The sequence below is a fragment of the Protomyctophum bolini genome, assembly GCF_963924005.1.
Source record: "Protomyctophum bolini genome assembly, chromosome: 13".
NCBI classification, from domain to species: domain Eukaryota; kingdom Metazoa; phylum Chordata; class Actinopteri; order Myctophiformes; family Myctophidae; genus Protomyctophum; species Protomyctophum bolini.
This window is the reverse complement of record NC_137874.1, coordinates 33,380,827-33,506,903: the sequence shown is the minus strand read 5'-3', so window position 1 is coordinate 33,506,903 and position 126,077 is coordinate 33,380,827. Positions and strand designations below refer to the sequence as shown.

The 126,077-nt window shown below is 44.8% G+C and overlaps 7 protein-coding genes across 11 annotated transcripts; 1 reads left to right on the top strand and 6 right to left on the bottom strand.

Annotated features, from left to right (window-relative positions):
- Positions 1-7,052: 7,052 nt before the first annotated feature.
- pom121 (POM121 transmembrane nucleoporin) lies at positions 7,053-27,517 on the bottom strand. The gene is given in 15 exon segments (XM_080780102.1): positions 7,053-11,999; positions 12,684-12,794; positions 13,874-15,110; positions 15,112-15,579; positions 16,083-16,306; positions 17,223-17,618; positions 17,936-18,035; positions 19,159-19,280; positions 20,374-20,453; positions 20,536-20,624; positions 21,650-21,815; positions 22,529-22,609; positions 23,178-23,345; positions 23,841-24,059; positions 26,875-27,517. Coding segments are annotated over 15 exon segments (4,179 nt in total). The 5' UTR covers positions 27,495-27,517; the 3' UTR covers positions 7,053-11,901.
- Positions 27,518-27,731: 214 nt separating this feature from the next.
- Positions 27,732-31,310, top strand: LOC308326658 (E3 ubiquitin-protein ligase TRIM35-like). Of its 2 annotated transcripts, none has more exons than XM_080779636.1 (2): positions 27,732-27,764; positions 28,977-31,310. In XM_080779636.1, the coding sequence occupies exon 2, from the start codon at positions 29,174-29,176 to the stop codon at positions 30,617-30,619; it is 1,446 nt and encodes a 481-aa protein (XP_080635762.1). In that variant the 5' UTR covers positions 27,732-27,764; positions 28,977-29,173; the 3' UTR covers positions 30,620-31,310. The 2 variants fall into 2 exon arrangements, with proteins under 2 accessions (XP_080635762.1, XP_080635761.1); XM_080779635.1 differs by lacking the exon at positions 27,732-27,764 and adding an exon at positions 28,124-28,256.
- A 9,467-nt stretch (positions 31,311-40,777) lies between these two features.
- On the bottom strand, positions 40,778-67,444 carry ypel2a (yippee-like 2a). Of its 4 annotated transcripts, XR_013965168.1 has the most exons (6): positions 67,301-67,444; positions 45,472-45,894; positions 44,517-44,560; positions 44,252-44,360; positions 42,626-42,867; positions 41,540-42,571 (listed from the first exon to the last, which is right to left on the bottom strand). XR_013965168.1 is itself a non-coding variant. In XM_080780371.1 (5 exons), the coding sequence occupies exons 2-5, from the start codon at positions 45,577-45,579 to the stop codon at positions 41,539-41,541; spliced, it is 387 nt and encodes a 128-aa protein (XP_080636497.1). In that variant the 5' UTR covers positions 45,580-45,894; positions 67,301-67,444; the 3' UTR covers positions 40,778-41,538. The 4 variants fall into 4 exon arrangements, 3 of the variants coding, with proteins under 3 accessions (XP_080636497.1, XP_080636498.1, XP_080636499.1); XM_080780371.1 differs by lacking the exon at positions 42,626-42,867 and having other exon boundaries at positions 40,778-41,664; XM_080780372.1 differs by lacking the exon at positions 42,626-42,867 and having other exon boundaries at positions 40,778-41,624.
- Positions 67,445-71,506: 4,062 nt separating this feature from the next.
- smg8 (SMG8 nonsense mediated mRNA decay factor) lies at positions 71,507-93,969 on the bottom strand. The gene is made up of 12 exons (XM_080779787.1): positions 93,447-93,969; positions 90,844-91,079; positions 85,559-85,724; positions 83,242-83,555; positions 82,750-82,989; positions 81,098-81,220; positions 80,181-80,443; positions 79,772-79,917; positions 78,427-78,786; positions 77,383-77,862; positions 76,833-77,006; positions 71,507-74,340 (listed from the first exon to the last, which is right to left on the bottom strand). Exons 1-12 carry the CDS (start codon positions 93,672-93,674, stop codon positions 74,128-74,130), a joined length of 2,943 nt encoding a protein of 980 aa, XP_080635913.1. The 5' UTR covers positions 93,675-93,969; the 3' UTR covers positions 71,507-74,127.
- A 1,329-nt stretch (positions 93,970-95,298) lies between these two features.
- LOC308327631 (succinate dehydrogenase [ubiquinone] iron-sulfur subunit, mitochondrial-like) lies at positions 95,299-96,147 on the bottom strand (the record flags this gene model as incomplete). The annotated part of the gene is made up of 1 exon (XM_080781153.1): positions 95,299-96,147. One exon carries the CDS (start codon positions 96,145-96,147, stop codon positions 95,299-95,301), a length of 849 nt encoding a protein of 282 aa, XP_080637279.1.
- Positions 96,148-102,133: 5,986 nt separating this feature from the next.
- kctd7 (potassium channel tetramerization domain containing 7) lies at positions 102,134-110,841 on the bottom strand. Its single transcript, XM_080779667.1, has 4 exons — positions 109,699-110,841; positions 104,772-104,941; positions 103,727-103,905; positions 102,134-102,801 (listed from the first exon to the last, which is right to left on the bottom strand). The coding sequence occupies exons 1-4, from the start codon at positions 110,146-110,148 to the stop codon at positions 102,422-102,424; spliced, it is 1,179 nt and encodes a 392-aa protein (XP_080635793.1). The 5' UTR covers positions 110,149-110,841; the 3' UTR covers positions 102,134-102,421.
- A 1,661-nt stretch (positions 110,842-112,502) lies between these two features.
- LOC308326641 (glutamate dehydrogenase, mitochondrial-like) lies at positions 112,503-113,745 on the bottom strand (the record flags this gene model as incomplete). The annotated part of the gene is made up of 1 exon (XM_080779612.1): positions 112,503-113,745. Exon 1 carries the CDS (start codon positions 113,673-113,675, stop codon positions 112,503-112,505), a length of 1,173 nt encoding a protein of 390 aa, XP_080635738.1. The 5' UTR covers positions 113,676-113,745.
- Positions 113,746-126,077: the final 12,332 nt, after the last annotated feature.

Sequence of the window (126,077 nt, the reverse complement as noted above, 5' to 3'; positions counted from 1 at the left end):
CAGTTCAGATAAAAGCGAGATCATTTTAGGGGGTAGGGAGGACGGGACCGCGGTGTGCGTCGCCAACACATACCAGCACGCATGCAAGCCTTCATCCATATGTTTATGATTCGTTCATCAATGATCAAATCACTACAACGTTGATTATGACTGCCTTGACGACATGATAGCCTATCTCTCATGCAGGCATCACTCACCTAAAGGACTTATCACAGCAGTGCGCAGTCTCACGCCTTCGCCGTGCACTGCGCACAAAAGGGTAAAATTAATATAGGCCAGCCTACAAACGTATTCCATTCATGGCGATGCGATGTCGATGTGTCATGTAGGTGCGTGCGTGCATGACAGCAAGGCAAGCGAGGTGAGAGGGAAACAGACTACTAGTAGGGTAGGCCATGAATGGGTAGGGTAGGCCTTTATTTAATTCCTGCAGGTTTTCGTTCTTTATTTATTTAATAACACACCAGTTAGTTGGGCTTGGAAGTTGCGTGTGCGTCTGTGTGTGTGTATGAGAGAGGGGGGTGAGGCGGGCAGCAAGGCACGGGAGAAACTTTTTTTCCCCTGTAACCATGGTTTCCAGGTCGTATTGCAGTTGTTCATGTCGCAAAAACGAGGGCGAGGCTTGATTTCATAGGGCGTGCCAGATAGATTTCAGCCGTCACATTTATTAACGTCAGAACGAAATTAAGGAAGGATCAGCTGTTTGCGATCACTTTATAAATGCAGTGGCGACGTGGGTGTACTACGAAACCCACACTCGAATTTGGGGCAGATTTTACACTCAATTGATAAATGAGGGCCATGGCCTTTAAATATGGCCCTCTAGGCTATAGCAAGACACTTAACCCAAACTATACTCCAGATCGCCACAACACGACTACTCAGTGCTCTAATGCAGAGGACACATTTCACATTAGCCTATAAGCACAAATGTAGGCCTAAAGTGCTAATTCAATTCAATACCTAACATGTTTGCTTTTTTAAATATCTTGCAGGTCTTGCATTTCTGAGACTGTGCAGGATTGTATTTGATTTTCTCATACCCTTGTTTTTGTGCGTTACTGTTTTGTTGTGCTTTTTTCCTATAATAAAGCTGATTTCTTCTATCTCTCCCCATTTTATAGTAAAATAATAAATGCATTATACTACTTAGACAAGCAAATCTGTAAATCTGATATAGGCCTATTATTATTTTCATCACCATCATCTTTCACACGGTCATCTATGATGGAGAGCGGTTTGTGGTGTGTGTGTGTGCTGTGTGTGTGTGTGTGTGTGTGTGTGTGTGTGTGTGTGTGTGTGTGTGTGTGTGTGTGTGTGTGTGTGTGTGTGTGTGTGGGCGGGGGGGGGGGGAGCTCCCCGGGTGATGGCTAAATTTGGTGACCAAATGACCTTTCCACACAACTTCTACTTCCACTTCTAATGGGCGGATTACCATGCAACTTGCTGAGTGAGTAATTCAATGAAGTGCATCCGTCCATGGGGGATGGTCCCTACTGATTTAGGTGAGCCAATGGCACTGGTGGAAAAATAACTCTGCTTTTTACAGAAGTAAAAAATACGATGGAGCGTTAATGGCTATAGTCACTAAGTCACATACTAAATATAGGCTCCGATTTTGGGGTGCTTTTTAAACCAATTTCCTCCCCCAATTTAGTGGCCAATCGATTCCTCCCCACACACATCTCTGCGTTGTCACTGCTGTTGAATCCTACCGAGACTCACCAGCCGTGAGGAGCACCCAACGGGAGGACGTGGAGTCTTCGTCCCACTTCTCTCGCCCGAGCCATAGGATGACATTGACATGCAGTGACCAGCCTGCCCAGCTTCCCTCTTTGTGTAGAGATGCTCGATAACGCCGGCTGCACCACGGTGGATTAGAAACCACAACCTTTGGGGTGGTGGGTGGTGGGCACTGGGCAGGCACTTTACCACTGCGCACTTGCAAGCACTTGCTCTGATATAGCCTGAGCTGTCGAGGTTTTATTCCCGAGCCTGACCTTTGCTGTGTGCCGCCCATCCATCGCACGAGACTCGGAGTTCTTTTTACTGCTGTTTATTAACACCTCTGTGCTGTAAAACACCGTAGAACTGACATACAAAACAAAAGACACAAAACATTTACTTAGGACATATTGTTACATTCAGATAATACATAAACCTTCACAAACAAACACAATACTGACCACTTTGCCTGCTTGCACATGAATGGGGGGGGGGTCGACTTGGATCCTTCAGTCTTTCTTGAAAACCCTCTTTGTTTTCTCTTATTTTCTCTATTTTACTTTACTTTACTTCTTGTACTTAACTTTCTTCTGCTTTACATATTACAGTTCACTTTACTTCGTTCACTAATCACTTCACTTCTTAGTTTACTTTACTTCTTCTGGTCTACTTTCAGTGCCGTTTCTACGGGGGGGCACTAGGGGGCACTGCCCCCCCAGATAGACTTTGTGCCCCCCCAGTCCAGAACCCTACCCCACCATTATTTTTAATGTTTTACAGGTTTAAAATATATATAATGTGTTATTTTCATGTTCTTTGTGTTTATAATAAATTTACATTTTCTAATTAATTCATAGTAATAGAAATGCAATAATAAAAAGTACACTGGCACCTAGTCGGTGCACCTAGTCGGATTCGTTTTGATGCAGCGCACCAAAAGCTACGTCATTCAGTCACAGTGAAAACAAACCCAAACCGGTAAAATTGAATCATGGATATTAGGAACTGGCTCAAAGCCAAAACACCAAACTCTATAAACCCACCAGCACCTTCAGAAAGGCAGACTGATGACGATACTGAAACCAACACCATGTCGCCTGTTGTTGTTAATATTGCGGGGAGTCGTTAAAGCACCGAGCACTACTAAATGCACAACGAAATTCGGTCGTCGGATCACATTACTGGGGGTTCGCGAGTGTCGGATAGCATTATTCCAGTGAGGCAGAGGGCTGCTGTTCAGTGCTGTAGCAACTTCCACAGCAGCAGCTCAACTTTCGGACCTCCACCACCACCGCATGCTTCTCCACCAGAGGTTCTTGGTTCTGGCACACCGTCACCGAATCAGGTAAAACGGGACAAATACCCAAGTAGCCTTCATAATGGCAAACGCGCAATCTGCAGACGCGCAGATCCCCCCCCTTTGCCTCCCGACATAAATACACTATATAGACTTGTTGTTTTTGGTTGGTGCATAAACTTTTACTCATATTCCCCTACCGTGGAGATGGCGACATATAAAAGACACTATAAGCCTAAATGCTCAACTATTTGTTGGTGATTAATGGTTGGTGCATAGGCTATAGTCTTTTTTTTCTACTTTCCTCCCGCCGTGGAGATGCTCATTGTGTTCATTGTGTTGTTGGTGCGATGCGATCGTGTTTCCACATGACAGTATATAGGCTATGTTTGTTTGTTTGTTCTGTTGGCTACAATAATTAGGCTATATTATTTGTTTTGGTGTATAATTGGAACCTATACTTGTAGCCCTTCTCCAAGCCTTTTGTGTTGTTTTATTGTATAGCCCAATGTGAGAGCTTAATTGCTATATATGGATGTGAACTTGAAAAATCAAGTGCCCCCCTTGGAAATATGAATGCCCCCCTGCTGATTATTCCCTGGATACGGCACTGTCTACTTTGCTTTCTTCCTTCTGCGCAATGATAACCTCTGACCTCTCTCACACACAAACACAGACACACAACGAGAAACCCACAACACATTGAACACACCTAGAGCGCCCCCAAGAGGACAAAACACAGAAATAAAACCATGACATGGCAGCAGTAACATTTCCCTGTTTCCTGTCATTACTCCAATATATCTATCAATAAATGCAGAACGCCCGCCCCCCCCCCCCCCCTTCATATATGGAGATCCAGGTGATGATATCCATCTGGGTGACGGCAGACTGCTGGGCGAGTGTTGTCGCTTTGGCATGCCAGGCATGGGATCAACTTTGACAAAAAATGCACAATGAAAAACAAGTACGGCCAGGGTTCATGGCCATATATAGCGTGTCTTGAGTGTAAAGGGTTTGGTGCCAGATTGACATGGTCTAGGTAGGTTCTAGGGTCTCCGACCATAGGTCGCAATAATCTGCAAACCGCAATAATCTGCAAACTATAGTAGGCCTAACTAAAGCTGTCAAATATTCGTAGTGGAGTAAAAATATGTATTGGAGATTTGGAGTAGATAGAAGGATAAAAAAGTATTAAGAATTTAACAGATAATCATTTCAAGTAAAAGTAGCCTACAGTATTTCAATGTTACTTTCCACCAATGGCCAATGACCTGTCCATTAGCGCCACCATTAGGACACAATTTCTGATGACACAAGATATTCCAAAATCTATTAAATGGCAATCTTCAGCAAAGATAGTGAGCCACCCCATGAGCTATCCTCTAGCGTAGCCGCTAGCATTTTAGCCTGAGAGTGGCGCCACTCTCGCTCCGTTCACATTGAAGAAGCAGAAGCTAGCTTCTGCTTCTTCGTCCCATGTTATCTCTATGCAGAACAGCTTCTGCGTTTAAAAGCTGGAAACACAGCTTTTTTTTGTTTTTGCGTTTTTTTTTTCTCACCGGACCTTAACTTTAAAGCAGCTTTTAAAAGCTGGAGCTTTAAAAATCTGCGTGTAGCCAATCAGAGCACAGCGTGGTTTGAGGAGGCGGAGTTGAGCTCATTTTACAAAACCGAAAACCCTCTGGAAAGCTGTCCGACCCAATTGTCCGCATTAAAAAATAAACTTTTTGAATATGGGCTGTATATGAAATATGAATGGATATTTGGCAAGACCATAGCATATTTTGTGATAGAAATTAAAGTTTATATGAGAAACAAGTTGTCGAAGCGGTGAAAACAGGTTGTGTTCCGTGTGCCGTCGCGAGTGTCACGTTTCTGGGGACAAGTCATCGTGCATTCACCCCCCCCCTCCGGTTCTCATCGATTTGCGGGACGTTTCATCGCACTAAAATTAATTGCCCTTGTCGCGGGACCTCGCCCTGAGCACAGGGGGTTGATCACTGGTTTACGCTCCTCGACACCCAGTCTCAACTTAGGGGGTCCTCCGCGGGCCGGGCCACAGGGTCCAGAAGTCGGTCCACTTTCGCTCGAGGGGAAAGCTCGAGTTTTCTCCTCGACGACGGGGTCTGGCCGCAGGTCACCCGAGGCACTCACCGTGGTACAGTGGCGCTGTACCACATACTCCTGTAGTAATGTACTACAGGAGTGGGGCCTTGATCATACCTTTAAAAAATAATTAATAGCCTTTATATCAGTTGTATGTTCCCCCTCTATTTACCCCCCCCCCCCCCCACACACACACACACACACACACACACAGTACGTAGTGCAGTAGTCCCGACTCCCTAGTACTGGAACGCCGAGGAGAGCTGTGCTCGGAGACGATTTGCTGAACGTTTCCTCGCACTAAAATTAATTGCCCTTGTCGCGGGACCTCGCCCTGAGCACAGGGTGTTGACCACTGGTGTACGCTCCTCGACACCCAGTCTCAACTTAGGGGGTCCTCCGCGGGCCGGGCCACAGGGTCCAGAAGTCGGTCCACTTTCGTGTGTGTGTGTGTGTGTGTGTGTGTGTGTGTGTCGCTGCATTGTATGTTGATTGTTGAAACGTGGGCACCGTGAATCATACCTTTAAAAAATAATTAATAGCCTTTATATCAGTTGTATGTACCCCCTCTATTTATGCAATATGTTGCCCATGTTTTGTGATTGGTTTGCTGCGTTCTGAATCGATAAACCAATCGCATATATTTATTTGAGGGAATCATTTCAGACAGCGCCGAGATAGGAGCTCCCTTCCACGGGAGACTTGGGACTGAATGTCCGGAAATCGCACGTAAACATAAGCTGTTTTAATTGCTTTTACGACGTGCTGGATACATACAATTGTATTTCTACGGTATGCTCTTTCTAAATCAACATTAACATTACATACAGAGCCGCCATTTAAAACAATGCCCGGAGGGTTTCGCTCGTGGCATGGGGGAGACGAGAGCGGAGTGGGGGGGGGAGACATGAGCACTGAAGACGGAGGATTGAGATCCCGTCCGTTCGGTTATTTACAAACAAGTTTACCAAGATTATATTATTTATTCATCCATACATAGGTTATGATGTAACTAAATATATAAGTATGTCTCCTCTACAGTCGCTATTTTACATTTTAGACTTTCAAATGCGCATCTGCTCAAACTGCCCGTCTCTCGTCTCAAAGCCAGACAGCCAGTCCAGGCAGCTTGAGTGACAGGTACCTTGTACACGCCCACTTTCTCAAAAAAAAGCTGCGTCTTTTAGATTTCTGCTTCTGCTTTTTAAAGCAGCTTCTTCGGTCTGAATGGGGCTTGGCTAAAATGCTAAAAACTTTTCACAATCACACTGTGACGAAGCACATTTCAATTCACATATTTAAAGTCATTCTTAAGTGGCACAGCGGCTATGTAGTCGCGGGATTGGCTTTATCAGACCAGAATTATGACAATGCCATTAAAATGCTAGGCAAGCATGTCGCGCGTAATTGTAGAACGCAGGGCATTCACTGTGAAGAGTGCGGGCGCAGACACCACAAAACAGTTTGCAATCAAACAGCCAGTCAATATACAGCGCATGATAGACGCGCCGACCACGGCAACGACAGACAGGCTGACCACAGTGTTGCAGATGCAGTAGGAGTGTCGAGTGTAGCAAGCAACAATCCAAGCATTGATGTCCATTTATTGGTTACTGGTTTTTAATTTATTATTTAATTTTTTACAGTAAGTGGTATTTTAATAAACTATTTGGTCATAAGTTGTAGATGACAGTTATAGTACAATAACTGGTTATTAAATCAATTTGGACTAGTATATTACTATACTAATTAATGCACCCTATAACTAAATCAGGTTTAAGACTAACTTAAGCATAAATTAAGTTTAATATTTCCATCTTACACACCATCTCCCTTTCTCATTACGAGAGGAAATATGTTTGTGCTTTTCGATTTGACATCATCCATTCAACGGAAAGGAATACACCAGTGTCAACCTTGTCACATTTTTATTTAAAACCAGCACAATTCAAGACATCATGAGTAGAGGCTATATTACGCTGCCCTGCCCAGTGCAGCAACGTTCACGCGACATCCAAAACATCTGCACACTCACTCACGCACACCGTCACAGACAATTAAAGTCCCAAATTCGTAGGCACGTCTTATAAACACAGCAAAATCCCCAGTTACTGTATCCATTCTGAACTCTGGGAGTGTAACAAAATGGACTCGTATGGGTCATTGTGTACATGCTCAGAGTTCACATATAACTAGAGGATTTGTATTGCGCAGTCATTCTCCAATCGCTCTGAAACCACAGCCTTTGGTTCCCTTGTACAAAAACGTGAAATTCTTTTTAAGGGCCGTTTTCTTGTCTGAATCGAGACTTAAATACCACACACAAATCCATCACACAATCATTGTTCCTCACACTTTTCACGGTGAAATAATGGTTTATCTGCTTGACACGTAGGACAGGAGGGGTCCATGTTACGTACGCCGTGAAAATAAAAAAGGTTCCTCCATTTACTAACAGAACCCCCACTGTAAAAGTCCTTGACACAGATTATTTGTGCTTCAATACTGTATAACAATTATGATTTTAAAATGGTCTGTGGAAAAATACATAAATTACAATTTAAACTATACAAACAAAAACAAAAAACAGTCAAGTTTCATGTGCTCAGTGGGTCACAGCTAGGTTTAACTGGAATGTCAGAAAGCCGATGGTATAGTGCAAAAAAATCAATCTTAAGGTATTGCCAGATTGAAATGTTTCAAATTGATCTCCCCCCGCTTATAAATGCTCCAAATTGGGACGGCAGGTGAAAGTGGTTAATGAAAGATTGCCCTAAACATGAACTCAAGACTCAGTCACCACCTGGGGTATACAAACCCATGCAAACGTTGTGGAAATAAAATAAAGATAGATGTAATAACTGTATAAATATGGTTGATATCCATGTTCTGTGAAACCCACATGAGACCATGCGTCAACCAGAGAGCTTTTTCTTCTTTCTTTTTTTACACACCATGAAAACACAACCAGTCACATACCAGACCATGTAAAAACACATTTAAAATAAACGCCTGACAGGGGAAAACTTTGACAGTTTTATTCCACCACAGCAATATGGTTGAGGAAAAATGTAATGAATTAGCACAAACAAAAACAGAAAGTTTGGTCTTTCACTAATATACATGTTTAGACCATGAAGCGCCTTACTGAGCCAAGCTTGAAGGAACTCTAATAGAAACCTGCTTGATATACAAAAATATATACATTTTCTTGTTCTTTGTTTTAAGCATGGGTTAGCCACTGGTTAAGCCCCCCCTTCGCCTACCAAAATTATTACCATACACCCACGTACAAATTCACACATTTCAGAATCAACAACTGGTTTGTCCAGGAGGGGGCGACTTCGTATTAAAAATGAGGACTTGGAAAAACAAATAATCTACACACCATATAATATGGTTCTAATCTAAAACCTGAGTTGTACTTTGTTGTGCGTGGGTGTCGTGCACCAAAAGCAGCGGATTGGTACCGATTTTTGGTACGCAGGCACCCGCGCACAGCCACGTTTAAGTCAGGTAATAGGAGTGCAACATTACCCTCCACCCCCCAGGGTATTTCTGTTCACCTTCCCTGGGTGGTAAAAGATCACATTAATATTAAACATACATTTACCCCCCTTCGGTTCCCTTCAGTCCTGAGTTTCAGTCCAGCATGAATGAACATGAGCTTTGTGGAAAACAGTTTTAAATTCACTTTCGACAAATACATTCATCAATACTTAAGAAAAAAAAAAGAGACCCGATCCAATGGGAATCATTATAAATCCTAATTTACGCACCAACGCTTTGACAAGAACGGCCGACCGTTTCTCAGAGTTGTCGATTTCTTTCAGTTGAAAAATATGTAGGTTTTTTTTATTATTATCACGTGACAAAACTTTGCCTATTTTGCTGATAAGCATCTATTAGGCTTAAATGTAAACTATTTCATTCACCAAGACCACTGAAACAACGTATCCACCTAATAAAGTGGCTCCTTTTTTGCATTGGCTTTCAGAGGGAAAAGAAAATCTGTTTTGGTGGTGGGGGGGGGATCTTGGTGCCAGTTGCAGGAAGCGACCCTTCATAAAAAGCCATACAAAAATATAATATCGACTCCTATCCTGGACTGCACTCGATCCCCACGTTACGACCAATGCCCCCACACAAGCAAATATGCTGCCATTCACATTCATTTCCTCCAAGTGCGACCCAATAAGGCAAATCTACAGTAGTAATAATAAACAGAATAAAAAAAAGGAAACATTACATCAAAGATCTAAAGTGAGTGAAAGTCATAGCTGGGCGGGGGGGGGGGGGGGGGGGGGAGGAGGAAATATGATCTTTCCAGTAAAGGCTCCAGTCTGTACTTTTGATGCAAAAGGAAAACCATAACCTCTGTTGGATTTTCAAATGCTGGAAGGTGTCATGGTGTCTACCAGAGTAGTTAGTAGTAGTCTGAAGGCATTTAAATACATTGCCGGTATAGGTGGGGAACTTTTTGGCCTGAACGAAATTAATCTTAACTTAATGGTTCAGATATAAACCACAATCTGGGAGGTATTTAAAGGTCCACTTCACCACTTTTCAACCTATCTTCATATAATTGGTCCTCACCAATAATCATGATAAAATAGCACCATTTTTTCAACTCAGTCTGAGTCTCATTGGGAGGGCTGTGTGGGAAGTTCAGAAACCCGTCCACCAGTGATATCATCGATGGGGAATCCAAGCCAATAGAAACGGCAGGCTTTCTATTCCTGAAAAGTTGCAATGCAATAATGGAAGCCATTGTTCACAAGATAATAAAAATCTCAATATCTTTCGGGAAAAAAATCTTGTTTAAAAAAAACTCTGCCTAACGATGATGTCACTGGTGGACAGGTTTCTGAACTGCCCACAGCCCTCATATGAGACACAGAGTAGATGGTGGCATTTTATCATGAACATTAGTGAGGACCAATTATATGAAGATAAGTTGAAAAGTGGTGAAGTGGTCCTTTAAGTAGTCATGGGTCAATACTGAATATTACTACGTTTACATGACATTAAAGCAGTTTGCTCTTCAACATAACAGTTCCTGTGCCATTATACATCTCAAGAGCATTTCGGAGGAAAAGAGGTGTCACCCAAATTACCATCAAACTCATCTTAGTAGGAATTCACATGTACTTTTTCCCCCTCTTTGAATGACTTTTAAGCGGGTTGTTGTCGCCGCACTGCACCACAGCTACACTGAATAAGGAAATCGGTGTTGAAAAGAGAGGTAGTCAAGTAGTTAAGTCTCCCCCTGTGGATTTCACAGTAAACATCTTCCAGTACTCATTTAACTCGGAGAGTACATATGGAACCAAATGGACATAAAGGTTCCATTTGTACACTAGCTAGGCGTTAATACATTTCCCCGAAAAGCTCCATTTGTACACTCGTGAGTTAAATTAACACTGAGGATTTGACCGTGTCGGACCCAACGCGGGGTAACAAGATGTTCTGGCATTGGAACAGCTTTAATAAAGCAATACTGTGTCCTATTTAGCCAAATGGGGCTCCCAATAAAAATAAAAATGAAATAAAACAGTTGAGAACCACTTGTTCTCATCTAGTATACATCAACATGTGGCTTGCATTTGACTTTAGTCTTATCCTAAAGTCAGGTTATGTCACGAGGGCAGTCTTGTTTTTTTAACAACCGGCTTTGGTTTCACACATTGGCAATCACCACGATTTAGGACACTAGGCAAACACACATCGTCTGGTAAAGTACTTCAAATGTAAGGGGAATGCATATAATAATGTACTAAATGAAAAAAGAAAACACAAGGATCTAGGTATTCAGACATGCTGTGGTCATTCATTCGCGGAGACAAGAGACAATTCTTTACAACGCAAAACACAATTAAAATATAATTGTTGAGCCTAAAGTATAATTCACATTGGAAAAATAAAATAAAATGGTGCATTAAGCCCTATTGTTTGGCATTGCTAAAGAATATGCTCTTGACCTGATACATACGTAGTCTACACTCACACCTGGTTAGCACGTCACATTTAAAAAAGGAGGGAAAAAAAGGATGAGTCTGACTCAACTTGGGACAAAAACATGGGATACACCAAATACAGTAAGGGGGGGGGGGTTAAGTTGTATTATGTGTTTGCGTAGAATCGATGCCGTTTCATTCTCTTTTTAAACGGTCTCGCTTCTTTTCAAGTAGAATATACATTTGCGCTTCAAATCCACCTCCCTAAGCCATCCTGTTCCCTCCTGGATCGACGTAGTCAGCCAAGCAGCAACAGAATGCGGGTTAAATTTCTCCCGGCAAACACGAGGGTGAGCATGGCCGAGAAGACCACACACACACACACACACACACACACACACACACACACACACACACACACACACACACACACACACACACACACACACACACACACACACACACACACACACAAGCGCACACACAGGGAAAGTGTGGGATGTGGGATTAGAACAGGCAGCTATGCTAGTCGTTATTTAGCCATAGCAGCAACAGTAGCGACAAAATACACGTCCGTCCCCCGTCGCCCCCACACACGCAGAAACTGTCTTGGGTTGTAGCAGTGGTTCTCAAAGTGGGTTCAGGGGATCGCCAGAGTTCCTTGGGGGAGGGGGTTCCAAATGGACCCTTTCAGGTCTGTAACTCCGAGAGCGAACTAATGGAACCGAATGGACCCCATTAGTTTGCTCTCGGGAGTTATGGGAGTTCCTTGAAATAAAAAAAAGTTTGAGAACCAACCACTGCAGTTTGTTTTTACTTCTTCCTGGGGTGCTGTCTGCGGGCCTGCAGCCTCTGCCGGGCACCGGAGGGCTTGGAACTGGCGCCGATGGAGAAAGAAGGAGTCGCTGCGCCTGTGAGACATTTTCCAGGGAGGAAGTCATGCAGAATCAGCTTTGTTGTCACATCATCATCATCATCATCACACGATTAAAGTTTGGAAAAAACTAAAAAAGAGTGGGTGAAATATTTTTTCTGCTTGAGCTCTCAAACATTGCAGGCACAGAGTTAGAATATGGATGGACAGAAAAGGAACAGAGAACAGCTCAATAACAGGAAGGCACAGGCAAATAATACAAAGTCCAATATAAGGTGCATAATTAAAAAAAAACAAGTTTGTACGCCAGCGTTGTGCAAAAACAGCCAATCTACAAGGTCTACGACTCTCTCTTACCAAAGGGAGAAGGTGCCAATCTACAGGGTCTACGATTCTCTCTTACCAAAGGGAGAAGGTGCAATCTACAGGGTCTACGATTCTCTCTTACCAAAGGGAGAAGGTGCAATCTACAGGGTCTACGATTCTCTCTTACCAAAGGGAGAAGGTGCAATCTACAAGGTCTACGACTCTCTCTTACCAAAGGGAGAAGGTGCCAATCTACAAGGTCTACGACTCTCTCTTACCAAAGGGAGAAGGTGCAATCTACAAGGTCTACGACTCTCTCTTACCAAAGGGAGAAGGTGCCAATCTACAAGGTCTACGACTCTCTCTTACCAAAGGGAGAAGGTGCCAATCTACAAGGTCTACGACTCTCTCTTACCAAAGGGAGAAGGTGCGAGTTGAGAGTTGAAGCCTTGCACGGGCGTCGCTGGGCTGCCAAAGGGAATGGGACCTGTGGGGGCACTCTGTCCAAAGGTGGGAGTAGAAGTCCCTGAAGGCAACATGGAAACATTTAGATTTAATACACATTATGCAAAATTATGGTGTTTTAGTAATACCGCTCCTGCTGTTCTACACGCTGCAGACTAGGTGAATGTGCTTTTATATGAAATATCCGAGACTATATTACGATTTTATGGAAGATACTTCTGAAAATGTTGCTAAACTGATAACAGAAAATAGCCTCTCTACAAGCTCGCAGAGAGCTTGTAGATCGGCTATTTTTTATTATTATTATTTTTTTTCACTGTGCAACATGCTTTCATAGAAGGCATGCTCTATGGAATCCACGACTGAAATCAGTCGTGGTGACTGAGAACTTCAATCCATTAACATTGCAAAAGTCTGCTTAGTTATTATGGAAACAAAGCTGCCATGATTCAGTGGGGGCCGGTGCCGATTCAGGACCAAACACATGACCTGTTTTGGCTGTAAATGTAGGCTGGCATTGAACTAGAACAGTTTATAGTTGATGACAAGATAATGCATTTGTCTCACAGAATTGTTGCAAAAAGTTCCTGTGAGGTTAAACATTAGGATTTGAATGGGGCAATGAGTCAAATTCAGACACAACTACACTAACCACTAGGGGTGTAACAATTGCATCGGAAAATCGAAGAATCAAGAATCGAAGTATATCGAAATGTAAACAGCAGCATTGACTTTGTATCATACCATTTTGCAATGTAAATAATTGATTGTATCAATATACTAAGGTTTTGGGCAGTGGTTCTCAAAGTGAGACCCCCCCCCCTCGGAGGGGTTCCAGTAGGTCCCAACCAAGCAATTAATTAATATCGCAGCACAAAATAGATCTAAAAGATCACAGTGCGTCACTTCGTGTCTCAAGCTTGTACATCTGCTATGTTTTTATTTAATCTCTTGAAAAAATATAAAAAATGCTAAAATCGTAACATAAAATATCTTCTGGGGTCCCTGGCAAAACCTCTTCAGATGGGGGTCCGTGGTCAGAATCATACACATCAATCTGGGGGTCCTCGACATGAAAATGTGTGAGAACCACTGGTAGATCACAAGTGGCTAAGTAACTTGATACGCTTCATTACTCACCAAACGTTGGCTTACCGCTAGCAGCAGCTCCAAAGTTGAAGCCGGACACGGACATCTGCGGCGGCGCGTTATTAGAAACGGGCGTTTGGAACTGCGCGCCCGTCATGGCGCCGCCAAAGTTGAAACCAGAGGCTGGATTAGCAGCAGGGCCGGCGGGGGCTTGTTGTTGTTGCGCCGCGGCGGCGCTACCAAAACCAAAGCCGGCCGGCGCCGGCGCAGTCTGAGCGGCCGCCCCGAAGCTCTGCGCAGTCTGAGCGGCCGCCACGAAGCTCTGCGCAGTCTGAGCGGCCGCCCCGAAGCTCGGGGGCACCGCCGCCGACGGAGCTGCCGCGGCGCTGCCGAACGAAAAGCCACCGGAGCCGAACGGGGCGGGGGCCCCGAAGGTGGAGGCCGTGGTGGGGGCCCCGAAGGTGGAGGCCGTGGTGGGGGCCCCGAAGGTGGAGGCTGCTGCGGGAGCCCCGAAGGTGGACGCCGTGGTGGGGGGCCCGAAGGTGGACGCCGTGGCGGGGGCCCCGAAGGTCGAGGCTGCTGCGGGGGCCCCGAAGGTCGAGGCTGCTGCGGGGGCCCCGAAGGTGGAGGCTGTGGTGGGGGGCCCAAAGGTGGAGGCTGTGGTGGGGGGCCCGAAGGTGGAGGCTGTGGTGGGGGGCCCGAAGGTGGAGGCCGTGGTGGGGGCCCCGAAGGTGGAGGCCGTGGTCGGGGCCCCAAAGGTGGAGGCCGTGGTGGGGGGCCCGAAGGTGGAGGCCGTGGCCCCGAAGGTGGAGGCCGTGGTGGGGGGCCCGAAGGTGGAGGTCGTGGCCCCGAAGGTGGAGGCCGTGGCGGGGGTGGGGCCGGCGGCCGAGCCGAACGCGAAGGGAGCCGCGGTGGGGGCGGGCGCTGCTGCTGCGGCCGGCGCCGCTCCGTTGCCGAAGCTGAACGGTTTCGCCGCCGCCGTGGTCATGGTCGCACCGGGGTAGGCCGGGGGCGGCGCGGTCGCTGTGGCCGCCTCAAACGACGGCGGCTTTCCGAAGCTGAAGGTGGGCTGCTGCGGAGCGGCGGGGGGCGCAGAGGCACCCGCCGTGGCGGTGGCGGCGTTGGGCATGGCGAAGCCACCGAAGGACATGGTGGTGGCGGGGTTCTGGCCGCCGGTAGTCGCCGCCTGGCCGAAGGCGAAGGGGTTCTGGCCGGTGCCGGAGGGTTGGGTGGTGCTGGCGGAGGTGGTGGCGGGAGCGGCGCCGAACGCAAAGGCGCTGCTAGTGGATGAGGTCTGGGCGGGGGGGCCCGCGGTGGTGGCGGCTCCAAACTGAACCCCGAAAGGCCCGCTGGTGACGGCGGGCGCCATCGTGGAGGCGCTGCTCGTGGTGGAGGAGGGAGCGCCCCAGTGGGAGGTACCGGTGGCGATGCTGCCGAACATCGACGGGGGGGGCGGCGGCGGCCGCCGTCAGCGACCCCCCGCCGAACATGGAGGTGGCGCTGACGGAGGTGACCGCCGGGGCCGAAGTGGCTGCTGCTGCCGCCACGGGCTGGCCGAAGCCAGCCGCGCCGGTGCTGCCAAACAGCGGCTTGAAGGTGGGCACGGCCGGCTGGTTGTCGGAGGAGGAGGCCGAGGAGGAGGCCGGGGCGGTGGTTGGGTTGGCGCCGAAGATGGGCTTGAAGCCGGAGGCCAGGAGAGGGTTAGCGGTGCCGGCTGCCGAGTCGCTACCGGGGACCATGGGAGCCGACGTGAAGGGCTGTCACCATTACAAAAAAGATTAAGTTGAACGATTAATTTTCATACAAACAATTGCGATTAACGATTTAATAGTGTTTTTGGCACTGGAACATAAAAACAATGTGCCTTAGGCTTCGTAACCATGATTTAAAAATAAACAAATCATCCCAGCCGTTTCACTCGTATGGATATGAAGAATCAACTGACTGAAAGAAAACGCTAATGTTACCGCTGCTGAATTAGTTACATTTTCGCTAGAAACAGACTGAATCAAATATGAGGGACTAACCGTCATAAACGATACAGAGACACCTCCCCGAAAATATCGCCGAGACAGTTTGTTTATTTTTGGACCACAATGCTTATGAGACGATTTTAAGATGACCCCATGTTATTCTCCAAAGAGAAAACTTCCATGAACCAGGGGATGAGTGAGCTCTATGACGATTATGCAAAATCTGTTAATTAATTGCGATTTTCTAAAATAATTGGGCCATTAGGCCATCATGTAATAACGGTGACGGGCCTAACCGATGTGCTGGAGGCTGTGCTCAGTCCAAACAGGCTGCTGGCTGCCATGGTGGTCTTGGTGGCCTGACCCCCACCCAGAACCTGGCTGAAGGCAGAGGAGGCCTGGCTGAGGCCTGACAGGGTGGAGGCGGAGTAGGGTGGAGGTGGCTGAGCCGTGGTGGAGGCAGGCTTCAGCACGGAACCATTGGGCTCCGATGTGGTTGTCAACACTGGACCTAAAAAAAAGAACACACACACACAACCATACAGTAATGATAGAGTGCTCATCAACTGCTTCCATTTTGTCTAATATCATAGAAGCTATACTAAACAGTTCAAAAACAGAGCTCATGGTCGTGGCTCCCAAGGCACTGCTCCAGAAGGTTGGACGTTTCCTACTCCATGTTGATGGTGATGGCAGCTCCATAACTATCTCATAAGATCTGGTCATCCCAGCTTAGTAAGAGGTTTAAAGTAAAAAAATCACACACGTGTGAACTGAGTGGTGCAATTCCCCCCCCCCCTCTCTCTCATTAGAGACACAGCACTACCCCTCTCTCTGTTTCTGGCGCCCCCTACTGGTATAAATAAGTAACATACTCGTGCTCATAGACACACGCACACACACAGGTACACACACAGGTACACAGGTACATGGACATTGCTGGTTGTAGGAGTGGTTGCACCACTCAAAAAGATTTAGGACGGCCGTCGAGACGATTCTACTCTATGGCTTCGAGACATGGACACTTTCAAATAAATTAGAGAAATGGCTGGATGGCACCCTCCTTCTAATGAGAGCGCAAAATCTCTCTTGGAAGAGCCACCCATCGACTTCTCTAATATACGGCAACCATCCCCGATCCAGAAGAACACAGTTTGATGGCCACTGCTACAGAGCTGATCACGAGGTTATATCTTCCCTTCTTCTCTGGAATATTGCCTCAAAGCAGACCAGAGGTAGAAAACTGTCGTTCCAAGCTTTTACGTGTGCTATTTTTGAAAACTCTTTTTCATTTTTGAAAAGAAAAAACACAAATCTACTCTTCAGGAGGACTCTGGCACAAAATAATTTCAGGTGGGTGTCCCGGGCCACAATGTGGGGGTACTTGGAGCACGAAGACGTTTGGAGAACGACTGATCTAAGCCTACCTGCTGTGGTGGTGTTGAGCGTGGATGTGGTGGAACCGGCCGGAGGGACGCTCTGCATCTTCAGGATCTCCAGCAGGGAGTTGGGGAGGCCAGGGGCAGGCGCAGCCGCTGGGGCAGGGGCCGGGGAGGAGCGAGCCGGGGCAGCCGTGAAGCTCGGGGCCGTGCTCATGCTGCTGGTGATGGCGGTGGCGGCTGGGCTGGGGTCCAGGTTGATGACGGGGATGGGTGCAGCCGCTGCTGCCACGGAGGAGGAGGAGGTGGCGGTGGGCAGGGGGGCCGCCAGGAGGCTGGCCAGGGTGGGGCCAGAGTCCACAGAGGAGGAGGAGAAGGAGGATGCAGCCTGAGAGGAAGGAGCAGGCTCTGCCGCGGTAGGATCAGGCTTCTTTGGTTCTGGAGCTACACACAGATGCAGGTGAACGGGGTAATGGTTTGAAACACACGGGCCATAATTATTAGGAATATTTATGTGTGCAGTGTGCGATCTGTAACAAGAATGAGCCAACACCTTGAGTTCATCGTGTAATTACGCCTCAGCCAATGTGATCATCCTTCTCTTTCGTTTGATTGTCAATTCTTATAGCCTATTGGGTTTTGTCACTTTGATGCACAACACATTTTTATGTTTTAATTAACAAAACAAGAAAAGAAAAATCGATTCGAAGAAATCGATTCCTCATTGTGTTTTTTAGTTTTTTTATGTTTTCGACACTCACCGACTTCTTCCAGGACTTTCTGGATCTTGTTGAGGGCGGCTCTCTTCTCCTGGTCCAAGTCTTTGACGGTAATGGTGTATCCCAGCTCTGGGGGTGGAGGCTGCAAGGGAATTACCATCAGCAGAACTGAAACATTGTCATGGCTGAAAATGCAGCTCATGTCATTGGTCTGACATACGGAAAACGACCGGATTAAGGTTGGCGAACATGCATTAAGGTTGGCGAACATGCATTAAGGTTGGCGAACATGCATTAAGGTTGGTGAACATGCATTAAGGTTGGCGAACAACATGCATTAAGGTTGGCGAACATGCATTAAGGTTGGCGAACAACATGCATTAAGGTTGGCGAACATGCATTAAGGTTGGCGAACAACATGCATTAACCCATTGATGCCTGAGGCCAAATCTGGGAACGCCTTCTAGGGCCTGACCTAAGGTTTCTGAAAACCTTCAAATTCTGATGTTTTTCTTTTTAAATAGTTATGTTGCTACATGTATAGCAATAGCTGATGAGACACAGAGAGCACGGCCGGCATCAAGGGTAGAACAACGTATACGTTACACCAGGCGTCAATGGGTTAAGGTTGGCGAACATGCATTAAGGTTGGCGAACATGCATTAAGGTTGGCGAACATGCATTAAGGTTGGCGAACAACATGCATTAAGGTTGGCGAACAACATGCATTAAGGTTGGTGAACATGCGTTGCTCTGTGCTTGTGGTTAGGGTTAAAAAACCCTACATACAGTAATCATCTGTGGAGTGGAAACCTCATATTGTATGTCGAAACCCGTTTTTATATATATTTTTAGCAGATCTAGCTTTGAAACCCGGCACGTGGATCCACTACTTTTGTGTGGCGCTGTAGTATGATCAAGTAGTAGGCAGAGATTAAAATAGGGTGCATTTTGCATCCAGTTTATAGCCCAGGGACGCAATAAAACAACGACTGTACTCAGCATGTACAGTAAATAATACACACACTAGCTTCAGTTATAATAATCATTTCTTCTTCCGTTTTCTACATGAATATAACCACATTATAACCATATAAAATGAAATGGGAGTTAAATGCTGCAAGTTGTTGAAGTGGGACTCCTAAAATGTCCCTGGGACTCATCTAAAAGTCCCTCCCTGCATCCCGGGACCCATTTACATCACTGAGTAGGGTATTAATTTTACGAGGAAAAAAAGGTTTCTATAATAATAATGTGTTTCTTACCAGGGAGATCTGCTCCCCACCGTGGCTGGCCACCAGCTGGATCTTACGCTTCCGCTTCCCTCCGCTGCTGGTGGAGCTGGACGACAGAGCCACGGGGACCTTGGGGACAGGGGCCACTTTGGCTGGAATGGGATTTCAATACGTGTTATTCTGACCCGAGATCAGATTCTAAAAATGTCTGACAGTTTTCTGAAAAAGCCATGTTTCTATGTCAGTGGTTCTTCGATTTTTCAAAAATAGCAGACCTACGAGCTTGTAGATCTGCTATTTTTCAATAGCTAAAGCATAACATAACATAGCTAACACCAAAATGGGTTCCTGCCCAAAATGGGTTAAAGGTTTCCATTTGTGAATATGATCCAGGAACCACCGGTGCATTCAATAAACAAATTCCTCCATTACATTTTGTGTCGCAGGCCTATGATCGCATCACACTGGCTTTATCAAGTTTATGTTCAGACACAATACATAAACTATTAACAAAGGAAACGTGCCACATCTGCATCCAGAGGGTATGTGTGCGTGACATCATCATCATACCCGGAGGTTATGTGGGAATGCCTATCGAGTGGCACTTTTTGGTCTTGACATACCATACATGATCCAAACAGAAAGAATCTGCATTAAACAACATTAAACTCATGTTGTGAGCACAGTTGTTTTGATTTTAACCATAATTTGAGTCCTAGTCTGAATAGAAGATGCAGCACACCACACGGAAAAAGAAAAACGGCAAAACGACAAATCCACAAAACGCGTGACATGATCATGGCTCACATTGCTTAATATTATATTGGTGCAGAGCGATGTTGGAGTTCCTAGGATGAGCAAGCACTCTCTCGCCCGCTCATTGTATGCATACAAATGTAGTGAGATTGGTGAATGTAAACAAACCGCTTTGTGATAGGAAGTAGACATAGCCACCTGGCATGCACACTACATGTTAAGTCACTGTTGCGTCTCCGTGTAAAAGCTGAATAAAAAGTGAGAACGCAATGGGACTTTGTCGTTTTCTCTACAGACCGCTGTCGTGTATAAGTGGCCTCATTCAGAACCAATTAATCGAGAGGACAAGACCCCGACAAGAATTGAACTTCAGCACATCGGACTACTGTAAAACAGGCTTTGAGTCTTATATTATGTTAACACACCCGATTCTTACTGCGTACATATGTCAGTATGAACTTATATAATATACAGCCTATAAAGACTCACATATGGTGGGTTCAGTGTCTGTGGCCACCTTGTCAGACTTCACTGAGGAAGCAGAGCTGGGAGACTTGGCATCTTCCTCCCTGGATAAAACAAAGCCTGGGTCAGACATAACAAAGAGGGGACACTCTGCATTTCATCATCACAGAGAAGCAGACATCCTACCTGGGCTTGACAGAAGCCCTCTCTGGAGTCTGAGAGCGAGACGACATGGGGCTGGAAAGAGGGGAGGCGTGTGCAGAGGCTCTCATCCACTAAAGACAAAAACCAGAGTTAGGTTTAGTTTGTATTCTTGGTCAAAATTGGTTAGAGCCTTACCGTTTTAGGTTGGTGGTACAGATTTAAAGCTGCACTGTGAGACTTTCCTCTTCTACCACGGATGTTAACCCGGTTTCTTGCATAAGAGCTGATTTTTTTCTTATTATTTGACCACAATTGAGCCAATAGAGCCTGCCTGCTTGCTTAGGGAGTAAATTGAATATTGACCATCAGGTCAAAATGAGTGCCAGATCCTGTGTTTAGGTGAGACATGACCTTTGACACCATCTAAATGCCTCAATAGAAGAGCAGCGAGACAAAAAACAACAACCCAACTGTGTAAGTTATAGTGTATTAACATACCACCTACCAAATTGGACATTGGATTACCTTTTTATTCATTATAGTGCTGCTTTAACCATGGCAAGGATTTCACCATGATGTGATAAAACATTCCAGATAAATACAAATCATGTCTCCAAAAAGGATTTAGTTCAGCTAAGTTAAACATGGAATTCTCAATTTTGCTAATCAGCAATGGATGTCTTTGCATTCTCTTGTAGGATAAGCATGAAGTGTGGTTGCAAAATGCACTGCTTTAAATAACATTTCACACTAAATTATTCTGATGAGTTTTGAAATAAAATAAAAAAGGCTATTTCTAGATTGCTCCCTTCTGCTATTTCTGACAGCTTTTAAAAAGTATCTAAAATGTTTTGGAAAATAACACAAATCCTCTCTTCTGGGGTCCCGCCTCCCCCTCCCCCCATCCGCAGCCAAACACATATCAATTTGGAGGGTGTTTGGCACAGAATAAGGTCTGAGAACCACTGGCTTTACTTTGTTTTCCCTAAATCTTTATCCCATGATTTTTGCAACGCATCATTTTCACCCAGTGTCAATAAGTCTAATGTGATCCTGGGCGCTCTACTACACTCCCTCTGCCGACCTGGGGAGAGCAACGGACCGACCCCATGCTTCCTTCAGTGCATGAGTCGGGAGTCCACTGGCTTTGCTGTACCTGGTTGAAGCCCTGCGTGGAGCTGTAGGAGCTCTGTATGGCGTTGCGGACGGAGCCAGTGGTGTGGATGTGGCCGCCGCCGCCCAGAGAACTGATGGAGGACGTTCGAGACCTCTTCATGACGGCCTCCTCCGCCACGTTCAGGCCTCGCTTAAGGGTTCCCGGCCTGAGGGGCGGAGACATGGAAAAAAAGCTAAATAAAATCTCCAGACTGAAAATGTAATGATGAACAGATTTCATTTGAGACATTTGACATTTCTGATGCTTCTAAACTTGAAATAACACGAATCTACACGCTGACAACATGTCACAGCGTGACGTGTTGAGAGCGTGGCGATTTGGTCCAGTGTCCAGTTCAGTGACCATGGGGCTAAAGAATGGTTCAGAACCTGTGTTCACGTTCACTCTTCCATTGTAAATAAGACTCCAACCTGCTTCCGGTCTCTTAAAAAGGCGGCAGCCTACTTCACGCAGACACCGGAAGTAAACTGGAGATGGCCTGCCTGATTACGTCCTAATTAGCCTGAGACTTAAAAGCAAGACAGCTGCCAAGCAGATGTTGTGATAATAGGCTCAAATAGCTTCCTCGAGGAGGGTTAACAATCATAGCTGGAGGGCTATCAGGCTGGTAAGCACCACGTGCGCTCATGGGTACAGTAGTGTGAGGGCACATAAATGTTAAGGACCAAATTAAATATATTAATGAACAAATATCAATATTTTCTTTTCTCGCCCACCCGCCTCACAAATAGTGTTAAAGCAGAATTGACATTTTTTTGGAAAGATTTTTTATATAAAAACACTGTCATATATCTATGTCACTATATCCCCCAATCAACCTGTGATTAGTTAAATGGTTTAAACAGACATTAAACTCACTTCGGTACGAGCTGGGATTGCAGTCCATTGGGCAGAAGGGACTCAAAGGCAGAATGTGCACTTCCTCCGCTGTCGTTGCGTCTTTGGAAAGGAGATTAAGTTGGTTTAAAGACACATGCTCAATCTTTCACTTTGACTCTCAGGGAAGCCGACACGGCACAGCACCCACTGGCCTATACCATTTCTAGGAATGCACGAAATTGACATATCGCTCTCGTGGTCAATTCGATAGATACTAATGTTGCAGACAGTACAGGTGTTTCATTAGAGTTAACTTACACCTGTAATACAGAGAAATGGGGTTCTGAGTGATTATATGCAGTTATTCCCTGATCTATTAGGCCTACTAATGCACATATTAGTTCAAATGTAGTCCTGTAGTACTTTCAATGTAGTCATTTATTCTTCCAACACTGATGGAATCCGCAACCTTCATTCTTCACAAAATATTAGAAAATAGAAAGACTATATTGGGAAGAAAAAAAAAATAGAGGATCAATTTAATTTAGTGATACAATTTGTACCAATACTGTTTTTGTTTTTACAGATATGACGGTTGATTAATTGATTGTGCATTTCAGTAGAATTTCTTGGAGTCAGTGCAAAGTGCATTGACAAAATGGGAGCTGTGTGTGCGCCTCCTACATACCTTCTTTTGCTTTTCTGCTCGTCTGTAAATGTCCTGTCCTCGTCGTCAACCACCTCCCTCTTGCGGCTCTCTTTGAGCACCTTGAGGACCGTCTCCCTGGAGCAGGGGTCCGCGGGGGGCGTCGGGCCCGGGGAACACAGCCCTCCGGGGGAGGCCACGTGCTCCAAGCTAAAGGAACGACCCACATCATCAACAACAACTCAAACCACCATTTCAAACAACACAAAGGCTTGTAGCTACATGGCACTGACTGCAATGATGCATGGAATAAATGTTACGGTATTATTGTTCTAAACCTATGTTGCTGCTGTTCCACGTACAGCCAACCAGTTGAAGAAATCATTTTCTTGAGGCATTATAACCAGACATTTCTGAGACCATTCATGTTTATGGAAGATGCTTCTCTAAACATGTATTATATTGCTAGTTTGATCACTTCAAATATTCTTTCATCTTAAAACTAATAAACGAAAATAACCGATCTATAAGCTCACAACACGTCGCATGAGCTTGTCGACCTGCTATTTTCGGTGCACGACATGTTTTCACACGCTTGGCTTCTATGGAATCCAAATGTGGCGAGTTACAACCGCAATCCATGTAGGATCATGAATAGTTTTGAATAACTTGTGGAGAAATTTTATTAAATAACATTGAATTTACAATGGGGATCTGTAGGTGCTGTGGTCTGGCCTGGCTATCTTCACCGTGACCGGACTGGCGTGCACGGAGGAGGAGTTACGGGGGCTCAGGATGCTCTTCTTCCGGAAGTTGTCCCACTGCGCCGGAGGCAGCAGCCCCACCGAGGAGGTGCCCGTCTGCTGCAGGGGGTAGTGGCGCTGCGGCGTGATGGTGAACCTGCTGGCCGTGCCAACCTGCTCCCTGTGGCGGACACATGGATTAAAAACAAAATGTAGTTTTAATTACATTTATTTTATTTTGACATGGCGGAACAAGTGCCTACCACATGGGGGGGGATTATATCTCCAAAATGGCCTGGGAAGGCCTCGGGATCCCCCCGGAGAAGTTACAAATGTTGCTCGAGAAAATCTGGAGTCTGGATATCTCTGTTGTAACTGTTACCAGATGAATATTATTATATAGCTGCCCCTATCAATCAAAAATCATCAAATAATAGATGATCTGTCCAATGGCTACCAACCATCTCACAACTGAAAGCGTTTGCGTGAACAAGTCCCATTGTGTGATTTGTGAAACAGAAAAGGAGCCTCCCGCCACACCCACACTAGCGCTGACTCCAAAACAATTAACTAGTGATATTGTTCCTGCTGTTCTACATGCAGGAACAATTGTCATTGCTGACAACCCGCTGACCCCACCGGGTTGTCATTGCTGACAACCCGGTGATGAAGTCACAGACTGAGGCTTTAAACTTTGCTTTTATACTAAATTGTGAAATATCGAGACCATTATTACGATTTGATGGAAAATGCTTCCGAACACATTGATAGTTTGAGCAGTATTCAGATGCTTAAAATAATAACCTACATCTACCAGCTCCAGAGACCTTGTACAAACATAAAAGAAAGAGTAAAAATAAGTAAAACAACAGAACAAGCCAAGATTAATAAAATGTACATATAGATGGGTGAGTGACCAAGTAACAAAGTAAGGATTTTCCATGATTACAAATGCTTTAACTGTATAAAACATATCCCCCTGTTCCCCTCACTGTATATATATTTTTTTCCCTTTTCGCTTCCTATATGATGAATTCCTGTTCTGTTCTTTAACTACATAGAAGTGTCTATTTGTTTGTCTCTAAATGTTTTGATGAATTGAACAATGTGGACCCTGTTGTAAACAAGTGTAAGGCTTAATTGGGTCGTCCACTCACAGTTAACAGTCTTTGTATTGAGTTTGTGCTTGAAATGTACTGTAATTCTGCAAACTGTTAATAAAGATTTCAATCAATCAATCAAAGTGTATTAACACTTATTACATCACTATATGATGAATAGTTACAGTATATAGCAGATGATCACAAGTGAAGTGACAAACATAGGTTCAATTTCTTGGTATCGACTTATGGTCATGATGAGGTCTATGATCAGGTGCCCAAGGACTTATTTAGCTTTAGAAGGATTAGTTGTGTTATTATAATTACTTATTAACTGTACAATTTTTCGTATTAAACCAACCACCACCGGTCATATTTCATGTGGTGAAAAACTGATCTGGTACTGATGACTCAGATGGTTCCACAATCACAACATAAACATCTTAAATGGGTCCAGGTTTATTTCCTGCTGCAGTGTGTGTGAGGATCAGTGACTGACAGGAAATGACCTTGTTGAACCCACGCTGTTCACATAGCAACGCACTTCCACTGATAATGAGGTCTATAATAAACCAAAAGCATTTTTGAAATATGGCGGGCTAGGTTAGACTTTGTTTTGAAATGTGATGAAACATTATACAGACCCTGGGGGCACTTCCTGTTAAAATAGTCATCAGTCATCAACACACCAATAGATAGTAATAGGCTATGTAAATAATAAATCAATGCACCTGTGACCTGACCCCACCACCCAGGATTGGCTTGCAGGATTGAATTACATTTCCATTATTTCACTTATGATTATCTGCTATTATCATACAATGAAATATTAAGGGTTTCCAACTTTCCAGACAGAGAGGCGTGTGTGTGTGTGTGTGTGTGTGTATATATTTTTAAACTTTTTTAATCATCCACCCCTCTGTATAGTCTAATATAAACCAGTGGTTGTCTGAATAATTTCAAGATTGTGAACCACTGTCAGACTTACTAAATAGACCCTTGCAGGTCTGTAAGTAAATTCTTCCATTTTGTATTACATTTGTATACTGTGAAAGCGTTTGAGAAACACTACTCGATCATGTTCATGACTAGCCCCTCTCGGAACCCCCTGGGTCAGCCCAATCCGAACCGAACCGGGCTGACCCGTAGGGTTCCTGGTCAAGCTAAGATTTTTCAATGCGATTGTTGGGACGCGGATATACACACACTCATCGTTTAGTCCATCGGCGCGGAATTAGGACGCTTTTTATTGTGTTTGTTTACGGATGTGCGAACTATAAGTACCTTACATACCTCTGATAAAATCTCCTGTGTCGCGGAAGCCGTTAAGTATTTTTAATCCATGTTTGATTAAAAATGTCGCTTTGATTTCTTCTTGTTTATTTACCGTTTATTGTACCGCCTCCCGATGTGCGGTTGGCTTTGCGGGCTATGTCCCTGCCTTTGATCTGCTCCGTCATAGCTGTAGCACCACTAGCTAGCCAGATAGGCGGTACAATGAGGTGTCAATAAACAAGGTAGGAAGAAGCGACATTTTTAATCAATCATGGATTAAAAATACTTAACGGCTTCCGCGACACAGGAGATGTGTCGGTATGGTATGTAAGGTACTTATAGTTCGCACATTCGTAAGTCAATACATGAATAACCATGGTCAAAGCGCGCAGAAGTCCGTCTCATGGCGTGTTACATTGTATTTGTTTGTGCGTAACTGGCGACAGCCCCACTTGAAGCAGGACCCAATGCAGTAAAGTCATAAAAGTGTCAGACACTTTACTACATTCGGGTTCTGCTTGCGGGGCTAGTTCATGACATAAAACAATTACATGATCAAGCATTACCTTACCATTACCTGCTGTGATAGATAGAGACGCCACTTGAAAGGATTCAACTCACCCAGAGAAGGACAGTCTCCTGTTGGGGGTATGGACCGCGTGGTTCGGCCGGCTCAGCCTCTCTCGGAGATGATCTCGTGGGTAAACAACGGCTCCAGGACCGTGGGAGCCTCTCCCGGAGGCGACCGGCGGCGGGACCACCGCAGGTCTGCTGATGTAGGACCCCATGAGGATGTCCCGCGGACTGAACACAGAATCGCCCCCTGCTCCGCGTCTATAAACACCCGCTAGTCCACCGGCGGTCTCTGGGGGGAGACCGAAGCCGGAGTACGTGCCCGAGTCCCGGACAACGTGGGCTGCCGCTTTGTTAGCGCCGCCGCGGTGGCTCCTGGAGGTCCTCCCCGCCGGAGGTGCTGCGGCTCCGTTCGCGGCCCTGCCGGTCAACCAGCGGCGGAGCGCGGCTACGACGCTCAGTCCACGCCGCGGATCGACGGGGCCTAGCCGGGCGTACAGCAGCGACTGTCCGTTTTTGTAATAATAATAACACGCGATGCCGCAAACTCCGAGGATCAGCGTGGCGTAGAGAACCGTGGGGACGTAGTAAAGAAGCAGGGTGAATACGAGCAGCACGGACACCGACAGAGAGATGAGAAATATGAAGTGCTTCTCTCTAGGAGACATGGCGGCACCGCGCCGCCGGAGGACTTACGTATCCCATGATGCAGCCCTGCTGTGTCGTTCTTCTTCTGGCGCTGTTTGTGTTTGTGGTTCACTCCGTTCATTGTGTATGGTGCGGATCCGGTCTAGGGCGGATACGGAAACTCACATTTGTGCTCGCATGTGTATGCGTCAGGTATGCTAGACCGGATCGGAGCACAGAGTCGTTAATAGAAACTTTAGAAAGCATGCACTTATTATTGAAAAGCCAAGGAAAAGCCCGGGTGACGCCAGGTTAATGTCAACATTTTCAAACTGTCAAACAGCAACTGTTGTTGCTGTATTTGTGAACTGTAAATGTGATGTTGCCGTATTATTATTCCCTGTTCCCTTAGTATTATATATTTATATATTATTATTATTATTAATAATAATAATAATAATAGTGTGTGTGTGTAGAAAATATCCCAAAATCAACCCAGATCATTCTTGAGTCTAAAATGAATGCATTTCTATCAAGTTTAGGCTTAGGGTTTAGGAGGTGCGCTTATGTGTTTCACACAGGATGGAACTAAGTGTGCTGAGTGTGCTCATATATACATAACAGGTTCCTATGTTGTACCCCGGGAGTCGGGACACATTTAGTTGTTACAACTTGACACCAAAAGTTTAGCTCTGCAGCGCTTGCTTGCATAAAAAGTTAAAACGTTTGAAAGGGAACATTGCAAATTGCATTGCCCAATTTAATCGTGTATCACATTTTCTGAATTGTATGCAGCCAACGAGGTATGTTTGTTTTATTTGTGCTTGTTCTGTTTTGTTTAAGTTTGTTTTGGTGTAGCTACAATGTGTATTTACTATTTTCAGTCCCGAGTTCAAGAGTTCAAGAGTCCCGAGTGCGTGTCCCGATAAAATTAGGTGCCGAGTCTCGACAGATAATCTCTAAAACACGAATATTTCCCCGATTTTCAACATTCATTACAAGATTCTGGCGGTTGTCGCCAGACTTAAAAATAATAGTTTTCAGTGGTTGCATAGACGTTTATGATGTTCTTTTTTTCACGAAAACATGCTCACCTAACCCATTGGTCCTCAAAGTTGGGGTTGTGACTTGTGAGTGACCATATTGGTTGGGACCTATAGGCTACTCTAAGGTTGGGACCACCAAGGCCCAACCCTCCCAGATGATTAGCAACAACAACATTGTTTTCGTACTCAACAGTAAACAAACCAACATACAGGGTATGAAGGGTATCTGTACATTTCTATGGTTACAATGTATGACTTATTACCTTTTTAATACCATATTGGTCAAATTGTCAAGAGGCAAACATTGATTCAACGGTCCCGGTTTGAGCCGAACGTGAACGCCTGGGTAGTAGTGGTACTGAGGCTACGGTTTGAGAGACTGACTAATATGGCCACCTTAATTTCCAGTCATGTTTCCTTATATGTGGTTATGTGCACGAAATGAACACATTTAATGCATTGTTTTTTGGATTACAGTTTAATGACGTGATGGGTGCTACCGCGCTACTGACTGCAGTGCAACAAGTAGAAGACGAATGACAACGTCGTGTATTTCCTGGAGGCACGATAAGGATTCAAAGTAAAAATCAGAAGTCAAAAGAAGGATTCTCAGAGTGTTACCACCACTGACAGCAGAGTGTCTGTACCTTAACTCTGAGACTAAAAGCATCACCATGGCTTCCTCCCAGTTGTCCCTGTTCTCAGAAGAGGACATTTCTTGTCCTGTGTGCTGTGACATCTTTAAAGCCCCCGTTCTCCTGTCGTGCAGCCACAGCTTCTGTGACGCCTGTCTGCGGGAGTGGTGGAGAAAGAAGGTCGTAAAGGAGTGCCCGGTCTGTAAGAAAATAAATGTAATGGATCCAGTCTGTAACCTGGCTCTGAAGAACCTGTGTGAGGCCTTCGTGCAGGAGAGACACCGGAGAGCATCGGCTGAGGTTCTCTGCTGTCTGCACGTCGAGAAACTCAAGCTCTTCTGTCTACAGTGCCGACAGCCGGCGTGCGTTGTTTGTCGAGATTCTAAAAAACACACCGGCCACAGTTTCAGGCCCATCGACGAAGTCGCGCTGGATCACAAGGTGGGCATCCAGAAGTCGCTGAACCTCTTACTGGAGAAGCTGGAGGCCTTCAATCAAGTTAAGGCACACTACGATCAAACGGCTGACCACATTAAGGTCCAGACTCGGCACACGGAGACGCAGATGAAGGAGCAGTTTGAGAGGCTTCATCGGTTTCTACAAGAGGAAGAGGACACCAGGATCGCTGCGCTGAGGGAGGAAGAGCAGCAGAAGAGTCGGATGATGAAGGAGAAGATCGAGGGTCTGGACGGAGAGATATCGACCCTTTTACGCCAAATCAGAGCCGTGGAGGAGGAGCTGAGAGCCGATCACATCTCGTTCATGCAGAACGTCACGTCCACGATGGAGAGAGTCCAGTTCACGCTGCAGGACCCACAGCTGGCCTCAGGAGCGCTGATCGACGTGGCCAAACACCTGGGCAACCTGGCCTTCAGAGTCTGGGACAAGATGAAGGACATCGTCTCCTACACGCCCGTGATTCTAGACCCCAACACCGCCTCTCCGGAACTCGTGCTGTCCGACGATCTGACCAGCGCGAGGACCGGAGACAGACAGCCCCTTCCCGACAATCCAGAGAGGTTTGACCCCTTCTCCCACGTCCTGGGCTCAGAGGGCTTTAACGCGGGCACGCACAGCTGGGACGTCGAGGTCGGAGACGGCGAGCTGTGGGAACTGGGCGTGTTGTTGGCGGACTCTTATCGGAGGAAGGGAACCGCAGGGGGTCGATCCTGGGGCATAGGGTTATATGATGGTCAATACTACACGGCAGCACACTCTGTGAGTCACTCCCCTCCCTCCGTGCCGTCGGTCAGTCCTTTATTGGTGAAGCAGAAACCTCGGAGGATCAGGGTGCAGCTGGACTGGGACAAAGGAAAGCTGTTGTTCTCGGATCCCGACACTAACACGCACGTGCACACCTTCGCGCACACCTTCACGGACACGCTGTTTCCGTACGTCAACACCAATTCTGCTCTCCCCCTGAAGATGTTGCCAGAGAAGGTCATTGTAACTGTAACGGCGTGTCTAAAATTGACTAAACTTTAGTTTGTCAACATTTTAGGCAACCTATCTGTCTTTAAAGGGGAATGCCAGTCGATTTTAGAATGATTGTTCATGATTGTTTTTCACCAGACGACCCCCCCCCCCATATGCCCGATATGTATAACAGGGATCTCCATATGGGCATAAAAAGGACAAGGTCAGACAGATATAGAGATCTCCACATATGTGCACAAAAGGGACACAGACAGTTACAACAGGTTTAACGGGTATTAGTTCCCAACTTTCATCTCTCCCGAGTAGGCCTGTGATGGTCTGGTGATTTTCTTTTCATGGTGATATTTACCGTAATTATGTCAACACCATGACAGGGAATAATAGATGGTGGGCCCTATTTTGCGCGCCGCCTTACCCCTTAGGCATGTTTTATGATTTTGAGCTTGATTTTAAAGTTGGCATCACAACTAAATTGGGGAGAACAAGTAAAAGTAAAAGGTAGAAATAATTTAAAAGGAAAAAAAGCTTTGTGGTCACTGTGGTGGCTCTGGTGGACGTTGACTGTCAGGGTCAAGGTTGTTCTGCCTCACTCACTCCCTGGGTTTGTATGTACAGTAGCTTTTGGATGGAAGGGATTACGTTGTGTTTTATACTTCATACTCTTAATGATGTTTGCATTGTTTTAGAATTCAGATTTTGAAATGAGCACAATGACGTCTTCTATACCACTGGTTGTCAAACTGGGGGTAGTTTTTTATGTGTTTTTTTTTGTGGCTTTTGCAAATAATTACATTTTATATTTTCATGGAGGGACACATTAAAACTGGGGGTCTTTATTGGGGTCATTGTTTTGAGGGGTCCCCAGATGATTAGCTGTACTCGAGTCCTAGACACTACCAGGCCTCCTCCCAGCTGTCCCCATCACCTTCAAGTATTATTTGTATTGATCATTTATTTGTATACATGTATTCAAATAAAAAATGCTTAACTTGCAGAGCAATCTTATGGAATGACATAAACTGTGACAATCAAAGCCATTTCATTTGCTGGGGCAGCAGTGTCTCAGGGATAGAGACAGAGTGGCCGGTAAAACATCCAGATGGGAACCGTGAGGTTTCCAGTTCAATCCTGCGATCCCCAAGAGCTGGTGTCGAAGTGTCCTTGAGCAAGACACTGAACACCTTAATTGCTCCCGATGTGCAGGTTGTTGCCTTGAATGGTTTCAGTGGGTGAATGTAATGCACAATCTATGTAAAGGCCTATATAAATGCACCATTTACCATTAGAAGAACATGTGGGATGCAAGCAGTGTTTGATTGATTGGAAATTAACAGTTTGTAGAATGGGTACAGTTCAAACGATAGTACAGGCCAATACAAAAACTGCTAAGATAAAACCAGAAAAAGCACTAAGACTTGTTTACATCAGGGTCTTCCATTTTCAATTCATCATAACATTTAAAAAATGTCACCCTCAGAATGTCAGTGAGTTGGATTTGCTAGCTGTGATTACATCAGGTATAGCCTACAGCTATAATAGTTTCCCAAACAGTGAAAAAAAAACTTCTTGTTCACGAAAACCTTTGTTGTGAATATTTTTGTATTTTGTATTTTTGTTTTCCTACATCATTATTTCAAATGTCAAAGAAGGAAAATGTTTTCAATTGTGAGCTTGTAGATGGGCTAGTTTCATTATAGTTTGGGACGGTCCCGGTGGGGAGACATCACATTTCTCTTTTGGGTTTCGAGCTAAAAAGTTTTGGAACCACATCTAGCCACTAGATGGCACTATCCCCCACATTATTTTCCCCATAGAGAAATCTTTGCGTCATAATAAGAACTGGGTTCCAAAACAAAATGAGTAAAATGTCTTGGGAGATTTTTAGAATCTAAACTTTATACAACATAAAGTTTAGATTCTAAAAATCTCCCAAGACATTTTACTCATTTTGTTTTGGAACCCAGTTCATGTGCACTTTTACACTTTTTGATCACTAAAACAGTCAATACTTGCCTGCTCTATTTCCCTCCTCACGAAAATATCTTTGCCGAAAATAGCCAAGCAAACTGGTATGGTATGCTGGAAGCAACATTGTTTTTAAACCAATTAAATGCATTACACCAATTAAATGCAATAATGTAGGCCTATACTACTTGTACTGTGTGTGTGTGTGAGTGGGGGGGGGGGGGGAGTGCAGGATAATGGCCCCATTAGCGTGTGTTTGGGAGCAGATGTGTTCTTCATCCCTGACCCTGGCCTTTAACATTCATTAACTCTCATCTACATTCAGTTTGGGGTCACAGGGGGTCTCGGTCTAAATCACTGTCCTACAGCTGCGATCAAACCAAACCGACACGTGTGCGTTTAGATCAGTGGTTTTCCCAAACCTTTTAGCTTGCTTCTCAACCTGGGATTTTGGGGAGGTCCCCGGATGACATTACTATAGACTACTCCATCAAAAGTAATCAACAAATAGCTACTATAAAAACTGGTGAAACTGGTGATATAAAATGCGAAAAAGAAGGCACTGGAGCAGCTCAGACAATTCAGGCCCTTAGTTTAATAACGGGGTGCAAGTAAAAAGTGACGTTTCGATGTTTAAGTTACATCATGATGTTTAAGTTACATCATCATGACCTGACTCCTAATATACCTGAACACCTGAAGTCTTGACATTCAGTAATTGGGTCTTATGATCAAAATCAGAACAGTATAATGGTGTGTAAAACATCAAAACTAAAATGTGCCATGGACAGACCATGTCTTTGCCACAGACACATTTTGTCCGTGTACGGACATGTTGGTGACCCCTGACTTTGCTGAGTGTCACTCCCTGTCTCTCTCACTGTTTCCTGTCACTCTCTCTCTCCACTACTATCCAGATAAAGGCTCCAAAATAAATCGTAAATGAATCAGATGGGGTGGTCTGTGGGGTGGTCCGTGGCCATTCATTCTGGGGGTCCTTGGCACAAAAATGTTGAACTACTGATTTCTTTAGACGACATTAGTAGAATCGGCCTCAGGCCTTAATTAATGGGTGTTAAGTACAGCACTTAAATAAAGTAAATGTAGCCTATTTATTTACTTTCCACCACTGCTGTAAACACAGACACACATCACAATGGACAGACAACAATCCTTCCCTCCCCCCTTCTAAAGTGTCGAGGGAATCTATCTAAATGCCCAGCTCCATGCCTGAGTGAAGTGCTAATCAGCTGGTTGTTGATAAGTGGCGCATTTACAGTATATAGCCTTTATCCAAGGCGCTTTACATAGATTGTGCATTATACTGTACATTCACCTATTCACACACACACACACACACACCGATTAGGGGTTCAGCATCTTGCTCAAGGACACTTCGACAGTAACTCGGGTGGAGCCTGTGATCCAACTGGCAAAGCAGCCACTCTATCCATGACCTCTGGTATATATGGTTCTCATTTCAACCTGTGTACCAGCGGTTCTCAACCTGTGTACCAGTGGTTCTCAACCTGTGTACCAGCGGTTCTCAACCTGTGTACCAGTGGTTCTCAACCTGTGTAGGCTACCAGTGGTTCTCAACCTGTGTACCAGTGGTTCTCAACCTGTGTACCAGTGGTTCTCAACCTGTGTACCAGCGGTTCTCAACCTGTGTACCAGTGGTTCTCAACCTGTGTAGGCTACCAGTGGTTCTCAACCTGTGTGCCAGTGGTTCTCAACCTGTGTACCAGTGGTTCTCAACCTGTGTACCAGCGGTTCTCAACCTGTGTACCAGTGGTTCTCAAACCGTGTACCAGTGGTTCTCAACCTGTGTACCAGTGGTTCTCAACCTGTGTACCAGTGGTTCTCAACCTGTGTACCAGTGGTTCTCAAACCGTGTACCAGTGGTTCTCAACCCGTGTACCAGTGGTTCTCAACCTGTGTACCAGTGGTTCTCAACCTGTGTACCAGTGGTTCTCAAACCGTGTACCAGTGGTTCTCAACCTGTGTACCAGTGGTTCTCAACCTGTGTACCAGTGGTTCTCAACCTGTGTACCAGTGGTTCTCAAACCGTGTACCAGTGGTTCTCAACCTGTGTACCAGTGGTTCTCAACCTGTGTACCAGTGGTTCTCAACCTGTGTACCAGCGGTTCTCAACCTGTGGGTCAAACATTGGCAAAAAATTTGAAAATAGACCTTGCGAGGCGTTTACATAGAAACATAGTTTTTTCAGAAAACTGTCAGGATTTAGAAGACATTTTTAGAATCTGATCTCAGGTCAGAATGGGTTAACAATGATTTTCCGGATACAGTATAGTAAGTAAGTACGATTAAAGGACCACGTCACCCATTTTCAGCCTTGTTTCATATCTAATGCTGATGGCAGCATTTCTGTCCAACTCACTCTGTGTCTCGAAATGACGTGGGTTCCATTTGTACTACTTTCAGAGTTATGTCGACACACCAGGATTTGACTGTGTGTTGTGTTAAGCTGATATGTGTGCTGTGCGTGAAAGCCTTTTCTAAATGAGAGTCTACTATGTCATTAGCCCTGGCTCTGCTCTACACAGCTGTGACTCTGCTCTGCTATTATCTCCTGCCCCCACCCCCCTCTCCTCTCCCATCCCCTTCATACCATCTGCTGCTAAGAGGATAGGCTAATTATTACTGAGAACTGAAGCCCCCCTCCCAGAAACAATAGACCGCAAGTAACAAAGATCACCCTCACTGCCCGACGTTCCTCGATATATCATAACTCTATATATATGGCTGTCTATGGCACACGACAGCCATATATTACTTCCTTCACAGGTGTTACCAATGATGCTAATTTAAGGTTGTGTTCCATTCTGGTCAAAACAGAGTCAGGGCACTGATATATTGTGCATGTTGGCTATAGCCTCACTGGAAACACTGTCCTGGACCTACACCAGTGGGTCAAGTGGTTCCTTGAGGGGGTTCCCAAATGGCCCCATTACGGGTGTAGTGCACCTCTGAGATCGTACAAATGGAACCAAATGGACCCGGCCGTAAGTGGCAGTTTTGTGCCAATTCTGATGTGATTGAAAAGAAGACAATCATTGTAAAGGTCAGTGTAATCATCATCACTTCAAAAGTGCCTCAACCACTCCCCCCCCCCCCCCTTTCCAATATTAACCAAGTGAAAGTATTAGTGAAGGATGTGCAAGGATAATACACACAGAGAGGGCCACAACAATAAATCGATACTAAGGTAATACAAGTACAATGCTAGCCTATATGACACGTCTCACTCAATACCGATGGCCTAGCATGTGTGTGTGTGACTGTGTGTGTGTGTATGTACACGTACACACTGGGTTGGCAACAGATGGGTGTGTGTGCGTGTGCCTCCTTAAGCGATAAGCCTTAGTGGCTGACTGGGCTGTAGCCAAAGCTCCCGGGCCAAGTTCAACATGTCAGCCATATACAGTAATGACGTATGACTGTACGACTGACACACTTTACATTTACATCTCGTCACGTACAGCCCCGGTGCTCAACCTGTGGGCAGAGGCCCCACTGACATTGGTGGAAAGTAACTTATGTTACATTATACAAATGTTATACAATTGTGAGGTATTTGTACTTCACTGGAGTACAAATACTGTAGTATTTGCCAGTACTTTTACTTCTCCAGTCCACATCATCTCGGAGGCAAATAATGTACTTTTAGTCCACTATATTTATTTGAAAACCTGTTACTAGTTACTTTGTAGATTTTGATTATTAAGACACAACACATACCCAGCCACCCACCCAGCCAGGCAGGGACCCACACACATACTCACTTAAGGAAGTGGTTTGCACCACTTAATAAAAAAGTTTCTATCACAAAAGTTTCTGTCACACAAAGATCCCCCCCCATGTTAACTCTGAGGACCCCCTAGGGGTCCCAGACCCCCTGTTGAAGACCCCTGTCCTACATTCAAAAAGATTAATCCCACTCAGCTGTAGCGTGAACTTTTAGCCCTAACATGTTTTGTGAATACGGCCCCCCTGTGAGTTTGAATTGTTCTTTGTACAGAACATTTCCACCAACGCACACAGGGCTGTTATTTTTAGCAGCGGTGGCTCACACATGCACGCACGCACGCACGTGCGTACACACACACACACACACACACACACACACACACACACACACACACAAATCTCATCTCTTCTAAATTAAAAAGCATCCCCCTCCCCCAGCCTGCTCCATAAAAGAGCAATTGCCTAATGTATATACTATATATAGCAGTTAAGCTATTCGGCAGCCAGGGTTTTAACTAAAACTAACATGAGAGAACATATTACTCCAGTTTTAGCATCACTGCATTGGCTTCCGGTTGTTTTTAATTATTAAGATTGATTTTAAAATAATTTTACTTTATGCCTTGCTTTTCTTTTTTTCTCCATTGCTCTGTAAAGCACTTTGAGCTGCATATATTTCATGTCATAAAAGGTGCTATACAAATAAAGTTTTATAATAATTATTATTATTTATTCTCTCGCACTCACAAGAGCATACTGGTCTTTCAGTTCAGAGCACCAGGGTTTAGGTTCATTGATCTACTGACTAAATAAACGAAAGATAAGCTTAAGTTAAAGTAAGGTTTTACATCTAAACTAAATTTAACAAACGCTGTCGGTCGGCTGTCGCAAGTTGGAGTCTGTCTGATGTCTGATACCTGCTCGCTTTGGGGCCCGTCTCACAACGCCCCGGCGCATGGAGCCTGTCTGATACCTGCTCGCTTTGGGGCCCGTCTCACAACGCCCCGGCGCATGGAGCCTGTCTGATGTCTGATACCTGCTCGCTTTGGGGCCCGTCTCACAACGCCCCGGCGGCGGCGCATGGACAGCCACAAGGAACCTAGCTCCGCACAGCCCCGTCCTCCAACCACAATCTGCACTGCTTGCAGCACCAACCACTTGCTAGCACAATTTACATTTAATTTACTTAATCTTCGCCACAAAACTTGACTTCGAGACCACAACATGGAATGAGCGGATCCATTTAGCTACACTCCCAAAGTTACATTACTGTGACAACGCAGTGACCACCATGGCACCATCCCGTGCTGTCGGTAAAATAAAATGATAAATACATACAGAGATGCAATGGCAATTAATGACAGATATCTATCTATATAAACTTATTTCATCGCTAAGGCCACACTTTCATGTGGGGTTGCCATGGCAATCAATTGGCTGAGGCAGAGGTTGGAAATTGCACAGGTGAGGGGACTTAATTGGGCTCATAAGGGTCATGTCTCATCTAGACAGATGATTTTTAAGATTAAAATTATCCCAGAATAAAGCGAGCAGGCTGACTCTAATTAGCGTTATGAATTGTCCATGTACATCTAAGTAAGTCTGTGTACTTGAACTTGAGATACAGGGTACTTGATATGTGATAGTACAGCCTGCATTATATACCTACTTTATAGATACGAGAGCCATCTGTTAGATGTCGCCACTGAGTGAGGTCAGCCTTAGTCATTATCATGTCACGTTTCTATGTCTCATATATCTTGTTGTTACGTCACTATGATAGTATATGATACTTCAACTGGATTGTTACACACCACCCAGCCTGCACACACTACCAGCCTGTCAGAGCCAGACCGGGGGTCTGAGATCACAACAATTAGCTCAATGGTAAAAAATGTCAGCACACCAGGAAAGTTACGCTGCTTTAATTAAATTAAAACCTGTCCGACCATTAATTCCCAAAGAATAACGTCAGCAGACGACAGTCAGACAACTTGGATACTTTACACATGTGGTCATCATGAGACATGGACGTGCTATTAATTAACTATTGAACTGTATTGGATGCTTTGCTATATACCAATGGAACCAAATGGACCCTTACAGGTCTATAACTCTGTCTTACTTACTTACTTACGCCTGACACCCCTACCGGGGTATAGGCCGTCGACAAGGATCCTCCAGAGTTCTCGGTCACTGGCATTCATCTCTATCTGCGACCAGGTGCATCCCAGGCTCTTGGTGTCTGCCTGGAGATCCCGCCGCCAGCTGTCTAACTCTGTCTAGGAGTGTACATATGGTTAATTTGGTACACTTGGTTGAAACAATTATTTGTTTATTATAATAAGTATTTGTTCATTATAATTATTTGTTTAGTATAATTATTATTCGTTTGAGTTATTAGAGATATACTGAAGTAATCGTTGCTATTGAGAAAGAGCGTTTGTTCAGTAACGGGTGTCTCTCCAGCTCTTTCATAAACAGTAAACACATTTTCAGGTGGGACACCAATTTCAGGAGAGAGTCATTTTCTTTCCAGTTCCAATTTTTTATGTGCTCCTTTCTGTTTCATCACTATGAGACTCTGTCGGGTGGAAACCTCATTATGTGAAACTACTTTTCAAGATTCAAATTCAAAAATACCAAATCTACAAGCTCAAAAACGCATCACTTTGCGTCACGTTTCGAGCTTGGAGATCTGCTACTTTTGAGGGACCCCAAGGTTTCTGCCCGACAGCAACAATATTCAATCACTTCCTGCACCTTTAACACATTGAGACCAGGTTCTACAAATATCTTCTAAAACATGACAGCTTTTTTTGAGTGATTCTCAAACTATTTCATGTCAAGGATCCACAATATGTAAATGGCCGCCGACCCCAATCTGAAAATATGTTGTTCCAGGAACCACCCCAGAAGATTTGCATAAATTTTCATGATTTTTCAAAAATAGCAGATACAAGCCCGTAGCGTGGCACCAAGTGCCACGCTATGAGCTTGTAGATCTGCTATCTTTCAACAGCTAAAGTTTAAAATAATGGTTAAAGTGTTTAAAAGCTATAAGGTGACACAGATGCATTCCAGGTCGGATTAAATAAACAGTGAGGAGTGGACACACTGGACAGGTCATGGCATGGTGCTATCATGTCTTGCTGGGAGCGTGCCATGCATGTGTTCAAAGAAAGAGAGGCCAAGCCCACGCTAAACAGCAGCTATTCAGTTTGCTTCTGGAAGCCAGTTGCTAGGAGACCCCCATGTCGTACCATCTGCTGATGTAGAGAACCACATACATTACAAAGCCATGCAAGCCAGGCCTCAATACTACCAGGGTTCATACACACTCACTACCAGTGGTGGAAAGTGACTTACGCAAGTACTGTAATTACGTACAATTTTGAGGTATGTTGGAGTAGTTCCAATTTTCAATAATCTTACTTCTACTCCATTACACCTCAGAGACAAATATAGCACTTTTACTGTAGATTTTGATTATTATTACAAAACATACATTAGTCACTTAGCCGATCTATAAGCTCACAGTGTATTCTCAAGGCCCTGTGGAACGCGTGTCGGTGGGGCGAACGGTTACATGGATGTTACAGACGTACACACGCGTGAAGTCAGAAATGTGAGGATGAAAGGTGAATTCAGTCAGTGTGTAATTACGTTTTTCTGCATAATGCCAACCACTTGTGCAGAAGAATTGCAAAAACATTGGTGGTAAAAGATTTATAAAAAATACCGACCATTAGACGAGAATCTTTATTGAGTCCTCATATTGCCATAATTCTTCCTTTTACAAGACACTAAAATTGAAAACGTTTTTTTCGTCAAAGTGTAAAAAAGTAGGAAATCTAAACCTGTCGCATGTCCCGCTAGCACAAGACAAGACAGCAAAGCATACACTAAAATAACCAATCATCAACTTTTGAATAAGTGAATAAATAAATAAAACATTGAATATGGCTATTTACACAATGCAAATATGAATTTTATCACAATATATATATACTGTATATATATAATGCTTTTATGTTTGTAGAGAATATACAGCTATTCATCACGATCTCACAGAGAAAGGCCTGCCTTCCACTGGCTCGTGGCCAGACCCAATCCTTCGGGAACCACCCCGATATATACTCAAGTTGACCTTTGCCCCCTTGGGGTCTATACTAGGCTCCTGTTTTCCCTCGACACCAGGGGTCTTCAACGTTATTCAGGCCAAGGACCCCCCCCCCCCACCAGACTACATATTGTAATCACGTTAATGTGTATTTTCAGACATTTAACCACTTAAAACCCTCAATACTTGTAAACGTGAACTTTTGACTTGGTTTGCTCTTTCTTTCCCTGTACACCGACCGTCTTTGTAGAAAATAGCCCAATCTACAAGCTTGTAGATCAGGTAGATTTTCGGCTAATGCCCCCCACCCCCCAAAATAAAGACCCCCTCCCCCCCTTGCAGTATCTCTGAGGACCCCCTAGGGGTCCCGGGCAGGCCCCGCTGTTGAAGACACTCTACACCAAATATCGTCGCCAAAAAGTCATGAACTTCCTGATGTCTGGAGTCTGGACTATAGGTCCACGGCTCACCGATTGGGACAGTCATGATCAACTTCCTGGTGTCTGTACTAGGTCCACGGTTTCACTGATGAGACACAGTCTTTGGTTGTGGAGGGATGCGTCGCACGACTCCCTTTTGATTGGTTAAGTTCCTCGTTGATCCCGTTTTTCTTTTCCTGGTTCGCACCGTTAAAAAACACATTCTGTGGTTTGTACTGGTTCTTGAGTTCAAGGCTTTTTAGGGACTCAAGGAAAAACAAAATATGTCTTCAGTAAAATGTTTTTTTTGTAAAAAAATAAACATAATTAAGTAAAACAAAGAAACAAACAAACCAGCGAGGAGTAAGACGTGAGAGAAAAAAATCAGTTTACAAAAATTCAAGTGTAACATTCTGGCATGAATACATCCGATGAGAGCGTAAGTCTCAGCAATTGTTTCCGGTACGAGAGTGAGCAGAATAATGACAATAAGTACAGTATCAGAACCCACAGGTTCGTCCAGTTGTTCTGGATTCACTTCCACAACCAGATATTCTCCTGATTTCAAATGTCTTAAAGGCCGTCTTGGAAGAACGCTACTAGCATTAGCGACGCTAGCGCGCTTCGATTCTCACACATTCTCTCGTCGACCCCCGCGTCAAATGCTTCACTCTTCAAAAAGTGTTTCCTCACGTCGTTCTACATTTGTAAAGCATTCCACGGGCTGGTAAACAGGCAACGTCCACTGTGCGGGTCCACTTGTAGGCCTGTATACCTTCAGAGTTGGGGATGTTTGCTGTGTAAGTAACATCACACTGACGAAGGCAAAGAAAAATAAATACAAAAAGACATTACAAAAGTGTTACCTCATAAAGATTGCTACCATTTGTCATAATGGGGCCAAATAAATTAAGTAAGCATACATTTTAATGTAACTTGAACACATGAATAAATAATAATAAAAAATCTTAAGCAAATATTTTTTTTTAAGAAAAGAAAAAATATAAAGCAAGAACATTTTTTACCTTTTTTTTTCTTTTTTTCAACAGTCAAAACAGTCCGATTTCGGATTAAGTTCAGTTCATTTAGTTTAAGGTGCTGAGTGTGTGTGTGTGTGATGAACCATTATTTTGATACAATCTAATATTTGTATATGGACTTACATTCCCATAAGGGTCGGGGTCCTGAGTACTTCACTACCAACCCCCCCCCTCCCCGCCCCCACATCATCACCGTCATCCTCTCTGTTGACACCTGTGCACACAACGAGCGCAGAGTGGAGAGCGTGATCGTGGCGATTCAGCCCGGAGCCAGAGGCACAACAAGCTTCCGCCAGCTTGCCCAGACTGGGCAACATCAGCCAAGGATGATGATGGAGGGTTTGAGAGTGTGGGGGGGGGGGGGGGGGGCTCGGAAACCCTCCTCTAACCAGGAGGATAAGCTAAGCTAAGGAACGAGGAGGAAGCTGGGACGGCAACAGCACCACTCATCCAACGAGGGATGGAGAGTGACAATGCAAAAAAGGAGGGAAGGTGACGCCAAAAAAACACAAAAAAATATCTCATTGGGACAATATTCATGTTCATGTACGTGAGTACATGAAGTGAGTGTATGTGTGTGTGTGTGTGTGTGTGTGCGCACACGTGTTGCGCATCGTCTCAAAGTTGTCTTTTCACAGTCCGTTGCCTTACAGATTGCGAGCTAACAAAGTACGCGCACGCGCTCGCTCGCGTGGGGGGGGGGGGGGGGCGTGTACGTACGGAGTGAAGACTGGACAGCGAGTTCCTGCTTTAGACGTCCATCGGCAAGCCACGCGCTTTAAAGTCCTAAGACACGCCTCCCGGGCGGGGAGGGAGGGGGAGGGGGGCATGGGCTCCTCCTCCTCCTCTGTTCAACCCCAGCCGTCGTCCTTGATCATGTGGGCCGGTTCAATCCCAGCCGTTGTCCTTGATCATGTGGGCCAGTTCGATGATGAACTTGCCCTCCTTGTATTTCTGACTGCTCTCGAACGCGTGCTCCTGCAAGACGAGGACACGAAGAAGAGACCAGGTTGGATATACCATCGCTGTCAGGCAGACACCTCTTATCTCCATTTTGTAAATAGACGCTTCCTGCTTGACCACACTACTTTTCTTTCCTCTCATTTCTATCCCTCGATTTTGTAACCCATTTTCACCCCTGTGTCAATTATCTAATGTGATCCTGGGCTCTACACACCCTCTGCCAACCTAGTCCCCATATATGGGGGACATGGGGAGAGCAACGGACTTGAACTCATGCTTCCTTCATGCCTGAGTGTCCAAGTTGCTCCTTTACACCTGACAGGGGGGAGTTTCCCTGGTTGGACGTAGCGCGTGGAAGGAACACGTTATTCCAACCAGTTCCTTTCCCCTCCATCAGGCCCCCCGGCTGGCCAGGGGGAGGCTGTTTAGAGACCAGGATTACTGCATGTTTTTTGTGAGGGTACCTACCCTATAGGGGACACGGGGAGAACATGCAAACTCCACACAGAAAGGCCCTTTCGCCAACCCCGCCTCGGGCACTGACGCGGAGGAGGAAACACGCCGCCAGCACCCACAGCGCCCCGAGCGGGAATCGAACCCAGGACCTTCTAACTGTGAGGCGACAGCACTACCAACTGTGCCACCATTGACCACAGTACAGTACAGTACAGTAAAATGACAAACAACAAAACAACAAACTGAAGGGTTTCTGCGAGGAAAATACTTTTACTGATTTTTTTCATGTTTCACATAAAGGTGTGTCATACTCATTAATGTATAAATAAAGTATGACAAACTATAAAAGTATAACAAACACAAAACCAAGCAAAAAGAAGAAAGGGGAAGCAGCACATCACAGTAATAATGAAACTATAGATACACACAAAGTACAGTCAAATATTATTAAAAAAAGGAATAGCGTTCTTTAAAGATGGAGTGCCGTGATTTTCTTTCACCCTAAAACATGATTATAATTATTATATAATGAGGAAGATTATTTATTTTTTAAGTGTACAGTATTTGTTAAAATATCGTTTTTATGTGGACACGCCCACCAGTTAATTAAGTATGCCTGGTTTGCCTTGTGGGTGGTGATCCACCTGAACTGAAGCCACACCCACAGCTGTTGTATCATGATAAAGGGGGAGAGGTTAGGGGAGGGGATGATATTGTGATGTCACTATATCACTGTTGCCAATTTCATTGGCACGTTTGACTATCAAGGTTTCAGCCTCCAGGAATACAAAGGGAAGACATCATTGCACATAACAACCACACCAAGGGGTCCAATGAAGTACTGTCAGCTCATAAACACATGAAACATTCCATCCAACTTTGCGTGTGTGCGCGTGTGTGTGTGTGTGTGTTTGTGTGTGTGTGTGTGCGTGTGTGTACGTACGTATTTCCATCCCAGGGTGGTTTTACAGTTTTCACAGTAGATGTCGGCCACGGCGTGGAGGCCCGTCAGCAGAACCCGCTCCTCCGCTGGCCCACAGCCCACGTTCACCCTGGACACACACACACACACACACACACACACACACACACACACACACACACACACACACACACACTTTCATTACACCTACTGTAAACTTCTCCCATTAATCGAATAATCGGGAAAGACTATCTTATAAATCAATGATTCTGTTGGTGGTACTTACACAGAGTTGAATAGGTAAGCTCTGCCTTGACTTCCTTGGAATGACTGAAACAGAGGAATGGGACAAAATCAAACATCACAATATTCTTTTTTTTTTTACCTCAAAATTCATCACAACATTGTGCAACATTTTATAATATACAGTAAATGACATATACGTTCTTTTCCCCCATGTATTTAGAAAAACAAAAATATAAACAATTGTGCGGTATTTGCCCTATTTTATTTTTTGTGGGAAATTATAAAATAGGATCTATGGTGTGGTCACAGCGAACTTTAATTCTGCCTATGATCGATATAGAACGGCTAGTTGAACCATTTTAAAATGTTTTTAAAAAAGTAAAAAAAAAAAAGGCAAAGATGTTTAAGGATAATGTGTATAAGGTGCATGGTGAAAATAGGGCCCAATAGGTTTACTTTAGCCTATTTTGTGCAAAACTTAGCATGTTTTAAGAACAACTGTACATAATTTGAGCCATTGGTGCTGCCCCCTACTGGCTATCTTTTTTCTTCTCTCTCCGTTTGGTTCAGGTTTAAAATGGTGATGCATGTTATGGTCGGACTGGGCCTCGGACCGGCTCAGTAAGGCCCAGTTAGGGTGGAGCATACATGTTCAGGCCCGTTAGAGAGAACTCTAGTCCGTGTACACTATTCATTTGGGAGTCTTTGACACGAAAAAAACAATGGAACTACACTTCAGAAACAAGCCCAAAACAAATCTGCAACCCGCAACTCCCAATATTTACAAGCAACTTTACAGAAAAACAAAGAAAAAAAACAAGACCAAAGTCTCTTATAAGAAGCAGACATGGCAACACTGGTTGCAGGACCTATACTAAAGGTCAGAGAGTGTTTAAACAAAGCTCCATCTGGATGTATAAATAGAATGTTGGGTGGAAAACGTTTGCAGAACCACGCCTGCCTCCAGAGACCATCAGACCACCAGCGCTGCTGACCTTGGAGATGAGCTCGTCGTGGTTGGCCAGGTGCGCTCGGCAGTGGATGCAGCTGTAGGTGCGGTGGCAGCTGGGCAGGTACGCCTGGAAGGTCTTGGAGCGCGTCATGATGTCGCCGGCGGGAGAGCGGAGCAGCGCCGACCGGGAGGAGGAGGAGGAGGAGGTGGCGGTGAGGATGACGGTGTCGCTGGCGCTGCAGGGCCCAGGCGGGCCGGGCCTAGTCCACGGTGGGCCGCGGAGCAGGAACAAAGGGCTGGAGGAAGGAGACCACCCCGGTGGACTTGCAGGGGAAGCAGGGCAGCAGGCAGGCAAAGGGCCGTGATGCAAGGGGGACACCAGGGCCGTGATGCAAGGGGGACACCAGGGCCGTGATGCAAGGGGGACACCAGGGCCGCCGGCGAGCCCACCGGCCTGAAGGGGAAACTGCAACACGCAAGAGAAACGCACGGTCAGAAAATGGGTCGAACGTTCTTCCCACAAATGACAGCAGAAAAAGTCACACAAAAGCATCAACAGTAGCAGATCGACGAGCTCGAAACGTGGCGCGAAGCGACGCGCTTTGAGCTTGTTGTGGATCTGCTACCTTTTGATGTTTTTGAAATGGAATCCTGAAAAGTAACAGCTTTGGACATGCGTTCCCACAAATGACAGCACAAAGTCACACACAAGGATGAAAAGTAACAGCTTTGGACATGCGTTCCCACAAATGACAGCACAAAGTCACACACAAGGATGAAAAGTAACAGCTTTGGACATGCGTTCCCACAAATGACAGCACAAAGGAGGAAAAGTAGCAGATCCAGCCGGGGCCTATAGCGGGCCTTGTGATCCTAGCCTGACAGCAGTGTTAATTTCGTCGGCTACGACTAGGACTAAAGACTAAGTCGACTAAGGTTTCTACTATTTAGTTTGACTAAGACTTAACAATTTCATTTCAGAAGACAAAATAGTACTAAGATAAAGACTGAGACTAAATCAAAAGATTCTGAAGGAATTCACACTGCCCGACAGCGTGTCGATCCAGTCGAGCTTTGCTGCGCGTCACTCCCCATCTCTCTCTCCCCGCCATTTCCTGTCAACTTACTGTACGTACGCTATCAAATAAAGGCAGAAAAGAGCCCCAGGCCATAATAGTCTCATACTTTAGAATTTGAACCCTGGAAAGTAACCGCTTTGGACATGGGAGGTTTCCACCAGACAGAGATGAGTCGAGTTATCGACCATTATTTGACCTTTTTTAGTTTTTACATCGGTATCTGCAATTATGCAACCGCTGAACTGAACTGAAATCACTTCAAGTCATCTTTTTTTAGATAAGAAGATAAAAAGAAAGGGAATTGAAAAACACCCAAAATGTTTCGATATCATGCATCCCTAATGCACGCCGTCTGAAAAGATGACACAGTCAGGAATGCCCTTTTTGACTACTCAACGACGCAACAGATTTACTGGGCTTACCAAGCATATGGCCCGCCAGATTAGAGTTACAGTTGTTGACGTGTGCATGCGCACGCACGCACGCACGCACGCACACACACACACACACACACACACACACACACACACACACACACACACGCACAGGTACACCCAGACAGGTAAGCCGCTCAGGTCTCGCAGCATCCAAAGCCTTTAAAACCGGAGAGCAAGCAGGGCAGGGGAAGCTTACTGTACACTACTGTACACTACATGCGGTTGGACCAGTTGCTCAGGTGTGCAGTCAGTCAGTCAGTCACTGTACCGTTAACCCATTCTGACCTGAGATCAGATTCTAAAAATGTCTTCTAGATCCCGACAGTTTTCTGAAAAAGCTACGTTTCTATGTCAGTGGTTCTTCGATTTAAAAAAAATAGCAGCTACCGAGCTATTTTGGGGGTCCTTGACATGAAAAAGTTTGAGAACTGTTGGCATTTCTTTTAAACCCATTTTGGGCGGGAACCCCTTTTGGTGTTAGCATTATGTTATAATTTAGCTATTGAAAAATAGCAGATCTACAAGCTCATGTAGGTCTGCTATTTAAAAAAAAACGACTGACAGAAACATAGCTTTTTCAGAGAACTGTCAGGATGTAGAAGACATTTTTAGAATCTGATCTCATCAGAATGGGTTTAGAAGACACATATAGGCAGAATGGGCCTCTGGGGGTCTTTATGGGGCTAAACATGTCCAGTCAGTCTATGAGGGGTCCTGGAGTTCAGCCCTGTGGTCCCCCACCTCAGCAGTATCCCTGAGGTAAGCAGCTCTTCAGCTGTGGTGGGCCGGCCTGCTGACTCAGTGCCACTAGTTGGCACAATGTGTGTGCATGTGTGTGCGTGTGTGCGTGTGTGTGTGTGTGTGTGTGTGTGAGGGGGGTCACTTAGCGGGGTGTGAATGGAAGTGCTGAGGTCAGAGCATTGCGGGGGGGGGGGGCGGGGGGGAGGGGGCGTTGGAGGTCAGAGGGCACAGCTATACCAGTATTGCAAACAGGCTGCGTTTTTGACGCAATATATTGATAAAGGACGCAATCGTTGTCCCCTTCCCCCCGGGGGTCCTGTCCCCTTCCGGGGGTCCTGGGTCGCACTACTGTACTCGGCAGGCTACTGTACTGTAACACAATCCATGTTACATTGAAGTTATTTATTTCAGATAGGCTACATTTACAAACACTGTACACTCAAGACATGCTCCTAAGTTATATGGGAAGTACAGAATTCATTCCATGTTGATCTGACCCCCCCTCGGCCCTCACCCAGCAGTCTGCCGTCAATGAGGCGGCTGTGTGCACACGACCTAGGTTGCTTCTCCCCCTCAGGCGTCTTACTGGTACTGATGTCAGTGCTGGACACTGAGAGTCTACGTGTTCCGAGAGGAAGCGTGAAACTCTAAGCCTGTACCTTTAGACTAGTGTGAATAAAACATGAAGATATTTTATGCCATACGTCATTACCCTAATGCACTGCTTCACAAAGACTGACCGAAAAGCTCACAGCAGCGACTAAAGTAAAATATACAGGTAAGATGCATTAATAGGATGACTCACAGGCACAGCTTCATCCAAACGTGGAAGGATATCGTTGCTGTGTAATTAAGTACATTTTAAAATGTTAAGCATTTTAAAATAGTGAAAATATATATATTTACACACCCTTAAATGAATGGAGATGTTTGTTTTTGTCACATTACTAAGCCAATAATTTGATAACCGGCGGAGTCTCCGGTAGCCGGTGACTTAAATATAGTCTCCATTGATTCTCCTATTGACCTGGGGCCCGTTTCACGAAACTTGGATTAGAGATTAAACCGGGATTTAAGTAGATATCCTGGTTTAATATATGCTGGATCAGCGATTAACCGGTTTTCATGGAACCTGGTTAAGTTTGCCAGATTAAGTTTGCCAGTTAACCTGGATATGTTGAGGCTTGATTCAGTTTCATGAAAGCAATGCCACACTAGTTACCATGGAAACTAATGCTGTGGTGTTAGGCCTGGTGTTAGCATTATGTTATGCTTTAGCTATTGAAAAATAGCAGATCTACAAGCTCATAGCGCGCCACCGAGTGGCGCGCTACAAGCTTGTAGGTCTGCTATTTTTGAAAAATCGAAGAACGACTGACATAGAAACATAGCTTTTTCAGAAAACTGTCAGGATGTAGAAGACATTTTTAGAATCTGATCTCAGGTCAAAATGGGTTAACGATTACTATTGCAATTCATTTTGGGTCAAATCTTAGATTGACTGGCCCGTTATGTGACACTTAATGACCACAAGGGGAGGTATAGGCTTCCCATCTCCTTTGTACATAAAGATGTTTGCATTTGTTGATTTGATGATTATTGTGTTATGCTGCATATATAGAACCACCATGGAAACAAGTCCCCAGGACTTTTTTGTGTTATGCTTTAGTCTTAATGTCTGACTGTACCACATGATGACATGTTTACATTTAGTCTTAATGTCTGACTGTACCACATGATGACATGTTTACATTTAGTCTTAATGTCTGACTGTACCATATGATGACATGTTTACATTTAGTCTTAATGTCTGACTGTACCACATGATGACATGTTTACATTTAGTCTTAATGTCTGACTGTACCACATGATGACATGTTTACATTTAGTCTTAATGTCTGACTGTACCACATGATGACATGTTTACATTTAGTCTTAATGTCTGACTGTACCACATGATGACATGTTTACATTTAGTCTTAATGTCTGACTGTACCACATGATGACATGTTTACATTTAGTCTTAATGTCTGACTGTACCACATGATGACATGTTTACATTTAGTCTTAATGTCTGACTGTACCACATGATGACATGTTTACATTTAGTCTTAATGTCTGACTGTACCACATGATGACATGTTTACATTTAGTCTTAATGTCTGACTGTACCACATGATGACATGTTTACATTTAGTCTTAATGTCTGACTGTACCACATGATGACATGTTTACATTTAGTCTTAATGTCTGACTGTACCACACGACGACATGTTTACATTTAGTCTTAATGTCTGACTGTACCACATGATGACATGTTTACATTTAGTCTTAATGTCTGACTGTACCACATGATGACATGTTTAAAAAAAAAGAAGAAAAAAAAGAAAAACATGCTCCATCCAAAACACGAAGCACCAAGCGTCCTGGATGCGCACACGCACGCACGCTCACACGCACGCTCACACGCACACACAAACACACACACTAAAATCATTTGAAGGTACTGTAAATGAACCAACAAAACATATTAACAAGCTCGTGCCTAAAATCACAACTACATCGGATCCATTTGGAACCAAAGGTTATTTTATTTCCTGAAAAGTAAAGTTTTTCTTTTTTGGACATACAAGGTTTGTCCACCCGCCGCTAGTGATATTTTCCAACAAATTCCCACGGTTGGGAGGAGGAGGAGGAGGAGGAGGAGGAGGAGGAGGAGGAGGAGGGGGAGGAGGAGGGGGAGGAGGAGGAGGGGGAGGAGGAGGGGGAGGAGGGAGTACTGCCTTTTGTACGCATGTGTAAAACATTGTAAGCTTGGTGGGTTATATAGCCAAGCCACCAACACGCTCGAGCACGCACGCACACATGCACGCGCACACACACACGTAAAATACTGTAAGCTTGGTGGGTTATAGCCAAGCCACCAACGGGACGGCAGCTGCTGCTGCATGAGCGTCCAACTGCTACAGTAGATTAAAACTCTGTGTGTGTGTGTGTGTGTGTGTGTGTGTGTGTGTGTGCGCGTGCGCGTGTGTGTCATGTTCCGCGATGCTGACGCCCTGAGCCAGCCGGGCCAAGCCAAGCCAAGCCAAGCCAGGGTCATCTAAATATGTATATATGGGTGGGTTGGTTTAACCACTTTCAAACCTGCCGTCCCTATTTTTGGGCATGTGTAGTTGTGTTCATATGTTTGGATTTTACGGAGCTAAAATAGCAGATCTACAAGCTCACAGCGCGACCACGATGCGACACGCTGTGAGCTTGTGGATCGGTTGCTTTAGTGGTTTGTTGTACGACCAAGTAGTCTACTGTAGTGTATTAATAGGGCTGGGGGCTTTACCACTTAAACCCTATAGGCTACATACATACATAGTACGTTGACCGATGTCCCTCAAGGGTCTACACTACAGGTATATACGCTAAAACTAAATCTATTCGTTGGAAATAGCCGATCTACACGCTCACAGCGCGTCGCGAGTTCGTAGATTGGCAATTCTCCCCAGAATAGGTGACGCGAGGGCTCGGCTGGTTAAAGTGGTTGAACTGAAGCGCTGTTGACCGGGTTACGCTGAGCTATAAAGGTTGTCATTTCACAACAGGGAATGGAGGACGGGGGGTGGGGGTTGATATTTAGAGGAAAGTCATACAGTACTGTGGCTTGAAGTGTGATTTTTCTGAACACTATGGCATTGGCCACTAAGGCTGCAAGAAGATGTATCGAAAATGTGAAAATGTACCTTCATGCAAGGTATATACATATCGCGAGAGACGGCATTTATCAAGGTAAATTAATGGTATATCATTATCAGTGTTGATTTCGTCGACAAAAAACGATGACAAAAAATGTTCAGCGACTACGTTTTTTTACAAAGTTATTTTACACTTGATTGCATGCTGAAAATAGCCGATCTACAAGCTCATAAGTAAGGATCATAAGTAAGCTAAGAACCTAACATCCGTCTAGCAGTAACCCTAACCCTAACGGCACGCAAGGGGTGTCGCAACTATGGGCAGTCCCCATCCAAAACTGTTACTTTTCAGGATTCAAATAAAAAAATAGCAAAAGCAGCAGATCAACAAGCTCAAAGCGGGTCGCTTCGCACCGTGTCTCGAGCTTGGGGATCTGCTTTTGATGCTTTGGTGTGACGCTGTAGCGTGATCAAGTAGACTAGAGCGTTAATTCACCGGAAAACACAAAAGGTTACAATATGGAGATGAGAGGTTTCTGCCCGACGGCAATGATATTATGCCGAGTCATTTCATTTAATTACTGGTCATTATGTGTCAAGGACCCAAACAAATATATGCAATTGGCCGCCGACTCCCATCTCAAAATATGTTGTTCCAGGGACCTTCCAGCAAATATATTAGTTAAAAACACTTTCCCGATTTTTCAAAAATAGCAAATCTACTCAAGCGCTATGAGCTTGTAGATTATTTTCAGCTAAAGTTTCCAATAATGGTTAAAGTGAGGTCTAAATGGGTCATACTCTCTACCACACAGATTGGTTAATAAATAATGTATTCATTAAAATAAGTTGCCGTTGCAGTGAGCAGCTCTGACCAGGACCAACTCCTACAAGCAATAAAAGTGTAATATAGTTCTGAGAGCTTCCGTTGGAGAACTGCCACCAGCCCACATAATGACGCGTTTTGAAGAGTTTTTTGTTTGTTTTTTTACCTAAGGCTGGGTGATGATTTTCCAGCGCAAACTCTCAACGCCGAAGGCACTGGAAAGTATTACGTCAGATTTTCACATTGTCAAATCCAGGGTGGGATATATATTTTTTTGTATTCACTCAGATTTTATTGTGCAGCGCGAGGAGAACATAATGTGGAAACCTGTACAGTATGTCCAAAAGAACCGTTCCTTTTGGGTTGTTGGATCTACACACGCCATGTCGTGTGAGCTTGTAGAGCTGCTGTTCTCACAGTGCTTTTGTGTGACACTCTTTGTACAACAAAGTAGGGGAAAAAAGGAAACGCCAAAAAAGTGGAAATATGGAGATAAGAGGTTTCAATTTCGATATGGAAAAGGGAGACAGAGACAGACATGGGTTAAACCAGTGGACCTCAACCTGTGGCTCTGGATCCCCATGTGAAGTTCTTATTTTATTGTGTGTGCGTGTGCGTGTGCGTGTGCGTGTGCGTGTGTGTGTGTGTGCGCGCGCGTGTGCGTGTGTGTGTGTGTGTGTCTGTCTGTGTGGTCCACATGATTAGCTTAATGTGCAACATTGTTTTCTCACTCAACAGAAAACCCACCAACCAACATTTGACCTTTTGGTCAAGTTGTGAAATATTACCTGAGAATGAGGCAAACATTGTGACAATAGTTGATCTACATGCTTGCAGATCAGCTATTGTCACAATATGCATCTGTGGAACCGAGGTCAAACCAAATGTAATATCTCAACTCCTACAATACAGCTACAATACTACAAATAAGTTCAAATATGATTATTTTGAGGAAAAGGTTGAGAAGCAACCTTTTAGCAGATCTACAAGCAGATCTACAAGCTCATAGCGCGCCACCGAGTGGCGCGCTACGAGCTTGTAGGTCTGCTATTTTTGAAAAATCGAAGAACGACTGACATTTTTAGAATCTGATCTCAGGTCAGAATGGGTTAATCAGACCAGTGTGTGTGTGTCCAGTGGAAACCTCGTATGAATCTGATCTCAGGTCAGAATGGGTTAAACAACAAACAACAATAGCAACAAAGCAGGGACAGAGAGACGAAGAGGAAAGGTACAGTGCAGTGCAGATGAGAGGAAATGGCAGAGAGAGAGAGAGAGAGAGAGAGAGAGAGAGAGAGAGAGAGAACTAGAGACATACAGGCCACATCATGGAAGAAAAGAGGGAAAAGAAGACAAAGAGCTCTTTCTGCATGTTATCAAAGAGAGGGAGGCAAACCTACCTGCGACTCACACCATGAGTGCAGAATGTGCTGCATTTAGCTCTTAAATAGCAAAGATAGCATGCCATTTGGTTTAGTCCCGGTTAATTACATTATATATTACATTATACAATTACACCAGTGCTTCTCATGCTACTGACTGGGAGGACAGAGTACGGTGACCCAAATATTGAAATGAGCAGAGTCGACAGCACGCGGCTCTTGTACAGGCATATCCGGTTTGCACAAGCCAAGTGAGTCTGGGAGTTACTTTGAGGTCATGCCATCTACAGTATCTCACTGGCCTTCCCTCATCCTTTACCTGAGCTGACCTGAACAACAAGCCCACACCTCCTCCTCCTCCGCTCACACTCACGCTCTGGCAGGTTTGCACCGTGAATGCAGATCATGGGGGATTGATGGCTGCCGTCAGTTACAGGAGGAGCCACTATACCAACTATACAAAATGAGACGTTACCTCTCCTCTTTTTCACAATCAATCAATCCAAGTAATTGTCTGTCTGTCATGCACATATCTTGAAAACCATTCATTCAACAAATAAAGGTCATATCTTATCTTAGGTGTAGTATTGCAGAGGACCCGAGGCCTCAGCAATACATAGACTTCACTTCATACAGGTATACAGTGTGTTGAGTTGATCAGGTGTTTCTAGGGAAAGCTGTATAATACTGGAGGCCAATACTTGCTTGGCCTGTTGTGGAAGGTGTTCACCTTTGACATGCACATGAACCCATTTAGACTCAAGGCCGATTTTACAAATGACTTTTAAATCAGTAGTTCTCACACCTAAAATGTTAAAAGCAAATGCACAAATACAAAAAAATGACTTTCCTAATTTTAATGTGTAAAAAAGGGGGGGGGGGGGGGGAGAAAAGGATTAAATTACAATTGTTTCCCAAATCAATTAAAATCTATTTTTAATCATTCATAGACTTGTGTAGCATTGCGTCAAAACTTGCATTTGGCCTGCTCTATTTCCCCACGAACCTCTGTGAGGCATTGTGAGCTTGTAGATTGGCTATTTTTGGCTAATGTTGGTTAATGTAAAGGCCAGTCCACACCAATGCAACTCCTTGCAACTGCCAGTTGGGATGGTGGTATCAAGACACCTCACCGATTGGTCTGCATGCTCACTTCCTGTATGGTCAGACTATTTCATGATGAGTAGTTCCTGTTCCTGCTTCTCAAAGTGGGGTCCTTGAGGGGGTTCCAGGGGTTCCCCAACAGGGGGTTCCAGGGGTTCCCCCACAAAATGAGCTATATTAATATCAGAGCACTTAAAGCACGTTGTAACCATGTGTCGAAAAGCGCTTTATTCAAGTGTATTATTATCTAACAATTATTTTTTTCATAACTTTTATTGCATTTTTTATTGTATTATATTTTGTTACTTTCCCCCCAAAAATATAAGAAAAATAAAATAAAAACTTTCCTCCGCCAGTTTTTGACCCTTGCCTGTTCGCCTGCTATCGCCAGTATAGTTACCGGGTGGGTGCCAACCGTGCCATCGACAAATAATGCACTTCCGGACAATTCGTCTGAAATTTCCATTTGCGTTTTTTCTTTTGCGGACCGCTACCGGAGTGTTATGAGGGCATACTGGACGCAGTTGATCACCGCAATCAATCGATATTAAAAAAGGCGTCAAAAGGCGCAATTGGCGACGGGTGCATATCAAATATATGTAAACACTGAATCAAACTACTTAAGAACTGTCTGGGCCGAGCGCTCACAAAAACCAGAGTAGTCTACGTCAAAATGACCCCAAACCTGTTTGGAAGTGAAATATTCCCCTGTAAGGTGTCCACTGTCGAGGTCTGAGACCGCACACACAGCAGAGCATACACACTGACAAGCAACACCCTCGGGGTGTTACTTTAACACTGGCAGTGTGAAACTAGAAGCTCACCGGGCCTATGTTCCTGCTGTAAACACAGCAGTGTTCACTTATCCCTGTGGACTGTAGAACTGCAGTGTTGCGTTGACACACCGTCAAGAGTTTAACCTACTAACATGTGTGATAATCCTAACTCTTTGCGCGCGCGCACACGCACAGTCGCACACGCACAGTCGCACGCGCACACACACACACACAATAAACAACTGTGCATGGCGCCATGTCGTCAATAGAACAACCACTCTAATTAACCCCATACGTTGTTGGGCGTTATACCACAGTGGGTCACGGACATGTATTGTTTCGTTTTGTTTTTACAATATTTTTGCCTTTTATTGATACATATATATAGTAGGTCGGTAGACAGGAGACGGGGAGAGAGATGGGGGGGAAGACATGCAGCAAAGGTCGTCTGGATCGGGACTCGATCCCGCGACACGCTGTCAGGCTGCAGGACTACCAGCCTCGGTGCCCGCCGGACCGCTAGGCCGGCCCGGGCCACCACGGAGTGGCACGGTGCCAATTTTCAAATGGGTCACAAGTTAGTAAACCTCTCTGACGTGATCTCTGGATCTCTGGCTGACAAGACCACATGACGGAGATCTGTCCATGGCAGTCAGTGTGTGGAGGGGAGACTCTCTGTTACTGAACAAACCAGTGGTGGAAAAAGTACTTGCATTCTTTACTTAAGTAAAAGTAGCAAAACTGCAAGACGTACTCCATTACAAGTAAATGTACTTGAGTAAAAGTGACATCAAAATGTACTTAAGTTACCTAAAGTAAAAGTAGTCATTGTGCAGAATGTCCCATTTAAAGTTTTCAAATGAATAAAGAATCTTATGCAAATAGCAGATCTAGAAGCTCACAATGCATTGCGACACATTGTGAGCTTGTAGATCGGCTATATAGGGCTGAAGTGGTTAATGTATGTTTTGTAATAATAATCTAAATCTACAAAGTAACTAGTAACTGAAGTTTTCAAATAAATGTAGTGGAGTAAAAGTACAATATTTGGATCCGAGATGTAGTGCCAGTGGAGTAGAAGTAAAAGTATTGGAAATTGTACTTAAGTACTACAGTACTTAAGTAAATGTATTTCACTACTTTCCACCACTGATAGTGCTTTAGTTTAACCTTTGAACAAAATCAAAAACGTTTTGTTTTAACCAAAACATATCACGTACCCTTAACCTTAACACCATCAATCAAATGAGCTCCCATCCGGATTGCAGATTTGAAAGCTTTTACTCTCGATTGCACAACGGTGTCGCTTGTCGACAATAAGAGCTGATGGAGCCGACAATGGTGCAGCATAGTACTGAGGCTTAAGACACAGCAGCTGGGCTAGCCAGATGGGAGCGACTGGCCACCTGGGCCTGCCTGGAGGCTGCTGGGTGGGTGCTTACTGCTTCCATAGACAGGGAAACATGGCAACAACAACAGCGTGGGAAATGTGGGCTAACTGACTGTCTGTTAGAAGCTCACACGGAAATAGATCACGCAAAAACTCCCCCAAAACATTACATTTACACTTTCACACACGACACAGTCTCACACAGGCAGACAACTGCTCCACAATCACCGGATGCTATATATGATATGTCTGGAACTACACCTACATATATCGGCCAGTATTTGTAACTATTTTCTTTATCGGTGGCAATGTTATTTTGGACATGTTATGAATGGGGCTATAGCGCTTACTGTAAATAAAATCAAGTTCAGTTAGGTGTTTGAGATGTACTTGTTTTGCTAATTTTGCTGGGATAAACTATTCATTGTCAAATGTTCTTTTCATACATTTGAAGTTCAATTCACACTACAGCGTCACACACAAAAAGCACCAAAAGCAGCAGATGTACAAACTCAAAACAAAACTTTGGGATATCTTGCCGGCTGGCGACACATACAAAACATGGGCCCACTGTTTTGGAGAAACACCAGTCTGGAGTGGTGGTTAAGCTACTTGAAACTGTGAAGATTTTACTTTAACCCATTCTGACCTGAGATCAGATTCTAAAAATGTCTTCTACATCCTGACAGTTTTCCATTCTGACCTGAGATCAGATTCTAAAAATGTCTAAAAATAGCAGACCTACAAGCTCGTAGCGCGCCATTGGTGGCGCGCTATGAGCTTGTAGATCTGCTATTTTTCAATAGCTAAAGCATGACATGATGCTAACACCAAAATAGGGTTCCCGTCTAAAATGGGAGGATGGGTTGAAGGCTGCCCCCTTTGAGCCAAAGATCGCCTTCCAACAATGTATCTTTCACTCTTTTTCTGATTCCTATTATTAGTGGTGTAAAGTAAGTAAGTAGCCTACATATACTTAACTACTGTGCTTGGTACAATTTTTAGTATATATATATATATTTGTACTTTGTTTGAGTATTTTCAATTGCCAATCCCTTTACCTCTACTCCACTACATCTCAGTGGCAAATATCATACTTTTACTCCACTACATTTATTTGAAAACTTTACTAGTTACTTTGCAGATTATTATTATCTACAAGCTCACAATTATGTGTTGCGATGTGACACATGATTGTGATCTACTATTTTCTTGAGCTTGTAGATCTGCTATTTTCTAATGATGTGAAATTGGACATTATAATCTACAAAATGAGTACTTTAACTTTTGGTACTTCAAGTACATTTTAATGCCAATACTTATACCTTTACTCAAGTAAACTTTCGGGACTTTTACTTGTAACGGAGCACTGCTACATTGCAGTCTCCTGGACCGGTTACACGATCACAAGCGGTCTCACAAGCGAGACTGCTCCTACAGCAAGAGGGACTTCCGCAAGCCACAGCCGTTTCCATCGCAACGCGCCACGGCTTCCAGAGCGCCGCCTCCATGGACTTGACCACGGACGCAACTCCAAGATCAGCCTGGGAACGCTCTCCAGCCTCTCCCCCACAGCATACAACCAACGCCAGCGGACCCCCTTATTTCACCGCGGGCGTTATGTTTGCTGAAACCAACCCGGCTGTGATCGAAACCGAGGAACACCCCCCCCTCCCCCACACCCCCAGTCAATCCAGGACTACTGAGGACAATGGCATTGACATGTGCAGGACATGTCCTGACATGCACAGTCAATCCAGGACTACTGAGGACAATGGCATTGACATTCCACCGCCCCTCCCCACTCACACCTCAGCCACGGAAATTCCACCGCCCATCCACATTCACACCTCAGACTATTTCAACACCGACGAAATTAACACAATCGTCGAAACCAACGGCCTTCATCTGTTTCATTTGAATGTGAATAGCCTCAGTCGCAAACTGGCAGAGATCAGACATCTATTTCAAAACGGTAAGGCAAACATCCTGTGTTTTTCTGAAACTAAGCTTGACGAGTCCACTAAGGACCCAGAGATAGAAATAGAAAACTATACTGTCATTAGGAACGACAGAAACAGGCATGGTGGTGGCGTGTGCATGTATATTCACAAAGACACTGAATATGTTACTCGTACTGAATTACAGCATGATGAAATTGAAACTGTGTGGGTTGAATTAATTTTCAAAAATGCTAAATCAGTACTAGTTGGCACCGTCTATAGACCGCCTGATCAGCACGGGTTCTATGATATTCTTGAGGGGTGCTTAGCTGGGGAGGAATCTGTAGAGAAAATCCTGATTGGCGACTGGAATACGGACATGCATCGTAAGGAAGTGCCTGTGTTTAAATCGTTTAGTCGGCTCTGTGATCTGCATGGTTTCAGCCAGCTAATTACCCAACCCACAAGAGAGTGTGATTCTACTCAAACTGTCATTGATCTCATTCTGACCTCGGACAAATCCAGAATCTCCAAGAAAGGGGTTATTGTATGTGGGCTCAGTGATCATTTTATGATTTTCTGTACCCGCAAAATACAGAAACTAAAATTTGACTGTCACAAAACAGTCATATCTAGGGACCTCAAAACCTACTCTAGTGAGGCCTTTAACCTAGAACTGGAGAGACTGGATTGGTCCGATGTGCTCAGGAGCTCACTAGTCGAAGAAGCATGGCTTGGCTTTAAAACCAAATTTACAACAGTACTAAACAACATGGCTCCTCTGAGAACCATCAGGGTCAAAACCCGCTCGGAGCCATGGATGAATTCGGACATACTGACTGCAATGAAAGCCAGAGACAACAAATGCTCTGAACTTCTTAAATGCAAGTCCAAGCTAGCTAAGCGCTTCGACAGTGATCTCCAAACCAAACTGTGCATCCTTAAAACCCAATGTAACAAGCTAAGAAACGGTGTAATTGCCATGACCAAATCAGCCAAAAGTAACTTTATCAATGATAAAGCCGAGGAAATCAAAAACAATCCTCGGGAGCTCTGGAAGCTACTAAACAACCAACTAGGCTGTGGTCAGAAACTTAAAACCAGGTTTACTAACATAAACATCAAATCAAATAACACCCTCATCACTGACAAGGTTGATGTAGCCAATCACTTGAACATCTTCTTTACAAACATTGCAACAATGCTGGTTAACAAACTGCCCTCCCACTCTGGGCGTTTTGGTGTAGAGCACATCAAAGGCTTCTACAAAAACCTAGGTGTTTGTAAAGATGATTTTAAAATGACAATGGTAACAACTGAGGAGGTACTTAAGAAACTGAGTGCCCTCCAACCCCACAAGGCCACTGGCCATGACAATATTCCCTCCAAATTTCTCAGAGACTCAGCCATTTCCATAGCTCCAGTCATCACCCACATAGTTAACCTCTCCATCAAACAAGGACAGGTCCCCAGAGATTTTAAACTGGCCAAAGTAACCCCCCTGTACAAAAAAGGGAGCAAATTAGAACCCGGCAACTACCGCCCTATTTCTATTCTAAGCTCCATCTCGAAAGTGATGGAAAAAATAGTCTATGAACAGGTTGAAAAGTATCTTGCCACTAATAAATTGTTGTACGAGTTCCAATCTGGTTTCAGAACATCCCACTCCACTGACACATGCCTTCTCTATTTGAGCGACCACATCAAACACGAGGTGGATGCTGGAAAATACTGCGGCATGGTCATGCTGGACCTCCAAAAGGCTTTTGACACCGTGAACCACTCCATACTGGTTAACAAGCTTAAAGCTATTGGTTTTGATAGCACATCAGTGAGCTGGATGCAATCCTACCTGGAGGGGAGAGAACAGATGGTGGAAGTGAACGGAACACTGTCCCCCCCCCTCCCAGTGAGCTGTGGCGTCCCACAAGGAAGCATACTAGGGCCTTTACTGTTCCTAATATATGTAAACGACATGACTTCAGCTTGTGACTGCAACTTGTTCCTGTTCGCAGACGACTCAGCACTGCTGGTCTCGGACAGGAACAAACTGCAGGTTGAAAAGACCCTCAGCTCTGAACTCGGTAGAATCTGCACCTGGCTCGCTGATAACAAACTATCCTTACACCTGGGAAAAACTGAATCCATTCTCTTCGGATCAAATAGTAATCTCAAAAAGGCAGATGGCTTCTTGGTTAGAGTTGGTGATGATATTATCACACGGAAGGATCAAATTACCTACCTAGGTTCCATCCTGGAGGCCAATCTTTCCGGTGATAAGATGGCCACCAACGTAATCAAAAAAGTCAATCAAAGAACAAGATTCCTCTACAGGATCTCCTCACTGGTCGACAAAAACACCTTGAAGACCTTAACAGGAGCCCTTGTACAAGGTTTCTTTGACTATGCATCCACCTCCTGGTACCACAGCACCTCAAAGGCCCTTAAAACAAGGCTCCAGACCTCCCAAAACAAACTGGTCAGGCTCCTACTTGGCCTCACCCCCCGAACCCACCTCACCCCTGCCCACTTTGACAGGCTGGGATGGCTTAGGGTCGACGACAGAGTACAGCATCTTGCAATGGGTCTGGTCCACAAGATTAGATACACCACCAAGATACCCATGTACCTGTCTAAATACTTCCTTAATGTAAACGAAGTCCACACCCACAACACCAGAGGGAGTGCAACAAACCATGTACAACCCAGATTCGGCACAAACAAGGGACTAAATTCTTTTCGCTCCTATGCGACCAAAATGTGGAACGCCCTACCAACAGTCATTAAGACATGTGAATCCCTTGGCTCCTTCAAAACTGCTCTCAAAGGGCACCTACGGATGGCTGCAATTCGAAACTGGCCTCTGTAAAAGCTGAATTTGTATCTGGATTGTACTATGTTTTTGTATGGACGTGGTGTTGGGTGCCTGCACATATGCACACATGGCATCAACGCATGGTGTTGTGTGCAGGCGCCCTACACTCTGTCTTTGTACTATGGATTGTACTATGTTTTTGTATGGACGTGGTGTTGGGTGCCTGCACATATGCACACATGGCATCAACGCATGGTGTTGTGTGCAGGCGCCCTACACTCTGTCTTTCGTTTTCTTTTCTTTTATCCCCCTGTTCCCCTCACTGTATATATATTTTTTTTTCCCTTTTCGATTCCTATATGATGAATTCCTGTTCTGTTCTTTAACTACATAGAAGTGTCTATTTGTTTGTCTCTAAATGTTTTGATGAATTGAACAATGTGGACCCTGTTGTAAACAAGTGTAAGGCTTAATTGGGTCGTCCACTCACAGTTAACAGTCTTTGTATTGAGTTTGTGCTTGAAATGTACTGTAATTCTGCAAACTGTTAATAAAGATTTCAATCAATCAATCAATCAAGCAGTATTATTGATACTTTTAACCTACTTACAGTAAGTACAAAATCTGAGTACTTTTTTCCCCCACCACTGTCCATGTGTCTGTGTTTACAGCCTCCCCTTCCCCATAACATCGAGCAGATCTACAAGCTCATGGTGTAAGCTTGAAGATTTGCTATTTTTGAAAAGTTGTGAAAATGTGTGCAAATTCTTTGAATATAAATATTCTTTCACAGCAAATGTTTTTAACCTAAAATATTTTGCCCTCCCTCACTGGGTCGGTGGCCAATTACATGAGATTTCTGGGGTCCTTGACATGAAATAGCTTGAGAAACAGTGGCATGGAAACATAGTTTCCAGAAAACTGTATTTTTAGTAGACATTTATAGAATCTGGTCTCAGTCCTAAATGAGTTAAGCAGCGGGGCAGGAAATAGGTGTGAACAACAAGTCAAAGGATAGGTGCAGGAGGTCGGGGACGCGGTGGGGGGTGGGGTGAGATCGGGGGTGGGGGTGCTGCCTGCCTGGCAGTGGGCCCATGGCTGAAAAACAAGCTCCACTCTATGGACTTTGTTGTGTGCAGTGTTGCCATGTCTGCTTATTAATAAAGCGACTTTGGGCTTGGCTTTCCTGCGACGTCGCTTGTTGCAAATATTGGTAGTTGAGAGTTGGGGGGGGGGGAAGGGGGGAGGGGGGTTAAGCTTGCTTTCAAAATGCTGTTTAAACCAGTGTTTCTCAAATATTCTCATGCCAAGGAGTCAAGGACCCCGAAATGAACATGTACTTCTTGTCCCTGATCCCCATCTGAAAATGCATGATCTGTGTTTTTAAAATGTTTAAAAGAAATTCTGAATAGAAAATAAAAATACAAAAAAATAGAGAGAGATGAGAGATTTGTGATTGATTCGATTGAAAATAACAGATCAAGCGCACAGCGATACGTTGTGAGCTTGTAGATGGGCTCATATATGTTTAAAGTGCTCATGTGGCCTATTATTAGTCACTTCTTTTGGGCTTGTTTTCATAAGACCTGCTTGCTGCTTATATTTCCCTCGCAAAATCTGGCAACGCTGCTTTGTATGGCTCCCTTGTGAAGGGCCCACACAGTACAATCCTGTGTTTAACTTCACTCCGAGAGGTGTACAAATGCAACCAAATGGACCCCTCAGAGCGAAACGAAACACTGAGGACTTTACTGTGCACACACACTGTGGGCCCATTGTCAATTCAGCTCTCTCACCGCCCGATGTCAGGTAGCTGTTAGTGTTGTGCTTAAATATACAGTGGTTTTATTAAAAGGCTGCTAGAGGAATGATCAATGGCTTCTCCTCTCGCTCAGTACCCTGGCCTGAACTACACAGCAGGGCTTGATGCCGCTGGCTGTATGCATACAGCAAATCATCATAATAGCACTGGAGCAATCCTAAGATCACTTGTGCCCTCTCCGCGCGCACACGCGCACACACACACACACACACACACACACACACACACACACACACACACACACACAGAAACAGTTTTCAGACTGATTGTGCAATGATTTGCTCAAACGTTCACCGCAACCACAAGCCCTTTACACAAGATAAAAACTCAAGCCACACACACATATATTATTGAAACAGGGAACCCAATCTGCGTCATTTTAGATATCGGCTATTAGTGATGGGAGATTAATCAGCAAACACATCGGCACATCCCTATCGGCTATTAAAAAATAGCAGATGCACAAGCGCTCTTTTTGAACATTTTAGGAAGCGTGAGAACTACCTATTTAGAATCGGCCTCAGGTCTAAAAATGGCCAAGAAGAAAATAAAATAGAACTTGAATGTTTCTTTCTGTCATTGTGTTGATGCAGCGCAAATAAAAACAGGTCAGTTGAGTTTCTTTTCTTTTGACAGTTGACGGTTCCTGACCTACAGGCTGCAGCCATGAAGGCAACAAAACAGCCAGGGTGCAAACGGTCAGACCTGCGCTCTGTTTGGGGACACCACAGAAACAAGGAACAACAGACCACGGAAGAAAAAAATAAAACCTTGTCAACCTGTGTGTGTGTGTGTGTGTGTGTGTGTGTGTGTGTGTGTGTGTGTGTGTGTGTGTGTGTGTGTGTGTGTGTGTTTGTGGGGTAAATTGCTATTTGGATCAGATTGCAGAACCAAGATGATGTTACGTTATTATGCACTGGTTCCTGTTCCTCTAAAAAAACAAACAAAAAACAACTTCCCCCTTTACCCTTTTGGCTGTTGTAATGCACAGCAGTGGTTCTCAAAGTGGGGTCCTTGTGGAGGGGGGGGGGGGGTTCCAGGGGATCCCCAGCGAAATAACATAATGTAACAGTTTTAACCACTTCATCACTATATATATTTTCAAAAACTTTGAACAACAAATTTAAATATAGCCTATCTGAAACGGTTTAACACCACACATCTTGTATGGGGAGTATGGCATTCTATGCCATCAAAAGAAACATCAAAATAGACATCCCAATTAAAACATGGCTTAAAATACTGGACTCTGTGATAGAACCAATTTCCCTCTATGGTTGCGAGATCTGGGGACCATTAGAAAAAAAAATTAAAAAAAACTTTGAACAACAAATTTAAATATAGCCTATCTGAAACGGTTTAACACCACACATCTTGTATGGGGAGTATGGCATTCTATGCCATCAAAAGAAACATCAAAATAGACATCCCAATTAAAACATGGCTTAAAATACTGGACTCTGTGATAGAACCAATTTCCCTCTATGGTTGCGAGATCTGGGGACCATTAGCAAACCATGACCTTGAAAAATGGGATAAACAAACACCAAACCGAGACCCTACAGACAGAATTCTGCAAATCCATTCTCCGTACCCAGCGAAAAACACCAAATAATGCATGCAGGGCAGAATTAGGACGATACCCACTCATAATCAAAATAAAAAAAGAGAGCACTTAAGTTCTACAACCACCTAAAAGAAAGTGACCTAGATGCACTCCATAACAAGGCACTCACACAGTGAAACTCTAGAGAGATGCCCCCTCAGCCAGCTGGCCCTGGAACTCCAGGCACAAACACAAACAGAGCCACGAGATAGAAAACCCATTGGACTAAACCAAATTATAAAACAGCAAAAGGAAAACTATCTGACACATTGGAAAGAAGCAACACAAAAGAAGAGTAAACTAGAATACTATCTGGCCCTAAACAGAGAATACACAGTGGCAGAATACCTGAGCACCGTGACCGACCCAAAACAAAGAAAAATCTTAACTAGGTACAGACTCAGTGAGCACAGTCTCGCGATCGAGAAAGGCCGTCATAGGCAAACCTGTATCCCGAGAAAAGACAGACTATGCACCCACTGCACACTAAATTAAGTGGAAACCGAGCTACACTTTCTAACCATCTGTCCATTGTACCAAGACATCAGAGACACATACTTCCCACAGATTACAATCACACACAGAGATTTTGAAAACATGACCAATGACAAAAAACTCCCATATCTGCTGGGCGAAGTACATCAATGTGCAAACACAGCAGCAAGATCTGTGAGTTGCTGTGATAGGAGAAGGATATCAAATGGAACACAACCACCCTAAAGACTAATCATTGTGTATATTCCTGCACTATACCTGCATCAAGTGATCGTTGATCTATTGAAGATTCTGACCTTCAAAGTACATCATTTTTGTTTTGATTGTATTGCTGTATTGTTCTTTCTGCTTTGGCAATGTAAACGTATGTTTTCTCATGCCAATAAAGCCCTTTGAATTTAAATTGAATTGTATGGGGAGTGGGGGGACTACTCTGGCTCACATTATTTTCATAATGGGGCTCTGCCATATTTATTTGGGGGTCCTCCTTGACAGAGAAGCACCGTTGAGTTGTATATGCAGAGGTGTGTGTTTGAATAATATGGTAAAGGTGTTGCTTGGAGGTGCTGCAGGGTACACCACAAGCACAACTTAAAAGTGTGGCTAGCATGAAATCCCATTGTCCAAAAGGACCGCCGCTCTGTGACTGGTCACTTGGTTGCCAGAGGCAACAAGCCTGCCTCCAGTGAAAACCTAGTCAATGCATGCCAGGGTTGGTAAGTTGAAAACCATGCTGGGGTTGGTAAGTTGAAAACCTATAGTCTATACATGCTGTGGTTGGTAAGTTGAAAACCTAGTCTATACATGCTGGGGTTGGTACGTTGAAAACCTAGTCTATACATGCTGGGGTTGGTAAGTTGAAAACCTAGTCTACACATGCTGGAGTTGGTAAGTTGAAAACCTAGTCTACTCTACTCTATACATGCTAGGGTTGGTAATGCCAGTGAAACCTAGTCTATACATGCTAGGGTTGGTAATGCCAGTGAAACCTAGTCTATACATGCTAGGGTCGGTAAGGCCAGTGAAACCTAGTCTAGACATGCTAGGGTTGGTAAGGCCAGTGAAAGCTAGTCTATATATGCTAGGGTTGGTAAGGCCAGTGTTTTGTGGGGGGACATCAAGGATCAGCTACTGTGGTTCCCCATTTGAAAGGATTTTGAGCCAGTACACGTACAGTGGCGAGGAGGGACACCCTCTTAAGATTTGGTTCCAAAAAATGTCACTGTCCATTTTTCAAAAGGCGTTTCAGAAGTCATAATATAAATTTCAATGTTGTTCACTCACACTCTAATAATAATAATAAGAGCAATTCTAAGATAATTCGTGCGCGCCTGCACACGCACACACACACACACACACACACACACACACACACACACACACACGCACACGCACACGCACACACACACACACAGCTCTGACAAATCAACTCCATAGCCAATCACAGAACGACCCTCTCTGGACTATGGGATGGTGGACTAAATATACCTCCAGCAGCACAAGTGGAACAGTGTGTAATCGAACTGTGATGATGATGAAGATGAAGATGATGCTGCTGGCATCATCACAACACACACACGCACGCACGCATACACACACACACACGCAACCAAACAACCACCGAATAGCATAACCACACAACAACGACATATTAAACAGAACGTACGTCACGTCACAACAAAAAAAAACTTTAAAGCGTTGTTAAGCAAAGCCCCCCCCCCCCCTCCTCCAAACAGCAGCAGGCCCCCATGCATACGTCGTAATTACCTTGACAGAAGAAAAAAAGAATAAACTTGTCCCTCCTTCTGTCGTTCGGAGAAACACTTGTCAGCTGCAAAATGTTGTTATTCGTATAGTTTTGACAGGTTTTAACAGAGCAGTCCTGCTGCGGCTGTGTGTGTGTGTGTAGAGGAGAGGTACTGTAACAATAAAAGCTGCTTTGCTGTTATTGAGCTGAGCACACACGGCAGGGGGGCGGGGCTCAAACACCGTTGACTGACACCCGGTGTGGCCAATCGCGTAGACGCCACGGCATAGCAACATTGTGTCGATTGGTCGTTTTTTTTCTTCTTTTCTTTTCTTTTTTTTAACTTTACGGCGCACGAGTGGTGTCAATTGCCCCCCAAAAAAGAACAGATCTACAAGCTCTCAACACGTCGCTTTTGCGACGTGTTGAGAGCGTGTAGATCTGTTCGTCTTGAGAGCTTGTAGATTTGTTCTTGTAGCTCTGTTCTGGGGCTTTATGCAGGTCCAGACATGTTTTTGTCTGTGTTTTTTTTTTATCTCAACAATATTGTATCACAAGTTTTATGATTGTATAGCCATTTAACATGTATATTCAGTGCTCACTGCTCACACAAGAGAGTGCCGCATTTGCCTTGCATATTAGGTCTATACTAATATTTTGCACTAAAAGCATTTCAAGACGAGATATGCATTTATTGATTGATTGAAGTTTTTATTTCACAGTATGCAGAGATGGATACATTTAAAAAGAAAGGACAAGTCAATACAAAAACTGTTACTTCATGGATGAACCATGATTAAGCATTAAGTTTACAACAGGGTCCACCTTTTTCAATTCATCAGAATGGCATGGCAACTTGCTGAGATTATCTCAGCAAATATTTGCCATCCATTACGTATATGTGAGATATGTCTGTACTTCCTAATATGGACAATTCTATCTCATGCATCTGTATTCTGTACTGTCTGTTTGCATGTAGGCTACAGAGTGCAGACAATTACTTCAAACGACATTCAGCCTGCTTATAATGAACTCAGATGATTATGCTCTATTATCTTAGATCAGTGGTTTTCAACCAGTGGTCCGGGGACCACCAGTGGTCCTTGAGGGGGTTCTAGGTGGTCCCCAGCTAAATGGAAAGTTGGTAAACAAATGGATGGTATCTCTCATGTTAAAGCACATTGATGGCCTACTGTAAAGTGTAAACATGTGTGGCAATAATTAAAGGCCAGCCAAAACCAATGATTCCCAATGCAACGCCTTACAACATGCAACTACTACTTGCAATCATTATTGGAGGTAATGGTAGAGGTGAACGGAACTATTCTCATATGTAAACGACATCAGCTTGTGAGTGCAACTTGTTCCTGTTCGTGGATGACTCGGTACTGCTGGTCTCAGACAGAAACAAACTGCAGGTTGAAAAGGCCCTCAGCTCTGAACAGGGTAGAATCTGCACCTGGCTCGCTGATAACAAACTATCACTACACCTGGGAAAAACTGAACCCATTCTCTTTGGATCAAATAGTAGTCCGGCAGACGGGGTGGACGGGTGGGAAATTTGGTATTGTCTTTTTTATTGGCCTATAATAACATTGTCTACGGTACATTCATGAATCCACTTGCTGACCAGCTGTCGGTATTGGGCAATCTTTTATAGGGGTTACTTGTGACATCCTATGGCAGGCAAAAATGTCAAACTTTCCTTATGCTTTAAGTAGCATGTGACATGTTAAACTAGGGGATTTCATGATTCTGAATTCATTCCAAGCACTAGTTTTGCACAAAAAAACACTCCTTGGGCTAAAAAAGGGCCATAGACGTCATGACAAATGTGATGAGATCAGCACAAAATGTGATGAGGTCAGCACAAGTGGCTATGGCTGTTAGCTTCTAGTGGGGGACAATATTATCACACGAAAATATGAAATTAGCTACGTAGGTTCCATCCTGGAGGCAAGTCTTTCCCTGTGATAAAATGGTCACCAACGTAATCAAAAAAGTCAACCAAAGAACAATAAGATTCCTCTACAGGATCTCCTCACATGGTCAATAAAAACACCTTGAAGACCTTAACAGGAGCTCTCATACTAGGTTTCTTCGACTGCATGCACCTCTTGGTACCACAGCACCTCAAAAGGCCCTTAAAACAAGGCTCCAGACTTCCCCAAAACAAACTCGGCAGTTGCAAAGAGTTGCATTGGTGTGGAGTCTGACCTTATAAATAACAACACTATAGTAGTAACATCTGGGCACCTGCGCCTCAATGTAAAATTGGCCATTTCGTCCAAATGTTACATTAGCCTGTCCTACAGGGAGGCTAAAGTATAGTATAGTCTATGATATGAACATATCAGACAGATTCCGACTTGATTTTATCCTTCAACTTCTTGTTTAAGCCCCCAAATTATTGGGGTTTTGTATCAATTGTAGAAATATTATTTATATTATACGATGTTAATATTGCTATAAATTATCATTATCTCATCATGAAATTATTGAAGTCTCACCTGTAGGTAATTGTGCATTAGCACTACTTTGACTCTAGCGCCACCACCTGATATAAACAATGGTTTGCTTTGACAGCGTCTGTCAATAGGCTATACCTGTATACAAAAACAATAGAAAGCAGACAACAGTGTGTGATATGTCATCTTTCATTTCCTGTACCGTTTGGCAAAGGTTGCATTCAGTCAAACTAAAGATTTATTCACATGTTTCAGTTTGTTTGTCCTCATATTACATTCCATCCAACATCCAGTTGGCCTCCTGGTCATAGGCTCCCAGTCCCAGCAGATTAGAATGATGTTCTGTCAACATACGCCATCTAGTGGCCACAATGAAAATCCATGATCACATAATGGTAGTCCCTGATCAATGGTAGAATGATCAGGGACAACAGCTAACCAAAGTGCATTAATTTAGGAATAATAAAGCAGCTTTTGTTTTTACTCGTTGCATTGGAAATAGTACATATCTTCTTGTCTTATGCAGTAAAACATTTGGCATGATCTTTTCCTCAGTAGGAAAGTAGCCGACCTAAGTATCTGCATTCTGAACATGTGACCTATATACATTATTGTATGCATGAATGGATATTCTTCATGATTCACTGTAAATCTAAGACAATATTATGTCATAGTATATAATCTCAATTAGAAAGGTAGTGCAAATGCATTGGTTCCCCAACCAACATGGATGTTAGTCAGATGGGAGGGCCGTGTGCATTTTCAGAGCATGTTTATTTTTAATGACCAATCTATCGATTGTGTTCCAGCTTGGATCATGGGAACCAACATAAAGAACTAAGTATAGTAGTAATGTTTCAGGTTAACAAAACAATACCTTGACACTTTTTATCATTACAATCTTGTTTTTTTTGCCAATTATTTGATGGCCCACTTGCAAATGCCCTGTGTGCCAATTCATGCCATGTTGAACTTAAGGCTGTAGTGTCCAAACAGCCACCTTGTTTGTCCTTTCTTCTCCTGTCCATCTTTCTCTCACACTTTGTTTAACTCTGGACAAGAAGAATCCACCTCGATCAACAGCAGCAACTCACCACGACTGTAAGTCTGTAACCATGGAATGGAGCTTATGTTCTTCATCAACTAACTTTATCCAATTTAATTTTTGTATGTCTGGGATAACGCTGACGAAGTCCACACAGGCCGAAACGCATTCATTATCAACTCTCGTCAGAGGTAAATAAATTCATGTGAAAAGGACATACAATGAGTACTGGCCTTTTCTTCATTTCAACCTGCATATTCGAGCATTGCACCGTAAGGATTTTGTTAGGTTGTCAGGTTGTCTGCTTCTGCAGTACTTTCTTGCTCAGTGGGCTTCCCACAAAAACACACCAATGAGCTCTATGCACCCCATGCGATTTTGGAAAGGACCTCCCTACTTCCTCCACAGGTTTACCGCTGATACTAATGAAGGCTCTGTTCAACGGATCTGTTCAAACTCAAACAGAGTCAGGGTGCTGCTATTGTGCGTGTTGGCACACTGGACACATTCTGCTACACCAGTGAGTCTCAAAGTGTCCTTGAGAGTGACTGGGTTCCAAATGGCCCTGTACAGGTGTGTAACTCTGAGAGTGTACAAATGGAACCACAAACGGACCCTTACGGGAGGGAGTCCATTTGTACACTCTCAGAGTTATGGCCTGGGGGTCCTTGAAATTATTTGAGAACCACTAAACGGAACAGAGCCTTAATTAGTACTATCGGTAACACCTGTGAAGGAAAGTGTAGGGAAGCGGCCCGGAAGTAGTTATTCTGTGCGCATACAACTGTACCATGGCAGTAACCTCAGTGATATCATGTGAACACTGCACGCTGACATGCCGGGCCAAATAATTCATCTATTTCAGTTATGCCTAATAATATAAAAATTGTTTTCAAATAGCAAATCAGTGTTACGTAATTTTTCTTTTAACACAGGTGGAGCTTTAATACCTGAAAACAAGGTCATCAACAATAACTCAATACCTTATATCATCCTCAATATGGAAATATGGTACATCATTCCCCGTGCGGCTGCTTTGCACAAACTCAATAGTCATGTCACTATACCAACCACCATTATTCCGTTAACAACCCCAGCATCCGTATTGTGGGGGAAACCCTGAGAGAACCCCTAGAGCCCTGAGGGATTCCGGTCAACCATATCTAGGGTTTAGGTGCCAACCAACACACCAAATCCAGTTGAGTTCAGTGAAAGGACGGCAATGAAACAACGGCCATGTTGGTTTATATACAGCACCTAAAAAGGTACTTTCAGACGGGCATCGATTAACACAGGCGTTGTTGTCGCCTGGATCAACGATCAGGTCTGCTCAAGAGGGGCGCGACAACGCAAGCCGTGCCGTGTATACGTAAATACGCTGGCGTTGTCGCCCCTCCACTTCTCCGTGCGTACAGTAAAAAAAAGAAAGGCAGGTCTCATTGAAAATGAATGACCAGGTGCGTTAATCACTGCTCATCTGAAAGGACCTTAATACTGGTAATAAATCCAAAACAAAGCATCCCAATTACAAGCACACATGACCAACACAAAGGATTTTGAGAAGAAAAACTAATCTCTCTGGGAATCAAATCCAACAATAGCCAGAAGGTCAAAGCACAGGTCAGATGGATTATAGACCAAGTATCCCTTCAACTGCTGTTCGCACTGGCGGACAGTAACGAAGTACATTTACCTGAGTGCTTGTAAGAAACTCTGAATGCTTTTGAAAAAAATAAACAAAAGTAAATACTCCAGTACTTTAACGCGGGCACACATTTGACTTGTAGTGGAGTAATATTTGACCAGAAGTAACTAACTAGGTCAGGGCACGAGACATGGCATTTAAGGGGGGGTCCCCAGCCAAAAACGTTGAGAACCGCTGCTATAGAAGACACACTGGCTGCTGTGGAAATCAGTTGTGAAGAATGAGAACCTGAATCCATGTGTCATTGTCCACCACTCTGCACGTCTGTCTGTCTGTATGTATGTCTGACTGCTGCCACCTGTTAACCAATAATTCAATCTATCTCCTTCTGTTATTCAGAACCAGAAGTAAGCGATCAGACAACAGAGTATGGACATAAGGATATTCTTTGACCTAATTCCTTGATAGATCAGGAAATAGATCAGGAAAAGACAACACTTGCCGTATCACGATATTACCAAAATATCCCAAACCTACACGACATCCAGTCTCTCATATACTGTTATCGATATCACCAGCCCTATCATAGAGTGGGATTATTTGTCGACAACACGTCAATTCAGTTCTGTTACTTTTGTCCTGAAATGACTGAAACATTGCACATTAATCTCTCTGACAGACGCAAGGACCCTCTCTAATCTCTCTAATCCTTAACATGTACTTTTTTTAAAGGACCAACTGGATGCAAGTGCAGAGGCCTGTCTATGAATACTAGCCTGGGCACCATTTCATTTAGGGTATATGAACCGATTTTTATCAATAAAGAAAAGCTTTTATTGAGAGGGAAAAGGAAGTTGCCGCCGCCTGTTGTTCCTGCCTGTCGACTACAAAACAATACTTAAAACATGACGCAACGATATCATCCGCTCCCGACAGGATCATACAGACTTTTGAAACAGAGACCAGGCTTTCCTCCGAGGTGGTGGAAAGCCTGGTGAGGCGAGGTTAATAAATACACATCATGGTGCTCTCTCAATACCAATCGCCGCTTCTTATTGCGATACTAAGCGCTCCAACAAGTGACTGTGTGTGTATGTTAATTCCCATTCAAGTCAATGACGAAATAAATGACTATGACGTCATGTACCTTTTAGTGGGTGCAGCAGATAAACTCATGAAAGACACCGCTCCCTTCACAGCACACTGAGGTGTGATTCCCCCCCCCCCCCCCCCCTCTGGCGACACAGGCGACAACCACCAACTCCTACTTAATATTTAGACACAATTAAGTACCCAACATTCAAAATAATAGCAACCCACATACGATACACCAAAACCAGCCTCGCCGTCTCGAACACACTTAAAATACTTCAGTAGGCCGTCATCGCCGAAAACAGTCAATCTACAAGCTCTAAACGCATTGCAAAGTAATGCTTGCAGATCTTCTACTTCGCCAATTATGTCATGCCCAAAAAGATAGATGCTAAGGCTCTTGTGGTTAAGAGAACTTGCAAAACTATCCAGAGAAATTGATTTTGTATGCTCCATTTTCAGAGGACAATGCTCCTTCCAGATGTGTGGATCAGTTATCAGTTCAGTCAGTACATAGTCAGTACAACTACAAAGCCCGACACGAACCAGAGAGAAGCCAGAGTTTTTTGTTGTTGTTGGCTGTAGCATCATGGCGTTTCACTGTGCCGGTGGGCTTGTGGTGGTGGCGCGCAGGATACCTCGCAGCACCTTGTGGTTGTTGAGGGGCTGGTTCTCTTTCGGGGGGTAACAGGGGCCTCGCTCCGTCACATACGAGTACGGGAAGCGCAGCACCCACAGGCCATCGGGAGGCAGTATGATTTCACTCTGCTCTGGGTAGAAGATAGGGCAGGGTGGAGGGCCTGGCTGGACCTGGACAACACCACAAAGACAATAACGTACTGTATGTCACAATGAATCACATTAAAGTACCATGTACAGAAGCTTTAGGCTTATGTTCTACAGCGTGGCTTCCCAGAGGCTAGCCATGAGATGTTCTGGTGTGTGTGTGTGTGTGTCTGGGGGATGGATGTACTTGTACATCAAGCCACCTCACATACAGTAACAGAAATAGGAGATAGGCTCCTGGCTCTATGGGCCACATGGCTCGGGAACTGTACAGTAGGTTCCCAAGGCTACTTACTTATTAGTCGAGTCCAGTTTTCGGTGTAGGTGACACCGTTTAGGTTAGTAACTAGCGTTAGTAACTAGTGTCCCTCAAAAATCACACCGTGTGAAGTGAGGGGCGATGTTATCATCGTACATCATCATGCATCATCTCATACTGGCCAATCAGAATGCCTGTTGCCACAAATTTACGTCATATTTGGCAGACATTTGACCTAATTTCTCCTTTCATTGTCGATGGCAAATATGAGTGTGTGGACAAGATGACGTAAGTCTTGTTCCCTTCATTGTCAATGGCTTAATGTTTGTGTTGCGGACATTTTGTGGGGACAAAAGCTGTAGCCTATTTAGGAGGGGCTAGCGCGTAGCGGCCCTCAAAATCACACCCCTGTGAAGTAAGGGGCGCTCTTATCATTGTAGATAATCATGACGTAAAATAGACACTAAAGGTCTCCACAAAACGGGCGCGAATCGGATGCGAATTCTGTGATTTTTAGCAGCGTTTCTCCATCGGTTTTCCGAAAAACGCGGCCGGTGTGCAACCACCTTAAGCCTTAAGCCTTGCTCAGACACTATGACGTAACATTTTGTTTAAGACGAAGTTTGTGGACGGTAACTAAATCTCTGAGAGATTTGTTGTGCGAGCGGTGACCATTATTTGTGTGACAATTAATCGTCAAATTTGTAACTGTGAGCGCCTCTTCTGTTTAAGAAAGATAGCCAAGTTTCAGGTAGATACATCTTCAAATGATCTTGTTCTACAGAGCATTCATTGAGTCTGTCATTTCATTTGCGGCCATTTGCTGGTTTTGTAACCTTGGAATTAGACGGAAAGTTGCCCTTAACACATTTTGTACATAATACGTCCTGAAAAGTCATAAGGATTGGAACCGAGAGGTGCCTTAGACGTCTGTGGACGTCCTAGCGACGTCCAAACGACGCGGGGCGAGATAATAATATTCAGAATAATTACTTCTTTTTTTTTTGGCATTTCGCTTTTCGCTTGCCGTATGCTAACGCTCTGTGAAACTATTAGCTTGTCATTGACTCCCATGTTAGCGCGGCGGAAAGAATGACTCGTATCTCCTCATCCAGGGCGCTCTCCGTGGTGATGAATGGATCGATATGCTGGCGCTGCGTTTCTGCTCCTCATCCGTCTCTCCCGCAAAATATGAACTCTTTTTGTAGCGTATATAAATATATTAAGATGATCGGAGATTGTGATGGCACTTTGTCAGTCAACTTTTTTAAGAAAGTATTTCCGGTTCATGGCTTTCAAAATGGAAGCGATCACTACTCTGGCGATTACTCCGGCGCAAGCAGCGCCTTTATTTTGATGCAGTTCCGGTACTAAATGTGTTAACAGGGTTGTTAAGGGGGCTAGCAAGATTGTGGGGGAACAATTTTGCTGTCTGAGTCATATATATGACAAACAGGTGCTTTAAAAAGCATCATTAATTAGAGCAGACAGCTCCCACCCCCTAAACCGGGAATATGTACTACTGCCTTCTGGCCAGTGGTTAAAGACCCCTGCCACTAAGAATAACAGGTACAAATTTGCCTCCATCCGGGCCATCAATGGGGGAAGTAAGAGGAGGTAGCTGCCGTGTAGTTTCAAGGGTGGGTGGTGATGATAGTTACACTTGGTGCGCTTTAACTTTAGCTCTTGCACTTTATATTTAAGGTATCTTGTATCTTGTGATAATGTATACGTATTACGTATGTCTCTTGTTGTTGTTGTATGTTTACTGTAATGTGTCTTTTAGAGCTTTTATTATCTGCTGTAAAATTAATTGCCCAGCTTGGGACATAAATTTGACCTATCCCTGTGGGTTGAGTCAGAGTAATGTCCAGGTGACAGTCTCTATTATACCTGTGGGTTGAGTCAGAGTAATGTCCAGGTGACAGTCTCTATTATACCTGTGGGTTGAGTGTAATGTCCAGGTGACAGTCTCTATTATACCTGTGGGTTGAGTGTAATGTCCAGGTGACAGTCTCTATTATACCTGTGGGTTGAGTGTAATGTCCAGGTGACAGTCTCTATTATACCTGTGGGTTGAGTCAGAGTAATGTCCAGGTGACAGTCTCTATTATACCTGTGGGTTGAGTCAGAGTAATGTCCAGGTGACAGTCTCTATTATCCCTGTGGGTTGAGTCAGAGTAATGTCCAGGTGACAGTCTCTATTATACCTGTGGGTTGAGTCAGAGTAATGTCCAGGTGACAGTCTCTATTATACCTGTGGGTTGAGTGTAATGTCCAGGGGAACGTCGGGCACCACGACGAACAGCCGGGTCAGCTGGGCGTAGTGAGGCTTCAGCCCTCGGCCCTGGGCGGGGGAGGGGATGTAGAGAGGCATGTCCGTGTTCAGCACCCTGGTGGCGGGCTCCTTAGGTCCCCCGGGCCCCAGCACCTTAGATAGATAGATATCTTTATTATCCCATTGGGGGGGATCAGTCGCACAGAGGCGGCACAGCAGTTAAGGTTACAGCTTACACATAAGCATAAGGAAACGGAATAAGTACTGTAGTATACAGTAGAAACATGGCAAAAGAAAAGACAAGATGCATAAAAAAACCAAACAATAATACTAATACTACAGAGCAACGGTAAAAAATCTAATCCGGTGTCTATACATAGTCAATCAGTGCATCAGAAGTGTATCACGCGTCTCGTCATAATAAAGACAAGAACAATAGAGTCCATTGGTCAGTGTACCCCCCCCCCCCCTCCCCCTGGAATGTCTTAAGAGGTCATGAAACAACCGTTTAATTCCAGGTTTAGGCTACCTTCACGATCTTGTCCGGCCCGGAGCTGAGGAAGCGCCTGCCCCGGCTGTCCTCGTACTCGAACCCGACGAAGACGCGCGCCACGTCGTCCCTCCGGCGGCTCCTCCTGTCCCCCAGCCCGCCGCCGGCGCTCCCGCGCTTCCCCGCCAGCAGCGCCTTGTTGGGCGCGGGCCACGACGACGAGGAGCCGCTTCCGTCCAGCGGCTCCCCGGCCGCCAGCCCCCCCAACGCCTCCTCCTCAGAGGAGCGCGAGGAGCGGATCACCAGGTCCCACGGCAGCAGGAAGGACGAGCCGGGGAGGAAGCCCGGCTGCTCCAGGCCGGCGTGGGGGTTGTAGGCCTTGGCGGAGCCCAGCTTCACCAGCGACCAGCTGGAGAACTTGGGCAGCAGGCCCTTCAGGCAGCCCGAGTGCAGCATGCCGGGCAGGTACTCCACCGTGGACGGCTGCCGGTCCACCAGGCTGGGCCTCTTGTGCGGCACCTACCAGCACATTTACATTTTAGTTTCACCTATCAGCACATTTACATTTTAGTTTCAGTCATAGTGTTTTCAGTACAATTTAATTTAGCTTTAGTTGTTTTGGTGTTAAGTCTAGTTTTAGTCGACTGAGTATGAGATTAAACTGTCGACTAAATAGACAGTTGATTTGGTCGACTAAAATGTATTTTGGTGAGCCTTGATGCCGTCGTAATAAAATATTTTACAAAATAGTCGATCTACAAGCTTGTAGATCGACTATTTTCAGCATGCAACCTAGTGTAAAATGACTTGTCTTTTACTTATACTGGAGCTCGTGTCCACTAGTCTCTCCTGGACCATTTTAGTCTGGTTTTTATTTGTTGACGTCAATAGATGTAGTCTTAGTTCTATAGCCTGGCTAATAAGCCAGACCGAATCAGCCGATACAGTGTGATATTAGTCTGGCTTATTAGCCAGGCTATTAGTTCTAGTCATCGTAGCTTGGTTTTCGTTTAGTTTTCGTCAGTGCAAAACGTTACGTTGCCGGACATAGCATTAGTCGAAATGGAAATCAACACTGCTGACCTGCTGCGCCTCGCTTCCCACCACTCCGTCTCCGTAGGCGCCGAGGCTGTCCGTGGACTGGCCCAGGCTGAGGGCCAGGCTGAGGCTGGTGCTGTCCCCCGGCGTGTGGCTGTGGGCCATGGCGGTGCCACCGCTGACAGCAGCAGCAGCAACAACGGCGGCCGTAGAGGCGGAGGAGGAGGAGGAGGAGGAGGGGTCCTTCAGCCGCTCGCCGTCCCCGCCGCCTGGCCCGGAGGAGGACTCCGACGGGGGCTGCGGCGCTGCGTCGTTGCACGCAGCCGGGGCCGGGTCCGGGGTGCTGGGCTGGAACACGGGGAACTGGATCCTCTCCAGCTTCCCGCAGCACTTCTCCTCCAGTATCTATACGAGACCAGGAGGGGAGAAGAGCTTGAACAAGACTTAACACATCCATCTTTTCAAATCCAACCGTTCACAGCCATGGCTATGGGTTATAGTGGGCAGTCGCAGATTAGTTCCGCTCTTTCGCTACGGTAATGTTATGTAAGATCATATATTATATAATTGATTTTTGACATTTGTGAATCGATGAATTATCGTCCATGACGGCATCACGATTATTTGAATGATAACCTTTTGCACCACTAGTGAGTACTACTGACCAGAGTAATCATTGTAGCAATGGAATGCGGAAGTGCTCATTCTATCTCAATGGGATAGTTCCAGCCATAGGAGCAATGTTTGGAACTATAGCCCATCGCTTTGCGGCGAGATCAAAGCGTGTCGCTACTCTCCTACTCTACACTCTGCTACTGACCTGGTAGAAGTCTACTCTCCTACTCTACACTCTGCTACTGACCTGGTAGAAGTCTCTACTCTCCTACTCTACACTCTGCTACTGACCTGGTAGAAGTCTCTACTCTCCTACTCTACACTCTGCTACTGACCTGGTAGAAGTCTCTACTCTCCTACTCTACACTCTGCTACTGACCTGGTAGAAGTCTCTACTCTCCTACTCTACACTCTGCTACTGACCTGGTAGAAGTCTCTACTCTCCAACTCTACACTCTGCTACTGACCTGGTAGAAGTCTCTACACTCCTACTCTACACTCTGCTACTGACCTGGTAGAAGTCTCTACTCTCCAACTCTACACTCTGCTACTGACCTGGTAGAAGTCTCTACTCTCCAACTCTACACTCTGCTACTGACCTGGTAGAAGTCTCTACTCTCCAACTCTACACTCTGCTACTGACCTGGTAGAAGTCTCTACACTCCAACTCTACACTCTGCTACTGACCTGGTAGAAGTCTCTACTCTCCAACTCTACACTCTGCTACTGACCTGGTAGAAGTCTCTACTCTCCTACTCTACACTCTGCTACTGACCTGGTAGAAGTCGTAGTTGGCAGCCTGGATGTCGAAGGGGTCTTCTCGGGGTGCCTGCTTCCTGCCGCAGTTGCAGGAGCTGGTGGAGCGCCCCCTACTGTTGTGATTCAGGATGGGCGGGTTGCGGTCCATCTCTGGCTTCTCGCCTGCATGCGGAGGAGATCATTCGCCCCCACATTAAATGACTTGACACCGAATCACATTCAATGCTCATGTTCTGTGTTCACGGCAGACAGGCCGTTTTACTTGACGAAGTACAAATGTACAGGCCCTCAGGTTGAAATGAACACAAGAGGAGTTGCTCCGTAAAAGTATCAATACTGCAAAATAAAATAAATACAGTACTTGAGTAATTGTACTTTCCACCACTGCTAATTAACGAATAATAACGAATAACAACGGTTCGCACCTGGCTGCGGCAGCAGGTGGAACTTGTGCACGCAGTGCTGGTCACTGAGGCTGCGCTCCTCGCACAGCTGGTGGCCGTTGCTCCAGAAGGCGTAGCAGTCCTCGTGCAGCTGCACGGCGTAGCGCTGGAAGGCCACGCCGCGCGCGTGCTGGCTGTAGACGCGCAGCGCCGCCGCCAGCTGGTTCTTGTGCACGGCCGTGGTGTAGTTGTGGGGCAGGTTGGACTGGTAGGCGCTGTGGGCCAGCGGCAGCGCCTTCTGGCACCTGCGACGTGGATTTAAAACAAGAATGACACGCGTATCGTTAACTGGCAGGTGAAGCAAGCGCCGTCTCCGTTGTGCATCTGTCGTCGTCCCCCCTTTTTTTATTATTATTCATATATTTTTTTAATGCGTGTGTTTCTCTGTCACAACCTCGTGGCAGTTGTTTTCGTTGTTTTCCGAGGTGGTTTTGTTTGGTTCAATCACTGTGTTTTGTCATGCTGTTGTCACACTTCCGCGTTGCGGCCAAGGTTCATTAAATAAGGTTAGGAAGCGAAGACCGTACGGTGGACTCCATGTTTCTCCCTGGAAGGAAGGAAACATGCGCAGTTGAGACCAAGGAAGCTGAACGCGGAAGTGTTGGCTGCATATAGCCCATTGCGCATGTTTCTTACCTTATTCCAGGGAGCAACATGAAGTCCACCGTACGGTCTTTGCTTCCTGTCCTCATTTATTAGTCCTTGGTTGCGGCGTTTCGGGGACTTCCATTGGCTTAGGGGCAGCCAATCATTTTTAGGTCGTGAATAGGTCGCAAAAGAAAAAAGATCTATGATAAGGACAGGTTTCACCTGCCAAAAAAAACATTAAGACCTGGAGAACTTCTGCATGAGAAGGTTATGTTTTCTCAGAGAACTTGGCGTCTGGGTGAGAAGGTTACCTGTTCTCAGAGAACTTGGCGTCTGCGTCCAGGAAGGCCTCCAGGACCTTCAGCTGGCCTTGCACCTTCAGGGCCAGTTCGGATGTCTCCTCCTCCGTGTTGCTGATCATCACCTGGTGGAGCCTGTGGGTAAGTGGGGGGGGGGGCGTCATGTCACCATCATGGCATTTTACACATATTAATTTCCTTCCTTCTTTTTTGTTTGTCTTTTTAGGCTTTGTAAAAAATAATAATAAAAAAATGTACAGGGTAACTATGAAAAACGACTTAAATATACAAAGAAATGACAATGACCGGTACCATTAAAAACGTAATAATAATGTACTATGGCCAAAATCGGCCATACGTAATGATTTTATAATGTATAAATTGATTATTATTTTTTTGGAAAAAGCCGCTATTTCCACATTTTCTTTTAAATGTATGAACATTATTTCATCATTTAAACTATTCTGACTTTAATGCAATCTAATTGCAATTTGAGTTCAAAACAAAAATAGCAGCAGTGCCGCGCTATGAGCTTGTAGTTCTGATATTTTTCAACAGCTAAAGTTTAAAATAATGGTTGAAGTGGTTCAAGTGTGGAATGCACTTCCCATTGCAGTCAGAACTGCAGCATCACTCCCAATCCTCCGCCGTAGTCTGAAAACCCACCTTTTCAGACTCCATCATGGCCCATAGGACTTACCCTACCCCCTTAGATAGCATTTCTGCAGACTTAGATAGCATTTGATACAGACTTATAGCATGTTATGTAGACAGCACTATAATTGCATTGTATGTAGTCATAGCACGTCATAGTACATATGTATAGCATAGTATAGTTTATATGTATAGTTTCATTATATAGATATTCCACTGTTACGTTCTTCGATTACGCATGTTTCATGATAAAATGCTTTTTATGTGATGTATTCCAATGCTTTTTTTGTTCTTGCTTAATGTAAGTCGCTCTGGATTAAGAGCGTCTGCTAAATGCCTAAATTGTAAATTAAAAGCTATAATGTAACACAGACGCATCCTTAGGTCTAAATGGTTTAAAGGTAGTGTACTGTAAGTGATTTTCTTGGGTTAAAATAAGTGTCAAAAAGCTCTATATTGTGATAGTACTCATTGTTATAGTGTTTGTTCAGTAACAGGAATCTCCACGTCTCTCTATTTTTATTATAGAAAAATGTATTTTCAGAAACTGGGATACCAGCCGGGATACCGATTTGATCCAATCAGGATAGAGAACGCAGTCAGGATACAGATTAAACAAGTGGAATTGTGAGGACACAAAATTGGAACTGGAACAACAAATTAAGATCATAAATAGCTACTCACTCCCGATTGGATTTTGTCAGCTACCTGAAAATTCATTTTCTGTTTACTAAAGAGCTGGAGAACAAACACTACAATCATTGCTAAATAAGCAATGATTACTAGCAGAATATACTAGTATAGAATATACTACTTATGGGCCACCAGCGCCCACTAGCCCTTCTGGTTGGGCAGCTCAAAGTGACCGGGCTGCGGGTTGCCTTACCTGTGGGCCACTAGCCCTTCTAGTTAGGCAGCTCAAAGTGACCGGGCTGCGGGTTGCCTTACCTGTGGGCCACTAGCCCTTCTAGTTGGGCAGCTCAAAGTGTGCGGGCTGCGGGTTGCCTTACCTGTGAGCCACCAGCGCCCACTTGCCGTAGTTGGGCAGCTCAAAGTGAGCGGGCTGCGGGTTGCGGCCCACGCTGTCGTCGAAGCCCTTCTTGGTCAGAACCAGCTCGATGTGCTGCCACAGGAACTCCCTCAGGCTGCAGTCCACCAGCTGACCGCCGCCCGTCGACGACATGCTGCCGGGGGGGTCCGCGCCCAAATACGGCTGCTTGACCGCCGCAGAGCGACGCAGCTGCTGATACCTAGAGTGTTGATTTTGACAAGCATTGTTTTAATGACTTTAGTTCTAATGGATCTCTTTTCCACTAGTCACCGCCCAAACATTTTAGTCTAGTCTTTTTTTTTTGCTGACAAAATTGTCAATAGATTTAGTTTTAGTCATTGTAGCTTGGATTTTATTTATTTTGTTTTTCAGTGAATAAACGTTACTTCGACGAACATTTTTCGCCATAGCTTTTTAGGTCGACAGAAATCAACACCATACTGATACATACCGCCTCGGCCCGGAGAGCGTGTTGGCCGGCGGCGCGTTGGCGTCCTGCTCCCGCAGGGCGCAGTTTGAGCGCAGGTGTCCGATCAACGCACCCATGGGGTCCTCGTCGGGCCCCGGGATCACGTAGACGAAGGCCTGGTTGGCGGGCACGGTGAACAGGCAGTTGCTGCTCTGGTTGGTGAGGACTCGGCTCTTGCGGAAGATGCGGTAGATCTGGTCCTCCAGCGCGTGCTGGAGGCGCCGCCGTGGCGAGTGCTTCTTGGGCTTGTCGGGGTTAATGGCCCCGGCGGAGGAGTCGCCGTTTCCCCCGGAGACCTTCAGGTAGGTAGGGGTGGGGGGCGATATGGAGAATAAATTATATCACATTATAAGAGACCTTCAGGTAGGTAAGGGGCGATATGGGAAATACATGATATCACATTATAAGAGACCTTCAGGTAGGTAGGGGTGAGGGGCGATATGGAAAATACATTATATCACATTATAAGAGACCTTCAGGTAGGTAGGGGTGGGGGGCGATATGGAAAATACATTATATCACATTATAAGAGACCTTCAGGTAGGTAGGGGTGGGGGGGCGATATGGAAAATACATGATATCACATTATAAGAGACCTTCAGGTAGGTAGGGGTGGGGGGGCGATATGGGAAATACATGATGTCACATTATAAGAGACCTTCAGGTAGGTAGGGGTGGGGGGGGCGATATGGAGAATACATGATATCACATTATAAGAGACCTTCAGGTAGGTAGGGGTGGGGGGCGATATGGAAAATACATGATATCACATTATAAGAGACCTTCAGGTAGGTAGGGGTGGGGGGCGATATGGAAAATACATGATATCACATTATAAGAGACCTTCAGGTAGGTAGGGGTGGGGGGCGATATGGAAAATACATGATATCACATTATAAGAGACCTTCAGGTAGGTAGGGGTGGGGGGCGATATGGAGAATACATGATATCACATTATAAGAGACCTTCAGGTAGGTAGGGGTGGGGGGGCGATATGGAGAATACATGATATCACATTATAAGAGACCTTCAGGTAGGTAGGGGTGGGGGGCGATATGGAAAATACATGATATCACATTATAAGAGACCTTCAGGTAGGTAGGGGTGGGGGGCGATATGGAAAATACATTATATCACATTATAAGAGACCTTCAGGTAGATAGGGGTGAGGGGCGATATGGAAAATACATGATATCACATTATAAGAGACCTTCAGGTAGGTAGGGGTGGGGGGCGATATGGAAAATACATGATATCACATTATAAGAGACCTTCAGGTAGGTAGGGGTGGGGGGGCGATATGGAAAATACATGATATCACATTATAAGAGACCTTCAGGTAGATAGGGGTGAGGGGCGATATGGAAAATACATGATATCACATTATAAGAGACCTTCAGGTAGGTAGGGGTGGGGGGGCGATATGGAAAATACATGATATCACATTATAAGAGACCTTCAGGTAGGTAGGGTTGGGGGGGCGATATGGAAAATACATTATATCACATTATAAGAGACCTTCAGGTAGGTAGGGGTGGGGGGCGATATGGAAAATACATGATGTCACATTATAAGAGACCTTCAGGTAGGTAGGGGTGGGGGGGGGGCGATATGGAAAATACATTATATCACGATATTCTTTTCCAAGCAGTATCACAATACACGATATTATCACCATATTTCTTTATTGGGTGCTTTATGGTTATTTTTCCGAGTTACTCAACAGTACAACCACCTACAAGGTAAAAAAAAAAAAAAAAAAAAAAGAGTTAAGAGACCATTTAGACCAGTGGTCCAGGCAGGGACCACCAGTGGTCCTTGAGAGGGTTCCAGGTGGTCCCCAGCTAAATGAGTTGGTAACCAATTTGGACCCTTAAAGATCTTTAACTCTGGACCCGTACGGGTCCATTTGGTTTCATTTTACGCTCTCAAGAGTTACATTATTGTTAAACATCTGCATTACTTAATTTACAATTAGAGAATGTAGAACATTTGCCAATGGCATGGAATTGTACGTCAACGATAAGAAAATATTCTTTGGTTTTGGGTCCGAGGCTAGATTTCATCAAAAATGGTGGTCCGTGGATTAAATGCAGAATAAATAATGGACCTTGATATGAAAAAGTTTGAAAATCACTGATTTAGACCACAATACATATTGTTTTAGGCGAATGAAACTGTCGTTCTACAGAAGTATAAATTAAAGTACCACTGTATCACGATATATACGATATCTCTGAAAAGGCATATCGTGGGGAGACATTGTATCGTCTCAACCATGTTTATCAGGATAATATGCCCCCCCCCCTACCTTCAGGGTCCCGTTCATGTGGAACACGAAGAGCAGGCGTGGAGGGCAGGGCCTGCAGTTGAGCTTCCACTCCTTGGAAACGGGGCAGTCTTTGATGGCGGCGCGCACCAACGGCAGGATCTTCTGCCGCAGGGCGTCCAGGGCCCGGAACAGCCTGTCAAGTAGGATCAGAACAATCACAATCAGCTTCATGGGCTCTATGCACACACGCCATTTTGGAAATAACTTGAGTTGGGCCCCTTCCCTACTTCCGTCACAGGTGTTACCGCCGATACTAATGAAGGCTCTGTTCCATTCTGGTCAAACAGAGGCAGGGTGCTGCTATTGTGCTTGTTGGCACACTGGAAACACTGTAAATCTGACAGTGTACAAATGGAACTCTCAGAGTTATGAGGGTCCATTTGAAATTTAAAAGTTTGAGAACCACTGCACACTAAATGGACCAGACAGAGCCTTCATTTGTATCATCGGTCAGGTAACACCTGTGAAGGAAGTAGGAGTTATTCTGTGTGCATATAGCCCATTGTCACATCCACACTTTTACAAGTTAAAAAAGTGGGTGAAATGAGTTGTTGTGCATTGTTCCCATCGTGTTATTTTTCCAGAAAACAAAGAAAGGGAAGGGGGGAGAGAGAGAGAGAGAGAGAGAGAGAGAGAGAGAGGATGTAAGGAAAGAATGAAGGCAGGAAAGAATAATGTTTGAGCACTTTTACCACAAAAAAGTAAATACGCTCAAACTTCCTTCTTTCCTGCCTTGATCTCCTTAAGCATTATGTTATACTTTAGCTATTGAAAAATAGTTCAGAGCACGGCACCGATGAACTTGTAGGTCTGCTATTTTTGAAAAATCGTGAAAATGTGCCTCAAATCTTTGAATTTATATTATTACAGAGTGAACATTTTAACTCAAATCTTTTCTTCTGGGGAGGTCTGTTAGGATCTGTCTCTCCACAGACCATGTCAGACCTGGCCACTCCCACTTTCCCTTCCACTCACACAGTCAGTTCACTCACCTGTCTCCAACCCCCTCGTCATCCCACCTGTGAACACTTTGACAATCAGCCTGCCCCATATATAACTGGACTCCTTGCACTCACACTTTGTCAGTTCATACATTGTTGTTATGATGTCTACCCTGGAGCTCTTGCCTGTGTCTCTGTTCCTCTGGACCCTACCTTGAATACCTCTGGTAATTTGCTCGTACCTATTTTTGTGTGTGCATTTTCTGGGATTGCTATTCCTCTGCCTTTTTGTTAGCCTGCCTTTGTTCTGCATTTAATTAATAAATTAGTGTTTGAACACTACTCCGCTGTTTGTTAGTCGTGACTCTGCATTTTGGGTTCAACACATTTTGACACCGTAACAGAATGAACTGACCAAAATGAACCCAGCTGAGTTAAGGCTTTTTCACCAAAGGGTGGTGGACTTTGACATTTTGGTTGATCGTTTCATGGTCTCTGCCCCTAAACTGCGTGCTCAGATCCATGTGGAAATATCTATTCAGCAGCAGTGGTTCAAGGAGAGGCCCTGGGTCAGCCATTTTGTTCCCCACCTGGATGTAGTGCAGGGGAGGCTTAAAGGCTTTTTAGACACCAGCTCATTGCCTATGGCTTCCCAGCCAGCACCCCGGTCGGTAAGGCTTGGAGTGGTGAGCCTGCAGCCCACCAACCCTGTTTCCGATCAGCAGAATGTTCAATATGTTGACTTGCCTACCTATTTTTACAGACAGGCAAAAATTGAGTCATTTTCTGATCCCCGTCATGTTCAAAACCCTGATGCTAACCGGCAGAAGGATATGGATAATTTTTTCTGCGATGAGGAAAGTCCTGTCTGTTCAGAACAACTCCATGCGCAAAGCCCCTATTATGGCACCCGTCTGGCTCGGGGGGGTCCCCGTTGCGTCAACAGGCGGGGGGGTGTCTCCCTGGGTCTCCCAGCCACCAAGCCCATCCAGCCCGCCTGTCCTGACAGGGGGGGGAACCGTGGCACCCGTCTGGCTCGGGGGGGTCCCCGTTGCGTCAACAGGCGGGGGGGTGTCTCCCTGGGTCTCCCAGCCACCAAGCCCATCCAGCCCGCCTGTCCTGACAGGGGGGGGAACCGTGGCACCCGTCTGGCTCGGGGGGGTCCCCGTTGTGTCAACAGGCGGGGGGGTGTCTCCCTGGGTCTCCCAGCCACCAAGCCCATCCAGCCCGCCTGTCCTGACAGGGGGGGGAACCGTGGGCCTGCTAGGAGTAGGCGTGGCCGCCGACACCACCAGGAACCTCTGCCGCCCAGCTCTCCGCCGCCCAGCCTGCCCAGCACTCCCCTGCCCGGCACCCCGCTGCCCGGCGTCCAGAGCAACGTGTTGCCCAGCATCCACCAGCCCGTCCAGCCTGCTGTCTCCATTGGTGACCCACCTGTGCCCTCTGCACCCTCACCGGTGATATCTACTGCCGACCTGCCAGAGCCCTTGCCAGCCATCTCCCTAGATGTCCTGCCTGCGCCCTCTGCAACCTCGACAGCCCTATCAGCCAGTGACCTGCCAGAGCCCTTGTCGGTCATCTCCAATGTTGATCGGTTTCAGACCGAGGTTGTGGGAGCTCTGGCCCTGGGCTTTTTGTTCGGCTGTTTCCGTCAGCTGCTGTCTGCCTGCCCTCCATCTCCAGAGTCTGCAGCACCCTCCTCATCCCCTGGGTGTGCAGTGTTCTCTGGGGTCCCAACATCCTCCTCGTCTCCTGGGTGTGCAGAGTCCTCTGGGGTTCCGTCTCCAGAGTCTGCAGCATCCTTCTCGTCTCCTGGGTGTGCAGAGTCCCCTGGGGTTCCGTCTCCAGAGTCTGCAGCATCCTCCCCGTCGCCTGGGTGTGCAGAGTCCCCTGGAGTTCCGTCTCCAGAGTCTGCAGCATCCTCCTCGTCTCCTGGGTGTGCAGAGTCCTCTGGGGTTCCGTCTCCAGAGTCTGCAGCATCCTTCTCGTCTCCTGGGTGTGCAGAGTCCCCTGGGGTTCCGTCTCCAGAGTCTGCAGCATCCTCCTCCTGTTCTCCGCCTGCAGTCCCACCTGCATCCCTGCCTCCTGAGCCTGCAGCTCCGCCTGCAGCCTCGCCTCCTGTACCTGCAGCTCAGCCTGCAGCGTCGCCTCCGCCTGCAGTTCCACCTGCAGCTCCGCCTCTGCCTGCAGTCCCGCCTGCAGCTCCGCCTCCACCGCCTGCAGTTCCACCTGCAGCTCTGCCTCCTCCGCCTGCAGTCCCGCCTGCCGCTTTGCCTGCAGTCCCGCCTGCAGCTCCGCCTGCAGTCCCACGTGCAGTACCTCCGGCCTCGCCTCTGCCTGCAGCATCCTCTGCAGCCCTGACGCCTGCAGCTCCGGCTCCAGAGCCTGCAGCTTCTCCCGTGGCGTCACCTCTGCCTGCAGCAGCTCTGGCCTCGCCTCTGACTGCAGTACCTCCGGCCTCGCCTCTGCCTGCAGCATCCTCTGCAGCCCTGACGCCTGCAGCTCCGGCTCCAGAGCCTGCAGCTTCTCCTCCGGCGTCACCTTCCGAGCCTGCAGCATCCCTGGCTTCGCCTCAGCCTGCAGCATCCCTGGCTTCGCCTCAGCCTGCAGCGTCGCCTCAGCCTGCAGCGTCCTTGGTCTCGGCTATGTCTGCAGCATCCCCGGCGCCGCTTACACAGTCCTCTGCCTCGTCTCGGCCTCCAGGCCGTCCTCCTGATGACTCCTCCGCTACCCCGTCTCGGCCTCCAGGCCGTCCTCCTGATGGTGCCTCTGCTGGCCTGTCTCGGCCTCCAGGCCGCCCTCCTGACGACGCCACCGCTCTGCCTCCTGGCCATCCGGCAGGCGACGTCTCCTCGTCTCAGCACCCGGGTCGCCCACCAGATGTCGACACGTCTCCCTCGTCTCAGCACCCGGGTCGTCCACCAGATGTCGACACGTCTCCCTCGTCTCAGCACCCGGGTCGTCCACCAGATGTCGACACGTCTCCCTCGTCTCAGCACCCGGGTCGTCCACCAGATGTCGACACGTCTCCCTCGTCTCAGCGCCCGGGTCGTCCACCAGATGTCGACTCATCTCCCTCGCCCCAGCTTCCTGGCCGCCCACCTGAAGACCCCCTTTGCTCTGCCTCAGTTTCCCTCCTCCAGGCCCCCTCCACCCGCCCGGCTCGTCCCTCATCAAGGTTGTTGGACGTCTGGTATCCGTCCCTTGAGGGGGGGGTACTGTTAGGATCTGTCTCTCCACAGACCATGTCAGACCTGGCCACTCCCACTTTCCCTTCCACTCACACAGTCAGTTCACTCACCTGTCTCCAACCCCCTCGTCATCCCACCTGTGAACACTTTGACAATCAGCCTGCCCCATATATAACTGGACTCCTTGCACTCACACTTTGTCAGTTCATACATTGTTGTTATGATGTCTACCCTGGAGCTCTTGCCTGTGTCTCTGTTCCTCTGGACCCTACCTTGAATACCTCTGGTAATTTGCTCGTACCTATTTTTGTGTGTGCATTTTCTGGGATTGCTATTCCTCTGCCTTTTTGTTAGCCTGCCTTTGTTCTGCATTTAATTAATAAATTAGTGTTTGAACACTACTCCGCTGTTTGTTAGTCGTGACTCTGCATTTTGGGTTCAACACATTTTGACACCGTAACAAGGTCCCTGGAACAACATATTTTCAGATGGGGGGGGTGGAGGCATATTACATATAATTTTTGGGGTCGACATGAAATATTGAGCACCACTGATACAGAAACATAAGGTTTTTCAGAAAACCTCTATAATCTCTATGGAGAACGGACCGTCTTATTTTGAAAGGCGTTTCACTTGGAAACGGAGAATCAGGAAGTGAATAATCGCTATGTAACAGGTCCCGCAAATGTTAATTATTATTTCACCCAAACCTCCATAAGCGCAGAACTTAGAAGAATCCGAGATATTACGATTCCAAAAACTGCATTCACGTTATTAAGCCAGCGAGACTTTCACGTTATTTTATTTTGTTTTCATCGCAGTGTTCCAAGCGCATACAAGCTGTTGCCAGACCTACCAGACAGGCGCGGCCGTTTTCTGCTGTCTGGGCGTGTCTTTTCCGGGTTTTTAAGACAGCTGGTGGATGGAAATTAAGCTCCACCCACACGGCTGACTGCCGCGTTTCTGGGAATCTGGCTGTCGCGGCATTAAGCCGCTTGGGTGGAGCTTCTTTTCCATCCATCAGCTGTCTAAAAACCCGGAAAAGACGCCGTCAGTCAGCTTCCTTTGGCCGCGCTTGTCTGCTCAAGTGTGTGTAGACGCTGACAGCCCTCCTCTCTACCTGTCATAGGTGACGTCGAAGGTGCAGTTGGGGTGCACCAGCAGCAGCACGTGGCACAGGGAGAACAGGTAGAGCAGCTGGAGGCAGTGCTGCCTGTCGGTGCCCTTCCAGAAGTCCTGCGCGTCGGCGTGTGCCACCCCGGCGCTCAGCGACTCGCACGCGCGCAGCAGCTGCCGGTTGTCGCACACGGAGGTGAGCATCAGGTACAGCACGCGGTTCTCCTGGCTGTAGTACGCCTGGGTGGAGGACGTGGTGGGAACACAAAAAGGATATCATCGCTGCTGTGTCGGGGCAGACATCTTTGTGTGTGTTTGTTTGTGCTAGCCCCTGTGTGTGTGTGTGTGTGTGTGTGTGTGTTTGTTTGTGCTAGCCCCTGTGTGTGTGCGTGTGTACTCAATACCCTGTAGGGATGATTTGATTGCTTGAGCATCCCATAGCGATGATTTGATTTGAGCAATGCACGTATTGAGGATAAACAAAATCACACCTGTGTGAAGTGAGGTGCGCTCTTATCGTCGTACATCATCATGACGTCAATGGGAATTTAATGTTTGTGTAGGTTTGTGCACATACAGCAAAAGGTGGACAGAAACTTGAGGACGACACAAGTGATTACCCTTGAGGATTAGAGGATAAAAAGTCAGGACGCCAATTGTGATTGGCCGGAATGTGCCGAATGCTGATGTATGATGACAAGAGTGCCCCTCACTGCACACGGGTGTGATGTTTTGAAACAAACACCAAACCTTTTTTTATAAGTTAACATGCTAAAGTAACAGTACAGTAAAGAACTTGGGGGTCATTATTGATTCTGAATTGAATTTTAATTCACACATTAATCATGTTACCAAGATTGCCTTTTTTCACCTTAGAAATATTGCACGAATCAAACTTATCAAAGCCTATTTGTCATTGGACGATGTAAAAACGCTAATCCACGCCTTTGTTTTTTTCTCGGCTTGATTACTGCAATGCACTTTTTTCTGGACTGCCTAAGAAAACAACTGACAGATTACAACTTGTCCAAAATGCAGCAGCTATGGCGCACTATGAGCTTGTAGATCTGCTATTTTTGAAAAATCGAAGAACGACTGACATAGAAACATAGCTTTTTCAGAAAACTGTCTCTTCAGGTCACGTAACACACTGAGACTATTGTCATACTGTTGACATTGGTAAGGCTTTTTTCTGCAGAGTGGATACGCAGCAGGCGTCTACTGTTGTAAAGGTTTTTCTCCAGTGTGGATACGCTGATGTGACTTCAATTTAGATGAACTGTACTGTTGACACGCACCAGTGTGGACACGCAGGTGCCTCTGTAGATTACCTACATAGATGAGTAAAACTTTTGTCACACTGTTTACAGTGAAAAGGCCTTTCACCAGTGTGGATACGCTAGTGTGATTTAAGACTACTTAACACACTGAATCTCTGTCACACTGTTGAGACAGTGGTATGGTTTTTCTCCAGTGTGGAAACGCTGCTGTGACTTAAAACTACTTAACACACTGAAACTCTTGTCACACTGTTGACAGTGGTATGGTTTTACTCCAGTGTGGAAACGCTGCTGTGACTTAAAACTACTTAACACACTGAAACTCTTGTCACACTGTTGACAGTGGTATGGTTTTTCTCCAGTGTGGATACGCTGGTGTGACTTAAGACTACTTAACACACTGAAACTCTTGTCACACTGTTGACAGTGGTATGGTTTTTCTCCAGTGTGGATACGCTGGTGTGACTTAAGACTACTTAACACACTGAAACTCTTGTCACACAGTGGTATGGTTTTTCTCCGGTGTGGATACGCTGGTGTAACTGTAGGTGACTTAACCTATCGAAACTCTTGTCACACAGTTTGCAGGCGTAGATTTTCTTTCCTGTGTAACTCGGCTGTTGCGTCTTTACTTTTCTCGCCGGAGCAACATTTTTAGTAAACTGTTGACGACTGTCATATTTTGGAACATCCGTGTCTCCTTGTCTCTGGCTGACTACAGGGCTGTTGATTCGCTGACAGGCAGCCGCAATGGTTCTGCAGGCTCCACCTGGGCAACGGTAGCACTGCAGGCTCCACTTGCGGCTCGAATGGCCCTCCTAAAGGCCTCATCGAAGGTTTTGGGCTTTTTCCTCAGGGAGGATGCAGGCTGGGGCGCCAACCCATACTGCTCCCAGGGTGCAAAGGTAATTCCGATCACTTTTGGCGTCTTTACTTTTCTGCCCTCACTTTTAACTATGGGGTGAACAGCCAATCACAAGCCAATGTTTGTGTTCACACAAACACTCAAAGCTAGGCATAGGAGGGAGGGGCTAGCACCCCTCAAAACATCAGCATTACTTAATTTACAAGAAGCCTTGACACAATTAGAGAATGTGTACAATAATTCTTATTTTGATCAACGCCGGTTGTCTCTCGACTCTCTCCTATGGTACTACAATTCATCATGGACTTAATCTGAGCGGCTAAATCTCATCAAATGGTGGGTGGTCCGGTGTGGTCCGTGGCTCAAATGCCGAATAAATAATAGACCTTGATCCTTGACATGAAAAGCACATGGTACCCACTGCTTTAGTTAAGTTACCGTGCACCAACAAACACAACTCGCCTGGATCAGACTGCCTCCCTCGGGGATCATGTCGTAGTGCTCTGGTCCTCCGAACAGGGGGAACAGGTGCTTGTCGGCCAACGTGTTCAGGAGGGACTCTTTGGGCGGCCCGGGCTGCATGGAGCTCTTCCCGAAGATGCCCAGGACGCAGAGACCCTCGTCTTTGTACAGCGCGTCCTCGATCACCTCCGACTGCAGCAACGAGCCTATGCTCGCAGGGACCGACATGTTTTGGTTTGTCTCTCTCTCTCCAGTCCAGTCAGTCAGTCAGTCAGTCGTCTAGTCAGACTGTTGTTGACACGAGAGAGACCGAGGCTGCTGGAGACTCGAACGGTTTTCAAATGGTTAGCATTGTTAAAATGTATACAGTATTACAACATCCAGTTGCGAGCTTTAAATAAATGCTTTAATACGTGTTTTCACTAGACTGTTTTCCGGTACACATTATTTCTACATTGAGAGATAAATCATGAATTCTGTAGTTTGGTTTCAGTCATTTTACGCGACGCGCAGCGGACAGTAAATTTCCGGGTCCCTACGACAAAACAGTCCGTGTGGGAACTATGTCCCGCATAACAAACGGCCCATGTAGTGTTTTTCTTTCTTTTTTTCTCCTCCTTGCAATCTGAGAGTAACCTGACGCTGCCAGATCCAAGAAGCTTGCTACACACATTTGTTTCACAGCTTATTGGGCAGCTGATAACCTATACATCAACAAAACCACCTTGAAGACTCTAACAGGAGCCCTTGCATAGGTTTCTTCAACTATGCATGCACCTCCTGGTACCACAGCACCTATATGGCCCTTAAAACAAGGCTCCAGACTTCCCAAAACAAACTGGTCAGGCTACTACTTGGCCTCACTCCCCGAACCCACCTCACCCCTGCCCACTTTGACAGGCTGGAATGGCTTAGGGTTGACGACAGAGTACAGCATCTTGCAATGGGTCTGATCCACAAGATTTGCTGCAGCACCAAGATACCCATGTTACCATGTACAACCCAGATTCGGCACAAACAAGGGACTAAATTCATTTAGCTCCTATGACACCAAAATGTGGAACGCCCTACCAACAGTCATTAAGACTTGACTCCTTCAAAACTGCTCTCAAAGGGCCCCGTAAAATCTGAATCCCCCACCCACCCCTTTCCCCCCTCACTGTATACATGTTTCTTTTCCCTTTTTACCTCCTCTATCATGATTTCCTGATTTGACTATATAGTTGTGTATATTCGTAATCGTACGTCTCTAAATGTTCTGATGAATTGAAAATGGTGGGCCCTATTGTAAACAAGTGTAGTGCTTTATGGTGTCGTCCACTCACAGTTAACAGTTTTTATATTGAGTTGTACTTGAAATGTACTGTAATTCTGCAAACTGTTTTAAATCAATCAATCAATCAATCAATCAATCAATCAATCAATCAATCAACAGTCTGTCTCAAAACGACTATTCCTTGCACAGTGTGCAAGACAAGAACAAGTGTGATTAAAGCCGAGCAAAAGCTGAAAATGGGCCGGAACCGGAGAATGCATTGTTTCTTGCAGTATTCGTAACATCATTCAAGTGCACAAACAGTATACACCGTAAGTAATAAATAAATAGCTACAGAAGCTGTATAATGTGTGAAAATTTGCATTTGGCACACTGGCAGTCAGTATACAAAAATAACACCCGTGAAGTGAGGGGCGCTCTTAACATCTTACAACATCGAGGATGATTTGCGCATTGTGGCGACTGGTAACCGTTCCGAGGTCACCGTATTTGACCCAGGGCGAGCATGTTTTGGGGCGAGCGTTCTTGTATTCCCCTCAACCACCCATGAGTGTCCAGATCCCAGTTTGAGAATGCCTACTGCCGATGTCTCCTCATAGTATTAGTGGCCATCATCTTCTTAATCTTAGCTATGGCCTCACCTGGGTTCAGACCCTTGGGGCAGGCCTGAGTGCAGTTCATGATAGTGTGACAGCGGTAGAGTTTGAAGTTATCCTCCAGCTTAGACAATCGCTCGTCTCTGAACTCATCTCGTGAGTCAATGATCCATCGGTAGGCCTGCATAAGAACAGCCGGCCCCAGGTATTTATCGCCATTCCACCAGTAGCTGGGGCAACTCGTAGTGCAGCAGGCGCAGAGAATACATTCGTACAGGCCGTCCAGTTTCTTTCTGTCCCCCACAGTCTGCAGGTATTGCTCCTTCCCTTCATTTGTCTCATCTTTCTTCTTCAGATAGGGCTCAATGTCCTTGTACTGGGCATAGAAGTTATTCATATCGGGCACCAGGTCCTTGATCACGTACATGTGTGGCAGGGGTCGAATCTTTACTGGCCTGTTGAGGTCGGTGTCAATCTTGTCAAGGCAGGCCAGTGTGTTGCCCCCGCCGATGTTCATCGCACAGGAACCACAAATGCCTTCTCTGCAGGAGCGGCGGAAGGTCAGTGTGGCGTCCATCTCATCCTTGATCTTGATGAGAGCATCCAGAACCATAGGGCCACACGCGTTGAGGTCGATGTCGTAGGTCTGCATACGGGGCTTGACCTCTGGAGTGTCTGGGTCCCAACGGTACACCTGGAATTCTTTTACTCTGGGCTGTGGTGCTGGAGCTGCTGCTGCTGTTTGGACACACCGAATCGCCATTAATCTGATGGGGGAGCGGAGTGCCAAAACACCACAGCGACTCGAGGACAGAGCAGCAACCAACATGTTGGAAAAGGGAGGTTGATTTTGATCGACATTTATAGCAGGTGCACTCAGCTTTAATCCAATGGTCGTAGAGCCAGTTTGGACTGTTTAAAGTGTGTGATGTGAAGGAGCTATCTCTGCTATTTGATATGTGCTGTGTAACCACTGTGCTACAGAGACCAATGCCTGGTCTGATGTCACACTGTTGCCTAACAACACTGATTCGCGCAGTCAATCTTTGACGTCAGTCATCTATGACATATGCCTCCATATTGGAGTTCATCCCAATGCAAACGACATTGACATAGCCATAGCCAAAAATAGCCGATACAGGCTCACCAACTTCCATCTGCAATATTGCTGCAGCATAACAGATCCGTAATAACATTGCTTGGCAAGCAGCTCTGTATAAACAATGCTATTTATCAACTAAGGACTCAGTTGCCTATATAGTGCAGCTACAGTAATTGTCTTTGGAAGACTGAATGCCAAATGTGCTCGATCTAATTTCGAAAGCAACATTCTCCAAATAGAAGGAATGACCCTTTATCCATCACCAGGGGAAACAAATGACAAAAGAGACATTAGCTTTATACAGAATTCGGCAAACTGTATTTTACTTTGTTATAAAATCCATAAAATATACATAACTTACTATTTGCACAATATAGCAGAGCATTACAACAAACAATGCAATAGATTCATGTTTAACACAAGAGTCATCTGGTAAGACTAGAGAACTAATGGAAGCCTGGTATCAGCCAGACTGATAACGTGGTGGATTCACTCACACGTTTTGCTCCACCGTGGAGCAAAACGTGTGAGTGAATCCACGCCATCAGTCTGGATAATCGCAGGCTAGAATCGTGGGACACTGGTGAAGCTGCACACACCTTTTTACTTTCTTGTGCCAATGGTGGCTAGAGCCAGCAATGAAATGATGCACAATGACGATGACATTCACGGGCCAATAAAGGAGCTCCTGAGAGTTCATTCAACTCCGAGAGTGTACAACATTTACAAATGTAACCGGAAATGTGATTTTCAAAGTGGGCCAGGGCCAAGCGGAAAGAATAAATTATATAATTATTAAAAAGCATTCATTTTAAATTCAAGTCATAAGATTATTGTGCCAATTCAAACATTTTTAACCTGCCGTCCCCCTTTTGGGCATTCGGAATGTTAACCCATTCTGACCTGAGATCAGATTCATACGAGGTTTCCACTGGACACACACTGGTCTGATGAACCCATTCTGACCTGAGATCAGATTTTAAAAATGTCAGTCGTTCTTCGAATTTTTCAAAAATAGCAGACCTACAAGCTCGTATCGCGCCACTCGGTGGCGCGATACGAGCTTGTAGATCTGCTATTTTTCAATAGGTAAAGCATAACATGATGCTAACACCAAAATGGGTGCCCGGTCAGAATGGGTTAAGCCGTTTCGCATTTGGTCCATTTGCTCAAACATTTATACACTTTCAGAGTAAACACAAACTCAGGATCTGACTGTGGATGAACATAATATCCTTACGGGTTGTTAAAATAAATGATAGCTGCAAAACAACTAAATAGACGCCACTATATATTTTAAAAAAGAGGACACCCTACACTACAGTGATTGTACTAGCTAGCTCATTGCACTTTTTCACCAGTCACTTAAAACAAAAAACTAACACATTATAATGGAATGCAAATAATTGGTGAATTAGGCTACTAGTAATTGGAAAACTGCAGTGCCTTTGGGAGAAGGCACTTTAACTGACTTTAACCTGGACTCAACGGATTTCCATGAAACCCCTGGACTCATTTATGTCAAGTTGTAAGTGCAGCTGTTGCTACGGTACCATAAAGGTTACAAGGTATTTGAAGAGCATTTATCTTGAAATAAGTAATCAGGGGTTCTCCAGATAATGAGATCTATAGGGCCCCATCTTGCACTCCGCGTAAGGTGGCGCCCACGATAGGGCCCCTAGTCTCTTTCTGACATCTTTTCTCATGGCAACCTGAGCTTTAACTGTAATATATTGAGATATTTGTCTCTGTGCGTCACATTCAGTTAGTCCAAGAGAGGGCGCCATTGCATCTGTATGTAGAGTTTGTACAAAGAAACCTGTTGGCTGACAAATCACACCAATCCTCACAATGTTCCAGTTATAGAAGCATCATAACATTTTGTCATTAATGCACTTAAAACAAAATAGAATTGGACGTTTTAAAGTACATAAACAGTACAGAAATGTAAAGAGTGTCTATGTTGCTTTGTACAGTATATAGATATCCACATTTCATTTATGACTTCTAATGATAATAATATGGATTTGAATAATGTGTGCCATGAGCACTGCATGAGCAAATGCAGTCATATCGCCGTGATTGTGATTAGGCCTGTCACAATTATTACATAATCGCAATTATTTGTTTAATAATCGCCATAATGGTTATAATCATTTCCATGTTAAAAATGTCAATGCATTTTCCCAAACTTCGTAATAGCAGATCTACAAGCTCAAAACGTGTCGCATCGCGACACGATCGGATATCGAGTGACAATGAATCAATTAATTAATGTGTCGTTTTGATTTGAACGATCCACATAGGCTACACAGTATATTGACATCCAATAATGTCCATATCAGTATCAGACTTGCTGTTAACCTTGACCACTTCCAACCTGGTGTCTGACCCTACCGTACGTTGGCCATGACACTATAGGCATTCTTTATTCTTTCTCTTTCTGTTTTCAGAAAGATTTACGAAAAGCATGTGCAAAAATAATGTGATCTACAATTTTGTAGATGGGCTATTGTCCCTTTTTGTCACAAGACGAAGTCCTGCAGGGCTTAATTGGTTAATTAATCTACCGTAGCACCACAAGATCAGTAATCTGGTGATTAAGGCAGTATATCCTAAATCTCTTTCAGTTGCTGTACACATAAAGCCAACAAGAAGCATGTTGGCAGAAATGTGCAATAAGCGCCTTGGAATAGGAAGGCACTAGCCACCACCTTTCTTGATTGTAACAGATAAAAAGCCATTCACTTGGACACACATTTAAATGAATTAGGGTGGTACAGGGGGTAAAAGACAGGTATCAGGTATCAGACAGGTAGAAAGGTATCTGACATGATGTCATTTTATTCCGTTAGGAACAAATGATCCAATATGGGATGATCAGATAAAAATAAACTTTGGGTTGACCGAAAATAGCGCCTTGCCGTTACTTAAAAGTATTAGACAATCGCAAAGTCTGCCTGTCGAGTGTCCTTGATTAATAATAATAATGAGAAATGACACGTATAGACTGCATACCGAGAAGAGATATCAATATAATGAGAAAATGTCAACAGTGCAAATGTGTTGACATTAGAAAAAACCCTAACCAAATTCCTTTTGGAGATGAATGCAATAGCCTACATTCCTGCAGCAAGCAAGAATTGTGATGCAGTAATGAGAGTTGGTCAAATAGAATCTTTTTCTTGTCTTGGGACATTCTGACAAAATCAAACATAATGTTATTATTATGATATTTCTGTACAATAATTGGATTCAAATTTAGTTTTGGATTGGGGTTGACCGAGTTACCACAACATCTAAGAACACCATTACATATGGATAATGCTTATTTTTTCAAGTCAATTGATCAGGTGATTCACACTTAGTTGTGCATCGGTTCCGTGCGATGAAAACAGCCGATCTACAACGCATCGCACACAACTTGCAAGTATAAATCAAGGGTTACTTTACTAACTGTAGTGTATACGTAGCTGATACTTCAGTATACGTATTGTATACTGAAGAAAACTTTGGAAGTTCTGAATACCAATTATGGCACCTTTGAATAGTCACATTCCCGCTCTTGAAACCGCCATGAATCTTTTGCCGCAGTGTTTGCATTAACAGCTCACGATTGAAAATGGTACCATACAGTATGTGGTGTTTGCAGTAGAGTTAAGTCACCCTACCGCAACAGCTCCAATATTTAAACACAAAGGAAGATTTTTTTTATCTCAGCCAGACTCAACTCAATATGGAGTGTTTGGTGTTTATACTTTGGTTACAAGTTGAAGATGCACTTGAGCCCTGTCCAGTGGAAGCCTTGTACTGTTTGTTAGAGAGGACCACAATGGAAATCAGTCCTGGACTTTATTGTGTCATATGCTCAATTGGTTAACCCATGTTATTATTACTTACTAACTAAACTATGTCCAACACCTTTACTTTCCAGGACATGGAGAATAACCTGTAATTCAATGGCTCTTCAGTTAATACTTTTCATTGGTTATATAAAACTCAGACTTACTTTTAAAGAGCTTGTAATCTGGCCTTTTCGTGTGATATTCTTGCATGACGAAGTAGGACATTCATTTTACAAAAAATATATAACAAGTTGAAACAAGGAGATACAAGGTCTCTGGCTGACAGCAACGATTTCAGGCCACCATATAACCATGTCTTTCTTTTATGAAGCTGGCTTTACTATTGGTCTACAGATTATTATGAAGATGAATAGGTGTTATTGATCACCTTAATCTAATTTTAGGATAGAAGTCATCAGAACCAAAAGAGTTACTTACATGTATGTAGTATATTCATACAGCGCTGGTTACACTGAATCCTGGGTGAATTTGAAGGCGTACCTTTCATATCAAAGACACCAAAGGGTCATAACAGGATGGGGATTGTGGATGAGAATTCAAATGTGAATTTACCATTAAACCCTAACAATCCTTGGACAGATGACTAGTAGCTTATAGTTGGGTGTGTATGGAAAGCCCGTACATCTGTTTTCGAAATTCTCAAAAAACGTTCAACATTTTTTTGAAAGAACTTCATACAGCATACATGATCATGATTAACAGGAAAACTGAAAGCAAATGACACCAAACGACTGGCTTACAAAACCTCCAACTTGCTCATTCATTAAAATATTACAGTAGCAGCATGATAAGATTCTCAGGAGATTTTCAGAAACAAATGACGGAGCCTACTGTCTGTCTCCTAGCGCACGGGACCCCAAATTCAAGTCCGGGGACCCCCAGGGATGCTTATGGGTCTGTAACTTTGAGGGTGTACAAATGGGAACCACATTTTGCAGTGTGGGTTCGGGGTATGTCCAGTAGGAGTTTTCCCCAGTTATGCATCAAGGGCTTTTCACATGTGTCTTGTAAATCATTTCCAATGAGCGCCGAGCGGGCATTTAGGGAGGCGCGGGCAATCAGACAGGCGAAGCGACAAGCGGCGCACTCCTGTGACACTGCCCGCACCTTAGTTAGCCCATAGCACAGTTTGACCTACATGATGACCACGCAGACGTACCGTGGTCATTTTGTTATCACGTTTTTGGTACTAAAACCAAGGCTTATTTTTCCTGACCACAAAGTAAAGATTTAGATAGCACGTCATTTAGACAGATTCTATGGTTCATTCATTGTTTACCTGGTACAGTGGTTCAATATTGCATATTGCATATTGTTCTTCAGGTTCTTGGTTTGCTCATGATGCTAGTTTTCTACTGAGGTACTGCACTGTCTCTCTGCATGTGTTTACCTTGTTTATTGTAAGTCGCTCTGCTAAATGTCTAAATACTACCGTAGTAAATTGTGCAAATCACATTTGTTCTACACAACGTGTTAAAAAACACATTGATTTCCATGAGGAGCCAGGTGAGACCTGTCTGATGGACTCCCATTTGATACTAGAGTTACAGACCTGTAAGGGTCCGTTTGGATTTTGGACACCAGGTGATGGTCCCCCAAACCCTTTGTTGTGAAACTGTATCCTAGATGATCATTTCTGCTAACTTTCGGCAATGTCTTCCACATGTCTTTGTCGTCAGTTCTTGTAATCAGGGTGATCAATCATCCACTCACATCAACCCAGGTTCGGTCGAAGACAAAAGCACCCATTCAGGACATTCATAGTGTTTCGTGGTCTACTCCCCCCCCCCCCCCCCCCACACACACACACACACACACACACACACACACACACACACACCCGGGAGTCGTAAAGGTGAACATATAGTGCGGTCCATACTCCTTCCGATCCTTTTCTTTTCTTCTGAAAGGAAGGTGACATAACCATAATTTAGCGTCATTCCGACCTTCAGAAAGGACGGTCCAAGAACTTTTTCCTCTGAAACCCCTGCACCTACACGATGTCCCGACTCCCGAACCCTCCGAACTCTAGCATCGGGAAGCCTTTCTCTCCTGTGGGAGAGATCTTCCGACGTCAGAAGGAGCATGTCATTTGGCTTTTAGGTTCCCCCCCTGCTCCTCCTCCTCCATGTCTCTCACCACCACGTGATCTTGAACTCGTAGATGGGCCTCTTGCAGTAGTAGTGGTTGATGAGGTGCTTGTCGCAGACGCCGATGCACTGCTGATCGGCGGTGATGCCGCGCTCCGCCAGGTCGCCCACGATGCAGTGCAGCAGGTCGTACACGTCCGCCACCGCCTCCCACGGCCCGAACGAGACGTCCACCTCGCAGTGGTGCTCGAACAGCTTGCCCTCGCCGTCGCCGCTGCGCTCGAAGCGCAGCGAGTTGAAAAGCGGACGCTCGTACGGCGTGATGGGCATCTCCTCCTTGTACACGCAGATCTTCAGCTTGGCGAAGCGCGCCTTCCGCTGCATGGCCCGCAGCTTCGCGATCTCCACGATGCGCTCCAGATTGTCTGAGGAGGAGGGAGAAAACAGTTTGGGGTTGTTGTTGTTCGTGTGTTTTTGAGTGGTGCAACCACTCCAAGGAACAACAATGTCCGTGTTGTTCACCTATGTATGTGACGTTAATGAGCACCAGTATGACTATTAGTACCAGTAGGGGCGCTGTTGTGCCAGAAACAGAGAGAGAGTGCTGCACTGTTGCCTGCTAAAGAGAGAGAGAGAGAGAGAGGGGGGGGGGGGGGAGTTGCACCACTAAGTTCACACAGGTGTGTTTTTTTTCTTTAGAATAGGTTTAGAATAGATTTAACACTCCTCCTGACAAAGCCAGGTGTTTTGACAAATAGACTTTTGGTGGATTCCTTCATGTCACATCACAGGTTTAGGTTCTGTATGTCACATGGTGGGAAACGACACGTTTGAGTGTGTGGGACCTTATGGGCCTTACCGTTTAAAGAATACTTCAGAATAGCCGATCTACAGCGACACATTGTGAGCTTGTAGATCGGCTATTCAAAATGTTTAAAGACATTTTTTTAAATAGTAAAAAACTAAAAAGCAAGGGTTAGGGCACCAGAGAAAATAGAGCCCATTGACTTCTGCGTATTCCTCCTGCGAATGGGGAAGTGTACGGCTGTGACGTTTTACATCACCTGGCATGTTGTTTCACGTTAATTTATGGGCGTGCATTCAGTATGACTATGCCAGATGACACGAAATGACACGTTTGGCGACACGCATTTCACACAAACACAAACGCATTTCACTGAACAAATAAGACATGTATTGCAATACGTATATTATCTCCTCACATCGGAACAACGGGATTTACGTTCAAAATCAAAGTCAGAACTCAGAGTTCAACTTTGCCTAGTACATTCATTAACACTGAGGCTTCCGCTTTGCAGATTCAGATACAAACGAATGCCAGGCACACACCTCTGTAGTAGGGCAGCAGGTCCAGAAAGGACTGCCGTACTTTCTCTCCAGTGAGTGGCTGTCTGTCCTCCAGGCTGTCCAGCAAGGGTCCCAGAGCGTAGTACTGTGCCTCCCTGTACACCGCCCGGATCCGGTCTCTGTGAGGTAGCTCGCCTTCTCGCAGGAAGTTTAGGATGTCACTTTGGAAGGGAAACGATATATACCGTTGGCAGACGCAACCCGTGTGACAGTACACAAGCAATACAATACTGGCTTATCATCACGAGACCCAAGTTTAAAAATGGATATACAGCAGCAACAGCATCTGTATCAAATACCAATAACACACTGATGCGGAATAGAAAAGAGTATTGTATTGTACACATGCAGAAATTACTCTTGGCTTCATTGTGGTGCATTTAAATGATACAAGACAATGGATATGCCTCAAACACCACAACATAGCATAATGTCCAGCATACATTCACGTTCAGACTCACAGATGGGGAAAATAAATTAAGTAAAGTCATGAAGACGTGATTCTAGATAGGGGGCTGGGTAATAAATCATTATATTAATATCATTATATGAAACTAGATATGGTCTGGGATATCTTAACATCATGATAAGGCCAAGTGTTATCTTTTCCTCTTATGAAAGACTAATCTAAGCATTACAGTGAAGTGATGTCAAGCTGTAAACTTACCTGGCTGTTTTAGCTATATTATTATTTATAATGTTATATAGACATTGTTACTGATGATTATTCATGTGTAAATATTTTGTGAAAGCACGAATAAAAGAAAAACAAGGACAGAAAAAAGAGAGAGAACAAAAGACCATAAAAACTGGTCAAACATCTTGAAAATAGCTTGTAGATCTGCTATTTTCACAATATTCATCTATGGAACCTAGTAAAAGTAAATGTAATGGATCGAATCCTACAATTCCAATTTTCCAAGTGCTTGTCAAGGTGGGGGGGTCCCCCGTTCAAACACGATTCTTTTGGTGGGACACGGCCCGAAAAGGTTGAGAAGTTAACCACTGGTCGGGAGGTGGTGCTCACCCGAAGTACGCCCCATCCCGGTCAATGAAGAAGCGCCCCTCTGCGTCGCGTGGGATGTGATGTCGTCCGCTGAACATGGCGGCCAGCATGGTGTCCTCGTAGCGCCGCAGCGTGGACAGGCGGGTGGTGAAGTACGTGCCCCCCACATTGAGGGGGATGACCTCCGGGAACTGGATGGGATCAGACGTGAAGATGAGACTCACACAGCGATAATTAATTTACTCTTGATGTATTTAGCAGTGATGTAAATAGGTTTTCAATGTAGTAGCCCTGGGATGCAGGGATGGGCTTTTAGGGGACATTTTACGAGTCCCACTTCAACGACGTTATAGGAGTCATATTTTGCATTTTTACAAATTGCAGCATTTAACTCCCATTTCAGCTTTATATGGTTATAATGTGGTTATATTCATGTAGAAAACAGAAGAAATTATTATTATATAACTAAAGCTAGCAAAATAAACTAGAATAAAAAACAGTACAGTAGTACAGTAGTGCATCCCGTGGATGTAGAGGTCGTTGTTTTATTGCGTCCCTTAAAGGGGGAGTGTCCCGGCCCGAGATTAACATTGCTGATAAGGTACATCACGTGGTCTGAATGAAAACAGTTTCAAACGAAACTGCTCCCTCCGCTCATTCTGTAGCTCCAGAATGAGCAGAGGGAGAGGGCGCAGCTAGCAGGCTAGTCTGCCCTACCAGAACAGCGGTTGTTTTTTAATGGTATAGTCACCCGCGGTCACAGTCTTAAAAATAAAAATATTTTCTCTAAAACTGCTTGGTAGGGCTATAGCTGGGAAAGCCTCCACTTCATTCAGTAGAGCATTAGACGTAACGAGCTGTCACTCATTCATTCATGCAGCCCCATGTTGCAAACACAAGGAAGGAAGGAACCTTCACTGCCTGCCCAGCTAGTCTCTCTCTCTCTCTCTCTCTCTCTCACACACACACACACACACACACACACACACACACACCGCGTCTCGCCGTCTTGCAGTTGCAATGGATGACGGATAGAGCCGATGCTCTTCTTGGTAAATAATAAACACAACTCTTCGCGTTCACAACAGCTATACACACAGGCTAAATAGAATCAACTTGGTGTGTGTGTGTGTGTGTGTGTGTGTGTGTGTGTGAGAGAGAGAGAGAGACCGCCCCTATATCGGTGTGTGTGTGTGTGTGTGAGAGAGAGAGAGAGAGAGAGAGAGAGAGAGAGAGAGAGAGAGAGAGAGAGAGAGAGTGTGTGTGTGTGTGTGTGTGTGTGTGTGTGTGTGTGTGTGTGTGTGTGTGTGTGTGTGTGTGTGTGTGTGGGAGAGAGAGAGAGAGGGGTGGACTCAGGTTAGGCCGGTGCAGTTTTGCTATAGTAGTCACACTGCAGGCAGTGGTAACGTTACGTGAAGCTCCAGGGCTCCGTGAGCCCTGTTCAGCACTTACCAGGCTGAGGGCGTGTCAGCGGGGGGGAGACAGATAGACAAGACAGGTACGATGGAACCCGTCACGCGAAATTGCGATTATGCAACAGTTTACGCTAAAATTTACACGTCAACTCAATATCATTCTAACGAATTATAAATAATAAAAAAAAAAAAATTCCACCAAACTTTAACCCAGCTATGAAGCTAAAAGTGACCTCAAAACCACTAGCATGAGTTGATAGCCACCAGGAACGCTAACTCGCAGAGCCCAGAGCCGCTCTGACATTTAGACCAGATACAAGATCAATTTCATTGGTCAAATTGAGCTGGCCCGACTTGACGTCACAATCTAGATGCTAGCGTTAATAGCCTTAATAGCTTCCCGAGGGGCGTGTCAGTCCCGCTTTAACTATAAACTTGGGATGCAAAATGGGATGCAAAATGCACCCTATTTTAATCTCCGATTTAGGAAGTTGGAAAATTATATAGCACCTTTCAGAACAAGGTTCCAAAGTGCTGTACAGTACAAGGTTAAAAAACACAAACAACATATAGCAAGTCACAATCAAGAGCAGTTTAAAAACGAGAAACACAAAAGGAAAAGAAGACAAAATAGCAGCCGTTGAAAATAAGTGTAGAGGTAAGTTTTTAAAAGTGACTTAAACACAGGCACAGATGGTGCTAACCTTACATGCACCGGTAGAGCATTCCATAATCTGGGTGCCCGCCCGATCACCTCTGGTGACAAGGTTCGTCCTAGGGACCTCAAGTAGGGCCTTATCTGAGGATATGTTCAGATTTAGGTGGGGACAGCATCTCTATGGGGCCCTAAGGAACTATACAGGGTATAAGGGTTAGTTCAGATTTTTTGACCTATTTGTTTGTGTCCAGAATCGCTACGCCAGCAGCACAAAAACATAGTTCCATGTGAGAGAGGGGTCAAAGTTGAACAAAAGTTGCGCTATATGGTAGAAATAGGTCAACAATACAAATTACGCTATTGTTTTGTATTCATTTATTTTTAATGAGTTGGCCCCTAGACCCGCACAAAACCAAAAAACTGGAACTATTTAATATTCACCAAAACCAGCCCAGAACTCCCACAGAGACAATCAAGTAATACCTTTGCAACCACTAACGGTACATATTAATGGCAAAGTATTTCCTACAGCTTTAAGTCCGAAAAGCTGAACTAACCCTTTAAGTGGTTAAAGAGACAAGATTATCCGACTGGGTATTATACCGTACTAGCAAGCCCAACACTGTTGACAGGCCATATGGGGATCCATCAGCTCGGCTTGAACATTATGAGACCTGACACTTACAGTAACACATAGTCATGATCCAGCTACTAGCTATACTGGCTACAGAGCACTGGCATATTGTGAGCCAAGAGGTGTGGACAGACAGGCCCCTGGAGAATATGCAGTGCGTGTGTAATATCACTAACCCTAGAACACTATAAAGCGCAACTTTTGTCACACCATCACTAAACCCGGGTATATTTTACCCAATGTAATATATTCCATTAAAAAAAAGCTTGCAACACAGCGCAAAGCAACGCGTTCTGTGCTTGTAGATCGGCTATTTAAATTTCACTAGTTTGGGTCCCAGGTAGCTCTGGTCCATACTGTAGCTCTAATGCGTTTCATTTAGAGCTATGTTACTCTCAACTTCCGCCGCTCGTGATGAATATGGATCAGATAAGGTACACATGCTGACACAGTTAGAACATGCAAACTGTGGTAACTTCATAGAAAGAGTAATCGGCGTAGAGTTATTTACAATCAGTCCTGTACAGGAGCTGTCAAGACCCCAGGGGTCACGGGACAGTTCTAATCTTGATGAAATATCTCAACTGTGTTCAGGGAGCTTCCTGCTCTGCTATACAATGTATTTGTGATTGAATCAGTTAGACCTGTTAATAATATATTACATTCTACCTTTGTGACATTATGTGTTAAATAAGGTTCCGCATACCTTATAATATAGTATTGATATTTAGTTAGTCCTATTGATATAAACCGTATAGTCACTGTGCCACATGAGCTACATGCCAGATGTCCCGTCTACCTCTTACAGGCAGATCCGGTGAAAGCAACAATCTGATTGGCTCCCATAGAGAGGAGGCAGCCTGTTTGAATCCGGAGGGGGGACTTTGTGAAGTGAATATATGGCAATGTTTGGGACCACTGTTTTGTGTTCACATAGATTGGCTACTATGATGTGACTCCGAACTGAGGGCACGGGGCCTTCAGCCCGTGCCTCTGCCTTGTTGTACTGAGTGAATCCTGACAATAAAGCTGGATTCGTAAGACTGCAACCTGCCTGCCTACCTCCGTTCCTTCTCACTCATTCAACCATCGCTGCTACAAGACAAGGGTCATTTGACACAAAATATATACATCACTCGCATTAATGCAGACCAGCCTCTCCTCTTTAGCGTAAATAAAAAGAACGTTTTTGCTACTCACCAAAACAAAGGTGGGTCGTGTCATTGGAAAGCCTACTTTCCTTAGTGGACGCACTCTGAGCCCCCCACCACACATATAAACTGTACTTTTTGGCCAAAAGGGGATTTTGTTTCCACCGGGAAAAAATACTTTTAGTTACTCCGCTGCGCCTTCTACCGATATTGCCCAGAGAGTTGCCTCATAGAGAATATTTTTCCTTCCGGTGAAAGAAAATCCCTTTCTGGCGAAAAAGTACAGTTTATACGTGTGGTGGGGGGCTCAGAGTGCGTCCACTAAGGAAAGTAGGCTTTCTTTCTTTTTTTTTTAATATATGTTTTATCCCACGATTTTGTAACCCCTTTTTCACCCCTGTGTCAATCATCTAATGTGATCCTGGGCTCTACACACCCTCCACCAACCTATAGTCCCCATATATGGGGGACAAGGGGAGAGCCTTCTATAGGTTGTAATTGGTATGGTCACATATTATGCCAATTATGAAAATTGCCCAACTAAATTATGCAAGTTAGCATCCGGCAGTTTCTACATGCTGGGGACCCATACTAAACATTTCTAACATAAAACCTTGGTGTACTCAACATGTCCGGGTTCACAATGGGGCTCTATGGGCTGGCTACTAGACTAATTTAAGATGTTTGAATATTATTCTTTTATTTTTCATAAATCTTCTCCTCTGGGGGGCCCCTGGAGAAACCTTTTCAGATGGTGGTGGTCCGTGGGCAAACAAATAATACATGTGCATTTGGGGTTATTTTTGAGAACTACAGGTGTGTAGTGCACATCACTGCAAGTGCTGGTCCATGATGTGCAACTGTGTCAGAGAAAGTCAAGTAGGACTCAGGAGTCATTCATCCAAGAACAGAACAGAACAGAACAGAACAGAACAGAACAATAATATGAGCCCTGAATTATCTATGTGCAATATGCTGGCAGTAGGTAGCAATGAGACACACACACACACACACACACACACACACACACACACACACACACAAGGGCCCCTACTACTACTACTACTACTGTAACGTAACGGTTACCTACCTCCTGTGATGCACTGAAGGTCGAGCGGAGCGCCTTGCCCAGGGTCAGACTGGGAGTCGCCGCCGCCGGACTCGGGGCGATGGCCAGCGGCGGCTTTCTGAACTCCTCCTCCGCGGAGGAGTCCGAGGAGCAGCTCGCCATGGCCGCGGCAATGGCATCTGGCTTGTTGTTGTTGTTGTTCTCGCTGCCGCTGTGGTCGCTGGAGAACACCACCATCACTCTGGGCAGCGGCAGCGTCCGCTGCCTCTCTTGGACGAACCTCCTCACCCGCGAAGACGACGACGACGATGATGATGTGGCCGCCGCGGGCGAGAGCAGCAGCGGGCCGGCACCGGGGCCAGGGCCGGGGGGGGTGTTGTTGAACGAGTGGGACGGCGGCGGTGGCGGGTGGTGGCGGCGTGGGTCGCCGCCGCTGTTGGCCGGTGGTTCGTCGGATCCATTCTGCTGCATGCAAGCAAGCAAGCACACCAGCGACGTGGTTGTAGCGACGGTGTAGATCAGACCGAGCGAGGCCCCGGCGGGGGTGAAGTCCGTTAGTCCGATGCAACGATCGCTATGGAAACACACTGCGATTCTCCTCCTCCTCTACGCTGGAACACACACCCACACACACACAGCCTCCCAGCCAGCCAGGCAGCCACGGAGAGAGAACCGAGGAGGGTCTGTCTGTCTGGTCTGGGTCAGGAGTGGAGGCACCCACCCGTCAAATAAATCCACTGTACATTCTTCCTCAGTGCAGCCAGGGTTCCGCTGAAGTGCCGACCGGACGGCAAGCAAGGATGTTTCATATAGAACAGGAGCTGTTATTAAATATTAATACAGGAACTACAACCACAAAACAAACATAGGTGGTTGTTGTAGTAGCAGAATGAATGCCGCACACCAGACAGATACAAATCACGTGGTTGACTTGACAATAATAAACTAGCCTCTGAACTGAACTGGTGTTACGCCGAAATCGGTGACCTATTATGAGGGCAGCAGCGACAACAGCTCTTCTCTTACTCTCTGGCTCAGGTCAGGTTTCATTATGTAATGTACTGTATATTTACCCAAGAGGAGAAAGAAACGCCGAGCCGAGTGAGTATTGATGAGAGTACTGTAGTACATATTCTGACAGGTCACCAATTATGGTATAACAAGAGGGCGGCTCTGTGTGGTGCATTCGAGAAGTTCATTAAGCTCGTAATGTATAAACTATAAACTAAAATCGACTAATCTAATATACGGCAGCCTGCGTTTTTTTGTATTGCGTTTTTGTAATGATTTGAATTTTGATCGTGTTTTCCGGTTGTGTACACTACACGCACTTTTTTGTTAATGTCCAAGTTGAATTCGTATGGTCTTTACATAAAAAAAATATGGAAAATGAAGAAACTAAAGGATCTGAACTTGTATGCAAAGCAGTTGAACATTTTTGGAATTCAATGAATTAATCAAATTAATTGAATATAAATGACCCCAATGGAATAAGCCATAAGCTTTCTTCGGTTTTTAAATCCGCAGTTTATTTACTTTACTCTACTTTCCTGTGCTTTCTTCTGCAAACTGTTAATAAAGTATTAATTAATTAATTAATGCATTCATTCATTCAATGAATTGATTCAATGAATGAATGGATTCATTCATTCATTCAAAACATATATGAGATTAATCAATTTATATAGGATTGGTGACATAGAAGTTAGAACAGTTTAATAACTATAAGTGCAAACAGCATTTGCATTTCGAGGAAGGCAGGAAGCCATCCGGATTCCAAATGTAAATCTCTAGTTATTTTAACCAATGAAATCATGTCAAAGAATGTGACTTTTTCCTGAAAATAGCAAGGCCACATTACACCAATGAATGTTGTTGTTAATGTTACGGTTACCTGATCAATGCCTGGTTTATTATATTCATTCATCTTTGGGCAGAGGTTCATCGTTGGCATCCAGGAGTGTGTGTGCAAAATCTGGCATTGCCCGGGTTAACGGTGCCAGAGATTAGCTGTTCACAGACGGACGGACACACTGACGGACGGAGTGCAAAACATACTCTCTCCCCATGCCTTTGGCCTGGTGGAGACGATAAATAAAACACAGAACACCCATCTGATAACAGATAGTCTTCTACATGGGGGGGGGGGGAGATAGAGGGGACAGAGGTTTGTTTCTTTCTCACAACGTACAGTATTGGTATGTGTAAATATGTAGATATTTATTTTAATGAATGTGATATTCACTCAAATCCAGTGTGCGTTAAGTGTGTATCGGTGTATGACACAGGCAAAGGAGGAACCATCCGTGGGGATGGTATTATTCTTCCGTTGGGGTATTATGGGGGGAGGTAAACGCGGGCTGTTTAAGTCAGGGGTGCAGGGCAACTTTGACGATGGAGAGGGCCACTATATTTCCACACTCGCTCCAGAGGGCCACATTGCGTATTACTGTCGTAGCAAAAATAGCCGATCTACAAGCTCAAAACGTGTTGCAGTGTGACACGTTTTGAGCTTGTAGATCAGCTATTTTTGCTATATTTGAATTGAAATCCTGAATAATTTATTTCTTATTTTTTAATTGGAATCCAATTAAAAGGTTCATTTCAAATTCCTTTAATTTTAGTTCTGTTAACTTTATGAACTAAATACAAATACATTTGACATAAAAAAACACCCTAACCCTATAACCCTTATACTACTAGTCATTAAGATATACATAAAAGTAATTAAAGCGGGTCATGTTTAGAATTGCAACAGCTGAAATATATCAGTATTTTGATATAAGTGATGGTGGGGCTCGGGCCGCCAGTTGCCCATGTATGGTTTAAGTGACAGTAAGCCCGGCCTCGTTGTACACCTTGAAGACCTTCTCGATGGCATTGACGTAGGCGGCCGTCCGCAGGTCCAGGCCCAGGTTGTACTTGCTGGCTGTGCACATGATTTGCCTGGCGGATCTCTCCATAGTGTAGGCCAATCCGGAGTGGACAATGTCCTTCTCAGAAGCACCAGCAACTATGGCCTGGAAATCAGCTGTGGGCACAACAGGAATGGGTCCTCCCTGCTTGCCAAACTTCCTCTCCAAACTCTCCTGTACGGACATGAGGAGGTGGCGGTGGGCATCACTCTCGTACTTGAAGGTCAGTCGTCCGTAACTGACGTGGTTGAGATTTTTCAGCCACTCAAAGTAGGACACTGTGACACCACCAGCGTTCAGGTACAAGTCAGGGATGACCATAACCTTGTTCTCAAGGAAGATCTTGTCGGCGCCTGGAGTTGTGGGACCGTTGGCACCTTCGGCAATAATCTTGGCCTTGACCCTGGGGGCGTTGTCGCGTCTTAGCTGCTTCTCTCCGGCGGCGGGGATCAGGATGTGGCAGTCAGCCTCCAGGATGCTGCCCTCATAAGGCTCAGCGCCAGGGAAACCCACGATGGTCCCATGTTGAAGTTTGTAGTCCTCCAGCTGTTTGGGATCGATGCCCTCTGGGTTGTAGATGTTGCCGTCTATCTCGCCCACGCCCACACACTTGGCCCCAAACCTGTGGAGGTACCTCATGGAATGGTGACCCACGTTACCAAAGCCCTGAATGACGAAGGTCTTGTCCTGGAAGCCAGGGTTCAGACCCACCATGCTCATGTACGAAGCCTCATTGATGAAGTTCTCGATGCCGTGGAACACTCCACGACCCGTGGCAGAAGTACGACCATGGATACCGCCCTGGCTGATGGGCTTCCCTGTCACACACGCATAGGCGTTGATGTCTGTGTGTGCGATGTTGGCATATGTGTCAGCGATCCAGGACATCTCCCTCTCTCCTGTACTCATGTCAGGAGCCGGGACGTCGATGCCGGGTCCGATGAATCCCTTCTTGGCCAGCTCAATAGTGAACCTCCTTGTGATTTTCTCCAGCTCATTGTCAGAGTAATTCTTAGGGTTGATCTTGACTCCGGCTTTGGCCCCTCCGAACGGCACATCAACAACGGCACATTTGTAGGTCATCAGAGATGCCAGGGCCTTCACCTCATCTAAAGACACATCGGCACTGTAACGGATACCTCCCTTGCAGGGAGTCCTGTGCTGGCTGTGCTGGGCACGGTACGCCTCAATCACCTCCCACTCGCCGTTGTCCCTCTTGATGGGGAACGATAGGCTCAGTACGTGGTTGCATGGCTTGATGATGCTCAGGATGCCCCGAACGCGGTTCCTCTTTTGCTCGGTGCTCTCGCGGGTGCGCAGGTCCTCCACCAGCTGGTCCTCCACGATGGCGGCGCCGCGGTCGAAGAAGCCCTCCACCATTCGGAAGAAGTTGGGGTCGTCTTCGTGCTGGTCTGCAACGGAGCCGTAGCGCCGCATCCGCGGCACAGATGCACACGCCGAGAGAGCGCGGTCCACGCGGCCGGAGGCCAGCACTGCGCTCCCCGCGGAGCGGGTGATCAGCTCTCTGAAATAGCGGTAGTACATCATGGTTTAAAAACCAGTTTATTATTTCCCTCCTCTTAGTAATATGCTTAAATTCAGCGGGACCCCTCGTCTGATCTGAGGCCCTAGTAGTCGGTTTGGGTCGTGGGCCTCGTGGCTCTGTTGATAGCAACTAAATAAATGGCCAAACAACTGGGTGACAGGACAGGAGAGAAGGGGGATATGGATAAAGAATGAGCGACACAGCAGCTCCTCACTGTCTCATCCTCTGGCTGAGTGGAGCGACTAATGCCAGATTTAACTGGCGTTCTAAACGCTTTCAAAAGTGTAAATCGGAAAAGTTGATCCAGCCAATATGCCCATGTGGATTTTTCTGATGTCATCAGTAAATGGCCATATATGAAAAAATACACATGGCATCTTCAGTATCTCCATACTGTGCTAGTCTGTACACAGGCACACGAAAAACATCATGTGAATGATCTGGTAGGGAAGCCATACTTGTTCGGATTTTAATCCATCCGAAAGGGAAATGAGTGATCTTTTTGCAAAACTAATGCTTGGAATGGATTCAGCATCACGAAACGAAACCCCCCTAGTTTGACATGTCACATGCTACATAAAGCATGATGACATTTTGAATATTTTGCCTTCTATAGGTTGTTAATGGTATGGTCACAGATTATGCCAATTACGAAAATTGCTCAACATATGCAAGTTAGCATCCGGAAGTTTCTACATGCTGGGGACCCATACTAAACATTTATAACATAAAACGTTGGTGTACTCAACATGTCCGGGTTCACATTCTGGCTACTAGACTAAAAGTTTGCCCTGGTAGTTCTGGCAATGATAACTACTCAGCCTCGCACACATTGGTATGAACTTGAGAAACAAATAACTGTCTTTGTTATTTCTTTTACCAAATCTTTCACACACAAGTCAACCACACACACTCTCTCTATACTTGTGTACAGTTCTGGCCGACCCGTGAGTTGAGGCGCTAGCATTAGCCTCAAGTAATAAAGGATAAAGGAAGAAAAGTCAGGTAGAACAAATACGGTTGCTTCAGTGTGGATCATGTGTGTGCACTACCGTAGGCCAGTCAATCAAAGATTTTCCCCAAAATAAATTGCATTAGTAATCGTTCAAGTTTTTTTTGTATTGTCCTTAGGGTCATCCAAATAACATACTAAACATCACACCTGTGTGAAGTGAGGGGTGCTCTTATCATTATACATCATCTCAAGAACAACTGAATTTATGTGATTCGTTAGCCGATTTGCTCGTCTACATATGACGTAAATGTTCCCTTCATTGTCAATGGCATTTAATGTTTGTGTTGCCACAAATTTACTTCATATTTGAGGCACATATGATCTAATTTCTCCTTTCATTGTCAATGGTAAATATGAGACGTGTGGGGACAAAAGCTCAAAAATAGTGTATTATCCTACTATAAATGCACCACGTCTCTGTGAGTGTGTGCGTGTGTGTGTGATCATTAGAAAGAAGAAAAGAAAGTCAGGAGACAACACTATTTGTTTTGTTTTTCGTCTTATAAACTTTATAAAATCCAATTGGATTTTTCAATAGGATTCCATTGAAACTGCAGAACCTCCAGTAGGATTTTCTGAAGTTCCAATTGAACCTGGAGCCATGTCCAAAGTTCCAACAGAACCCTATAGGATTATATTGGAACTGCAGAAACTCCAGTAGGATTGTCTGAAGTTCCATTTGAACCTGTTCTGTTTCAACAGAACCCTATAGGATTATTTTCCAACAGCCAAAGCCTTTAAACTAAATCATTCAAGTCAAGTGTCAATTAGGAAATTGTCCTATAGTCTATTGGAAATATAAGTGTGTTTGCTTATAAAAAAATCATCCCCATTAAAACAAATGTAGCATTTTTTCAAATGTAGAACAAATACAACTGTGCTCTGTGGCCTACGGTCGCAACTATACCAGTAAGATGCCCGAGGGCGAGGTCGTGTGCACTGGCCATATGGAGCGTGTCTTGAGTGTATGAGGTCATACCATACCATACCATACCATCTTTATTTCTATAGCACATTTAAATAACAACAAGTTGTACCAAAGTGCTTTACAATAAAATAATAAAAATCACAACTTCATTTAAAAACAAACAACATACAGTACACAGTGTCACTTTCAACATCAAAAGCTCATACTATGCTTGGAAAAGCCAAAGAATAAAAATATGTCTTGAGGCGTGATTTAAACACCTGAAGAGTGGGGGCTTGTCTTATGTGCAGAGGCAGCTCATTCCAGAGTTTGGGAGCTGCCACTGCAAAAGCCCGGTTCCCTCTGAGCTTCAGCCTTGATTTAGGCACCACCAGGAGAAGCTGGTCAGACGACCTGAGGGTCCTTGTGGGAACATACGGTATGAGTAGTTCAGAGAGATAAATGGGTGCTCAACAGGCCCGTCTAGAGTTTGAATGGACAGGTATCAGTCAACAGGCCCATCTATAGTTTGAATGGACAGGTATCAGTCAACAGGCCCGTCTATAGAGTTTAAATGGACAGGTATCAGTCAACAGGCCCGTCTAGAGTTTAAATGGACAGGTATCAGTCAACAGGCACGTCTATAGTTTGAATGGACAGGTATCAGATAAAAGGGAGACATCGAAGAGGAAGGACGGATGGGTAACGATCAACATAATGTCAGAACAGGTTCTGACATATATCCATATACTAATATTGATGACATCAGGATCTCCATAGCAGGTCGCATATAATAATCCCTGATTTACTATCATCCCTGATGATGTCATAATGATGTCACGAGACGGGCACAATGTGGGTTTTCCCCATGTATGGGGATTTTGGGTGACGTACGATTCTATAGTTAACCTTCGATAATCATATAATAATATAATTGCGACCTTCAATTATATTAGGCCTATATTATGTGTGTGTGTGTGTGTGTGTGTGTGTGTGTGTGTGTGTGTGTGTGTGTGTATATATATATATATATATATATATATATATATATATATATATATATATATATATATATATATAATATTGGTTATTGTTACAATGGGAGTGATAAATACACACACACACACACACACACACACACACACACACACACACACACACACACACACACACACACACACACACACACACACACACACACACACACAGGCGCTGGTGTTACTATGGAATTTATGGGAGACGGGGGTGATACGCGCGCGCACACGCGCGCACACACACCTCGTTCTAGAATTTCTCAGAAAACTGTCGTGATTCAAGCAAGACGTAAACTGCCTCTTTGTTTGTTATTGGTTGACACCTTAGAGTATATATAGTTGACACTACGTCACGTTTTCATGTTAAGATCTACAAGCTAACAACTCGTCGCGTCGCAACGCGGAGTGAGCTTGTAGATCTGTTCGTTTTTGAGCGCGAGATTTGAACTTTCCAGAAGGGGAAATAATTAAAACTGCGTCACGTCTTGTACTGATGGACTCCCACAGTCCACTTTCAGCAGTTTATTCAGCGTTTTTTTAGGTGAGTGTTTAACTGTTTATTAAATGGCAAAGAACTCCGTTTTTTATGTCACTGGGGAAACTTTATTTAGGTAATTTGCTATTTGTTTGCATACTTATACTTATAATACTTGTCCCATAACACATGGAACAGCGGGGCTATTTTGTAGCCTAGCCTACCGTGTTTTGGTGTGGTTGCTTTGAAAACGGTGGAAATGGCTGTGGATATTGAGTATTTTTTAATATAAGCCTTCCATTTGGGAAAAACACAGGCTTTAACTATAGTTAAAGCCTGTGTTTTGTTGTGCATCCGAAGATATATCTTCGGATGCAGTTGCCCAACGATATCAGGGCAGGCCCATTATTAATTTACAACTGTCATGTCAACACTGGCGTCGCTACACATGTGACCTTAATTGTAGTTCGGCTATTTTCAATACAGGGCATAATTATAAGTTCAAATATTGAAAATACCCTATTGACAAGCTTACAACGGTCGCATAGTGACTTGTTTAGGGCGGTTGGTGTAGATAATCTATTTTGATATTAGTCCACTTGCCAGAATGTGAACCCAGGCATATTGAGTACACCAAAGTTGTGTGGCTGTTAGAAATGTTGAGTATGGGTCCCACTCCCCAGCATGTAGAAACTGACGGATGCTAACTTGCATTATGTTGAGCAATTTTCATAATTGGCATAATATGTGACCATACCATTAACAACCTATAAGGGAAACAACATCTACATTTTATCATGCTTTAAGGGTTTTCATGATGCTGAATCCATTCCAAGCATTAGGTTTGCACACAATACACACCTTGGGCTAAGAACGGCCATATAGCCATCAGCACATTTGGGCAATTAAGTGCTACATAAAGCATGATGACATTTCTTTTTGCCTTCTATATATTATGCCAATTATGAAAATTGCTCAACATATTCAAGTTAGCATCTGGCAGTTTCTCCATGCTGGGGACCTAGCCCCTCTCGGAACCCCCTGGGTCAGCCCAATCCGAACCGAACCGGGCTGACCCGTAGGGTCCCTGGTCATGCTAAGATTTTCCAATGCGATTGTTGGAACGCGGATATAAAAAACTCAACCTTTCTTCGATCTGCTCGCTATTACCGCGCTTTGTATTGTGTTTGATTACGGATGTGCGAACTATAAGTACCTTACATACCTCTGATAAAATCTCCTGTGTCGCGGAAGCCGTTAAGTATTTTTAATCCATGTTTGATTAAAAATGTCGCTTTGATTTCTTCTTGTTTATTTACCGTTTATTGTACCGCCTCCCGATGTGCGGTTGGCTTTGCGGGCTACGGGCTGCCTTTGATCTGCTCCGTCATAGCTGTAGCACCACTAGCTAGCCAGATAGGCGGTACAATGAGGTGTCAATAAACAAGGTAGGAAGAAGCGACATTTTTAATCAATCATGGATTAAAAATACTTAACGGCTTCCGCGACACAGGAGATGTGTCGGTATGGTATGTAAGGTACTTATAGTTCGCACATTCGTATGTCAATACATGAATAACCATGGTAAAAGCGCGCAGAAGTCCGTCTCATGGAGTGTTTACATTGTATTTGTGTGTGCGTAACTGGCGACAGCCCCACTTGAAGCAGGACCCAATGCAGTAAAGTCATAAAAGTATCAGAAACTTTACTACATTCGGGTTCTGCTTGCGGGGCTACTGGGGACCCATACTCAACATTTCTAACATAAAACCTTGGTGTACTCAACAAACATGTCCTGGCAAGTAGACTATAGTAGGGCATAATGGTTCTCAAAGTGGGGCCTGGGCCGGGGTACAGGAGGTTAAATAGCAAAGAATCTGTTAGACCACTATGTTATACTTTGGCTATTCCAAAATGGCCAATCCTCAAGCTCACAACATTGCATTGCAAGCCAATTGCATTGCAATAGGCTGTGAGTTTGTAGATTGGCTATAGCTATAGAATTAATACCACAAATATCCTATGGGAATCACTGGTGCAAAATTGGGCTTGAGACCAGATATTATGTTGAATAGCCAACATGAGTAATATAATGTTAAGTTAGTTGCTCTACTTATCTATGTATTTATTTTATTTTATGTTATGTATAACTTGTTGTATTAGTATGAAAGTGATGTATTGGTATGAAAATGTGTTTACATAAAGATTACCAGAATAGTAATTAATTTAGCTATACTGATGATTTCATTGTAGTTCACCATTTATGCTGGTCATCTCTCTGAGTTATCTTTTCTTCCTCTCATTATTCCTCTGCAGAGAGCCTGCTACAAGAACATCATGTGATCATGCCAGCCAACCAAGTTGAGATGTCCACCAGTGCTGAGGATGGCCATAGACAGTCGAGATCCTGATCTGAAGAGTGCAAGTAAAACAAAACTACGAAGTCTTTTGATCCAGAGTCTTTTTAACCACCTCAGTAAGACAACAATGTATAAGTTTCTACTACGTATGCCATTCTAACTTGAGTAATTGTCACGGCACTGCACTGTATCGCTATGTAAAGATTCATCATAGAAGTATCCATGTCAGATGGACCATTCCACCTCACACGGGATGTTGCAAATAGTGAGGAAAGATTATTTTCATTTGAGAGAGAAAAGGTTACATCATCATAACTGACCAGTCATTGTAGGGGTCCATTCATGTACTCTACTGTATACTTAACAACATAAAACAAGGTATATTTCAAGAGCAAGGGATCGCAGTAAACATCCACCCTAAATCTTCTTCTTCCACACTGGGAGAAAAACAGCATCTGAAAGTTTGATGGGATGCATTTTTACACGTCAGTGCTGTGACCACTTTTACATTGCATATAATGAGCGATCGGTTTATTTTGCCCACGACCTGCGTGCACATACAGGTTCTTAACTTCTTATCAGTGTGACGTTGTCTGGAAAATGTGTCAATATTGTCAGTGTCTTAATTATTATGGCTAATATCAACACTACTACTGTTTGATTTTCCTTTTTAGGCTCCCAACTCGTTTTCAGTATGTGGAACTTCTGTCAACCCTAAACCTGGACTACCCATTCCTCAGGGAAAGCATTGGGTCTGAGAGATTTCGCCAACATTGATGTGGACCGACAAATCCTCAATAAGCTCGCTGCGATGGCAGAAAAAAGGTAATTGCATGAATCTAATTTGGTTAGATTTTCAAGTTACAAAAACTGACTGATGGCAGTAGCACCCTGAATCACTCACTCCCTCACTACTTGACTGACATTTGTTCTTGTGATTTTAAAGGATTATGAAAATAACATCATTATAATACATTTTTGTATTTTCTTTTTTTAAGGCCTCCAATCGGAAGCAGCAATTATGCTCTTGCCTGCACTATTCAAGGAGAAACCAGAGTTGCTGTTTGAAGTTGAGGTGAGCCATGAACCGTTCACTAGTGTGAGAAGCACTATGTAATTGAAGCACATTTTATTATTGCATTAGTTTTTATATTATCATATGGTTGTTTCTGTTTTTGACACAGTGGCTCTGCAGGAGACTAGCCAGAGGGTGTGTGTTTGTCTGATGGTTAATGGTATTCCCTCTCAACAGGGCCAAGCTCAGACCAGCACTGACATGTCGACACCAAAGATGATGCTGAAAGGCTGCAGGGAGGGTCACCACACCATGCTGTCGATGGATGACCAGGTAATCACAGGATAGAGTGTGGACATCTCAATGGCACTGGGACTCCTACTGTGCATATATTTTGTGTTCAGAATCCAGTACCCTAAAGGACTGAAAAAGACACTGACCTTTTTGGAGTGTGTTGTTCTGAAATTGAAGGATGCAGGCAAACTTCCTGTCACAGTAAAAATAGTGTACAACTCCATCTATGAGTAGCATGTATGTAGGAGTCAGTGTTCTCTCTCTCTCTGTCTGGATGGCACTTGAAGAGAGTCAGCTAAAAAGCAAGGACTTTGCTCCTGGACTGGGCCTCTTCTAATTCTGGAGTGTACATTTTGTTTTAGAAATCCTGAAAGACTGTCAAAGTGTCAAAAACAGTCAAGTGTGTTGTTGACCATTATAATGTTGTTTCACAGAGAAGAACTTTAAAGGGATAGTTCAGATTTTTTTTAACTGTATGAAATACTTGCCATTAATATAGTGGTTGCAACTGTATTCATTGATTGCCCGATTGAGTCCCGTGGTGGGAGTTCTGCTCTGGTTTTTGTGAAATATTAAGTTCCGGTCATTTTGTGGGGGGGCACTGGGGCCACGCATTAAAAGTAAATTAATCCACAACATAATTTCTATTGTTCTAAAATAGTAGTGCAAAATAGTTTACCCCTCTATCACACGGAACTATGTTTTTTGTGTATCACTACGCCCCAAAAAATAGTTCCATGTGATAGAGGGGTCAAAGTGAAACTAATATTTTAGAAAGGTCAACAATACAAATCATGTTAGTTTTGTGGATTAATTTACTTTTACTGCGTTGCTCCAGTGCCCCCCCCCCCCCCCCCCCCCCCCCCCCCCCCACAAAATGACCGGAACTACCGGTACTTAATATTGACAAAAACCAGAGCAGAACTCCCACCACGGGACTCAATCGGGCAATCAATGAATACAGTTGCAACCACTATATTAATGGCAATACTTTCTTGGATAATTTCTTATAGGATAATAATCCCATAGAAAAAAATCCTATTGGACCTTTTTTATAGGATTATAATCCTATAAGAAAATATCCAATAGGATTTGTTCCAAAATCTTATAGGATTTTTCCACCTCGGAGGAAAGCCTTGTCTGTGTTACAAAAGTGCTGTGTGAACCCAAAAAGGAATGCTGGCCAGGCTAATAAAAACAGCAGCAAAGTAACTGAAGTTATACAGTAGTAGAGTGCTGTGCTGCCCACTACTGTAAAAGTTAACACTTTTGTCATGTCACTGTTTAATTTTAAGAGCCATCCATCCATCCAGCCATCGTCTACCCCTTATCCGGGCTGTGTCGTGGGGGCAACAGCTCCAGCAGAGAGCTCCAGACCTCCCTTTCCCGAGCAACACTGGCCAAATGCACCTGAAGGTCACCGAAAGTAAGTACATTATGTTTTGCACTGTCCGTCCGTCCGTCCGTGTGTCCGTCCGTCCGTCTGTGAACAGCTAATCTCTGGCACCGCTGGCTTGATTGCAGCCATACTCACACACACTCCCTGAATGCCAGCAAGCCCCTATGAATAATCATGAATCATGATTGTATTCACCTGTGTGCCTCCACCTGGCATAGCTCAGTGTCCCTACACACACACTTTACTTCACTGGAGTATTTCAGGACATTTCTACACCTATATCTCCTATACCTCCACTACATATCGGAGGCAAAGTACTTTCACTTTAATTAGCCTATTTGAAAACTTGGTTAGGCTAGCCTACTTTATATATTTTGATACACACACACACACACACACACACACACACACACACACACACACACACACACACACACACACACACACACACACACACACACACACACACACACACACACACACACACAGCATGGTCGGTTAAATACCTACAGGTAAAATGTTCCAGCATTATAATACAGACAGTTATGATGATGTGGATAGAAGAACCTTGGAGTCATTAGAATACAGACGGTTATGATGTTGTTATATAGGGTTAGCGACGGACAGAAAAATCACACCTGTGTGAAGTGAGGGGCACTCATATGACGTAAATTATCCATTCATTGTCAATGGGAATTTGACAAAATAGCGATTTGCTTGTCCTCAGATGACGTAAATTCTCCATTCATTGTCAATAGCATTTAATGTTTGTGGACAAAAATCTCTATAGCTGTATATAGGAGGGGCTAGCGCCCCTATATATATATATATATATATATATATATATATATATATATATATATATATATATATATGATTGTGTGTGTGTGTGTGTGTGTGTGTATTCCCCCTTTTTTTAAATACAGGTACAGTCCTTTAACAAGTTCTCATCAGTTTACTCACACTAAACCACTAGATGGCAGTGTAGGCCTACTCTCGGCATTGACTCCTCACAGAGGACTTTCTTTAATGCTACTTGTCCATGAAATTCTATACCTTGTGATTAGTGATGATTGTGATCTCTTCACAGCCAGGCCACGTTGTCTGCACTATAAGGGCTAATGTGCGCTTCGTCATACGACCTCGTTGCTCAGCAGAAATGTGTGTTCAGCTGAAGATCAGGTCATAAATGATGTGCAATTAAGTCTCACACCCCTTGAACTACTAGGCTTACTATTTATTATATGTTGATACAACATCATCCAGAGTTTATTCTCTATAGGCTTGCACTTCTAAGGTTCATGTCCTATCTGAGGCTCAGAGTTCGATCCCTGACCAAAGTTGTAGAGTGTGCTGATTGTGTGTAAAGTTTGAATGTCAGGTAAATGTGCAAGCAAGCTGCATTGTTGTACACACACACACACACACACACACACACACACACACACACACACCGGTGTCACAAGCACACACTCACATGCACGTCATGTGTGCGGTGCGCACGCGTGCTGCATGCTGCATCCTCTCCTCCCCGCTCATTGCTTGTGTCTTCTAAAAAGGCTATAGGCTACCTTAATTAAAATTGCATCCAGCGCGCCACAGACTTCTTAAATCAAGCAGAACCCTCCAGAGGGGGCCCCTTGTTTGATTAAATAAGATGACACGGAGAAGTGGGGAGTTCTTCTGGCTAGATCTATCTATGTGTGTGGGAGCTAGAGACCGAACGAAGACGGCCCTAATTGGGCTCCCCAGAGGACCCAGAATGAATGGAGGAGTCGGGGTTGGTGGTGGGGCAGAGAGCGAGATTGGAACCGAGGGAAGGAGGGGAGTTAAGAGAGGAAATGGAGAGATGTTTTCTTTTTTTGAATGGTGCAGTGGTGTGTTGGTGGTGGGTTTAACAAAACAAATTGCCAGTGGGACAGTGTGCGCTGGAGTGAGAGGTCCCTGTAGGGCCTCTTACTGACGAGAGGAGAGAACCGGTCCCTGTAGGGCCTCTTACTGACGAGAGGAGAGAACCGGAGGGGCCTGTGGGGAACTGGGGATCCCATCTTCTCCTCCTGCATGCTGCTCAGCTGCTCCGCTCCTCACTACCAACACCAACACACAGCCCTGTCTCTCTCTCTCTGTGTCTCTCTCTCTGTGGTGCAACAACAGCACACGATTACCACACGCTATGCCCTCAGCCTACTGTATGAGAAACGGGAAATTCACAGCACTTTTTTTTTGCCTCTTAAAGACACTTGCAATTAAGCCGGACCCATTCTACAAATGCCCTTTAAATCTGTAGTTATCAAACTGTATGGATTTTTCCAAAAATGTCCAAAAACAGCAGCTATAGCTAACCTTTTTTTTTACTTTAAAAAAGTGCATGTATACAGTACAATAAGTTGGGTTGAATAGACGGAAAAACCTGGATAGACGGTTTTTAAATGATTATCTATCTAACAACACAAATTTTGTCTTATGGGGGTCCCTGGCTCAACAAGGGTGCGCTGCCATATATCCTATGTATCAATTTGTAGGTCCTTGGCATAAGTGTTGATTTTGTCGACTAAAACTTTGACGAAAAACTTTCATAAAAAGACTAAATATACTGACAATTTTGTCAACAGATAAAAACTAGACTAAAATGTTACGGATGAAGAGAAGAGATCCAGTAGCAACCGTGCGCTCTGGTGTTGCACTCTGGAAAAAGCAGATCTACAAGGTCACTGCAGCACCTCACAGCATGTTGTGAGCTTGTAGTTCGGCTATTTTCAGCATGCAACCAAGTGTAAAATCAGGCATTATACTGTACCATGCCATCAAGGCCTGCCAAAAAGTGTAGTCGACTGAAATCTTATGATATTTAGTCGACTAAAACTAAAGCATTTCCGATGATGACAAAATCCAAATGAAACTTCATTCAAAAGACTAAAACTAAATCAAAATTTGCTGTCAAAATCAACACTGCTTAGTGCTTGGCATGAACATAGAACCATGTGTTCTAGGTCAGTGCATGGTTCCCAAAGTGGGGTCCAGGGACCCCAAGGGGTCTTTGAGAGAATTCCAGGGTGTTCCCATAGTTAAATGATAATTAGGAACGAAATGGGTCTGTAACGCAGAGAGTGTACACATTTGGTTCCATTTGTACACTCTCAGAGTTAAATTAACTTTGATTTTACAATATACATTGGGGTCCCAGAGATAGAAATGCCATTAAATTGATTAAAAGGACCGTAGCCTAATTCAGGTCAAACCTGGGGTCCTTGAAATCAACCTGGTTGAGAATCACTCCTAGAGCCATGAAACAATCTTCTCTTATGGGCGTCCTTGGCGTATATATTTTCTAATGGGGGTCAAGGCTATAATGAGTGTCAATGTGGGGGTCCTTGACACGAAAAGGTTTGAGAACCCTGTGTTGTAGGTGGTCCAGCTGCATGTTCTTGGAGCTGACCTCA

Coding starts and splice junctions, on each gene's coding strand:
- kctd7 (XM_080779667.1), bottom strand. CDS start 110,148: ATGCAGCAGAATGGATCCGACGAACCACCGGCCAACAGCGGCGGCGAC. Junction 104,942..109,698: donor CCTTCAGTGCATCACAGGAG/GTAGGTAACCGT, acceptor GATCCCATCCAG/TTCCCGGAGGTCATCCCCCT. Junction 103,906..104,771: donor CGGGATGGGGCGTACTTCGG/GTGAGCACCACC, acceptor TCCCTTCCAAAG/TGACATCCTAAACTTCCTGC.
- smg8 (XM_080779787.1), bottom strand. CDS start 93,674: ATGTCGGTCCCTGCGAGCATAGGCTCGTTGCTGCAGTCGGAGGTGATC. Junction 83,556..85,558: donor CCCTGAAGGTAGGGGGGGGG/GCATATTATCCT, acceptor ACCTACCTGAAG/GTCTCCGGGGGAAACGGCGA. Junction 79,918..80,180: donor CCACCTGCTGCCGCAGCCAG/GTGCGAACCGTT, acceptor CTCCGCATGCAG/GCGAGAAGCCAGAGATGGAC.
- ypel2a (XM_080780371.1), bottom strand. CDS start 45,579: ATGACGCGCTCCAAGACCTTCCAGGCGTACCTGCCCAGCTGCCACCGC. Junction 44,561..45,471: donor ACGACGAGCTCATCTCCAAG/GTCAGCAGCGCT, acceptor CCTCTGTTTCAG/TCATTCCAAGGAAGTCAAGG. Junction 44,361..44,516: donor GCTTACCTATTCAACTCTGT/GTAAGTACCACC, acceptor GTGTGTGTCCAG/GGTGAACGTGGGCTGTGGGC.
- LOC308326658 (XM_080779636.1), top strand. CDS start 29,174: ATGGCTTCCTCCCAGTTGTCCCTGTTCTCAGAAGAGGACATTTCTTGT.